The sequence below is a fragment of the Bufo bufo genome, chromosome 5 (genome assembly GCF_905171765.1).
Source record: "Bufo bufo chromosome 5, aBufBuf1.1, whole genome shotgun sequence".
NCBI lineage: Eukaryota > Metazoa > Chordata > Amphibia > Anura > Bufonidae > Bufo > Bufo bufo.
This window is the reverse complement of record NC_053393.1, coordinates 545,848,683-545,992,861: the sequence shown is the minus strand read 5'-3', so window position 1 is coordinate 545,992,861 and position 144,179 is coordinate 545,848,683. Positions and strand designations below refer to the sequence as shown.

The 144,179-nt window shown below is 45.1% G+C and overlaps 1 protein-coding gene across 1 annotated transcript; it reads right to left on the bottom strand.

Annotated features, from left to right (window-relative positions):
* Window positions 1-76,580: 76,580 nt before the first annotated feature.
* LOC121000742 (amiloride-sensitive amine oxidase [copper-containing]-like) lies at window positions 76,581-125,771 on the bottom strand. The gene is made up of 5 exons (XM_040431365.1): window positions 125,704-125,771; window positions 101,389-102,947; window positions 78,298-78,586; window positions 77,338-77,470; window positions 76,581-77,181 (listed from the first exon to the last, which is right to left on the bottom strand). The coding sequence occupies exons 2-5, from the start codon at window positions 102,926-102,928 to the stop codon at window positions 76,906-76,908; spliced, it is 2,238 nt and encodes a 745-aa protein (XP_040287299.1). The 5' UTR covers window positions 102,929-102,947; window positions 125,704-125,771; the 3' UTR covers window positions 76,581-76,905.
* Window positions 125,772-144,179: the final 18,408 nt, after the last annotated feature.

Sequence of the window (144,179 nt, the reverse complement as noted above, 5' to 3'; positions counted from 1 at the left end):
GGTATTAATGGCATCAGAGTTAACATGTGACAGCCAGAAATTCAAGGAAGGTTTATTCAACCCAAACTGACACTTTCCCTGCAGATTGTTCACACGTTACCAAAAATATTATCTGGCTGCTTTGCTCTAGCGTGACATTGTGCAAGAAATCGGGGCCATTGCCAATCACTATCAGTAATAACAGGGAGAATGGTGAAATCAACGTGAGCAAAGTGCAGAGATAAAACCTAGAACAGACAAACCATTCATCCCAGGGAGTACAGGAAGAATGCTCAGTCCTAAACTTAAAGGATCCACACCCCAAAAGAAGAAGATGAAGATGATAACACAGAAAAGATTCACATAAGACAATACTTTTGGACAGGTCCTCCTGAGACTTATTGATACGGATCCTTCTTATGCTTAGCTGCATTATAATAGCTGTATCTTCAAGAGAGATCAGTAACACATAAAGAAGTGCCCTGTGTCATTACCGACCTCCAAACATCACACAACACCCGGATGTACCCCAGCTTCTATTAGGTGGGACTTATGCTTCAGTGGCCCCTCTGAAGAAAGTCTGCGAAATGCCCAACCATTCCATTTTCAGCTGGATTTTCCTGTAAAAAGGCCCAAACTGGGTGGAGATTATGTATATATCAAAACCCCTGTGAGGTAGAAGCCAATTTTCCTCATTTTAGAGTAAAAAGAATCCTTCCGGACTCCAATCAGGCATCAGAAAAAGTCCCTGGAATAACGACCACTCTCTAGTAACTATAACCTGTAATATTATTAGGCTACTTTCACATCTGCATTTTTAATTCGGGTTTTGAGATCCGGCAGAGGATTTCAAAACCTGAATTAAAAGGATCCGTTCCATATAATACATCCTGATTGCTCCTTTTTGGCTGGATTCGGTTGTATTAAATCAAAACAGAACAAACCGGTTTCGGTATGAAAATCATTGCAGCGAAAAAAATAAATAAACAATTTTGTGTCCGGGCCCAAAACGCAGCTGAACTGAATTGATGTATCCTAATCGACAATGAATGGGGGAAAAACTGATCTATTTAATTCGGGTTTTGAGATCCTCTGCCGGATCTCAAGATCTGAATTTAAAACACAGATGTGAAAGTAGCCTTACCCTCCAGAAATACATCCAGGCCCCTCTTCTGTTTTAATGAGCTCACCATCACCACCTCCTCAGTCAAAGAGTCACCACCTCCTCAGGCAGAGAGCACCATAGTCTCACTGCTCTTACAGTCAAATGTCTATAGTTGCACTGCTCTTACAGTAAAGAGTCCATAGTCTCACTGCTCTTACAGTACAGAGTCCATAGTCTCACTGCTCTTACAGTAAAGAGTCCATAGTCTCACTGCTCTTACAGTAAAGAGTCCATAGTCTCACCGCTCTTACAGTAAAGAGTCCATAGTCTCACCGCTCTTACCGTAAAGAGTCCATAGTCTCACTGCTCTTACAGTAAAGAGTCCATAGTCTCACTGCTCTTACCGTAAAGAGTCCATAGTCTCACTGCTCTTACAGTAAAGCGTCCATAGTCTCACTGCTCTTACAGTAAAGAGTCCATAGTCTCACTGCTCTTACCGTAAAGAGTCCATAGTCTCACTGCTCTTATGGTATAGAGTCCATAGTCTCACTGCTCTTACAGTAAAGTGTCCATAGTCTCACTGCTCTTACAGTAAAGCATCCATAGTCTCACTGCTCTTACAGTAAAGCGTCCATAGTCTCACTGCTCTTACAGTAAAGAGTCCATAGTCTCACTGCTTTTACAGTAAAGTGTCCATAGTCTCACTGCTCTTACAGTAAAGTGTCCATAGTCTCACTGCTCTTACAGTAAAGCATCCATAGTCTCACTGCTCTTACAGTAAAGAGTCCATAGTCTCACTGCTCTTACAGTAAAGAGTCCATAGTCTCACTGCTCTTACAGTAAAGAGTCCATAGTCTCACTGCTCTTACAGTAAAGAGTCCATAGTCTCACTGCTCTTACAGTAAAGAGTCCATAGTCTCACTGCTCTTACAGTAAAGAGTCCATAGTCTCACTGCTCTTACAGTTAAGAGTCCATAGTCTCACTGCTCTTAAAGTAAACAGTCCATAGTCTCACTGCTCTTACAGTAAAGAGTCCATAGTGTCACTGCTCTTACAGTAAAGAGTCCATAGTCTCACTGCTCTTACAGTAAAGAGTCCATAGTCTCACTGCTCTTACAGTAAAGAGTCCATAGTCTCACTGCTCTTACAGTAAAGAGTCCATAGTCTCACTGCTCTTACAGTTAAGAGTCCATAGTCTCACTGCTCTTAAAGTGAAGAGTCCACAGTCTCACTGCTCTTACAGTAAAGAGTCCATAGTCTCACTGCTCTTACAGTAAAGTGTCCATAGTCTCACTGCTCTTAAAGTAAAGAGTCCATAGTCTCACTGCTCTTACAGTAAAGAGTCCATAGTCTCACTGCTCTTACAGTAAAGAGTCCATAGTCTCACTGCTCTTACAGTAAAGAGTCCATAGTCTCACTGCTCTTACAGTAAAGAGTCCATAGTCTCACTGCTCTTACAGTAAAGAGTCCATAGTCTCACTGCTCTTACAGTTAAGAGTCCATAGTCTCACTGCTCTTAAAGTAAAGAGTCCATAGTCTCACTGCTCTTACAGTAAAGAGTCCATAGTCTCACTGCTCTTACAGTAAAGAGTCCATAGTCTCACTGCTCTTAAAGTAAACAGTCCATAGTCTCACTGTTCTTACAGTAAAGAGTCCATAGTCTCACTGCTCTTACAGTAAAGAGTCCATAGTCTCACTGCTCTTACAGTAAAGAGTCCATAGTCTCACTGCTCTTACAGTTAAGAGTCCATAGTCTCACTGCTCTTAAAGTAAACAGTCCATAGTCTCACTGTTCTTACAGTAAAGAGTCCATAGTCTCACTGCTCTTACAGTAAAGAGTCCATAGTCTCACTGCTCTTACAGTAAAGAGTCCATAGTCTCACTGCTCTTACAGTAAAGAGTCCATAGTCTCACTGTTCTTACAGTAAAGAGTCCATAGTCTCACTGCTCTTACAGTATAGAGTCCATAGTCTCACCGCTCGTACAGTAAAGCGTCCATAGTCTCACTGCTCTAACAGTAAAGCCTCCATAGTCTCACTACTCTTACAGTAAAGCCTCCATAGTCTCACTGCTCTTACAGTAAAGCGTCCATAGTCTCACTGCTCTTACAGTAAACAGTCCATAGTCTCACTGCTCTTACAGTAAAGAGTTCCATAGTCTTACTGCTCTTACAGTTAAGAGTCCATAGTCTCACTGCTCTTACAGTAAAGAGTTCCATAGTCTCACTGCTTTTACAGTAAAGCGTCAATAGTCTCACTGCTCTTACAGTAAAGAGCTCCATAGTCTTACTGGTCCTACAGTAAAGCGTCCATAGTCTCACTGCTCTTAAAGTAAACAGTCCATAGTCTCACTGCTCTTACAGTAAAGCATCCATAGTCTCACTGCTCTTACAGTAAAGCGTCCATAGTCTCACCGCTCTTACAGTCAAACGCCCATAGTCGCACTGCTCTTACAGTAAAGTATCCATAGTCTCACTGCTATTACAGTAAAGAGTCCATAGTCTCACTGCTCTTACAGTAAAGAGTCCATAGTCTCACTGCTCTTACAGTAAAGAGTCCATAGTCTCACGGCTCTTACAGTAAGGCGTCCATAGTCTCACTGCTTTTAAAGTAAAAAGATCCATAGTTTCACTGCTCTTACAGTCAAATGCCCATAGTCTCACTGCTCTTACAGTAAAGAGTCCATAGTCTCACTGATCTTACAGTAAAGTGTCCATAGTCTCACTGCTTTTACAGTAAAGAGTCCATAGTCTCACTACTCTTACAGTAAAGAGTCCACAGTCTCACTGCTCTTACAGTAAAGCTCCACAGTCTCACTGCTCTTACAGTAAAGCGTCCATAGTCTCACTTCTCTTACAGTAAAGAGTCCATAGTCTCACTTCTCTTACAGTAAAGAGTCCATAGTCTCACTACTCTTACAGTAAAGAGTCCACAGTCTCACTGCTCTTACAGTAAAGCTCCACAGTCTCACTGCTCTTACAGTAAAGCTCCATAGTCTCACTGCTCTTACAGTAAAGAGTCCATAGTCTTACTGCTCTTATAGTAAAGCGTTCATAGTCTCACTGCTCTTACAGAAAACAGTCCATAGTTTTACTGCTCTAACAGTAAAGCGTCCATAGTCTCACTGCTCTTACAGAAAACAGTCCATAGTCTCACTGCTCTTACAGTAAAGAGTCCATAGTCTCACTGCTCTTACAGTAAAGAGTCCATCGTCTCACTGCTCTTACAGTAAAGAGTCCATCGTCTCACTGCTCTTACAGAAAACAGTCCATAGTCTTACTGCTCTAACAGTAAAGCGTCCATAGTTTCACTGCTCTTACAGTAAAGCATCCATAATCTCACTGCTCTTACAGTAAAGCATCCATAGTCTCACTACTCTTACAGTAAAGCCTCTATAGTCTCACTACTCTTACATTAAAGAGCCCATAGTCTCACTACTCTTACAGTAAAGCCTCCATAGTCTCACTGCTCTTACAGTAAAGAGTCCATAGTCTCACTGCTCTTACAGTAAAGAGTCCATAGTCTCACTACTCTTACAGTAAAGCCTCCATAGTCTCACTGCTCTTACAGTAAAGAGCCCATAGTCTCACTGCTCTTACAGTAAAGAGCCCATAGTCTCACTACTCTTACAGTAAAGCCTCCATAGTCTCACTACTCTTACAGTAAAGAGTGCATAGTCTCACTGCTCTTACAGTAGAGTCCATAGTCTCACTGCTCTTACAGTAAAGAGTCCATAGTCTCACTGCTCTTACAGTAAAGAGTCCATAGTCTCACTGCTCTTACAGTAAAGCTCCATAGTCTCACTGCTTTTAAGGTAAAGCGTCCATAGTCTCACTGCTCTTACAGTAAAGAGTCCATAGTTTTACTGCTCTTACAGTAAAGAGTCCATAGTCTCACTGCTCTTACAGTAAAGCTCCATAGTCTCACTGCTCTTACAGTAAAGAGTCCATAGTCTCACTGCTCTTACAGTAAAGAGCCCATAGTCTCACTGCTTTTAAGGTAAAGCGTCCATAGTCTCACTGCTCTTACAGTAAAGAGTCCATAGTCTCACTGCTCTTACAGTATAGAGTCCATAGTCTCACTGCTCTTACAGTAAAGCTCCATAGTCTCACTGCTTTTACAGTAAAGCGTCCATAGTCTCACTGCTCTTACAGTAAAGAGTCCATAGTCTCACTGCTCTTACAGTAAAGTGTCCATAGTCTCACTGCTCTTACAGTAAAGCGTCCATAGTCTCACTGTTCTTACAGTAGAGTCCATAGTCTCACTGCTCTTACAGTAAAGTGTCCATAGTCTCACTGCTCTTACAGTAAAGAGTCCATAGTCTCACTGCTCTTACAGAAAACAGTCCATAGTCTTACTGCTCTTACAGTAAAGAGTCCATAGTTTCACTGCTCTAACAGTAAAGCGTCCATAGTCTCACTGCTCTTACAGTAAAGCGTCCATAGTCTCACTGCTCTTACAGAAAAGAGTCCATAGTCTCACTGCTCTTACAGTAAAGAGTCCAGTCTCACTGCTCTTACAGTAAAGTGTCCATAGTCTCACTGCTCTTACAGTAAAGCGTCCATAGTCTCACTGCTCTTACAGTAAAGAGTCCATAGTCTCACTGCTCTTACAGTAAAGCGTCCATAGTCTCACTGCTCTTACAGTAAAGAGTCCATAGTCTCACAGCTCTTACAGTAAAGAGTCCAGTCTCACTGCTCTTACAGTAAAGAGTCCATAGTCTCACTGCTCTTACAGTAAAGAGTCCATAGTCTCACTGCTCTTACAGTAAAGAGCCCATAGTCTCACTGCTCTTACAGAAAACAGTCCATAGTCTCACTGCTCTTACAGTAAAGAGTCCATAGTCTCACTGCTCTTACAGTAAAGCATCCGTAGTCTCACTGCTTTTACAATAAACATTCCATAGTCTCACTGCTCTTACACTAAGGAATCCTCTTCTATGTTAGTGCAAAAGCCTTCCTTCCTCTAGACATAGTGGATGTCCACTCATCATGGTCACAGTCCTGGGTATAAATTCCAAAAAATACATCTGACTTCAGCATATCCCTCCATGGCTTCTCTTATTAAATTAATCCAAAAATGTACAAAAAGTGCAATGTTTTAAACTTTTAGCTATAACATAGCATTTTTCAAGCATGAAAAATGCTTGAAAAAGGCTATATTATGGCCAAAACATTACACTTTTTTTTACATTTTTTGGATCGATTTAATAAAAAAAGCCATTGAGGGATATGCTGACTTCAGATGTCTTTTTTGGAATTTTGCTGAGTACTGGATGTGGATCCATCAGTGAAATGGACTGCTGGGTATTTGTAAGGAACATTGGTGCTGCTTTTGAACAATTCTTAACAGTCCGGGGTATAAATAAATGATGGGAGTGATCTCTGTACTGACCTCTGATATATGTATAAATGGTTATTAGATCACCCCACAGTTTTTCAAAATAACCCTAATTTTGACAATCTTTCTGGGACCTGTAGTCCACCCATTTCAATTATTACTTTAATTGCCCTCCTCTGAACCCTCTCCAGCTCTGCTATGTCTGCCTTGTTCACAGGAGCCCAGAACTGTACACAGTCCTCCATGTGTGTTCTGACTAGTGATGTGTAAAGTGGTAGGACTATGTTCTCATCACCGCCATCTATGCTCCTTTTGATGCAACCCATTATCTTATTGGCCTTGGCAGCAGCTGCCTGATGCTGGTTTCTACAATCAAGTAAAATTCCTTTGCCATGTCAGTGTTACCTAGTGTTTTGCCATTTTTTATGTACCGGTGACATGTAGTATGTATGGGTGACAAGTAATGTACAGATGAGTTGTATTTTTCCTTCCCATGTGCATAACCTTACATTTATCAGTATTAAACCTCATTTGCCACTTCTCTGCCCAAGCCTCCAATCTATCCAGATCCAAAAAATTGATATTTTACTGTGCAAGCCTTCTACAAGATCATTAATAAATATATTGAAGAGAATAGGACCCAATACTGACCCCTGTGGTACCCCACTAGTGACAGTGACCCCTCCAATACTGACCTCTCTGGTACCCCACTAGTGACAGTGACCCCTCTAATACTGACCTCTGTGGTACCCCACTAGTGACAGTGACCCCTCCAATACTGACTCCTGTGGTACCCCACTAGTGACAGTGACCCAATCTGAGTGTGTACCATTAATAACCACCCTCTGTTTTCTATCACTCAGCCAGTTACTTACTCACATACAGACATTTTCCCCCAGTCCAAGAATTCTCATTTTATATACTAACCTTTCATGTGGTACAGTGTAAAATGCTTTGGAGAAGTCCATATATACGACATCCATTGACTCACCCGGGTCGAGTCTAGAACTTACCTCCTCATAGAAACAGATTAAATTAGTTTGACATGACCGATCCCTCATTATTTGCTTATTTTCATTGAGGTACTCCAAGATAGCATCTCTTAGAAAACCTTCAAACAGTTTACCCACAACATGTTAGACTTCCCAGCCTATAGTTTATGCGCTTTGTTTTTGACCCCTTTTTGAATATTGGCACCACATTTACTAAGCGCCAATACTGTGGAACACTCCCTGTCAGTATCGAGTCCTTAAATATCAGAAATAAGGGTCTGGCTATGACATTACTTAATTCTCTAAGGATACGGGGGTCTATGCCATCTGGTCCCGGTGATTTGTCTATTTTAATCTTTTTAAGACGCCGTCTTACTTCTTCCTGGGTCAGACAGGGCACTTTTAATGGGCAGTTTATTTTGACACTCTGCATTTCCCCTGACACTTCATTTTCCTCAGTGAATACAGTTGAGAAGAAAAAAAATACTTAATATATAGTAACATAGTTTATAAGGCTGAAAAAAGACATATGTCCATCTAGTTCAGCCTGTTATCCTAATTAGGGATGAGCGAACCCGAACTGTATAGTTCGGGTTCGTACCGAATTTTGGGGTGTCCGTGACACGGACCCGAACCCGAACATTTTCGTAAAAGTCCGTGTTCGGGTTCGGTGTTCGGCGCTTTCTTGGCGCTTTTTGAAAGGCTGCAAAGCAGCCAATCAACAAGCGTCATACTACTTGCCCCAAGAGGCCATCACAGCCTTGCCTACTATTGGCATGGCTGTGATTGGCCAGTGCAGCATGTGACCCAGCCTCTATATAAGCTTGGGTCACGTAGCGCTGCACGTCACTCTGCTGATTCAAGCATAGGGAGAGGTTGCAGCTGCGACGTTAGGGCGAGATTAGGCAGATTAACTCCTCCAAAAGACTTCATTCTGTGATCGATCTGCAGCTGTGGATCATTGAAGTGCTAATATTGACTTGCTCACTTTTTTGAGGCTGCCCAGAGCGTTTTTAGATCACTTTTTTTCTGGGGTGATCGGCGGCCATTTTGTGACTTGTGGTGCGCCAGCACAAGCTATCACCAAGTGTATTTAACCATCAATAGTGTGGTTATTTTGTGCTATATCCTACATCAGCTGCAGGCTGAGCCTGTGTCACCGAAGTGCATTTAACCATCAACAGTCTGGTTATTTTTTGGCCATATACTACATCAGCTGCAGGCTGAGCCTGTGTCACCCAAGTGCATTTAACCATCAACAGTCTGATTATTTTTTGGCCATATACTACATCTGGTGCAGGCTGAGCCTGTGTCACCCAAGTGCATTTAACCATCAACAGTGTGGTTATTTTTTGGCCATATATTACATCAGGGGCAAGTTGAGCCTGTCACCCAGCGCCTAAAAAATAGACCTGACATTTCTATTCAACCAAATCTGTACTGTTTTAGCTGGTCAAGTTATTTGTAGTGACCGTAAAAGCACACTTTTTTTTCTGGGTTGAAAAACCATTCCCAAATTTGCCATTCTCAAAATAACTAGTTTCTGGTATTTGAGGCCTACTTGAAATCTATCCCAAAAAGGATATCTTACATTGAAGGTGCTGATAGTGTCATTCAGAAAAACCTAAGACACACGCTAGCGTGCAGATAGAAGTCTGATTCTGTGATTAAACCTATACCTGTCACACAGCGCAAAAAAAAACAGGCCTCACATCTCTATTCAACCAAATCTGTACTGTTTTAGCTGGTCAAGTTATTTGTAGTGACCGTAAAAGCACTTTTTTTTTTCTGGATTGAAAAACTATTCCCAAATTTGCCATTCTCAAAATAACTAGTTTCTGGTATTTGAGGCCTACTTGAAATCTATCCCAAAAAGGATATCTTACATTGAAGGTGCTGATAGTGTCATTCAGAAAAACCTAAGACACACGCTAGCGTGCAGATAGAAGTCTGATTCTGTGATTAAACCTATACCTGTCACACAGCGCAAAAAAAAAACAGGCCTCACATTTCTATTCAACCAAATCTGTACTGTTTTAGCTGGTCAAGTTATTTGTAGTGACCGTAAAAGCACACTTTTTGTTCTGGGTTGAAAAACTATTCCCAAATTTGCCATTCTCAAAATTGTGGTGAACGGGAACAATGAGGAAAACATCTAATAAGGGACGCGGACGCGGACGTGGACATGGTCGTGGTGGTGTTAGTGGACCCTCTGGTGCTGGGAGAGGACGTGGCCGTTCTGCCACAGCCACACGTCCTAGTGTACCAACTACCTCAGGTCCCAGTAGCCGCCAGAATTTACAGGGATATTTGGTGGGGCCCAATGCCGTTCTAAGGATGGTAAGGCCTGAGCAGGTACAGGCATTAGTCAATTGGGTGGCCGACAGTGCATCCAGCACGTTCACATTATCTCCCACCCAGTCTTCTGTAGAAAGCGCACAGATGGCGCATGAAAACCAAGCCCATCAGTCTGTCACATCACCCCCATGCATATCAGGGAAACTGTCTGAGCCTCAAGTTATGCAGCAGTCTCTTATGCTGTTTGAAGACTCTGCTGCCAGGGTTTCCCAAGGGCATCCACCTAGCCCTTCACCAGGGGTGGAAGAGATAGAATGCACAACCACTTATGTTTCCTGATGATGAGGACATGGGAATACCACCTCAGCACGTCTCTGATGATGACGAAACACAGGTGCCAACTGCTGCGTCTTTCTGCAGTGTGCAGACTGAACAGGAGGTCAGGGGTCAAGACTGGGTGGAAGACGATGCAGGGGACGATGAGGTCCTAGACCCCACATGGAATAAAGGTCGTGCCACTGACTTTCAGAGTTCGGAGGAAGAGGCAGTGGTGAGACCGAGCCAACAGCGTAGCAAAAGAGGGAGCAGTGGGCAAAATCAGAACACCCGCCGCCAAAAGACTCCGCCTGCTACTGACCGCCGCCATCTGGGACCGAGCACCCCAAAGGCAGCTTCAAGGAGTTCCCTGGCATGGCACTTCTTCAAACAATGTGCTGACGACAAGACCCGAGTGGTTTGCACGCTGTGCCATCAGAGCCTGAAGCGAGGCATTAACGTTCTAAACCTTAGCACAACCTGCATGACCAGGCACCTGCATGCAAAGCATGAACTGCAGTGGAGTAAACACCTTAAAAACAAGGAAGTCACTCAGGCTCCCCCTGCTGCCTCTTCTGCTGCTGCCGTCTCGGCCTCTTCTGCTGCTGCCGCCGCCTCGGCCTCTTCTGCTGCTGCTGCCGCCGCCTCGGCCTCTTCCTCTGCCTCTGGAGAAACGTTGGCACCTGCCGCCCAGCAAACATGGGATGTACCACCAACACCACCACCTGCGTCACCAAGCATCTCAACCATGTCACACGGCAGCGTTCAGCTCTCCATCTCACAAACATTTGAGAGAAAGCGTAAATTCCCACCTAGCCACCCTCGATCCCTGGCCCTGAATGCCAGCATTTCTAAACTACTGGCCTATGAAATGCTGTCATTTAGGCTGGTGGACACACACAGCTTCAAACAGCTCATGTCACTTGCTGTCCCACAGTATGTTGTTCCCAGCCGCCACTACTTCTCCAAGAGAGTCGTGCCTTCCCTGCACAAACAAGTGTCCGATAATATCAAGTGTGCACTGCGCAACGCCATCTGTGGCAAGGTCCACCTAACCACAGATACGTGGACCAGTAAGCACAGCCAGGGACGCTATATCTCCCTAACTGCACACTGGGTAAATGTAGTGGCGGCTGGGCCCCAGGCGGAGAGCTGTTTGGCGCACGTCCTTCCGCCGCCAAGGATCGCAGGGCAACATTCTTTGCCTCCTGTCTCCTCCTCCTCCTACTCAGCTTCCTCCTCCTCTTCTTCCACCTGCTCATCCAGTCAGCCACACACCTTCACCACCAACTTCAGCACAGCACGGGGTAAACGTCAGCAGGCCATTCTGAAACTCATATGTTTGGGGGACAGGCCCCACACCGCACAGGAGTTGTGGCGGGGTATAGAACAACAGACCGACGAGTGGTTGCTGCCGGTGAGCCTCAAGCCCGGCCTGGTGGTGTGCGATAATGGGCGAAATCTCGTTGCAGCTCTGGGACTAGCCGTTTTGACGCACATCCCTTGCCTGGCGCATGTGCTGAATTTGGTGGTGCAGAAGTTCATTCGCAACTACCCCGACATGTCAGAGCTGCTGCATAAAGTGCGGGCCGTCTGTTCGCGCTTCCGGCGTTCACACCCTGCCGCTGCTCGCCTGTCTGCGCTACAGCGTAACTTCGGCCTTCCCGCTCACCGCCTCATATGATGGAAGAGGAGGTGGCCCAGGAGGAAGAGGAGGAAGAGGGGTCATTTTTAGCACTTTCAGGCCAGTCTCTTCGAAGTGACTCAGAGGGAGGTTTTTTGCAACACCAGAGGCCAGGTACAAATGTGGCCAGACAGGGCCCACTACTGGAGGACGAGGATGAGGAGGAGGTGGAGGAGGATGAGTATGAAGCATGTTCACAGCGGGGTGGCACCCAAAGCAGCTCGGGCCCATCACTGGTGCGTGGCTGGGGGGAAACACAGGACGATGACGATACGCCTCCCACAGAGGACAGCTTGTCCTTACCTCTGGGCAGCCTGGCACACATGAGCGACTACATGCTGCAGTGCCTGCGCAACGACAGCAGAGTTGCCCACATTTTAACGTGTGCGGACTACTGGGTTGCCACCCTGCTGGATCCCCGGTACAAAGACAATGTGCCCACCTTACTTCCTACACTGGAGCGTGATAGGAAGATGTGCGAGTACAAGCGCACGTTGGTAGACGCGCTACTGAGAGCATTCCCAAATGTCACAGGGGAACCAGTGGAAGCCCAAGGCGAAGGCAGAGGAGGAGCAAGAGGTCGCCAACGCAGCTGTGTCACGCCCAGCTCCTCTGAGGGCAGGGTTAGCATGGCAGAGATGTGGAAAAGTTTTGTCAACACGCCACAGCTAAGTGCACCACCACCTGATACGGAACGTGTTAGCAGGAGGCAATATTTCACTAACATGGTGGAACAGTACCTGTGCACACCCCTCCACGTACTGACTGATGGTTCAGCCCCATTCAACTTCTGGGTCTCCAAATTGTCCACGTGGCCAGAGCTAGCCTTTTATGCCTTGGAGGTGCTGGCCTGCCCGGCGGCCAGTGTTTTGTCTGAACGTGTATTCAGCACGGCAGGGGGCGTCATTACAGACAAACGCAGCCGCCTGTCTACAGCCAATGTGGACAAGCTGACGTTCATAAAAATGAACCAGGCATGGATCCCACAGGACCTGTCCATCCCTTGTGCAGATTAGATATTAACTACCTCCCCTTAACAATATATTATTCTACTCCAGGGCACTTCCTCATTCAATACTATTTTAAATTTCATTTTACCATTATATTGCGGGGCAACCCAAAGTTGAACCTCTCCTCTGTCTGGGTGCCGGGGCCTAAATGTGTGACAGTGGCCTTTTCCAGTGGTGGGTGACGTGAAGCCTGATTCTCTGCTATGACATGAAGACTTATTCTGTGCTGACATGAAGCCAGATTCTCTGTTACGCGACCTCTCTCCTCTGCCTGGGTGCCTGGGCCTAAATATGTGACAGTGGCCTGTTCCAGTGGTGGGTGACGTGATGCCTGATTCTCTGCTATGACATGAAGACAGATTCTGTGCTGACATAAGGCCAGATTCTCTGTTACAGGACCTCTCTCCTCTGTCTGGGTGCCGGGGCCTAAATGTGTGACAGTGGCCTGTTCCAGTGGTGGGTGACGTGAAGCCTGATTCTCTGCTATGAGATGAAGACAGATTCTGCGCTGACATAAGGCCAGATTCTCTGTTACGCGACCTCTCTCCTCTGCCTGGGTGCCTGGGCCTAAATATGTGACAGTGGCCTGTTCCAGTGGTGGGTAACGTGAAGCCTGATTCTCTGCTATGACATGAAGACAGATTCTGTGCTGACATAAGGCCAGATTCTCTGTTACAGGACCTCTCTCCTCTGTCTGGGTGCCGGGGCCTAAATGTGTGACAGTGGCCTGTTCCAGTGGTGGGTGACGTGAAGCCTGATACTCTGCTATGACATGAAGACAGATTCTGTGCTGACATAAGGCCAGATTCTCTGTTACGGGACCTCTCTCCTCTGTCTGGGTGCCGGGGCCTAAATGTGTGACAGTGGCCTGTTCCAGTGGTGGGTGACGTGAAGCCTGATTCTCTGCTATGACATTAGGATTGATTCTGCGCTGACATAAGGCCAGATTCTCTGTTACGGGACCTCTCTCCTCTGCCTGGGTGCCTGGGCCTAAATGTGTGACAGTGGCCTGTTCCAGTGGTGGGTGACGTGAAGCCTGATTCTCTGCTATGACATGAAGACAGATTCTGCGCTGACATAAGGCCAGATTCTCTGTTACGGGACCTCTCTCCTCTGCCTGGGTGCCTGGGCCTAAATGTGTGACAGTGGCCTGTTCCAGTGGTGGGTGACGTGAAGCCTGATTCTCTGCTATGACATGAAGACAGATTCTGTGCTGACATAAGGCCAGATTCTCTGTTACGGGACCTCTCTCCTCTGCCTGGGTGCCTGGGCCTAAATGTGTGACAGTGGCCTGTTCCAGTGGTGGGTGACGTGAAGCCTGATTCTCTGCTATGACATGAAGACAGATTCTGTGCTGACATAAGGCCAGATTCTCTGTTACGAGACCTCTCTCCTCTGTCTGGGTGCCGGGGCCTAAATGTGTGACAGTGGCCTGTTCCAGTGGTGGGTGACGTGAAGCCTGATTCTCTGCTATGACATTAGGATTGATTCTGCGCTGACATAAGGCCAGATTCTCTGTTACGGGACCTCTCTCCTCTGCCTGGGCCTAAATGTGTGACAGTGGCCTGTTCCAGTGGTGGGTGACGTGAAGCCTGATTCTCTGCTATGAGATGAAGACAGATTCTGTGCTGACATAAGGCCAGATTCTCTGTTACAGGACCTCTCTCCTCTGCCTGGGTGCCTGGGCCTAAATGTGTGACAGTGGCCTGTTCCAGTGGTGGGTGACGTGAAGCCTGATTCTCTGCTATGACATGAAGACAGATTCTGTGCTGACATAAGGCCAGATTCTCTGTTACGGGACCTCTCTCCTCTGCCTGGGTGCCTGGGCCTAAATGTGTGACAGTGGCCTGTTCCAGTGGTGGGTGACGTGAAGCCTGATTCTCTGCTATGACATGAAGACAGATTCTGTGCTGACATAAGGCCAGATTCTCTGTTACGGGACCTCTCTCCTCTGTCTGGGTGCCGGGGCCTAAATGTGTGACAGTGGCCTGTTCCAGTGGTGGGTGACGTGAAGCCTGATTCTCTGCTATGACATGAAGACTGATTCTGTTCTGACATGAAGCCAGATTCTCTGTTACGGGACCTCTCTCCTCTGCCTGAGTGCCTGGGCCTAAATGTGTGACAGTGGCCTGTTCCAGTGGTGGGTGACGTGAAGCCTGATTCTCTGCTATGACATGAAGACTGATTCTGCGCTGACATGAAGCCAGATTCTCTGCTATGGCATGAAGAGACTGATTCTCTGCTGACATGAAGCCAGATTCTTTGCTATGGCATGAAGAGACTGATTCTCTGCTGACGTGAAGCCAGATTCTCTGCTATGGGACCTCTGTCCAATTGATATTGGTTAATTTTTATTTTTTTAATTTTTATTTTAATTCATTTCCCTATCCACATTTGTTTGCAGGGGATTTACCTACATGTTGCTGCCTTTTGCAGCCCTCTAGCTCTTTCCTGGGCTGTTTTACAGCCTTTTTAGTGCCCAAAAGTTTGGGTCCCCATTGACTTCAATGGGGTTCGGGTTCGGGACAAAGTTCGGATCGGGTTCGGATCCCGAACCCGAACATTTCCGGGAAGTTCGGCCGAACTTCTCGAACCCGAAAATCCAGGTGTTCGCTCAACTCTAATCCTAATACCTTCTATTTTTCTTGTCACTTTCTACAACTTCTTCCTCATCACTCTTTAAAAGGGCAACACTTTCAGAGTTAACATTTTTACCATTTACAGTTGCAAGAAAAAGTATGTGAACCCTTTGGAATGATATGGATTTCTGCACAAATTGGTCATAAAATGTCATCTGATCTTCATCTAAGTCACAACAATAGACAATCACAGTCTGCTTAAACTAATAACACACAAAGAAATAAATGTTACCATGTTTTTATTGAACACACCATGTAAACATTCACAGTGCAGGTGGAAAAAGTATGTGAACCCCTAGACTAATGACATCTCCAAGAGCTAATTGGAGTGAGGTGTCAGCCAACTGAAGTCCAATCAATGAGATGAGATTGGAGGTGTTGGTTACAGTTGTCCTGCCCTATAAAAAACACACACCAGTTCTTTTCTACACCTACAGAGGCCGTACAGTGGCTTGATTTGACCGTTCTATAGCCCCTGTTGGGATCTCTAATTTATATTTTGATGGCGTTTGTACTTTTACACGTTGGCTATATGGTGGTGGAGTGAGGAGCGGGGTTTGATTGGGAGCGGGCTTGGCGATAGTGGAAGAGGTTGATGGGGATAATATTCTCTGTGAGCCAAATGGTGGGTTTAGGTAATGGCTATGGGTGGGGGGTGGGTATTAGGGAAGGGGAAGGGGTGGGGGGGTTAGCTGCTGTCGCTGGGCCTAGGGGACCTCTCTCCCCTCTCCTGCCGGTCTGTGGAAGGTTTCGTCCTGTGATAGCTTATAATGACGCGTAGGGTTCTGTGTTGGAATGTGCGAGGGTTGGGGGATAGAATTAAAAGGACAGTGGTGTTTGATGTTATGGCTCGGCACCTCCCGGCAATAGTGGCTTTATTGGAGACGCATGCTCCCCCAATTAAAGAGGCGATGGGCGAAATTGGAATACCACTCATGCCTCTCATCATATTCAAGGGGTGTGAGTGTGTATATCCATCATGGGGTTGATTTTCATCCGTTGGATGTTCGGGTGGATAGGGCGGGTCGATATGTTTTTGTCCACGGTCAGTGGAATGGACAGGAGACTATCTTAGCTTTTGTCTATGTCCCTCCCCCTTTTGCATCCACTATCCTATCTTTGTTGTCTACGTTTATTTGTAGTAAACCCCGGTGCCCGATGTTGCTGGTAGGTGATTTGAACTCAGTTTTGGATCCGGAACTGGATAGGATATCTCTCTCCTCTGAGCAGAGGCAGACACGGTCCCTGTTGGGCAGCATCACTCAGGAGCTTGCATGGGTTGATGTTTGGCGCTATTTGTATGGAAGAAAATGTGCGTATTCATGCTTTGGCCGGACGTACAGGTCAATGTCAAGAATCGACTTAGCCTTCGCAAATGGGGCTATGTCTGATCAAGTGGTGAAGATGAAATATGAATTGCACGGAATCTCTGACCATTCTCCGGTTCTGCTTCAGCTCAGGGGGGCAGGGTTAAATACGCGTCCCAATAGAGCTTTTAGACTAGGGCTGAAAAGATTATTCAAATAATTTGATTAAATCGAGTCAAAAAAATCAGTTTCCCTGCATCGAGTAATCGATTACATCACATGATCACGGAGCGGGAGTGAAATTAAGCGTCTCACTCACCGCTCCGTGTCAGCTGGAGTCCAGAGAGATGGCACCGCCCTGCATCCAGGACTTTGCGTACTGCGCAGTTGCGCACATACATCGTCAGCACGCTGGCTGACGATGTGTGTGTGACGTAAGGTCCTAGTGCATGCTGGGATGAAGACGGTCTCGGACTCCATGTGTCTGCGGCTGCGCCCTCCTCACTAGTGCCAGTGCCATTAGGTAATTTAAGTTAACAGCACCAGAGGCACGCCAGGGGGGAAAAGGGGGCACTCACTGTAAATTGATATTGAAAGGCAGATGGAGAGTGGTTAATGGAGGCACCACCTTGGCATGTATAAAGTTATTGGTTTAGAGAGGGGTTAATGAAGGCACCTCCAAGGTGCTTTCATTAACCCCTTCAAACCAATAACTTTATACATGCCCACTGCCAAGGTGCTTCCATTAACCCCTCCAAACCAATAACTTTATACAGCCAACTTGGCATATACAGTACAGACCAAAAGTTTGGACACACCTTCTCATTCAAAGAGTTTTCTTTATTTTCATGACTATGAAGGCATCAAAACTATGAATTAACACATGTGGAATTATATACATAACAAACAAGTGTGAAACAACTGAAAATATGTCATATTCTAGGTTCTTCAAAGTAGCCACCTTTTGCTTTGATTACTGCTTTGCACACTCTTGGCATTCTCTTGATGAGCTTCAAGAGGTAGTCCCCTGAAATGATCTTCCAACAGTCTTGAAGGAGTTCCCAGAGATGCTTAGCACTTGTTGGCCCTTTTGCCTTCACTCTGCGGTCCAGCTCACCCCAAACCATCTCGATTGGGTTCAGGTCCGGTGACTGTGGAGGCCAGGTCATCTGGCGCAGCACCCCATCACTCTCTTTCATGGTCAAATAGCCCTTACTTTCAAAGTTTTCCCAATTTTTCGGCTGACTGACTGACCTTAATTTATAAAAGTAATGATGGCCACTAGTTTTTCTTTATTTAGCTTCTTTTTTCTTGCCATAATACAAATTCTAACAGTCTATTCAGTAGGACTATCAGCTGTGTATCCACCTGACTTCTCCTCAACGCAACTGATGGTCCCAACCCCATTTATAAGGCAAGAAATCCCACTTATTAAACCTGACAGGGCACACCTGTGCAGTGAAAACCATTTCAGGGGACTACCTCTTGAAGCTCATCAAGAGAATGCCAAGAGTGTGCAAAGCAGTAATCAAAGCAAAAGGTGGCTACTTTGAAGAACCTAGAATATGACATATTTTCAGTTGTTTCACACTTGTTTGTTATGTATATAATTCCACATGTGTTAATTCATAGTTTTGATGCCTTCATAGTCATGAAAATAAAGAAAACTCTTTGAATGAGAAGGTGTGTCCAAACTTTTGGTCTGTACTGTATAAAGTTATTTGTTTTTTAGACTCTGGAGAGGGTTTAATGGAGGCACATTGGCGCTGGCAAATTGCAATGGCATCATGTATAAAGTTATTAGTTTGGATGGAGAGATCTGTGTGAAGTTGAAAGGTGATATTCTGATTGGGGGGGGGGGGGGGAGTTTGATCCGATGATGTTTCTGAAGTTTTACCCCCCGTAAGGTGTGACTGTGTCACTTAAGTTTTACTAATTGTTGCACAAAGCAAGAGGCAAGGCCTAAAGAAGTATTACTTTACTTTTAACTGCAAAATGGAGAAAGAGAGAGAAAATATAAGTGAGGCCGCCGAGGGGCGATCAGAAGGGACAGGACAGAGAAAACGGCACAGAGTGTCCAAAGTTTGGGATCATTTCAAGCTGAGAAAGAAAGAAAAGTCTGTACAGTGTGTCTATTGTAAAAGCGAACTAGCCTACCATAATAGCACGACATCAATGCTTCAACATCTGAACAGAAAACACCCAGTTTACGCATGTACTACTAGTTCACCGAGCGGACCGGACCCAAGGTAAGTAAAGCAAACATTTTATATAATCCACACATGCTTCGTATTGTAATAATAATAGTTTATTTAACATCTTTTTCAGTACATCACAATAGCGACGTATGGACAGCTGCATCACGTTCAACTGAAGCAGCTGAGCTTACAGACAGCATCCTGAACATGATGGTCACAGACATCCGCCCGCTATCTATGGTGGAGGATGAAGGTTTTCAGAGGAGGATTTCCACTTTCAATCCAAGATACACTCTTCCTTCCAGAACCTACTTCATGAAAATTATGGAGAAAAAGCATGAAGACATCAAAGGCAAGTTGAAGAACACTCTTAGGCCCCTTTCACACAGGCGAGTATTCCGCGCGGATGCGATGCGTGAGTTGAACGCATTGCACCCGCACTGAATACCGACCCATTCATTTCTATGGGGCTGTTCACATGAGCGGTGATTTTCACACATCACTTGTGCGTTGCGTGAAAATCGCAGCATGCTCTATATTCTGCGTTTTTCACGCAACGCAGGCCCCATAGAAGTGAATGGGGTTGCGTGAAAATCGCAAGCATCCGCAAGCAAGTGCGGATGCGGTGCGATTTTCACGCATGGTTGCTAGGAGACGATTGGGATGGGGACCCGATCATTATTATTTTCCCTTATAACATGGTTATAAGGGAAAATAATAGCATTCTGAATACAGAATGCTTAGTAGGTGATCAATTGAGGGTTGAAAAAAAATAAAAAAATTAACTCACCTTCTCCTCTTGTTCGCGTAGTTCCCGGTCTCTTCTTTACTTCTCAAAAGATGAACTATAGGCTAGGACCTGTGTTGACGTCAGATCACATGCTGATGTACCATGTGATTGGAGCATGTGATCTGACGTCACCAAACGTTCTTTAGCCCACAGCTCATCATTAAAGAAGTAAAGAAGAGACGGGAACTACGCGAACAAGAGGAGAAGGTGAGTTCATTTTTTTATATTTTTTTAACCCTCAATTGATCACCTACTAAGCATTCTGTATTCAGAATGCTATTATTTTCCCTTATAACCATGTTATAAGGGAAAATAATAGCTTCTACACAACACCTAACCCAAGCCCGAACTTCTGTGAAGAAGTTCGGGTTTGGGTACCAAACATGCGTGATTTTTCTCACGCGAGTGCAAAACGCATTACAATGTTTTGCACTCGGGCGGAAAAATCGTGGGTGTTCCCGCAACGCACCCGCACATTTCCTCGCAACGCCCGTGTGAAAGAGGCCTAAGTGTGTGGCTTGTGTAAGATGCCTTGCTGAGCATTTTAAGAAGAGTGAGTTGGCATGTACAAAACTAAAGGAGAAGCAACAGCAGATGGGCACGCCACAACATATGCTGGTGCATGATGTAAGTACACGCTGGAATAACACTTATTATCACATGATAGCAAGATTGCTGGAAGAAAGATGGCCGGTGACTGCTGCTCTCTCAGACCCAGAAGTGACTCCAAGAGGAAAACACCACTACCTTGATCTGAAGCCTGAACAGTGGAGCCTGATTGAGGAGCTTAGCCAGGCACTTGAGCCATTTGAAGGAGCTACGGTATTTCTGAGTGGGCAGAAGTCCACAGAAGTCCATACAGAGTTTAGCTTTTGAGACTGCACCATTAATGTCATACCAGGCTCATGCAGTACAACAGATCACAACAAGATGGCAAGAACTGTCTACGTTTCAACCTGACTCTTCAAACACTGCCCTAATTGCCGCTGCTCTGGATCCCCGATTTAAGAAACTTAAATTCTTGTCTGCAGATGAGTCATTCAAGGTCCAAAGCACAGTACAGACCATGGCAATTGTTGCCAAAAACGAAAGGACACAGTCTAGTGAACATGATGAAGCTTCTTCTAGAAGAGGACAAGAAGATAACCCTGCTGCAGCAAAGCACAAGGATCATGCAGCGATATCATTCCTCCAGAACATACTGGGATCATCAGAGTCCAGCTCCAGTGATGAAGAGGATGAAGAGCAGCAGTTAAGTCAATCTGTGCAGAAGGAGGTCTTGATGTACTTTGGAGAACATCCCGTGTCCAAGAAAGAGAATCCGTTGTCATGGTGGAAAACAAATGAAACACGCTATCCAGTACTAGCAAAGCTGGCAAAATATTCCAGCAACATCCACGCCATCAGAACGACAGCAGGAAACGTAGCATCAAAGCTCAGGGCCAGCCTCAGTTCTGAGCATGTGGATATGCTCACTTTTCTCCATAATAACCGCCAAATAATCCTTTAGGCCACGAATAAGCAACCTTCGGCACTCTACCTTCTGTGAAACTACCACTCCCTGCATGCAACAAACATGCTATGTTCTTCTAGTTCTAACGCCTATAGAAGTGATTGAAGGAAGCATTCTGGGAGTTGTAGTTCCCAGACAGCTGGAGTGCCGGAGGTTGCTGATCACCGCTTTAGTGTAAGCCAGGGCAAGCTACATGCACTTTACCATATGATATTGATATGTACCTCAGGAGGAGATAGCCTTTATCCAAACTGGTGTAAAGGTCAACTGGTTTAGCAACCAATCAAATTACACCTTTCATTATTCAGAGCTACTTTGGAAAATGAGGTGGAATCGGATTGGTTGCTATTGGTAAACTAAGCCAGTTTTCCTTTACACCACTTTTGATAAATCTATTCTCACCCACCAGTTCTTCTTTTTGCCTTCTAAAAATGCCAGAAAGCCTTAGAAGAAAATATGTGCAAGAAGACAGACTCAGAACTAAAGTTGCCGGAAAGTCGTTCAGAGTTGAAGAACAAAGGGTCAGGCAATGTTTGTCTTACTACTACTAAACACTATTCCGCTGTTGCAGTGGTGAATAAGGGGATATAGAAAGTAAATTCACAAAAACACTACTAACACCTTTCTATATAAAACATAACTTTTTATACGAGAAAAAACGTCATGATGTAGCCCAACGTATAGAGGCCCAAACCCTCCTAGAGAGCAACATACAATAAAGAGGATACATTAAACCAGGGTTCTTACTCACATTTCTGTAGATATCAATACTGAATTTCTCACCATTGCATAGAGGTAGATGTGATACAGTCGATCCTTGTAGGTTCCAAGAGCGGAGTACTATGGCATATTAACACCAGGGATTGTCTGTGCATAGGCTGATCACGTTTAGGAATGAACTATACGGCAATCCCCCTTTTTTGAAGTTGTGAAGCAATCCGGTCTTGGAAGGAACCTACAAGGATTGACTGTATCACGTCTACGTAATGGTGAGCAATTCAGTATTGATATCTACAGAAACGTGAGTAATCCAGAACCCTGGTTTACTTTATCCTCTTATATGTTGCTCTATAGGAGGGTTTGGTAACTTTGGTTTGGGTCTATATACTTGGGCTACAGATGAGTCTGTAGTTTTTCCTCTTTTAAATAATTGTATTTCAAGTGATGTTTTATATAGAAAGGTGCAGTGTTTTTGCGAACTTACTTGATTACTTTTTTTTTGTAATTTAGCATTTTTATTTGAAATCTGCTTTTACAAGTTAAAGTATTTTGATCATCTTATTAACAGCTTAGGCCAAGTTAACTTCACGTTGCAGTGTCAACACTGGGAGTCCGTCGACTCTGATCAGCTGGCGACTGGCTGGAGTCCGGCGAAAAAATGCTATGTGACTCTGACTCCCTTCACTACTCACTCTGTGCAGCATTTTTTGTCCTGATCCCCATTACAGTCAATGGGCATCTATCTAGCTTGACAGATGGAGCCGGTGTACTCCAGCAGTCTGATCCTCCACCGGAATAGACTGACGGAGTTCACAAATCACAACATAACCCGAGCCTGCTGGAGTATACCGTAATGGGTATAGCCGGATACAACCAGCTATATGCTCTGCTCTCATAATCTTATTGACTATAATGTGGTCCAAGGCCATCTGGCCATGTGCTGGCATTCATGCTGAATATCGTCCAAACTTAGCTTGAATGCTGTAACAAGGCCAGACCCTAGTTTACACCATTACAGTCAATCGCTGCAGCAGCCGGCAGTATCTAGTTATACCCGATATGGTACATTCTGGCTGTTCTTCTGACAGAACCAGAATGTATATTGCAGCTGTGAAAGAAACCTTATGTCATGTGTGTGCAATTATTTGCTATACCATACCACCACTGTAAGAAATAAAAATATTGTTTTTATAAAGAAAAACATAATTACGTACAGTACAGACCAAAAGTTTGGACACACCTTCTCATTCAAAGAGTTTTCTTTATTTTCATGACTATGAAGGCATCAAAACTATGAATTAACACATGTGGAATTATATACATAACAAACAAGTGTGAAACAACTGAAAATATGTCATATTCTAGGTTCTTCAAAGTAGCCACCTTTTGCTTTGATTACTGCTTTGCACACTCTTGGCATTCTCTTGAGGAGCTTCAAGAGGTAGTCCCCTGAAATGGTCTTCCAACAGTCTTGAAGGAGTTCCCAGAGATGCTTAGCACTTGTTGGCCCTTTTGCCTTCACTCTGCGGTCCAGCTCACCCCAAACCATCTCGATTGGGTTCAGGTCCGGTGACTGTGGAGGTCAGGTCATCTGGCGCAGCACCCCATCACTCTCCTTCATGGTCAAATAGCCCTTACTTTCAAAGTTTTCCCAATTTTTCGGCTGACTGACTGACCTTCATTTCTTAAAGTAATGATGGCCACTCGTTTTTCTTTACTTAGCTGCTTTTTTCTTGCCTTAATACAAATTCTAACAGTCTATTCAGTAGGACTATCAGCTGTGTATCCACCTGACTTCTCCTCAACGCAACTGATGGTCCCAACCCCATTTATAAGGCAAGAAATCCCACTTATTTAAGCTGACAGGGCACACCTGTGAAGTGAAAACCATTTCAGGGGACTACCTCTTGAAGCTCATCAAGAGAATGCCAAGAGTGTGCAAAGCAGTAATCAAAGCAAAAGGTGGCTACTTTGAAGAACCTAGAATATGACATATTTTCTGTTGTTTCACACTTGTTTGTTATGTATATAATTCCACATGTGTTAATTCATAGTTTTGATGCCTTCAGTGTGAATCTACAATTTTCATAGTCATGAAAATAAAGAAAACTCTTTGAATGAGAAGGTGTGTCCAAACTTTTTGTCTGTACTGTACGTTATTTTAAGAAGGTTTTTCTTATTAGATTACTCGATGAATCGGGAAATATAATCGATAGAATACTCGATTACTAAAATATTTGTTTACTGCAGCCCTACTTTAGACTGAACCCCTATTGGTTGGAGGTAATTGGTGAGCGGGATTTGATCGATGAGGAGATCCTTGAATTTTGGCATCGTAATGAGGGCTCAACCCATGTCCATTTTGTATGGGACGCTTTGAAGGCCTATATTAGGGGCCTCTATTGCAGTAAAATAAAAAGACAACGAGCGGAGTTCCATAAGCAGAAAAATGCAATGAGGGAGACAGTTAGGAGGTTGCAGGGTGCGTTGACTAAATACGGTACGGATTCACTTCGTATACAATTGAAAGAAGCTAACCTACAATACAGGTCTTTTATGGTAAACAAGGCCCAACACAAACTCTTTTTTCAAGGACAAAGACGTTTTAGGGAGGAGGGGAAAACAGGTAAATTGTTAGCCGCATTGGTCGCTAATCAAAGGGGTGGGACCAAAATTAGGTATATCAGAAATACTCGGGGCCAGATAGCGAAGGATCCGGATCTGATCAGACAGGAATTTGTCAACTATTACTCTACTATATACAGATCCGAAACGGTATGTAGTTCTTCTAAAATTGATGACTATTTGGATCAATTAGAAATGGAGTGCTTGATCACCCTTTACAACAGGCAGAATTGGAAGATGCTCTTCGGTCGGTTAAACATAACTCATCCCCCGGGGCGGATGGCTTGCCATTTGAACTTTATAGATATCACGCTAAAGTACTCCTCCCTATTTTGTTGCAGGTGTTAAGTGAATCTTACAGATATGGTTCTCTCCCTTCATCTTTTAGGGAGGCAATCATCATCTTAATTCTAAAAAAAGATAAGGACGGTAGTGAGGTTGGGTCTTATAGGCCCATATCACTCCTTAATACTGACTATAAGATCTTTGCAAAATCTTTAGCAAACCGTCTCAAATGTGTGATTGCAGCCCTGGTGCATCCTAATCAAACAGTATTTATACCTGGGAGACAGATTCAGGAGAATCTGTATGGGACGTATTTGAACCTGTCGGTAGGGGGGGGGGGGACCGGACCACTACATCCTGTCTTTGGACGCTGCCAAAGCGTTCGACAGGGTAGAGTGGTCCTTCTTGTGGCGGACTATGGCACATTTTCGATTGGGGTCTACCTTCATTGCAATGACTCAATTGTTATACACCCAACCAATCGCCCGAGTTAATATTGATGGGGTTAATTCCTCCATTATTGAGCTTCAACGTGGCACGAGACAGAGATGCCCCCTTTCTCCCTTATTATTTGCGCTATTTGTGGAGCCGCTGGCCTGTAGGATTCATTTGGATGGTCAGATTCTGGGGTTCGGGGTAGCGGGAGAGAGTGACAAAATCATGCTTTATGCCAACGATGTTATACTCTTTTTGGATCAGGGCTGGAATGCTGTCCCCTACGTTATGCAGGTGATAGAGGAGTTTAGTCAACTGTCCGGTTATTTAATCAACTGGGCTAAGTCCTCACTCCTCCCGCTAAATCGAAATGCCCCCGATGGAGGCTCCCGGGTTCGGATATTGTCTACGGATGATTCCCTGGACTATCTAGGGATAAAGATAGGTGTCCCCATAGGTAGATTTTATGAGTTAAATCTTTCCCCGGTAATAGATAAAGTAAAGGGGAAAATTAGAGCCTGGCAAAAATTGGTAATATTGCAAACTGATCGTCTGGCATTAGTAAAAATGATCATATTACCGCTGGTTCTGTATCCGATCTGTGCTTCCCCCATCTGGATAGAGGATGCTTTTTTTTATAGATTGGAAAGTTTTAATAAATGACCTAATTTGGGGGAGGAAGAGGGTCCGCATAAAGCAGAGGTATCTGTGGCTGGCTGAGTCAGATGGGGGACTATCACTCCCTTTCTTTCAAGGCTACTTTTTTTCTGCGCAGACACAAAGATGCTGTACTGCTGGCGAGAATGCACCAGGGCAGTACTTAACTAGGGTATCAGGCAGGTCATTCGATAATATTTTTATGCACTTAGAAACGGCACATTTTGGCACTTTGGACACTAGATGTTCAATCGCGAGAACACTACAGAGGGTCTGGGACACATTGAAAACGACTTTGCAGGTGACACATGTTTTTCATTTTACCCCGTTGTGGGAGAATCGGAATTTAGGGGAATTTTTGAAAATAACTGATTACACTTATTGGAGTTGTAGGGGTATCACTAGAGTGGCCCATCTGTTTGTTGCAGATCGTTTTAAAGTTTTAAACACTTTCTTAGATCGATTTATGTATGCACGTTTAAAACATGCCTATGACGTTACACTTAATAAAACATATATGATTGCTGAACAACATTCATTTTTTGATTATTGTTTTACTCCTGACCAGCTCGTCTGCCCCATTGGCTGATTTTAATTAGTGTTAGTATATAGCTTGGCCTGCTCCCCCTCACTCACTGAAGCCATCTGGCACCAGGAGAGAGATAGTATGTGGACTCTCATTGCAGTCTTTGGTGACCTTTTGGCGCCAGGGGTGGTGTGGAGTGGGCCCGGCGTGCATGCTGGTTACTGCTTTCCGTGGATATAATGGAGGCCATTTTGGCACCAAAAATGACAGAAATTCAGGCGGATCCAGCATGCAGGTGGAACCTGCACTTTCTGAATTATATGATAGCCGTCATGGCACATAACAGGTAAATCTAGTGTTAGGAACCCGTCTAACTAGAGATCGCCTTGACGTGCGGCAGACGGGCTCAAATAATTTTGTACAAAACTATTTGCCAAGCATCTCTAACTTATTAGTTCAGCATTTGCAATTATGATGCAATTTTGTACTTTATTTGGTTTGCAGTGAGCTGTTGCATTGCATGTTTTGTTCAACAGTCTTGTTTTTCTCATGCAGGGAAAAAGATTAAAATGGCACAGATTTACGCGAAAATACGAGTTTCACTGTCCACGGTGTTTCCTCTTAAAAGTATACTTAAATGGGAGCAGGAATTAAAAATTTCCCCCCTTCCCTGGCCACAGATTTTTAAAAATATAAAAAAGGTAGTATCGGCAGCCAACTATAGATTGATCCAGTTTAAGATTTTACATAGGTTATACTATACACCGCAAATGCAGGCTAAGTTTGCTAATAACCGAGGACGTGATTTTTTTCTGTCGAAAGTGCGGCAGACCCAATGTTGGATATATCCATCTTTTATGGGAATGCAGCGTGATAAAGGGCTTTTGGGAGCAGGTATTTATAGCATTGCAGGGGGATTTTCCCCAATCCTGTGTACCAGATATGATTTCTGTAATTTTGGGCTTTTATATACCTGACAGTCCTAACCCTTCCGTACATCAATTAGGTTGGCTGAAGGGCTGTTTGATAGCAAAGGTTCTGATAGTCAGACGGATCATGTCCCAAATAAAGCTTAATGAGGGTGAACTGACTAGCTCAGCTTGAAGGGTGGAGTATATGGACGGGTACGGGAAAGGGGGGGCGGTACGGGGTCCGGGCTATCAGCGACAGCAGCTAAGGGAAAGAGGGGGAATAGTGGGGCTTAAAGGTATTAGGCTTGAGTTTAGAGTGTTGGACTGAATGTTATTGTCTATGACAATGTTGAAATTATATCATTATTAGTGATGAGCGGCAGGGGTCATATTCGAATTTGCGATATTTCGCGAATATTTTGTAGAATATTCGTTGCAAATTCGAAAATTAGAAAATTCGCGATTTTTTTTTTACTCAAAAAATTGGAAAGGTAATGATTGTGTAATATGCGAATTTTTGGAATTCGAATTTTCGGATTCAAATTTTTTATTGTGAATTTTTCAATTTACAACTATTAGACAAAGAAGATTATATCACTATATTAGCTAAATTGCTCTATTCGATTTTTTTCTAATATTCTCTATATTGCTATAACTTCGTTTTTTCGAATATTCGTAATATTCTAAAACAAGAATATATAGCAATATAGCGAATATTCAAAAAAAACGAATATAGAGCAAAATTCGCAAACACTACTACTCCTAAAGTCAAGTATATTGCAGCCTTCTTATTGGCCCACAAGCTAGAAGCAGTGAGGGATCATGTGTACTGATAAAAAAAAAAAAAAAAAATCGGAAAAAATTAGAATATTCAAAATTTCGAATATATAACTATATTCAAAATTTTCGGAAATTTTCGAAGTACCTATATTCGCGAAAAAAATTCGAAATTCGAATATTCGTGATCAACACTAATCATTATCTCTGTCATATGTGTATAAGCTTTGTTTGTTTTTCTGTGTTTTTGGCTTATTTTAGTTTTTTCCGCTCTGTCTAATAGTTTTTTTGTAACTATTATTGATGAAAATAAAATATTTATAAAAAAAAAAATGTTACCATGTTTTTATTGAACACACCATGTAATCATTCACAGTGCAGGTGGAAAAAGTATGTGAACCCTTGGATTTAATAACTGGTTGAACCTCCTTTGGCAGCAATAACTTCACCCAAACGTTTCCTGTAGTTGCAGATCAGACGCGCACAACGGTCAGGAGTAATTCTTGACCATTCCTCTTTACAAAACTGTTTCAGTTCAGCAATATTCTTGGGATGTCTGGTGTGAATCGCTTTCTTGAGGTCATGCCACAGCATCTCAATCGGGTTGAGGTCAGGACTCTGACTGGGCCACTCCAGAAGGCATATTTTCTTCTGTTTAAGCCATTCTGTTGTTGATTTACTTCTATGCTTTGGGTCGTTGAGCTTCAGCTAGTGGACAGATGGCCTTAAGTTCTCCTGCAAAATGTCTTGATAAACTTGTGAATTCATTTTTCCTTCGATGATAGCAATCCGTCCAGACCCTGACGCAGCAGGTTGGTGTGCTGTGCCTCTTTTTGATGTTGGTGTGCTGTGCCTCTTTTTCTCCACACATAGTGTTGTGTGTTTCTTCCAAACACTCAACTTTGGTTTCGTCTGTCCACAGAATATTTGGCCAGTACTGCTGTGGAACATCCAGGTGCTCTTGTGCAAACTGTAAACGTGCAGCAATGTTTTTTTGGACAGCAGTGGCTTCCTCTGTGGTATCCTCCCATGAAATCCATTTTTGTTTAGTGTTTTACATATCGTAGATTCGCTAACAGGGATGTTAGCATATGCCAGAGACATTTGTAAGTCTTTAGCTGACACTCTAGGATTCTTCTTCACCTCATTGAGCAGTCTGCGCTGTGCTCTTGCAGTCATCTTTACAGGACGGCCACTCCTAGGGAGAGTAGCAGCAGTGCTGAACTTTCTCCATTTATAGACAATTGTCTTACCGTGGACTGATGAACAGCGAGGCTTTTGGAGATTCTTTTATAACCCTTTCCAGCTTTATGCAAGTCAACAATTCTTAATCGTAGGTCTTCTGAGAGCTCTTTTGTGCAAGGCATTATTCACATCAGGCAATGCTTCTTGTGAAAAGCAAACCCAGAACTGTTATGTGTTTTTTTTATAGGACAGGGCAGCTGTAACCAACACCTCCAATCTCATCTCATTGATCGGACTCCAGTTGGCTGACACCTCATTCCAATTAGTTCTTGGAGATATCATTATTCTAGGGGTTCACATACTTTTTCCACCTGCACTGTGAATATTTACATGGTGTGTTCAATAAATACATGGTAACATTTAATTCTGTGTGTTATTAGTTTAAGCAGACTGTGATTGTCTATTGTTGTGACTTAGATGAAGATCAGATCACATTTTATGACCAATTTGTGCAGAAATCCATATAATTCCAAAGGGTTCACATACTTTTTCTTGCAACTGTATATAATTGAACGTTTTAGGGTTAGTTTTACTCTCTTTAGCACTGAGCCTCTCTGTCTCCTGCTTGGCTGCCTTATCTGTGTTTTCATCTACTACATTATCTGTACTCAGAGAGTTATCACTGTGTTATCTGTGGTGTTACATAGGACTGCAGGTAACATCTACTACATTATGTGTGCTCACATTATCATTGTGTTATCTGTGGTGTTACATAGGACTGCAGGTGACATCTATTATATTACCTGTACTGCGAGAGTCATTACTGTGTTATCTGTGGTGTTACATAGGACTCCAGATGACATTTACTATATTATCTGTACTCAGAGAGTTATCACTGTGTTATCTGTGGTGTTACATAGGACTGCAGGTGACATCTACTACATTATCTGTACTCAGAGAGTTATCACTGTGTTATCTGTGGTGTTACATAGGATTGCAGGTGACATCTACTACATTATCTGTTCTCAGAGAGTTATCACTGTGTTATCTATGGTGTTACATAGGACTGCAGGTGACATCTACTACATTATCTGTACACAGAGAGTTATCACTCTGTTATCTGTGGTGTTACATAGGACTGCAGGTGACATCTACTACATTATCTGTACTCAGAGAGTTATCACTGTGTTATCTGTGGTGTTACATAGGACTGCAGGTGACATCTACTACATTATCTGCACTCAGAGAGTTATCACTGTGTTATCTGTGGTGTTACATAGGACTCCAGATGACATTTACTATATTATCTGTGCTCAGAGAGTTATCACTGTGTTATCTGTGGTGTTACATAGGACTGCAGGTAACATCTACTACATTATGTGTGCTCACATTATCATTGTGTTATCTGTGGTGTTACATAGGACTGCAGGTGACATCTATTATATTACCTGTACTGCGAGAGTCATTACTGTGTTATCTGTGGTGTTACATAGGACTCCAGATGACATTTACTATATTATCTGTACTCAGAGAGTTATCACTGTGTTATCTGTGGTGTTACATAGGACTGCAGGTGACATCTACTACATTATCTGTACTCAGAGAGTTATCACTGTGTTATCTGTGGTGTTACATAGGATTGCAGGTGACATCTACTACATTATCTGTTCTCAGAGAGTTATCACTGTGTTATCTATGGTGTTACATAGGACTGCAGGTGACATCTACTACATTATCTGTACACAGAGAGTTATCACTCTGTTATCTGTGGTGTTACATAGGACTGCAGGTGACATCTACTACATTATCTGTACTCAGAGAGTTATCACTGTGTTATCTGTGGTGTTACATAGGACTGCAGGTGACATCTACTACATTATCTGCACTCAGAGAGTTATCACTGTGTTATCTGTGGTGTTACATAGGACTCCAGATGACATTTACTATATTATCTGTGCTCAGAGAGTTATCACTGTGTTATCTGTGGTGTTACATAGGACTGCAGGTGACATCTACTACTGCTGTTATGAAACCACAATTCCCCAAATCCTCTTTTCACTTGTATGGCAGTTACAAGAACAGTGGTGTAAGTTGCAGTTTCCCAGCAGCTGGAGTGCTGAAGGTTGCTGATCCCCGCTCTGCAATATTGGGTTTATGGCAGAGCAAAATACAGTTCTGTGTGAGGAAATGTTCATGTGCAGCCTCCCACTACGTGTGTGTGGGCACTGCTTAAAAGCACTTTTTTTATATATATTATTACAAGCATTTGGTTGTTATGTGTAACTTCGCATTTGTGTGACTGCAAAATCCCTGTTACCAGGCCTATTAGGTGCAATTTATACATCCCACCACTATATGGGGATAAAGTGCAGGTCCTATATATATTCAGGTCAGGCCTAGTGAGAGAGATTAGTCAAGGCAGATCAGATTAACTAGGATGTAGTCAGCAGAGAGCAGATCTGAGGTAGTCAGATCAACCTAGTGGGAGGAAAGATAGAGCGAAGACTTCGCAACCCAGATTAGTGAGTGGAGCCAACTTCGCTAGAAGGTGTTTACTCAGATGTTTAGGCGCAGAAGAGCGTTTTCCTTCTGTGGCCGGACTATAGACTTGCATCCCTGACCAGTAGGAGAAGAGTTGGCCTCCCTGGAAAAGAAACAAGCATTCCTAGGAATTCATCGGTGATAAGAGCCATTATTTAGGGCCACAGACACCTTTGCATGGTGGAGGTTTATAGTTTCAGGCAGCCACACCAACCTTCTGAGGGACAGTTGAGTTTTCCTGTCTACACATACTTAGCTTGTAGGGGAAAGTCAAGGAATAGGATCCAAGGCATCTAAAGGAACCAGGTACACCTAACCCACTGCTCCAAAACCAACCAAGCACCTGACAAGCCCTAAACAGTAGATTTTCAGTATCGTCTCTGTACCATCTAAAGACTGCATAATTGTACCACAGCAACTGAAAATCCACTAAAGTAAAAGTTGTGAGTTGCATCTTACCACTGTCTACCTCATTATTCCTACCTATGGTTGTACCACCATTAACGGTACTGGCGTCACGACAAATTTAATCAAAGGACTCAGCCGCAACAAGCACCCTAAGCACCCTTAACATCAAGGGGACCTCAACCACCATCTTGGCTGATGCTTCCTACCACAGAGCGTGCCCCGGAGGATTTCGTGCTGTCCACCTCAACACTGTGCTGCCAGCCCAGGGAGGCTATCTGCTAACCGTGAGTAAACTGATGAACTGTGTGTTATACCATTTGACCCCTCATCGGTCTACCGTGAACCTCACGTGTACCCCCTGCGACTGGCTGGCTGCACATGTATGTTATCCTGCGGCTACGTGGCGATCTTGGGCTCGACAGCTTTCATGTGACCAAGGATCGCAGTGTTGCAGTGCAGCCATAGAAATGATTGGGGTTGCAGTACAACTTGCAGGTTGCCACCATCGTGTTCCCAGAATCGCAAAAAAAAACAACTTTGCACCTGTTGTGTGCTGGTGCGGGGCCACGGATGGTGACCGGCACTGGCAGAGCTCTGGTAAAGGAGGTCATGACCCTAGCCAGCGCTATGCTGTATATATAGCTGTGCCGAGTCGGTGGGAGGTTGTATGGTGAACTTTAGAAATCTTGACTAGCTGCAGGAGTGGTAGATGCGCAAGAGAAAAGGGTTGTGGGTAAATATTTGTGGGGGGAAGGGTATTCAAAATATTCTAAAATTTGCCACACCAGGAAAAAAAGGACTAAAATAAAAAATGTGATCCTCAACACGAAAGTGAGAACATAGGGGCACTCTGTACAGCAACGTTTGTGGGGGTACTTTATGGATGGCACTTTTATGGAGGAACTCTCTGGATGACACTATTTATAAGGGCATTCTCTGGATGACATTGTTTATAGGGGTACTCTCTGGACAACACTGCTTAAGGGGGCACTCTCTGGATTATATTGTTTATCAGGGCACTCTCTGGATAACACTTTTTATAGGGGCACTCTCTGTATGACATTGTTTACGGAGGTACTCTCTGGATAACACTGTTTATAGGGGCACTCTCTGGATGATACTGTTTATAAGGGCACTCTCTTGATGACACTGTTTATAGGGGCACACTATGGATGATACTGTTTATAGGGGCACTCTCTGGATGATACTGTTTATAAGGGTACTCTCTGTGTGGCATTGTTTATAGGGACACTTTTTGGGTGATACTGTTTATAGGGGCACACTCTGGATGATACTGTTTATAGGGGCACACTCTGGATAATACTGTTTATAGGGGCACTCTCTGTGTGGCATTATTTATAGGGACACTCTCTGGGTGATACTGTTTATAGGGGCACTCTCTAGATGACACTGTTTACAGGGGTATCCTCTGGATGACACTGTATATATGGGCACTCTCTGGATAACACTGTTTATAGAGGCACTCACTGGATACTGTTTATAGGGGCACTTTCTAGATGACACTGTTTATAGGGGTACTCTCTCGATGACATTCTTTATAGGGGCACTCTCTGGGTGACATTCTGTATAGGCACACTCCCTGGATAACACTGTTAATAGGGGCACTCTCTGAAAACTGTTTATAGGGGCACTCTCTGGATGACATTCTTTATAGGCGCACTCTCTGGATGACACGGTTTATAGAGGCATTCTCTGGATAACACTGTTTATAGGGGCACTCTCTACATGACACTGTTTACAGGGGTATCCTCTGGATAACACAGTTTATAGGGGCACTCTATGTATGACACGGCTTATAGGTTCAGTCTCTGGATGACACTGTTTATAGGGGCACTCTCTGGATACCACTATTTATAGGGGCACTTTCTGAATACTGTTTATAGGGTACTCTCTGGTTGGCACTGTTTATAGGGGTACTCTCTGGATGACATTCTTTATAGGGGCACTCTCTGGGTGACACTCTGTATAGGCGCACTCTCTGGGTGACACTGTTTATAGGGGTACTCTCTGGATGACATTCTTTATAGCGGCACTCTCTGGGTGACACTCTGTATAGGTGCACTCTCTGGATGACACGGTTTATAAGGGCAGTCTCTAGATGACACTGTTTATAGGGGCACTCTCTGGATAACACTGTTTATAGGGGCACTCTCTGGATAACACTGTTTATAGGGGCACTCTCTGGATAACACTGTTTATAGGGGCACTCTCTGGATAACACTGTTTATAGGGGCACTCTCTGGATACTGTTCATAGGGGCACATTCTGGATAACATTCTTTATAGGGGCATTCTATGGTCAACATTTATGGGGGTACTCTTTAAATTATGTTTTTTTTTCAGGGGTGCTCTCGTGCTGGTTATGGGGGAATTCTGGGTCTATGGTCAAATTTTGACAGAAGTCCCCATTAGTAAAAGTATTTCCATTACATGTTTTGCATGCTGCTTCTAAAGTCTCTGTGGAAATACCCCCCTTCTGACCAAACAGTTGACCATGGAAAGTTGCATCAGCAGGACCACCCATCTCCAGCTTAGGGCACTTTCACACTAGCGTTTTTCACTTCCGGCATAAAGTTCCCTCCTAGGGGCTCAATACCGGAAAATAACTGATCAGTTTTATCCCCATGCATTCTGAATGGAGAGTAATCCGTTTAGGATGCATCAGGATGTCTTCAGTTCAGTCATTTTGACTGATCAGGCGAAAGAGAAAACCGTAGCATGTTACGGTTTTATCTCCGGCGAAAAAAACGGAAGTCTTGCCTGAATGCCGGATCCGGCATTTTTTCCCATAGGAATGTATTAGTGCCGGATCCGGCATTTAAAATACCGGAATGCCGGATCCGTCATGCGCAGACCGAAAAAAAGGTGAAAAAAATAAATGCCGGTTCCGTTTTGCCGGATGACACCGGAAAGACGGATCCGGCATTTCAATGCATTTTTTCGACTGATCAGGATCCTTGACATACGTTTTGCCTGATCCGGCAGGCAGTTCCGGCGACGGAACTGCTTGCCGGATCTCTCTGCCGCAAGTGTGAAAGTACCCTTACTTTCAGGGAACATTCTAAATAAAAAGATCTTTTTAAACCAGAGAACCCCTTTGTAATCTTGTGATATTATAGTATGTTGCATTATGCTCTGTTATACCATAGTTTTATATGGTATATTACATCACATCATAAGACTATATAGTTATCTGTTCTAGGCTTGGCTACTATATTAAGATCATACCAACTTTCTAGTCAAAGTATCAATCCATTTCACTCCTGTAATCTAAAAGTCTGTGCTGCGCCCTAGTGGACATTGTCATGGATTGCAATAAATGTCTGAAGCACAGTCCTCAGGCTGGAGTTATATTATTCGGCAACAAACCTTCTTTAATTGCCTCCATCTACTCGATTCCCTGAGATCTCTTCTATCTACATCATTAACTGCTTCCTTAATGGCCAATTTTCCGTTTTTGCGCTTTTTGTGGGACAAGTTGTACTTTCTAATGGTACCATTTAATATTGTTTACCATGTAGTGTGAAACTAGAAAAACATTCCAAATGGGGAGGAATTGGAAAAAAATTATTCAGCCACATTTTTATGGGTTTTGTTTTTAAGGCGTTTCCTGTGTGATAAAACTGTATTATTCACTCTCCCGGTCAGTGTGATTCCAGAAATGCGACATTTATGTTGTTTTGTGGGTTTTGTGTTTATGAGGTTCCCTTCAGTCTCCGGGTCGGTACGATTACAGCGATACCACATTTATATAGTTTAATGGATTATTTTTTTTTTACAACTTTCCCTGTGAAATAAAACTGACCTGTTCCCTTCATTCTTTGGGTCAGTACAATTACAGTGATGCCGCAGTTAGACCCCATTCACACGAGCGAGTATTCCACGCGGGTGCAATGTGTGATGCGAACGCATTGCGCCCGTAAGGAATCCGGACCAATTAATTTCAATGAGGCTGTGTACATGTGCGTTGGTTTTGACGCATCACTTGTGCGTTGCGTGAAAAATCGCAGAATGTTCTATTTTCACGCAACGCTGGCCCCATAGAAGTGAATGGAGCTGCGTGAAAATTGTATTGTATCCGCGCATTTTTCACTGAACTCATTCGCAACGCATCCGGACCTAATCCGCACACGGCCTTATATAGATTTGTGTTTTTTTTTTTTTTTACAGCGTTCCCTAGGAGATAAAACTGACTGTTCTCTTCATTCTCTGGGTCAGTACGATTACAGTGATACCACATTTATATACTTTTATGGGTTTTATTTTTACATTATTCCCTATGAGATAAAACTGACCTGTTCTCCTTATTCTCCGGGTCAGTACGATTACAGAGATACCACATTTATATAGTTTTACGGTACTTTCACACTAGCGTTGCTATTCTTTTCCGGCATATTTTTGTGGGGTGGGGGGAGATGGAGCTATGATACTGGGACATGGGGGGAAGAGAGAGGCACTTGATATTGGCACATGGGGGGGGAGATGGCACTATGATACTGGCACATGGGGGGTGGGAAGGAGAGAGGCAGTTGATACTGGCACATTGGGGGGGGGGAGAGATGGCACTATGATACTGGGACATGTGGGGGGGGGGGAGAGAGGCACTTGATACTGGCACATGATGGGGGGGCATCTATGGGGACACTTACTGGCACATTATTGGGGGGCATTATGGGGGGCACTAGGCCGGCAGCCTATCAGAGGCCGGACACTGAGGGGCATCTACTGGGGCACTATATATGGGGCATTTTATACTGGTACATTATGGGGGGCACTAGCAGGAAGGGGGGAGAGGAGCACTATGGGGGAATTTACTGGGGGCACTATATAGGGGTATTTTATACTGGGACATTATGGGGGCACTATGGGGACATTAGCTCAACTGGGGGCATTACAAGGGGGTATTTTTGCACTGTCACATTATAAGGAGAATTATTACTACTGGGGGGGGGGGGGCATTATAGTGGGCTTTATTTCTCCCCCATGGTATGACCCCCTAGTAGCAGCACCATCCTCTCCCTGCTCTGCTATCCCTCTGCCCCTTCTCCAAATCCTTATTATGAAATCTTTTTCATTAGGATAAAGCACAACATCAGCTCCGCCGAGCCCCCGGCCAAAGTGTTGAAGTGGCGTCCGAGATCCCCAAGGGTCAAGTAACTGTAAGTTTTCATATAAAATATGTTTATGTTATACACATATAGCATCCACTGTGCCCCACAATATACAGTATACCGCTACACTGTGCCACACAATATACAGTATACCGCTACACTGTGCCACACAATATACAGTATACCGCTACACTGTGCCACACAATATACAGTATACCGCTACACTGTGCCACACAATGTACAGTATACCGCTACACTGTGCCACACAATGTACAGTATACTGCTACACTGTGCCAAAGGAGTGGGGTTTACACAGGAGGAGGGAGGTGCGAAGCGCGCTGGAGGGGCCCAGTCACTTCTAGTTACGCCCCTGGTTGCGCATCAAGAGGTATAATGGCAGACGGTTCTGTCACTGCAAGTCCAGGAGGGGGTTCCTTGCCAAACAAGAAAGGCTGAAATGTGTGGACAGTTTCTTAGACGTGGCCAACACCCTCTGCAAGCAACTGTACTTTCTCAAAAAGCATTGCACCACTTAATTTATCAGGTGCAACATTCACACAGCATGTGTTATTTCTCCCAAATGCATCCACTATGTACCTGGCTAGGGTGTGTGTGGGGTCAGGCCCCTGACTGCAGTGCTGCCCTGATTATGGGGGCCCCCTCCGCGACTTTAAGAATGTGAGTTCCTGGGGAAAGAGGATACAGGTTGTCCTGCCTCTGTCCCTAGAAATTGTCTTCTACAATAATATACATACCAACATTTGAGTTGGTAAAATCGGAGCATATAAGCTCCACTACCGAAACAACCCAGAACCACCCAGAAATACTCATCTATGGGCGCGGTTTGCATTAGCACTGCCCATTTTTTGGACAGGGACAGCATGAATTTGCCAGGACTGTCTCTGTAAATCAGGTACAGTCCTGGCAAATTAGTGGGCAGTTGGCAGCTATGCAATCCTAAACTGGGTAGTCAGTTGAATAGTCTGGAAACTGTTTGGACTCCATTTATTCTACTTATTCATCATCCAAGTTCAACTACCCTTTTTGCACTGCTTCGGACTACACCACGTCTGGGATCAAACGATATCCAGGTAGGAACACCGTGACACGTGTAAACAACATCTACAGAGACATTGTAGGCCACTCTACACCACTCTGGCAATCCTTCCCTGGGTACCAACATTACCATCTGCAAAGGGGACTCCATGTCCTCGTTGCTTAACTGCAACTGGCGTCACGACTACTTGCTCTTTGAGAGGGACACATTTCGTAGAAACCTCCTGTGAGGAATATTGATTGTCCTGTGAGGATTATAGATTATCATTTACTGGCAGCCCTGATTTTCATCTAATTCACCTTTTTGTCAGTCCACATGCAAATAGGCTCTCACTCCACTACCTCTGCCATCTGACAAGCAGATGGTTGAAATCCACAGGGGGTCCTAACTCAAAGGATGCCCTAGGTGGATAGACTCACACTTTTTCCAGCAGCTAGGAGCCAGGCCAAGGTAACAGGAAGGGGTCCCAAACCTTCCCCAGTTCAATCAGATTAGCAGACATATTGGGGCCGGCGAGTTATAAGGAATTATGAATCGTCCATCCATCCCAGGCATAATTCGGTTATATTTTTGCGATCCTGGGGCAAAGCCAAACATCCACGTAGTCCTGACTTGAGACTAGGATGCCCGGGAGGGGAGATATACTTATCTCCCCACAGAAACCAAATAACGGTACCATGCTTAGACTCTAGTTGTAGCCAGAACCCAGGCGGATCAATTGGGCCCGGAACTATCTCCTTGCGACATTCTGGTCTGGGGCTATGAGCCCTAAGGGGTTTTATGGGTCATTTGCTGCCAGCACCAGAGTAGGAGGGGTAGACCCTACCCATAGGTGGGGAGGGGCGCGGCCGGGGACAGGTCATAAGCCCATGCAAGCCAGCGGGAGGTGTTTTTCTCTGAAAGGGGGTCACATCGTGCAAATGTGTTTGGAGAGACCTGGAAACCGCTGACATCACCGCCCCCCCCCCCCAAGTGACTGAAGCTAAGGATTATTCCACCATCATAGAACTTTGCACTACCCGGTAACTGACTTTTGCTCTGCTTAACCCTGTTGTACCCATATAACGTGTATCTGTAACCTCAGACCACTGTATATTCTCTCCTAAGGGGCAAGGGGTACCCCAGATGCTGTCAACTGCCCGCTGCAAAGCAAGTGCCATCACGACAGGCCAGGGACTCTTTCACTTTAAGGGACCCCTGGTATGACCCCATCCTTTGCACAAGAGGCCTAAGGGTTAATAAATTCCTACCAGTTCTCAGCTTTAGTTCCTGAGAGCTTTTGACATCTGTTCACATGGTACGGTACTGTGTAGTTCTGGCAGGTTGGTGGGACCCAGGGTGGCTTTGTCTAACAGCCGTTGGACTTCTGGGTCCTGCCACCTGCTGGTACAGTGCTGCAGTGGCAGTGGTTGCCGCTTGGTACCATGCCATATTACAGTAGGTCCCACTCGAGAGGGCAGCCTTGACGTATACTGATGCCCCATGTAGAGTACGTATATCAGGGGGCGGTATACTATACTGAGAAGCGATGTTAATTGTGCTGAGAAGCCGTTATAGATCAATGCATGGTGCGTGGATGTGCGATACGTGTTTTTCTCTTTTTTTAAAATATATTTATCTAGTCTTTGTTGTTTTAATACTGAAAAACAAACAAAAACCTCTTTTCTTTGCATCGCCATATTCTGATACCCATAACGTTTTTATAGTTAGTCATGGAGTTTTTTTTTTGTATGTTTTTCATAGTATGTCAGTGGAGCGGATTGGCTTATTTTCTGCAGGGTGATCTGTAGTTTTTATTGATACCATTTTGGAGTGTGTTTGATATTTTGATCGCTATTTATTAAACTTTTTGAGAGGTGAGAAAATTCTGAATTGGCCATTTAGATTTTTTTTTTTAAATGGTACAGGTATTTTGGGATGGCAGGCTCTATGCTACCACCACTGTTGAAGCGCAGAGAAGCTGTCTGGGCCCCACGAGCATAGTGCCACCTCAGTCAGCTGCCCTAGTCACAATCAAAAATTGCACCTGAGGGGTTAATGGGTTTCGGTCACCACAATTATCCCTATTAAACAGGCTGACATAATACATGTGCAAATTTCAGCTGAATCTAACTGTGCTATTCTTTTTTTTTACGTATGCCCCCATTTTTGCGCAATTATACGTTTTATTATATGCAAATTAGCAGGCGGGGCATTGCTCCTGCTCCTAGAGGCTCTGTTCTTCTACCTCATTCCACGCCCTTCTACTGTTGATCAACAGGGCCCCGGCCAGCGTTAGTCTCCTCCTGTCGGCCCTATGTGTAGGGGAAATCTCGCGCCTGTGTAATACCCCAAAGTGGCATTACCACCTTTTTGTGGTTCCTACTATCTCTTTTGGGTGATCCTGTGTCATCATCTATATTTATTGCCATATCCTGCTGAATGTGTATGTAAATTCCCTTATAAACTATTGTTTAAGTGTAATGTGCCTGGTTCACCAGCAGATGGCGGCAATCTTGGCAGGGCTAGTTTCCCTGGAATGGAGCCTTCTATTCCACTCCAGCCCTCTCTAGAGGGAGGGGTTCAGTGTTAGTGAAGGTCAGTCTAACCTTCGCTTCTTTGGGGAGAGGTTGTGAATCAAGTGTGGAGCAACCCCTGCTTGGGGAAGGCTGTGTGTCGGCCAGCAGAGCACTGTCTGCTCGGCTGGGCCCAGAGGCCTAAGCTGAGTGCCTTTTAAGCCAGGAAGAAAGGTTCCCTGGATAAAGATAAGAGAAAGAGACAGATCAAGGTACAGACAGAGTCAGACTACAAGAAGTTAAGTTGCAGCATATAGCAGAAAAGGAAGAGTTCCTATTTAATCCAGCCAACATAGCAGAGCTGAGTGAGTAAAGATGTAGTAGAGATGAACGGGTTTGCCTGCCAGAAGTTAAGCCTAAATCTGCTGATAACCAAGATAAAGTTTGGAAGACTGTTCTCTGATGAAAGTTTATACCAAGTAAAGCGGTGTTCACTGTTAATAAAAGTCTGGACTCCATTTCTTCTACCAAATCCCCCAACTGTTAACCCTATTATCACTGCTTCGAATGACTACGCTTGGGGTTCTGGATATCCAGGTAGGAGCACCGTGACAAGTGCAAAAGACACACCTAAGGGACATTATAGGCAACCCTCATACCACTCTGGCATTCCTACACCTGGGTTCAACCACTACTTTTTACATAGGGGAACTTAGTGTCATGGCTGTGTCATGGTCTTGTGTGCTATGACATGTTAGCCATGCATGCAATGTGTTGTGATGCAGAATGTTTGTGCTTTCCTCCTTCTGGTTATTTCCCTGTCTGGTGCAGGAGGGGTTAACTTATTAGCTAGGTGTGTTCTAGGTGTGGCCTCATAGCTCTACTTAATCTTGTATTGTGAGCGGGAGGTCAGTAGTATTCCAGCTTTGGTGTGTGCTGGAGCTATGCTCCTGGATATTCTATGCTTCCAGTGTGAGGGCCACCTAGTTAGACATCGAGGTCCCCCGATGTCATCCTTATGTATTTTTTCCTTCTTTCCCTTGTATATGTTTGATGAGGGTTTATGTACAGGGTGTATTGTTATGTCTAGTGTTGTGTTCCATGTGTGGTCTGTTTGGTGTGTTGTCCAGCATGGTTGCTAGACATTTCCCCTGTCTGTGCCTTTGGTGAGAGGGCCCCTGGGTTCCCCGGGGGGGGAATCACAAGTCAGTGAGCAGCTCTGCCTGGGGCCACCATGCATTTGGTCCGCATTGGAGTCCAGGTAGTCTTGGTGCTGGTGTTCCACCCTGGTGCTGCAGCAGGTAAGTGCTTGTTGTTCCAGTGTGTTGTCGTATCACTGGCTTCTTACCTGCCGACCCTGTTGCTGCTCACTGTCTTCCCTTACCTTTGCTCCTTGGCCTGTGAGACTCCTGTTCGTCCGTGTTCTAGAGGAACAGGTCGTCTCTAGCTCCTTACCTTTATTCAGGGATCATCAGGGTGACTCAGGGTCCGAGGTTCCTATGTATGATCCTACCATCTGGGTCTGCTCATACGGTTAGGAGTCAGGGCCAGGATTAGAGCGACTTAGGAGGTGACCTGCTCCCTTTTCCTGGTGTCCAGGCCTAGTTGCTTCCCCGCTTACCAATGCTATACGGAGGGGAGTTTTCCCCACTTAGTTCCTCGTTGCTGAAATGCAACTGGCGTCACGACAAAAACTGTAAAAACTCTCATAACACCTGTAGAAGAGGCCCCTATTCGGCGCTGTGAGTGAAGGACTCTTGCCGGCTTCCTCACTGCGCCGAATATGTCACAGTGCTCCCGGAAGAGAAGACAGCCGGCTGTCACGGCGGGCGTGCACTCAGTATGACAGATAACGAACCAACCAGGCTCTGGGCGAGAGACAGGGAAGGGTCACCTCCTAGCTAATTCCTGACCTCTTTCTCTGCACTGCTCAGCCCATCTACAGATCTTGAAGGTAGATCTGAGATGTCCCCGTGCCTGGGCTGACAAAACCCTGAATTCCCTGAGATGGTGAAGTGGGAAATAGGAGCAGCCTGCTCGCACAGAACCTGGATGGGAAAGATGACACAAAACAACCAACTAGAAACAACACTTATCTTCCTGAGCTGGAGCAGACAGCCAACCTTCCTTCCTAGCTTCCAAGATCACAATAATGAATATAATCCGCTCAGGGCACTGGGCAGAGGAGCTATTTAAACTAATGACTCCACCCAGTGCACCTGATGAGGGGCGGATCCAGCACGACTCCAAAACAAACACTAAACTCTTGCTGCAATCCTGGCCGACCTCCGCACATCGTCAGAGTGGGGCATGACAGTACCCCCCCCCCCCCCCCCCCCCCCCCCTCTACGGGTGACCTCCGGACACCCTGGACCAACCTTATCCGGATGGGACCTATGAAAGGCCCTCACCAGACGGCTGGCGTTGACATCTGACGCCGGAACCCACATCCTCTCCTCAGGACCGTATCCCCTCCAGTGAACCAGGTACTGGAGGGAACCCCACAGAACTCTCGAGTCGAGAATCCTGGAGATCTCGAACTCCAAGTTTCCCTCGACCAGAACAGGAGGAGGAGGCAATGGCGATGGTACCACCGGTTTAACATATTTTTTTAGTAAAGACTTGTGGAAGACATCGTGGATCCTCCAAGTCTACGGCAGATCAAGTCGAAATGCCACAGGATTGATCACAGCAGAAATCTTATATGGACCAACAAATCTTGGACCCAGTTTCCAAGATGGCATTCTCAACTTGATATTCCTAGTGGACAACCACACCAAATCACCCACACACAGGTCCGGACCAGTCACACGTCTCCTGTCAGCCATTCGTTTATACCTCTCACCCATCCTCTCCAAATTCCCTTGAATCCCCCGCCAGATAGATTATAAGGCAGAAGAGAATCTCTCCTCCTCTGGCATCCCAGAGGAACCAGACCCAGAAAAGGTACCAAACTGAGGATGGAAACCGTATGCGCCAAAAAATGGCGACTTACCCGTGGACTCCTGCCTACGGTTATTCAATGCAAATTCTGCTAAGGGCAAGAACGAGGACCAGTCCTCCTGATTCTCAGCCACAAAGCACCTCAAGTAGGTCTCCAGGTTTTGATTGGTACGCTCCGTCTGACCATTCGACTGTGGATGAAAAGCCGACGAGAAAGAAAGTTGAATGCCAAGTCGAGAGCAGAACGCCCTCCAAAACCTGGAGACAAACTGCGTGCCCCTATCAGAGACAATATCCGAAGGAATACCGTGCAATTTAACAATATTATCCACAAAAATCTGCGCAAGAGTCTTAGCGTTAGGCAGACTTGTTAGTGGTATAAAGTGAGCCATTTTACTGAAACGATCGACTACCACCAAAATCACTGTTCTCCCGGAGGAACTCGGTAGGTCCGTAATAAAGTCCATGGACAAATGTGTCCAAGGACAAGATGGAATAGACAATGGAAGAAGTGAACCAGGCGGTCGAGTATGAGCAACCTTAGACCGAGCGCAGGTTTCACAAGCTGCCACGTAATTCTCAATACTCTTACGCAAACCTGGCCACCAGAACCTCCGCGACACCAGATCACAGGTGGACTTACCACCAGGATGTCCAGCGAGAACAGTATCGTGATGTTCCTTAAACACCTTGTATTGTAGGGAACAAACAACCTCCCTGGGGGACACGAACCAGGAGGCCCCTCCTGAGCTCCCAACACCTCCATCTCCAATTCAGGGTACAGAGCGGAGACCACCACTCCATCCGCCAAAATCGGCGCTGGATCTTCTGAATCACCTCCCCCAGGGAAGCTACGAGACAAGGCATCAGCCTTGACGTTCTTGACCCCTGGGCGAAAGGTAACCACAAAATTGAACCTGGTAAAAAAAAGTGACCATCTGGCCTGCCTAGGGTTCAGACGCTTGGCAGATTGCAGGTAAGCCAAATTCTTATGGTCAGTATACACCGTAACGGGGTGAGACGCCCCCTCCAACCAGTGGCACCATTCCTCAAAGGCCAACTTGATAGCCAACAACTCTATCTCCAACATCATAATTCCTCTCGGCAACCGAGAGCTTCTTGGAGAAGAAGGCACACGGGACCCACTTGCCAGGAGATGAACCCTGTGACAGCACCGCCCCAACCCCCACCTTTGATGCATCAACCTCCACTACGAATGGTTGAGACACATCCGGCTGCACCAGAATGGGAGCGGACGTAAAACGCTCCTTAACAGCCGAAAAGGCCTGCAACGCCTCATCCGACCAGACAGAGACATCGGCGCCCTTCTTGGTCATATCAGTAAGAGGTTTTACTAGGGTAGAATAATTCGAAATAAATTTCCTATAATAATTTGTAAACCCCAAGAACCGCATCAAAGCTTTCTGATTCTCTGGTCAGTCCCACTCCAGAACCGCCTGGACCTTTTCGGGGTCCATACGAAAACCGGAATCAGAAAGCATGTATCCCAAGAACGGAAGCTCTTGCACCGCAAACAAACATTTCTCCAATTTGACATACAACTTATTCTCCCGAAGGATCGTCAAAACCTGTCTCACATGATCCTGATGGGTCTTCAGATCAGGAGAATAAATTAAAATGTCATCCAGGTAAACTACTGCGAACCTCCCCACCAAGTGATGAAAAATGTCATTGACGAATCGCTGAAATACTGCTGGCGCATTCGTTAACCCAAAAGGCATTACCAGGTTCTCAAAATGACCCTCGGGCGTATTGAAGGCCGTTTTCCACTCATCCCCCTCCTTGATCCTGATCAGATTGTAGGCTCCTCTCAAATCCAACTTGGAGAACACCTTGGCTCCAAAAATCTGATCAAAAAGATCAGAGATCAAGGGCAGGGGATATGGATCCCGGACTGTAATACGGTTCAACTCCCGGAAATCCAAACACGGTCTCAGTGATCCATCTTTTTTCTTCACAAAGAACAAACCTACTGCCACTGGAGACTTAGATGGTCTAATATGACCCTTTGCCAAACTCTCGGCGACATACTTTCGCATGACCTCTCTTTCGGGTTGAGAGAGGTTGTAAAGCCGAGACTTTGGCAACTTGGCGCCAGGAATGAGATTAACTGGACAATCATAGTCCCGATGAGGGGGCAATTCCTGAGCCCCACACTCCGAAAAAACATCCGCAAAATCCGAGAGATACGGAGGTAAAGCCGTAATGGACACTTCAGAAATAGATGTGACAAGACAATTGTCCGACCAAAACTCACTCCAACCAATGATTTGTTTCGCTTGCCAGTCTATAATTGGGTTATGTCTAGACAACCATGGCAACCCCAAAACTATAGGAGCTGGAAAATCCTACATGACAAAACAATAAATAATTTCAGCATGTGAATCACCCACCCTTAAATGAATACCATGAACAATGTGAGTGAGACTCCTTTGAGAAAGAGGGGAAGAATCAATTGCAAAAACACGAATCTCGTTCTCTAACATGCAAATACTTAGTCCCAGGCCTTGAAGAAAAAGAAAGTCAATTAGGTTTACCCCAGCACCACAATCAAGGAATACATCAACAAACACATTTTTTGACTCTAGCGCCACCATAGCTGAAAGGAGAAAACGGGAACTGCAGGGAGCTTGCATACCTGTCTGCTCCACCACACCATTCATACAACCAAGTGTGAGGGAGTTTTTTTTTTCTTTTTTCCTTTTCTCTTCCACCTGTGATTTAACATGAGGACAAGAAAAAATAAAATGACCCCTCTTTCCACAAAAGTAACATAGTTTGTGCAATTTCCTAAAGTCTCTACTATCAGAATGGCAAGAAATCTGACCCAATTGCATGGGTTCCTCCGCTACTCCAGAGTTATAAGCAATATCACCCTGGGCAGAAGAAAAAACAAAACCACACGCAGGAGGGATCCCCTGCACGGAGGGACCCTTACCCCTCTCTCGGATACGTCTATCCAACCGTATAGCCAAAGACATTGCATTCTCTAAAGTATCCGGATACTCATGAAAAGCCAGGGCATCCTTCAACCTTTCAGATAACCCCTGACAAAACTGACTACGTAACGCGGGGTCGTTCCACCCCGACTCAGTAGCCCATCTCCTAAACTCTGTACAGTAACCCTCTGCAGTATGTTCACCCTGCAGTAAGTTACGCAATTTCGATTCTGCCATCGAGACCCGATCTGGGTCATCGTAAATCAATCCATGGGCTCTAAAAAATTCCTCCACCGACCGGAGGGACAGAGAACCGGGCGGCAGAGAAAAAGCCCAGGATTGAGCGTCCCCTTTAAGCAGAGACATGATGATACCAACCCTCTGATCCTCATCACCTGACGAAAATGGACGCAGTCGAAAGTACAATTTGCATGACTCTTTAAAGCGGAAAAAATCATCCGTACTCCCTGTAAATCTGTCGGGAAGAGCGACTTTAGGCTCCCCACCAATTTGACCTGTACCTGATGCCAGAAACCTCTGACACTGTGTGACCGTACCACGCAGATCCGCAACCTCTAGGGATAAATCCTGCATGCGGTCAACCAGTGCATCAATTGACGCCATCACAAAAGCGCTGAGTGATGGCAGTCACAGTATGGCAGATTATAATATCACGGCGGGCGTGCACTCAGTATGACAGATAACGAACTAACCAGGCTCTGGGCGAGAGACAGGGAAGGGTCACCTCCTAGCTAATCCCTGACCCCTTTCTCTGCACTGCTCAGCCCATCTACAGACCTTGAAGGTAGCTCTGAGATGTCCCCGTGCCTGGGCTGACAAAACCCTGAATTCCCTGAGATGGTGAAGTGGGAAATAGGAGCAGCCTGCTCGCACAGAACCTGGATGGGATAGATGACACAAAACAACCAACTAGAAACAACACTTATCTTCCTGAGCTGGAGCAGACAGCCAACCTTCCTTCCTAGCTTCCAAGATCACAATGATGAGTATAATCCGCTCAGGGCACTGGGCTGAGGAGCTATTTAAACTAATGACTCCACCCAGTGCACCTGATGAGGGGCGGATCCAGCACGACTCCAAAACAAACACTAAACTCGTGCTGCAATCCTGGCCGACCTCCGCACATCGTCAGAGTGGGGCATGACACCGGCATCGCAGAGAAAAAGGAGCAGAGAGCTGTGACGTCGCTGGATGCTCCTATGAGGTATTTTTTTAATTGGCCAGCGCTTTATTCCCACAGATATCACCAATGATTAAAGGGGGCATTAAATGAAACAGTGAAACAATATTTTATATAAAAAATCAGTACTAATAATTATTTGATTATCACCCTATATAATAATTCTTATATATCACCAACGAATCAAATTAATTTGGCCAACAGATAATATATACATATCTGGAGCCCCCCCTGCTCCTAGAGGCTAATTTGCATATAAGTTATAATTGCGCAGAAAGGGGGCATACGTAAAAATCAGAGTTACCGTAGATTCAGCTGACATTTGCACATGTATAAGCCTATTTTTAGGGATAATTGTGGTGATAGAATCCCTTTAAAGAGGTTATCCAGTACTAAAACAGTGGCCAGACCTGCCTGACCCAGGGTGGGGGTGAAGCTTACCTGATCCCCACTGCTGTATCTGGTCTATTGGGCTCCCAGGTCGGCAGTTCTGCTCCCGCCAACATCCATCAGTGGGGGCATGAGCCTGGGCGATCCAGGAGACAGAGGTAGGTACGAGCCTGGGCGATCCAGTGGGAAACAGGAAAAAACATAGCATATGAATAAATGAACATACACATACAGAACGGCCCTGCTACCACTACATATCAGTACAGATGGCGGCAGGCAAATGGTCAGCGGGCAGTGACTGTGCATAGTGTCTAGGCTGAAGCTGTGTATTTCCAACCCAGGTGAGTCGTATTCATGTAAAACACAGCCCAGCATGCGCGCCAACGTGAGGATTTTGCACTGCATGACCAGCTCCTAGCAACCACAACAAGGAATAGAGGAGCTGGTTTAGCTGCAAGCCACTATCAAGAGCGATGTCAGTGTGTGTGAACCTGATCTGCAAAATGCCGCTGTAGGAAGCATAGAGGAACCGGGAGGAGCGAGCACCGGTAAGTTTGGGCAGCAATGACACAGTACTAACCAGGACACCACCTGTAATCCAAAACACACAAGTCCGGCAGTGGTTCTCAACATGCGTTCCACGCTGGAACGCACGCCGACCCCGCGACCGGAAGCAGGGAAACACATGAGCGCTGATCCGAGGAGCCCTGTGGAGGGGATGGACTGAGGGAAGGAGCATAAACGTCCTGGAGACGCGTACAGGCGGTGTACAAGCGGCGGACGACTCGGAATGCAGTATTTATTTAATTTTTTTAAAGGAGACCTGTCTGAGTGAATATGAACCAGGATTAAAGAAGACCAAAAAATAATAAAATAAAAATTATCCCTGAGGTGAACAGAAAAGTAGGCCAATGGAATGTAACAGACCACCGAGGAAAGGAACGCAAGCCTGAAAAGAACGCAGTTATGTTTGTCGGGAGAGAGGTACCAGAGCGGTGGGTGCAGACTGCCCCGGTGAGATTATTGAGTAAAACCATGACGCAGCAATGAACAGGAGAATGCAGCTTTGAGTGGAAGCAGAGTACAACACATGATGTAACAACAAATGGGGCTTTGGATGCGAGTGGTACCTAAAAAACATGGTATGGGCGCAGCTCTGAGTATGGGAATGGAGTATAGGACAAGATGTAAAAGCAGACATGCGGACGCAGATTTGGATGTGAACGGAATATTAACTTGATGGGACAGCAGACATGGAAAGAACCTGTAGTAGCATAGGACGTGTGAACGCAGCTCTGGGTGCGAGTAGAGTAAACCTGATATATATCGATAGACGGATGAATTTAAAAAAAAATGATTTGACAGCGTAGTGTGAATGCACCTCTGGGTGTGGCCGAGAATGAAATTGGTAGAACAGAAGCTCTAAATGTGAGTGGAGCATAAACATGATGTAACAGTGAAAGTGAATGCAGCTCTGAAACAAGCAATGTATGAACATGTTGTGACAGCGGATGTGTAAACACAGCTCTTACAGTGAGCAGAGCAGACATGGTATATCAGTTGACGCATGAACGCAGCTCTGGTTGTGAGTGGAGCAAGGTGTGAACACCAGGGTGGTGCGTCCCGAGAATAAAAATGGAGTAACAGTAGCAGCTGTAAGCCGAGTACACAACATGTAATAACAGGCGTGTAATACGGATCCGGCTGTCGGCTGGGGACAGAATGAGATGTAACAGCCAACAGGTGACCGCAGCTTGAATGTGAGACCAATCTGAGTGAATACGAACCAAGAGTAGGAAAGTGCAGAACAGTAAAGACGTGCGGATGCAGCATAAAGACATGAAATAAAAGCCGAAAGTGTAAATGCCGCTCAGGATAACAGCAGAGCATGAAAGTGCGGCAGGGTTTTTAAGTACATGGAGCAGTGAAATACGTGAAGTCTAAGGATGGTGGTAGCGGGGGGAGGGGGAGACACGTGGCAAGGAACAGCTACAGCAAGAGGCCTAAACAATAAACGCTGCGTCCGATCTCCAAACGTGACGTCACGTGCAGCCCGGGTAACTCTTCCTTTACAGCAAACCGGCTGAAGTAACTTTTCATACGAGACAAACAAAGCGAAGTAAAACTTGTAAGATTTATAGGAACTAGCTCCTATTACCAACAAACAAAGTTGAAAAGAAATAGAAGTATTTAGCCCCAACGAGCAAACCTGAGGCAGCAGATTCTGAGGCAAAGCCTCCCGTTTGCTAGCAAAGTCGGTTCCTATCGGCCAGGAGACGGCCCCGGCCCAACCTACTTACGTAGTATGGCGCGTGCGTGCTACGGTAGCAGAGAGCAAAATAACAAGCTCTATTCTGGCTCCATGCTGCAAAGAAAGACTCCTACCACCAGAGAAGCTAGTTTGCTAATGACACCCAGCGGCAGCTGTGCACCTGAGAACCCGCGGCTGTGAGTGAGGCTGTGGCTCGTATATGAAGAGCATCCGCCCCTCCCACAAATGCAGGCTGACTAATCAGCCTTACCAACTTGTGAATTCGCGAATTCGCTATCTTTTTTTTTTTCATTACTAAAATCACAATGTAAAATTCACTTAATACGCATGCTCAAAAAAGGGCGTGGCCTAGCAACTGTTTTCGAACTACCCGAAGCCAAAGTAATTTGACATTACAGCAGTGTATTTGATTGCATTTCACATGCATGTCAGACCAATCGCTTTATATGCAGATAAGTTTGTGTCCTGTTGCTCAGGACTCAGGAGAAGCTTTCTTAGTCTGACCGCCAGTATTTGCTGGTTCATTTAGCGTTACCCAGGGTGCACCACGGGGAGGCGAACCAGCTGTACACCCCATACCGTACCGTCACTTCACTAGACAGGTACATCTCTGCTCAGCCGGCCAATATCCGATTGCTCAGACCCCACACACATACAATCACAATACAATCCCATCTTATAACAGTAACATTAAATCTAATATTTCCCCTTTGAAGACAAAATACTTTTTGATGTTTTGCTGAGGACATTATTTACAATACTTGTATTAAAAAAAATTGGGATTATATGCTTGCGTCTTTATCCTGCAGCGCATGTTGGTACAGTGTTCATTTTAGGACATGGTCAGATATCATAGTCAAGTATCAAAATAATGCCAGAGTCAGGCGTCAGGGTCAAGTGTCAGGGTCAAGGGTCAGGTGTCAGGGTCAGGTGTCAGAGTCAGGTGTCAGAGTCAGGTGTCAGGGTCAGGCATCAGGTGTCGGTGTCAGAGTCAGGTGTCATGGTCAGGTGTCAGAGTCAGGTGTCAGGGTCAGGTGTCACATTGGCATTTTTTTGTTACTTGACTATGATATCTGACTATGTCCTAAAATGAACACTGTAGCCCAGGTACAATGCTTACATTGCTTTTGTATCTCTCGCCAACACTCTGTAATGTATATATACAGTTATGAAAATAAGTATTTTATCCCTTTACAAAATATTACTTACTAACTGGTGTGACATGTAGCAAATCAGCCGGTTACATCATGCATCTCTACCTCGCCATGAGTATATATATACAGTACAGACCAAAAGTTTGGACACACCTTCTCATTCAAAGAGTTTTCTTTATTTTCATGACTATGAAGGCATCAAAACTATGAATTAACACATGTGGAATTATATACATAACAAACAAGTGTGAAACAACTGAAAATATGTCATATTCTAGGTTCTTCAAAGTAGCCACCTTTTGCTTTGATTACTGCTTTTGCACACTCTTGGCGTTCTCTTGATGAGCTTCAAGAGGTAGTCCCCTGAAATGGTCTTCCAACAGTCTTGAAGGAGTTCCCAGAGATGCTTAGCACTTGTTGGCCCTTTTGCCTTCACTCTGCGGTCCAGCTCACCCCAAACCATCTTGATTTGGGTTCAGGTCCGGTGACTGTGGAGGCCAGGTCATCTGGCGCAGCACCCCATCACTCTCCTTCATGGTCAAATAGCCCTTACTTTCAACGTTTTCCCAATTTTTCAGCTGACTGACTGACCTTCATTTCTTAAAGTAATGATGGCCACTCGTTTTTCTTTACTTAGCTGCTTTTTTCTTGCCATAATACAAATTCTAACAGTCTATTCAGTAGGACTATCAGCTGTGTATCCACCTGACTTCTCCTCAACGCCACTGATGGTCCCAACCCCATTTATAAGGCAAGAAATCCCACTTATTAAACCTGACAGGGCACACCTGTGAAGTGAAAACCATTTCAGGGGACTACCTCTTGGAGCTCATCAAGAGAATGCCAACAGTGTGCAAAGCAGTAATCAAAGCAAAAGGTGGCTACTTTGAAGAACCTAGAATATGACATATTTTCAGTTGTTTCACACTTGTTTGTTATGTATATAATTCCGCATGTGTTAATTCATAGTTTTGATGCCTTCAGTGTGAATCTACAATTTTCATAGTCCTGAAAATAAAGAAAACTCTTTGAATGAGAAGGTGTGTCCAAACTTTTGGTCTGTACTGTATATGAGAGTATATATATATGTATACATACAGCGAGGTACAAATGTATGATGTAACCGGCTGATTTTGTGCGTTTTACACACACAGAAATATATATATATGTGTGTGTATAAACAGTACATAAACTGCAATCATCATTCTGTATTCCAGTAAAAGGCCCCGTACATCATTACATTAGATACATTCCCCATTTAACTCCTTAACGCCCGATGACGTACATGTACGTCAGATTTGGACGTGACTTAAAGGGCTTCTGTCACCCCATTAAACCGTTTTTTTTCTTTTCTTTACTAATAATCCCTACACTGCGATCTCATCATACATAAGCTAATTAATGATTTTCGTTCAGTAGAATTTGTTAAAAATCGATTTTTATAATATGTAAATTACCTTGCTACCAGCAAGTACTTGCTGGTAGCAGCCGCATCCTCCGATGGTAATGACGCCCCCTCTGCTTGTTGATTGACAGGGCCAGCGGACGGGATCTTTCTGTGCTGGCCCTGCCTGTTTTGATTCAATATCTGGCGCCTGCGCCGCGGCCGTAGCTTTCTTCAATCTGCGCAGGCGCACTGAGAGGCGGCCACTCACTCGGCCGCTCACTCCTCAATGCGCCTGCGCCGGGTGTAGATGTGACGTCATCGGCGCAGGCGCATTGAGGATGGAGCGCCGAGTGAGTGGCCGCCTCTCAGTGCGCCTGCGCAGATTGAAGAGAGGTACGGCCGCGGCGCAGGCGCCAGATATTGAATCAAAACAGGCAGGGCCAGCACAGAACGATTCCGTTCCCTGGCCCTGTCAATCAACAAGCGGAGGGGGCGTCATTACCATCGGAGGATGCGGCTGCTACCAGCAAGTAGCCGCCCTACTTGCTGGTAGCAAGGTAATTTACATATTATAAAAATCGATTTTTAACAAATTCTACTGAACGAAAATCATTAATTAGCTTATGTATGATGAGATCGCAGTGTAGGGATTATTAGTAAAGAAAAAAAATAAAAAACGGTTTAATGGGGTGACAGAAGCCCTTTAAAGCCCAGTGATGTAAATGTACTGCATGGTGATCTGGCAGGTGCAGGAGCTCTCTCAGGATTTCTTAGCTATATCTAACAGCCCTCGAGGATGCCTGCCATACAACTCAAAAGGCGAGAACCCTGTTGATACTTGAGGCACCTCTCTGATTGAGAACAGTAGGTAAAGTAACAGGTAATCCCAATCCCGGCCATCCTTCCCAATCACATTTGTATAATCCCAATCCCGGCCATCCTTTTCAACTACTTTCTTCTACATGTCCTTCAAGGTTTTGTTAAAACATTCTACCAAGCCGGGTGGTAAACCGAGGTGATTAACTAGGTAACTTTCAGTACTTTACAGAGATCCTGCATTACCCTTGACATGAACGGGGTCCCCTGGTTGGTCAGGATCTCCTTGGGCAGCCCTGTTCTGGAAAAGATCTGAAACAGCTCTCTGGCGATAGCCTTGGAGGATGACTTTCTCAAGGGCACTGCCTCAGGGTACCAGGTGCCATAATCCATTACAACTAATATATATTGGTGCCCCCTAGCGAACCTCACCAAAGGCCCTACCAAATCCATCGCTGTTCTCTCAAATGGGACCTCGATAATAGGCAATGGTATTAGAGGGCTTTGAAAGCTTGCGACTGGGGAGGTTACTTGACACATAGAGCAGGACTGGCAATAATCCCTAATTTCTCTGTAACACCCTGGCCAATAAAACCTTTGTAAAACCCTTTCAAGGGTCTTATCGGCCCCGAAATGTCCCATTAAGACATGACTATGTGCCAGGTCCATTACCATGCTTCTATATGGCTTGGGGACCTTGTGCTGTTCCACTAATTCTTCACAGATTTTAGTCACCCTGTACAACAAGTTTCCATTCATGGAAAAGTGAGGGTACCTTTCGTCTGCCCCTGGCTCTTGAGGTGCCCAATTGACTACCCCCACATTATTTAAGGCCCCTTTTAAAGTCTCATCTCAGAATTGGGTGGTCCCAAAGTTTTCCCGGGATACTTCTAAGTCAGAGACCGTCTCCTCAAGGGCAGACTACTCCTCATTATCACCTACCATGGCCGAGAATGGAAATTCAGGGACCACCTCCGGGTCAATGAGGACAGGACTGTCTTTGCACGCAGGGCATTGTTGCGCTACCGCCCTGGCCCAAAGATCTCAGAAGAAAGGACAATCCTGGCCAATGAGCATCTCGTGCATCAGCCCCTGCACAACCCCTACCTGGTGGGACACCGTACCCACCTTTGTCTTTAAGGTGACATGGGCCACTGGGTAAACCTTGGTATCACCATGAATGCAAGTGACCCCCCAAGGTTTTCCCAGGGACCAACATATGAGGGATATGGGCCTTTAGGAGCTTCACCAGGCTCCCTGAGTCCAGAAGTCCAGTTGTGGGGGTGTCATTAATGCTGATTGAACAGAATGGAAGTCCCTCCCAGAGTATTGAACAGCACTACATGCAATCATGGAGCTCCGTCTCTCCACGGACCAGTCCATTTGGTCCGAGCTGAGGGGGCAATGGGCCACCATATGTCACGGGGCATGGCATCTCCAGCAGATGATCTCTCTTAGGGAAGGTCTTGGCATTGGCTCTGGTATGCTCTTGGCCTTAGAACGTCCTTCCCGAGGAGTTTTTAAACCCTTCCTCTGACTTTCAAAGTCACTCCACACATTCCAGTATGGGGAGGTCAAGGACCCCGAGTCAGCTATGGTGTTCTCTACTGCATAATATCTCACTACCAAGTCAACCGCAGTCTGCGGGTTTCCTTGTGCAACCCAGCACTGCACTGGCTTGGAGAGAGCGTGCATGAAGCGGTCCATTAGGACCCGATCCACCATTTTGACTGGAGAACAGACATCCAGCTGTAGCCATTTCTAGACTAGGTGCAGTAGGTCAAACATTTGGGACCTCGGGGGCTTGCCTCTCCTAAACCTCCATTGATGCACCCTCTGAGCCTGGACTGTGATGGTTAACTGCAGACGTGCCAAGATCTCTGCTTTTAGTTTGGGGTATTCCCGCGCATCCTGCAGTGACAAGTCATAATAAGCCTTCTGGGGTTCACCTGAGAGAAGTGGGGTGTAGACCTCGGCCCATTGCTTAGCTGGTAGTCTCTCACACTCAGCGACCAGCTCAAAGACTGTGAGGAAGGCTTCTACGTCGTCCTCTGTGGTAATTTTTTGCATGGCTTCTCCGTGCTCGCTGGCATTCCTCATTAATGTGGGAAGCTGGGGTCTCCTTGACCCGGATGGCTTCTGCCATTATGGCCATTTGCTTTATGAGGAGCTGGTTGGTCTCCCGTTGTGCTTGCTGCTGTTGGGTGCTAGCCTGCACGAGGTGCTTCACAAGATCCTCCATTTTATCCGCTGTTTTTTTTATTCTAATAGCAGCCTTAACCCAGGGCATCCAGTGACAAAAAATTTATTTCAAAAGGTCAGTTCAGTAACTTAGGCTACTGGCCCTTTAAATGTCCAACACAAACAATTCGACTTCCGGCCCTTTAACTTGCTGTTGCACCTCTCAACAATTGCTTTACCTGCATCCTCCACCAATTGTAGGGATCTGCCCCAATGATAGCCTTCAGATAAGAACACAGCAGCCTTTTAGAGGTGAAAGCAAAGCAATGGTTGTCTTTTTTTCTTGACAAAACAATAAGGCAGTAATCGGCAGTGACCGTCAGTAATCGGCAGTGACCGGCTTGCTCCATCCGGCGTTAAACAAACAATAAAGTCCCGAATCTATAGCACAACACAGGTATGGTTTTGCACAGCTCAGACTCTGATCCCACACAGAGCTCCACTGTCAGAGAGGTCATCACCACCACCTGACTCTGCTGGCTGTTTTTTGTAGGCCAGTCAAGACCCGGCCTGGAACGTGGGGAGTAGTCACCCACCCAGCACTATGACTACTCCCAGTAAGAGCCGCCCCGGATCAGCTATTCACAGCTATACTAAATAAAGGAAATGTCAACCACCTACTACTGCTGACACCTGAACTACTGGCTCCTACTTCACCGAGGCCAGGTACCTCGGTGACACGTATCTATCACGGAAACGGCTTGTGACTGACGAAGATAGGCACTGAGCAATAGGGCTTGTCATCAGTGAGCAGTTTATTGGAGGTCACACATGAAATTGCAGGTTCCCACACTGAAGCAAATTCAGGAGGAGAGAAAGCTTCAGCTTGTTCTCACATCTCCCAACATCTGACTACTACCCCCAGTCTCAGAGATATCCAGAAACACATCCGCCCCTCCCCTGTCTGTACTATCACTAGCAGGGGCCGGAGTTCATTACCCCTGCAGAGAGGAATGCTTTAAAGCACGGCCAGACCCATGTAGAAGTGAAGAGTTCCCAAACCTAACATTTCCTGAGGGTCACAGAGGTCATCAGCATACCTTATGGCCCCTTTCACATGGGCGAGAATTCCGTGCGGGTGAAATGCGTGAGGTGAACGCATTGCATCCGCACTGAATCCGGACCCATTCACTTCAATGGGGCTGTGCAGATGAGCAGTGATTTTCATGCATCACTTGTGCGTTGCGTGAAAATCGCAGCAGGTTCTATATTGTGCCGTTTTCACGCAATGCAGGCCCCATAGAAATGATTCTGAATGGGGATGCGTGAAAATCGCATAGCATCTGCAAGCAAGTGCGGATGCAATGCGATTTTCACGCATGGTTGCTAGGAGATGATGTAAGTAAATTGATAAAAGTCAATTTACTGTATTATTTTCCCTTATAACATGGTTACAAGGGAAGATAATAGCATTCTTAATACAGAATGCTTACTAAAATGTGACTTGAGGGGTTAAAAAATAAAAAAAATTAACTCACCTCAATCACTTGTTCGCGCAGCCGGCATCGTCTTCTTTCTTCTTCTTTCAGGACCTAGAAAAAGACCTTTGATGACGTAATCGCGCTCACCAGGCGGTGACGTCAGCGCAGGTCCTGCTGAATGAAGATAGAACACCTAACCCAAACCCGAACTTCAGTGAAGTTCGGGTCTGGGTACCACATTCAGTTTTTTCTCACGCGTGTGCAAAACGCATTGTACTCGCTTGGAAAAAACTGAGCATCGGAACGCAATCGCAGTCAAAACTGACTGCAATTGCATGCCTACTCACGCGGTTTTCCTACAATGCACAAGCGACGCATCCGGAGAAAATCCGGAACACCCGTGTGAAAGAGGCCTATCTCTGGTACCAGAAAGAGATGTGAAGTCCATCACTACAACCCCTGCTATGTAACACAACACACACTGACTAATAGAAAAAATTGACCAGAAATACACAAAATCATAGGAAAATGACAGTCCACTGTGACAGTATCTACCATCAACGATGGTCCCTTGTGCCTTCCTACAATATATATCAAAGAGGAAACACACACACACAAAAAATAAAAATAAAATGTTTACTCCATATTATGTTATGCCTGAGGCCTCCAACTCCAGTAAGTCTTGTCCGTTGAGGGCCCTTTAATCCATTTCCATCTCTCTTTAAACTTTGCCAATTATCTTGTAGCCAAAATTCCTAGAGCAGAGAGTTGTTCACTTAGTGACACTGCTTTTCTGTTACAGTTTTTCCAGTCTTTTGAGATCAGCAAGCGGGACGATGTTTTAAAATTCCTTCTACTACTTATCTCTCTTCCATAGAAAATTTTGAGATTCCCAAACCGATCACCCCCCACACATCTCCATAGACGTAACTATCTAAAAAAAAAAAATGGGGGTGCAGATTATGGCAATGCAAAGAAAAAAAATATTTTCCAAAGTTTTTGTTTTTTCCAGTATTGAAACACAAACATATAAATGTGGTATCGCTGTAATCGTACTGACCCAGAGAATAAGGAGAACAGGTCAGTTTTATCTCATAGGGAACACTGTAAAAAATAAAATCCATAAAACTATATAAATGTGGTATCACTGTAATCGTACTGACCCAGAGAATAAAGAGAACAGGTCAGTTTTATCTCATAGGGAACGTCGTAAAAACAAAACCCATAAAACTATATAAATGTGATATCACTGTAATCGTACTGACCCCGAGAATGAAGAGAACAGGTCAGTTTTATCTCATAGGGAACGTCGTAAAACCCATGAAACTATATAAATGTGGTATCGCTGTAATCGTACTGACCCAGAGAATAAAGAGAACAGGTCAGTTTTATCTCATAGGGAACAATGTAAAAATAAAACCCATGAAACTATATAAATGTGGTATCTCTGTAATTGTACTGACCCAGAGAATAAAGAGAACAGGTCAGTTTTATCTCATAGGGAACAATGTAAAAACAAAACCCATAAAACTATATAAATGTGATATCACTGTAATCGTACTGACCCAGAGAATGAGGAGAACAGATCAGTTTTATCTCATAGGGAACGTCGTAAAACCCATGAAACTATATAAATGTGGTATCGCTGTAATCGTACTGACCCTGAGAATGAAGGGAACAGGTCAGTTTTATCTCATAGGGAACGTCGTAAAACCCATGAAACTATATAAATGTGGTATCTCTGTAATCGTACTGACCCAGAGAATAAAGAGAACAGTCAGTTTTATCTCATAGGGAACGTCGTAAAAACAAAACCCATAAAACTATATAAATGTGATATCACTGTAATCGTACTGACCCCGAGAATGAAGAGAACAGGTCAGTTTTATCTCATAGGGAACGTCGTAAAACCCATGAAACTATATAAATGTGGTATCGCTGTAATCGTACTGACCCAGAGAATAAAGAGAACAGGTCAGTTTTATCTCATAGGGAACAATGTAAAAATAAAACCCATGAAACTATATAAATGTGGTATCTCTGTAATTGTACTGACCCAGAGAATAAAGAGAACAGGTCAGTTTTATCTCATAGGGAACAATGTAAAAACAAAACCCATAAAACTATATAAATGTGATATCACTGTAATCGTACTGACCCAGAGAATGAGGAGAACAGATCAGTTTTATCTCATAGGGAACGTCGTAAAACCCATGAAACTATATAAATGTGGTATCGCTGTAATCGTACTGACCCTGAGAATGAAGGGAACAGGTCAGTTTTATCTCATAAGGAACGCCGTAAAACCCATGAAACTATATAAATGTGGTATCACTGTAATCGTACTGACGCGGAGACTGAAGAGAACAGTCAGTTTTACCGCATAGGAAACACCATAAAAACAAAACCCATAGAACTATGACGCAATTGCATTGTTTTTCAAATTCCACCCCATTTGGAATTTCAGCTTTCTACTACATTGTATACAATCATAAATGGTGGCATTAGAAAGTGCAAGTTGTCCCACAAAAAAACAAGCCCCCATATGGGTATGTGAATGGAAAAATAAAAAAAGTTATGTCTCAAGGATGGCAGGGAGTAAAAAACAAAAACAGAAAATCGCAATGTCCTCAAGGTGTTAACTAAGAGGTATGGCAGTGGTACACTATATAGTAAGTGGCGGCAAGCACAGTTAATGAGGGGGGTTTGGTGGTGGTATACTACTACAGTACATAATAAGTGGCAGGGGGCCCGCAGGGGGCCCGCAGGGGTGCACCTAGCCTTTCTACTGCCTGAGGTGAAAACTGAAATGGTGACCCCTGGTGTCAAATCCTCAATCCAACCCCTACCGCCCAACACTACTGTTAGAGACATATCTCTTACATCCAGTGATATGATCTCTGATTATACTTATTCTCTGTCCTCATCTTCTCCATTCTGCCCAAACCACCCTGTCTCGTCTCTGCAGAGTTTACTACACAAACATTTCCGTTTCCATCATCCTCCCTCCCCTGGTGTCCCATACTGTGCCCTCCAATGCTCACAAACACTATACTGCAAAAATAATAGTGCCATAAAGTTAGTTCCATCCATCCGTCCTGCATAGTAATAGTGCTGCCCTTAGTAATAATAGCGCCTCCTACAACACCCCAATAACGATATACACCTATAGAGCCCAGAGTAGTAATAAGGCCTCCTATAGTGTCCACAGTAATTATAAAGTCCTCTATTATATAAAGGCCTCAAGTAATTGTAAAGTCCCCATGCAATGCCCCCTGTAGATATAATGACCCCCTGTAGTGCCAGAAAATATACTGTGTGTATTATATTACCCCCTGTAGTACCTCCTGTAATATAAATTTCCCCCTTAGTGCCCCCTGTATTATAATGCCACCCTTGTACTGCTCTGGCCTGTATTATAATCTCCCCTGTAATGCTCCACCTGTATTATAATGCCCCCTGTAGTGCCTACTATATTTTAATACCCCACTCTAGTGCTCTGGCCTGTATTATAATGCCCCCCCCCCCCCAGTGGTGCTCCAGCATTAAAATATCCCCCCTAGTGCTCCAGCCTGTATCCCCTCCGTAGGGCCCCCTGTATTATAATACACCCTGTTGTGCTCTGGTCTGTATTACAATGCCCCTCAATAGTGCCCTCTGTAGTGCTGTAATGACTCCCCAATAGTGGTCTCTATATCAAAACGCCCAGTGTAGTGCTGCAGTGCCCCCTGTAATGCCCTCTGTATTATATTGTCCATTTTATTATATTTCCCCCAGTATTTTATCCTGTAGTGGTGTAGTGCCCCTCCTGTGGTGCTGCCTGTATAATAATGCCCCCTGTACTGTCCCCTGTATTATATTGCTCCCTGTAGTGCCCCATGTAGGGGTGTAGTGCTTCCTCATATTGCCCCCTATATTATATTGTCCCTCATAGTGCCCCCATATTATAGTGCCCGCTATTGTGCTTCCTCTCACCACCATGTAATCTGCAGGCAGCATAGTTTTATTATAATGCCCCATGTAGTCGTGTAGTGGCCCCTTTATTATAATGCCCCATGTAGTCGTGTAGTGCCCCCTGTATTATAATGCCCCATGTAGTCGTGTAGTGCCCCCTGTATAATAATGCCTCATGTAGTGCTGTAGCGGCCCCTGTATTATAATGCCTCATGTAGTCCTGTAGTGGCCCCTGTATTATAATGCCCCATGTAGTCCTGGAGTGCCCCCTGTATTATAATGCCCCATGTAGTGTCCCCTGTATTATAATGCCCCATGTAGTCCTGTAGTGGCCCCTGTATTATAATGCCCCATGTAGTCCTGTAGTGGCCCTTGTATTATAATGCCCCATGTAGTCCTGTAGTGCCCCCTGTATTATAATGCCTCATGTAGTGCCCCCTGTATTATAATGCCCCATGTAGTCCTGTAGTGGCCCCTGTATTATAATGCCCCATGTAGTCCTGTAGTGGCCCTTGTATTATAATGCCCCATGTAGTCCTGTAGTGCCCCCTGTATTATAATGCCCCATGTAGTGCCCCCTGTATTATAATGCCCCATGTAGTCCTGTAGTGGCCCCTTTATTATAATGCCCCATGTAGTCGCGTAGTGCCCCCTTTATTATAATGCCCCATGTAGTCCTGTAGTGCCCCCTGTATTATAATGCTCCATGTAGTCCTGTAGTGTCCCCTGTATTATAATGTCCCATGTAGTCCTGTAGTGCCCCCTGTATTATAATGCCCCATGTAGTCCTGTAGTGGCCCCTGTATTATAATGCCCCATGTAGTCCTGTAGTGGCCCTTGTATTATAATGCCCCATGTTGTCCTGTAGTGCCCCCTGTATTATAATGCCTCATGTAGTGCCCCCTGTATTATAATGCCCCATGTAGTCCTGTAGTGGCCCCTGTATTATAATGCCCCATGTAGTCCTGTAGTGGCCCTTGTATTATAATGCCCCATGTAGTCCTGTAGTGCCCCCTGTATTATAATGCCCCATGTAGTGCCCTCTGTATTATAATGCCCCATGTAGTCCTGTAGTGGCCCCTTTATTATAATGCCCCATGTAGTCGCGTAGTGCCCCCTTTATTATAATGCCCCATGTAGTCCTGTAGTGCCCCCTGTATTATAATGCTCCATGTAGTCCTGTAGTGTCCCCTGTATTATAATGTCCCATGTAGTCCTGTAGTGCCCCCTGTATTATAATGCCCCATGTAGTCCTGCAGTGCCCCCTGTATTATAATGCCCCATGTAGTCCTGTAGTGGCCCCTGTATTATAATGCCTCATGTAGTCCTGTAGTGGCCCCTGTATTATAATGCTCCATGTAATCCTGTAGTGCCCCCTGTATTATAATGCTCCATGTAGTCCTGTAGTGGCCCCTTTATTATAATGCCTCATGTAGTCCTGTAGTGCCCCCTGTATTATAATGCCCCATGTAGTCCTGTAGTGGCCCCTGTATTATAATGCCTCATGTAATCCTGTAGTGCCCCCTGTATTATAATGCTCCATGTAGTCCTGTAGTGCCCCCTGTATTATAATGCCCCATGTAATCCTGTAGTGCCCCCTGTATTATAATGCTCCATGTAGTCCTGTAGTGGCCCCTGTATTATAATGCTCCATGTAGTCCTGTAGTGGCCCCTGTATTATAATGCCCCATGTAATCCTGTAGTGCCCCCTGTATTATAATGCCTCATGTAGTCCTGTAGTGGCCCCTGTATTATAATGCCCCATGTAGTCCTGTAGTGCCCCCTGTATTATAATGCCCCATGTAGTCCTGTAGTGCCCCCTGTATTATAATGCCCCATGTAGTCCTGTAGTGGCCCTTGTATTATAATGCCTCATGTAGTCCTGTAGTGGCCCCTGTATTATAGTGTCCCATGTAGTCCTGTAGTGGCCCCTGTATTATAATGTCCCATGTAGTCCTGTAGTGGCCCCTGTATTAAAATGCCCCATGTAGTACTGTAGTGGCCCCTGTATTATAATGCCTCATGTAGTCCTGTAGTGCCCCCTGTATTATAATGCCCCATGTAGTCCTGTAGTTCCCCCTGTATTATAATACCCCATGTAGTCCTGTAGTGCCCCCTGTATTATAATACCCCATGTAGTCCTGGAGTGCCCCCTGTATTATAATGCCCCATGTAGTCCTGTAGTGGCCCTTGTATTATAATGCCCCATGTAGTCCTGCAGTGCCCCCTGTATTATAATGCCCCATGTAGTCCTGTAGTGCCCCCTGTATTATAATGCCCCATGTAGTCCTGTAGTGGCCCCTGTATTATATTGCCCCATGTAGTCCTGCAGTGCCCCCTGTATTATAATGCCCCATGTAGTCCTGTAGTGCCCCCTGTATTATAATACCCCATGTAGTGCTGTAGTGCCCCCTGTATTATAATGCCCCATGTAGTCCTGTAGTGGCCCCTGTATTATAATGCCCCATGTAGTCCTGTAGTGGCCCCTGTATTATAATGCCCCATGTAGTCCTGCAGTGCCCCCTGTATTATAATGCCCCATGTAGTCCTGTAGTGCCCCCTGTATTATAATGCCCCATGTAGTCCTGTAGTGGCCCCTGTATTATAATGCCCCATGTAGTCCTGTAGTGGCCCCTGTATTATAATGCCCCATGTAGTCCTGTAGTGCCCCCTGTATTATAATGCCCCATGTAGTCCTGTAGTGGCCCCTGTATTATAATGCCCCATGTAGTCCTGTAGTGGCCCCCTGTATGATAATGCCCCATGTAGTCCTGTAGTGGCCCCCTGTATGATAATGCCCCATGTAGTCCTGTAGTGGCCCTTGTATTATAATGCCCCATGTAATCCTGTAGTGCCCTCTGTATTATAATGCCCCATGTAGTCCTGTAGTGCCCCCTGTATTATAATACCCCATGTAGTCCTGTAGTGGCCCCTGTATTATATTGCCCCATGTAGTGCTGTATTGCCCACATAGTGTTCCCTGTTTTATAGTGCTGCCTGTATTATAATGGGGATAGAAAATAACTATTAGGAGGAGGTCCTACTGCTGGAACCCCACTGATCACGAGAATGGGGGACACTATAACAAGACCTAATATTTAGATCTAATAGTTATTCCCTATCCTGTGGCTAGAGGATAACTTAATATAATTGGAATATCCCTTTAAAGCCAGCCTAAAGAATACCCCCAACATCCATCCCCCAAGGGCCTTACACCAACTGGACGGGTTCAGCCTGCTAATCTTGGCCGCTAGGAATTCCAGTCCTCCCCGGAATTAGCTTCCAAGTCAAGTAAACTGGTTATTCTTACTGTAACCTCATGACATTTCATCAGTTTCTTGTCCTGTCCCTCATCTAGGATAAGGTGAAGGGCTGATGTATAACGGCGGGGGCCTGAGGCTAGGCGGCGCCCTGTGCAAAAATTTTGTGCCCCCCACCCCTGCAAAAAAAAAAAAGAAGGAAATTCTTACAGCAAAGTCTCTCTTTTTTTAACCCCTTCCATGACGTGTCACTTTATGCTTTTACTTGTCCAAGTGATTCTGAGATTTAGTTTTTCATGTTTTGCATTTATTTACAGTATTTAAAAAAATCTCCAAATTACCAAATATTTTGAACAATTTTCTATTTTTTATTACTCCGCTTTAAGATTGTTACCACACAAAATAGTTTTTCGTTAACATTCACCATGTGTCTACTTTTTGTTGGCATCGTAAAAGTCATTTTATGTTTTTAGGATGTTAGAAGGCTAAGAATTTTTGGAACAATTTTTCAGAAGATGTCAATATCTTTATTGCATACGATGTAGTGGGAAGATGGTAAAAAAAATTCTGAATAGGGTGAAATTTAAAAAAAAACACAATTCTGCCATACTTTTATGGATTTGTTTCTTTTAGGGAGTTCCTTAAAGGGGTTGTATCAACTCAGCAAATTCCATTTATCATGAAGACAAAGTTAATACCAGGCACTTACTAATGCATTGTGATTATCCATATTGCCTTCTTTGCCCACCTGGATTCATTTTTCCATCACATTATGCACTGCTTGTTTCCATGATCAGCTTCCGGAATTTGGGAGGAAGACGAAGAAAACTAACTAAAACGAGGATGGAAACCAAGGAAAAAAGAGACATACCAATAGATGAGTTCACCTGGTTGTTAATGGCAAATTCAGCCAGGGGCAGATGCTTCACCCACAGCTGTTGGTTGTCAGAGACATAACACCACAAATACTGCTCTAGAGACTGGTTCAAACGTTCAGTTTGACCGTTGGTTTCCAGATGAAAGGCTGAAGAAAAAGACAAATATATGTTACATTTGCGACAAAAGGCCCTCCAAAACCTAGAAACAAATTGAACACCTCTATCTGAAACCACATTCTCTGGAATTCCATGTAACCGAATAACATGCTCAACAAACAGAGAAGCTAAAGTCTTGACAGAAGGATGAAGTGCACCATTTTACTAAATCTGTCCACAACTACCCATATCACCGACTTACCCTCCGACACCGGCAAGTCAGTGATAAAGTCCATGGAGATATGGGACCAAGGTCTACTAGGGATGGGCAGTGGTGGTAACTTCCCCACCGGACGAGACCTTGGACCTGGCACAAACCTCACATGAAGACATATATGAGTGGACATCTCTAGACAAAATTGGCCACCAATAAAACCTGGAGACGAGTTCCTTGGTGGCATTAATACCCGAATGTCCACTAAACACAGAGTTATGGCACTCACCCAACAGTCGGAGACGTAAATGACCCGGGACAAATAATTTATCAGTAGGAGATTGTACCGGAGCCAAGTGTTGCCCCGCAGTTATTTCGGTCGTCAGATCGGAGGAGATTGAAGCCACAAGCCACTGTTGGAACCCCCACTGATCACGAGAATGGGGGACACTACAACAAGACCTAATAGTAAGATCTAATAGTTATTCCCTATCCTGTGGCTAGAGGATAACTTAATATAATTGGAATATCCCTTTAAAGCCAGCCTAAAGAATACCCCCAACATCCATCCCCCAAGGGCCTTACACCAACTGGACGGGTTCAGCCTGCTAATTTTGGCCGCTAGGAATTCCAGTCCTCCCCGGAATTAGCTTCCAAGTCAAGTAAACTGGTTATTCTTACTGTAACCTCATGACATTTCATCAGTTTCTTGTCCTGTTCCTCCTCTAGGACAAGGTGAAGGGCTGATGTATAACTGCGGGGGCCTGAGGCTAGGCGGCGCCCTGTGCAAAAATTTATCTTGGTGCCCCCCCACCCCTACAAAAAAAAAAGAAGGAAATTCATACAGCAAAGTCTCTCTTTTTTTAACCCCTTCCATGACGTGTCACTTTATGCTTTTACTTATCCAAGTGATTCTGAGATTTTTCTCAGATCGGAGGAGATTGAAGCCACAATGACACCTGCCGGTAATACTGGTTCTGGTGGAGTATCGGGAGATTGAAAAGCACAAAAATTGCGGGATAAGGCGTCTGCTTTAATATTTTTACTTACTGGCCTGAAAGTAATACAAAAATTTAAACTTGTAAAGAACAATGCTACCTAGCCTGTCTGGGATTCAAACGTTTAGCAGATTCCAAAAACATTAAATTCTTATGATCCGTAATTACTGTAACCTGATGTTTAGCCCCTTCCAGAAAATGGTGCCATTCCTCAAAAGCTCATTTACTAGCAAGTAACTCTCGATTACCAATGCCATAATTTCTCTCGGTGGTAGAAGAGAATTTACGAGAAAAGAAAGCACAAGGTCTCAGGTTAGTGAGAGCTGATGACCCCTGGGAGAGTACTGCCCCAACTCCATCCTCGGAAGCATCAATCTCCACCACAAAAGGCTGCTCTTGGTCAGGTTGAACTAATCCTGGGGCATTAATGAAACACCTGGGGCATGCTTCAAAACTCTTTATGGCCTCTGGTAACCAATTCACTAGATCAGCTCCCTTCTTAGTTAGATCCGTGAGAGGCTTGGCAATAATAGAAAAGTTCTTAATAAATTTTCGATAATAATTTGCGAAACCCAAGAAGCGTTGTAACGCTTTAAGAGAGGAAGGTCTCATCCACTCCAAAATGGCCTGTACCTTCCATGGATCCATCTTGAAGGATTGGGGTGGGAGAATATATCCTAAAAACAAAGTTTCCTGTACTCCAAAAATACACTTCTTACCCTTCGCGAACAGTCGGTTCTCCCGAAGAACCTCCAGTACCTGTCTAGTGTGAATAACGTGAGGCGAATAAATCAGGATGTCATCTAAATAAACAATTACGAATTTTCCAATAAATTGTCTAAAGATGTCATTGACAAAATTTTGGAAAACCGCCAGAGCATTACTTAACCCAAACGGCATCACTAAATTTTCATAATGACCCTCTGGGGTATTAAAGGCTGTCTTCCACTCATCCCCCTCCTTAATTCGGATAAGATTATAGGCCCCCCTGAGATCAAGTTTAGTGAACCAGTGAGCTCCAAGAATTTGATTAAACAGGTCTGGAATCAACGGCAACGGGTACTGATTCTTAACAGTAATCTTATTCAACTCTCTATAATCAATACATGGTCTCAATCCACCCTCCTTCTTAGCAACAAAGAAAAACCCCACCCCCATAGGAGACACTGAGGGTCTAATATGTCCTTTTTGTAGACTCTCCTTCAAGTAGTCCCTCATAGACTTCCGTTCCAGATCTGACAAATTATAAATACGACCCCTAGGGTACTTAGATCCAGGAACAAGGTCTATGGCACAGTCATAAGGTCTATGAGGGTGAAGGAAATCAGCCTCTGACATAGAAAAAACATTAGCAAAGTCACTAATGTATGTGGGAAGAGAGTTTGACTCCGCAGAGACTCCAGCCTGAATAACAGGTAGACAACATGAATCACATTTCACCCCCATTTCTCTAATTCACCCGTGGACCAGTTGATGACTGGATTATGAACCTGGAGCCAAGGTATACCCAGAACTACCTCTACGGGTAAATTTTTTAGAATAAAAAAAGAAGTACACTTCATATGACAAACCCCAACAGTGAAGGTTACTTCCGGAGTATAATATTCTACTGTCCTGCCCACCAACAGCGTGGAATCAATAGCAATGATATGAATAGGGTTAGCAAGGGACAACATGGGCACACCAAGGGAAAGAACAAAGTTATGGTAAATAAAATTAGCGACGGACCCAGAATCAACAAATGCCCTCCCAGAGCCCTTACTGGAGCCAAAAGAAACAACTACCGGCAACAACACTTTCTCTTTAACCACCTTGGGAAGTACCTTATCCTTCTGGGCGTCAGGATGTGGAGATCTCCCGGAAGGAGGAACTTTAGGACATTGCCGTACCCAGTGATCCGATTCTCCACAGTAGAAGCAGAAACCCTTTTGATGTCTCAGATCCCTCCTGGTCATTCCGAGCTGCATGGGCTCTTCTGGAGGATTCTCCAATTGGACTTTTGAGGTTGAGGGATCGTATGCAAGCACCAGCAGTGGAGACGTCAGTTTTTCTCTTTGTCTTTCCTTAATTCGTCAGTCCAATCTGACAGCTAGAGTCATAGTCTGTTCTAAAGTGTCAGGGAGGGGGTAACTGACCAACATATCTTTCAAGTCTTTTAAGAGCCCCAACCGAAACTGACATCTAAGCGCTGGATCATTCCAACCAGAGGAAACGCACCATTTCCGGAATTTGGTGCAATATTCCTCCACGGGTCTGTCTCCCTGACTAAGAGACCTTAATTGACTCTCAGCAACGGCCGACTTATAAGGTTCATCGTACAATACACTTAAGGCCTGAAAAAACGATTCAATATTAGCTAGACAAGGGGAATCCTTGGGATTCTTGCGGGTCTCACTGCAACAAAGAGATAACAATGCCTACCCTTTGTTGTTCAGAGCCCGAAGAATGTGGACATAAACGAAAAGAAAGCTTGCAGCTTTCTTTAAATGTCAGGAAATTTTTCTTATCCCCTAAAAAACGGTCAGGCAGTTTTACATGAGGTTCAAGATTTTGAGCGGAAGAGGCCGCTACAGGAGGGGTTTGATGCAATTCTTGCTGCTGTAGCCTCTCTGCCAAATCCTTCACCATTTGAGCGAGACTATGTACCTGATCTGTAAGGACTCGCATAGGGTCCATGGTTTTAGGTAAGGCCTGTGATTCTGTTACATAGAGGTGGGAAGAGTGCAGCCGTGATCTCCACCCACACCTCTGTCCCTACCTACTTGCACGGCCCGTCCTAACTGACGGCGTACAACTTGGCGGCGGTCCCAAGCTCAGATACGTGCAGGGGCCTGAAGAGTGCTAGAGTAACACGTAACAGAGTCATCGAAGCAAAGGTCAAAGCCAGGAGGTCACGCAGGTACACAAGGGAAAACACAATAGCAAGGTCAGCACAAAGTCAGAAGCCGAGAGGTCATGTCAATTCCAAGTAGATAACAAGGTCGAGGTCAAAAACAAAGCCGAGGTCCGAACACAATAGCAAGGTAACAGTAGGAACGCTGGTGAAGGTAGAAAGACCAATCACAGGCAACCTGTGGCCAGCAGGCTGCCTGTTTAAATAGCCCAGACTGGTGAGTCACATGACGTGGCCAGCGTCACGTGACTCGCATAACACAGCCCAACATAGCCGAGCGCTGATCATCATTATCGACGCTCAGCTCTCCTGCTGCTTGTTGTCTAGGGTACGGAGGACGCCAGCCACACAGAGGAGGCATGCGCGGCCGGATCCTCCCCGCCCCCTGGTCCTCATGGAGACGAGGATGCCGACCGCGTCCTTGCTCCACTATGCACGCGGAATGCCGCCTGCTCCCCGTGACAGAAGGGCTCAGAAAGGAAGAAGCGCCATATGGCTTTTCGGGGAAGATTTTGCCAAAATGCTTTTTCTCTGCCATGTCACTTTTGAACAGACCCTGAGGTCCCGCATACAGTGGAAAATGTGTATATGTTATTAGAGAAAAATGCAGTTTTCTCCTTTTAGCAGATCACTACTCCTCACCCCTACCCTCTCCATTCAGGTAACATGTCTGTGTGTGAACCTTCAGTGAACTGACAGCTATATTGTCTCTCAAGATGGATTCAGCAGAGACTGCTAGTTTAGATAAATGAATTTTTCATTGATAAGATATATTACAAAGTTTCTTATATTCACTTGCACTGCTGATCTATGCAACATTTGTTGTACATAATGTGATAATTTAATGTATTAATTTTGCTTTCTCTGGTGGTCTAGAGCATTTAAGGGATTCACCTGCATTCCCTGGTGGTCTAAAGAGAGGTGAAGGGATAATACACTGCTCAAAAAAATAAAGGGAACACAAAAATAACACATCCTAGATCTGAATTAATTAAATATTTTTCTGAAATACTTTGTTCTTTACATAGTTGAATGTGCTGACAACAAAATCACACAAAAATTAAAAAATGTAAATCAAAATTTTCAACCCATGGAGGTCTGGATTTGGAGTCCCACTCAAAATTAAAGTGGAAAAACACACTACAGGCTGATCCAACTTTGATGTAATGTCCTTAAAACAAGTCAAAATGAGGCTCAGTAGTGTGTGTGGCCTCCACGTGCCTGTAGGACCTCCCTACAACGCCTGTGCATGCTCCTGATGAGGTGGCGGACGGTCTCCTGAGGGATCTCCTCCCAGACCTGGACTAAAGCATCTGCCAACTCCTGGACAGTCTGTGGTGCAGACTGGTGGATAGAGCGAGACATGATGTCCCAGATGTGCTCAATTGGATTCAGGTCTGGGGAACGGGCGGGCCAGTCCATAGCATCAATGCCTACGTCTTGCAGGAACTGCTGACACACTCCAGCCACATGAGGTCTATCATTGTCTTGCATTAGGAGGAACCCAGGGCCAACCGCACCAGCATATGGTCTCACAAGGGGTCTGAGGATCTCATCTCGGTACCTAATGGCAGTCAGGCTACCTCTGGCGAGCACATGGAGGGCTGTGCGGCCCTCCAAAGAAATGCCACCCCACACCATTACTGACCCAATGCCAAACTGGTCATGCTGGAGGATGTTGCAGGCAGCAGAACGTTCTCCACGGCGTCTCCAAACTCTGTCACATCTGTCACATGTGCTCAGTGTGAACCTGCTTTCATCTGTGAAAAGCACAGGGCGCCAGTGGCGAATTTGCCAATCTTGGTATTCTCTGGCAAATGCCAAACGTCCTGCACGGTGTTGGGCTGTAAGCACAACCCCCACCTGTGGACGTCGGACCCTCATATCACCCTCATGGAGTCTGTTTCTGACTGTTTGAGCAGACACATGCACATTTGTGGCCTGCTGGAGGTCATTTTGCAGGGCTCTGGCAGTGCTCCTCCTGTTCCTCCTTGCACAAAGGCGGAGGTAGCGGTCCTGCTGCTGGGTTGTTGCCCTCCTACGGCCTCTTCCACTTCTCCTGATGTACTGGCCTGTCTCCTGGTAGCGCCTCGATGCTCTGGACACTACGCTGACAGACACAGCAAACCTTCTTGCCACAGCTCGCATTGATGTGCCATCCTGGATAAGCTGCACTACCTGAGCCACTTGTGTGGGTTGTAGACTCAGTCTCATGCTACCACTAGAGTGAAAGCACCGCCAGCATTCAAAAGTGACCAAAACATCAGCCAGGAAGCATAGGAACTGAGAAGTGGTCTGTGGTTACCACCTGCAGAACCACTCCTTTATTGGGGGTGTCTTGCTAATTGCCTATAATTTCCACCTGTTGTCTATCCCATTTGCACAACAGCATGTGAAATTGATTGTCACTCAGTGTTGCTTCCTAAGTGGACAGTTTGATTTCACAGAAGTGTGATTGACTTGGAGTTACATTGTGTTGTTTAAGTGTTCCCTTTATTTTTTTGAGCAGTGTAGTTTTACTCAGATGGTCCATGACAGAGGTTTAAATGTTAAATTCAGCTAGCTCCTAGCCACACACTTTAGAATTAGTGCCCAGGGCAACTGTTAAGTTTGCCACTCTCTTAAAGCATCCCTAGAGGTCAGTCCCTAAAAGCCAGTCCTACTTACATTTCTTACAGTTGAGCCCACTAAATCCTATTGGACACTTGGAAAAAAAGGATCACAATAAAAAAATGGATCAAAAAAAAGAAAAGAGGAGTTAATCTGTTGATGACAGTGTTTATAGGAGCATTCTTTGTATGGCACGGTTTATAGGGGCACTCTTTGGATGACACTGTTTATAGGAGCACTCTCTAGATGACACTTTATAGGGGAACTCTCTGGATTACACTGTTTATAGGGGCACTCTCTGTATGACATTATTTATACTGGCACTTTCTGGATGGCACTGTTTATAGGGGCACAATCTTGATGACATTGTTTATAGGGGAACTCTCTGGAATGACACTGCTTATGGGGGACTCTCAGGATGACACTGTCTGTGGGGACACTCTCTGGATGACACGGTTTATAGAAGCATTCTCTGGATGACACTGTTTATAGGAGCACTCTCTGTATGGCACTGTTTATAGGAGCACTCTCTGTATGGCACTGTTTATAGGAGCACTCTCTGGATGGCACTGTTTATAGGAGCACTCTCTGGATGGCACTGTTTATAGGAGCACTTTCTGGATGGCACTGTTTATTGGAGCACTCTCTGGATGACACTATTTTAAGGGGCACTCTCTGGATGACACTGTCTATGGGGACACTCTCTGGATGACATTGTTTATAGAAGAACTCTCTGGATGACACTGTTGATAGGGACACACTCTGGATAAGACTGTTTATAGGGGCACCTTATGTATGACACGGTGTATAGGGCACTCTCTCGATGACACTGTTAATAGGGGCACTCTCTGGATGACCTTATTAATAGGGGCACTCTCTGGATGACCTTATTTATAGGGTCACTTTCTGGATGACACTGTTTATAGGAGCACTCTCTGGATGCCACTGTTTATAGGAGCACTCTCTGGATGGCACTGTTTATAGGAGCACTCTCTGGATGGCACTGTTTATAGGAGCACTCTCTGGATGGCACTGTTTATAGGAGCACTCTCTGGATGGCACTGTTTATAGGGGCACTCTCTGGATGACACTGTTTATTGGGGCACTCTCTGGATGACACTGTTTATTGGGGCACTCTCTGGATGACACTGTTTATAGAAGAACTCTCTGGATGACACTGTTTATAGGGACACTCTTTGGATGACACTGTTTATAGAAGAACTCTCTGGATAATACTGTTTATAGGGACACTCTCTGGAGGATACTGTTTATAGAAGAACTCTCTGGATGACTCTTTATATGGACACTCTCTGGATGACACTGTTTATAGGGGCTCTTAAAAAATAATAATAATAATAATAATACAGAATAAAAATAAAATATAAAAGTTCACCACTGTGTTTTCTTCTTTTATGGGCAGTGTTATAACCACAGATTTTATCCTGTTTTATGTCTACTGATTTTATACCTTTGTGAATATAATAAAATCAATTATCATCGGAAACATTGGTGGACCTTCACTATGTGCCTTAACCTTTATATCTACAGAAGGGTGGTTTTGTAACAAAGATTATCCTCCTGTGGAACTTCGATGTTTGGCATCACCGAAAAGCTGTTGTATCCTATCCTGATCAGGACTCGTGAAATATAGCCAAAGTGAGGCAGCGCGACTCCCTTTTTTAAATTGACTGTTTATAGGGGCACCTTATGTATGACACGGTGTATAGGGGCCCCCTCTGGATGAGCATCCCTAGAGGTTAGTCCCTAGAGGTCAGTCCCTAAAAGCCAGTCCTACTTACATTCCTTACAGTTGAGCCCACCAAATCCTATTGGACACTTGGAAAAAAAGGATCACAATAAAAAAAATGGGTTAAAATGAAAGAGGAGTTAATCTGTTGATGACAGTGTTTATAGGAGCATTCTTTGGATGACACTGTATATAGAAGCACTCTCTAGATGACACTTTATAGGGGATCTCTCTGGATTACACTGTTTATAGGGGCACTCTCTGTATGACATTATTTATACTGGTAATCTCTGGATGGCACTGTTTATACGGGCACAATCTGGATGACATTGTTTATAGGGGAACTCTCTGGAATGACACTGTTTATGGGGGCACTCTCTGGATAACACTGTCTGTGGGGACACGCTCTATAAAATAAATACCGGATCAGTTATTCCGGATCACCGCATCTGGACACGAAAACAAATGCTATCCGTTTGCATATGGATTTCCGGATCCAGCAGGCAGTTCCGGCAATGGAACTGCCTGCCGGAATCCAACAACGCAAGTGTGAAAGTACCCTAAGACTATGGGTACTAGGCAACATTTATCGCGGGACTTCTTGTCACTGAAAAGTCACATGACATTTTTTGTGATGATGGTCAGTGGTGTCACAATGCAACATACTGAAACTGTGACACAACAGATGCAAAAAATGCAACTTGTATGGATTTTTTGCAGCATGCTGCATTGCCACACCTTTAACTATCGTTACAAAAAAAGTTTCCACGACAAGAAGTCACGGAAGTCTCTGTGTAGCCCTCGTCTTAATCACTGATTTACTGCACATGGCAGTTTAATGCTTGCAACTTTTTATTTGTTACATGACATATAGGGATTTTAAATATGTTTTTAGCATTTTTTTTATTCACATATATTTGGGGAGAACTGCAAAAAATTTTGAAAGTCTTTTTTTTCAAACTATAGCTTCTTATTCTTTAATTATGAAAATAGGTTCCCTATATTGTGTCGGTCGTTCTGATATATTATGGTGTGGGTGTTTTTATTATATTTTTTCTATTTTTTACATTTAGTTTTGGCACATACAGTAATATGTCCCACAATATGTCCTTAAAAGATGTCAAGAGGACAATGACAGTTTTTAGTTTTGTATTTTACATTACATTTTACATTACATTTTACATACTCCAGAGCTGCACTCACTATTCTGCTGGTGCAGTCACTGTGTACATACATTGCTTATCCTGTACTAATCCTGAGTTACATCCTGTATTATACTCCAGAGCTGCACTCACTATTCTGCTGGTGCAGTCACTGTGTACATACATTACTTATCCTGTACTGATCCTGAGTTACATCCTGTATTATACTCCAGAGCTGCACTCACTATTCTGCTGGTGCAGTCACTGTGTGCATACATTACATTACTTATCCTGTACTGATCCTGGGTTACATCCTGTATTATACTCCAGAGCTGCACTCACTATTCTGCTAATGCAGTCACTTAAATATTACTTTATTATAAATATATTCCCAAATACCTTACATTAGTTATAATGGCTTGTTTTTGTCTGGGGAGCAATCATTAGGAGAAACAAAATGGCCGCTGTCCTATTAGTGCACACAAAACCTGTCCTAATCACATAGGAGGACAAGTTACTTCACAACACAGAGCAGAGAGGAGGATGAGGCAGCGCCTTAGCTCAGCTTGTCAGAGATTATTATCCTGAATACAGATAAGATCTTCAGCTGAATCTCTGTGGGAATGGAGATGATGAGCAGATGTGGCTGATGAGCAGCAGCTCTTGTATGCAGTCTCCATTACCACAGCCCCACATTACCACAGTCTGTCCTGTCCGTCCTTTCTGTACTTCATGTCTCCTCATTAACTCCATTCCCCAAAAGATTGGAGGATGGAGGAGGAGGATGAGGCAGCTCTTTAACTCAGTGTTGTGAAGTGACTTGTTCTGCTGTGTAATTAGGACAGGTTTTGTGTGGACTAATAGGATGGCGGCTATTTTGTTTCTCCTAATCATTGCTCTATAGACAAAACGAGCCATTATAATTAATGAAAGGTATTTGGGAATATATTTATAATAAAGTAATATTTAAGTATTTTCATTTTCTTAATTCTCGAAGAACCCCTTTAAGAAAGCACAGCCCAAGAGGTAAGGACCCAAAGTTTATTATGGACACGCCACATCATGGTTGGAAGTTTTCATGCCAGTCTTTAATATTGGTCATAATATACATAGAATAACAAAAAGAATTTAAAGGTGAGACATGTCAAAGGGGAAAATATTTTGCATGTTGCTACATAGTATTCCCCAATAACCATGATCTGATCAACTGTTACATATGTTGCTATCTGTTGCTATATTGCAACTCCTTATGATCTTGCACAGCGATTGATGACAATGCCCCTCGGTAATGTCTTGATGACTCTGAATTCCTAGGAATCACTGAAACTTCCTTTGTCTTGAGTTGTCTAGTTGAGCTTCTAGATACAAGATCTTCAATGTGACGATTTTAGATAAATCCTCAGGATTCAGTCCGAGACGTAAGTCCCGTTGTAGTGGAAGGGTTTGCCTGACACACATTGACTGATCACTTCAGGAGTCCAACGTTGGATGTTCACTTTGGTGAAGCCTTTGTCCGTGGGTCTCACGATGACTATGTCCCTGGAGGCCACGGAGGGGTCCTCATCAAAAAAGTTGAAAGGTCGAAGGAAGAAACCTACAGAATTTCCCGGGGTGGATGTATTTGGGATGTCCTCAGCATGGGGGATGTGGAGGAACCCGACTGTCACCCAGGCAACAAGATCCTAAGTAACAAAACATAAGGAACATCAGTGACCCCAATGTTATAATAATATGGAGACGTAACGAGAAGACCCAAGACAAGACCAGATGACCAAAAAGAAGATGGAGACAATCACAAGAGTCATGAAGAAAACTGATGGCACTATCACTGTACTTACCTTGTTCACAATGTCCTCATTGTCACTGATGAAGTTCTCAAAATAGACGGCGGGGTCCCAGGGGTCACCTTGGATGTAGATGCTACTGCTGCTCTGCTCTGTATCCTTCTGTCGGGTCACTGCCAGGCTGTATCTGTAGGTCAGATGGACATATAGAGGCTTATACAGTGATGACTCTGAAGTCTAGAGCAGTGGTCTCCAACCTGCAACTCTCCATCTGTTTTGAGGCTACAACTCCCAGCTTATCCTGGAACAGCTGTCTGGACAAGCTGGGTGTTATAGTTCTGGAACAGATACAGAGCCAAAGGTTGGAGACCACTGCTGTATACAATCCTCTGTGAACAAAACACATCAGCAGCACAAATCTCTCTCCTGCGCAAATAGCTTGTTACAATGTATCAGTGTAGGAATAGTGTAAAATGTATCTGTCTGGAGTCACCTCACGGAAGATTATCTAGACTGGATACAACTGTAACAAACTCTCAGCTGAGAAAAGTCCTAGGTCCCTGCAGGTTTTCAGCCCCCCGCATGAATGTAAAGTAAAATGATCTCATTCACTGTCACCAAGCAGAGATATTGAAAAGGGAAAGAAATGGAAACAAAGTCTATAAGAACATTTTAAAATGATTAACATAAGACTAGACTGGCCCTTTAAGTGATTGTCTAGTCATATAATGGAGAATTGGCCTAAAATCACATGAATATTTCAGGTTTCGGGTTTTATGCCACAACTTTCTATTTATAAAGATTTTTGGGCAATTCAGTATTTTACAGACATTTAACTTTGGGAATGGTGGGGATTGGAGCTCATGTTTTATCATAGAGGATTACTTTAGGTGTAATTCCCTTTAAACCACCTAAAGTAGCTCAGAAATCAGCACATATACTGAGCTTCCAGGAATGATAGATCATCAGCAATGGCCGCTCTTCCATCAGCAGATGTCCCCTCATCCCACTAACCTGGACCACGAGACTCCTTTCTCCTCAGCCCACATCTCAGGCAGCACACTTTGGGCATGGGAGTTATACTGGATCCGGTAGCTCTTCTGATGTCCCCACTTGTTCTTCTTGTTGGGGTTTTGGAACGCTAGATACCTCGGGACATGAGATCCAAACCTGAAAGCAGCCTGACGTTCACTGATTCTTGGGACGCGATCTAAACGGGACTGGACAATAAAGTGATCCGGACTCCAAGGATTTGAAATGTTCTCGTATTTCAGATCAATGGTTTCAAAGCTGTTTTCTGTACCTATAGATGTACAAAAAATATTACAGTATATTATAATACAGCTCTCATGTTCAAACAAAGGTAACTAATAAAATAGTTTCCCAATATACAAGAATATTAATATTATAATACTGCCTCTTTGTACAAGTAAAACAGTAACTACTATAATACTGCTCTCTATGTACAAAAGTATTTCTACTATAATACTGCTCCCTGGGTACAAAAGTATTTCTACTATAATACTGCTTCTGTGTAAAAGAATACCACAAAAATAATACTGTCCCCATGTACAAGAATATAACTACTATAATACTGCTCCTATGTACAAGAATATAACTACTATAATACTGCTCCTATGTACAAGAATATAACTACTATAATACTGCTCCTATGTACAAGAATATAACTACTATAATACTGCTCCTATGTACAAGAATATAACTACTATAATACTGCCTCCTATCTACAAGAATATAACTACTATAATACTGCCTCCTATGTACAAGAATATAACTACTATAATACTTCTTCCTATGTACAAGAATATAACTACTATAATACTGCTTCCTATGTACAAGAATAGAACTACTATAATACTGCTTCCTATGTACAAGAATATAACTACTATAATACTGCCTCCTATGTACAAGAATATAACTACTATAATACTGCCTCCTATGTACAAGAATATAACTACTATAATACTGCCTCCTATGTACAAGAATATAACTACTATAATGCTGCTCCTATGTACAGGAATATAACTACTATAATACTACCTCCTATGTACAAGAATATAACTACTATAATACTGCTCCTATGTACAAGAATATAACTACTATAATGATCTTTTTATTTTAAAACAGGCAACAAAATATTACAATACACTTACAATAAAATCATAGAAAAGAATAAATATAAAGTGACATCACAACACATTATACAATTGCTGACACATGGATGTTCCTCCAGTAGACGTTATTGCGGTTATTTTTCATGTCTTTCTTATATATCGTCTTCAGACTTTCCAGGATATTATATAAGATTTTATCACAGGTCAGGAGCTCTCTGTTGATGACCAGGCAGCACCGCGCACACCACAGATGGTACATGGTCACCACATTCACTACATACAGGGAACTTCTGCTGTATTGTCTGAGATCTGGGGGGAAGTCTCCATACAAGAGCTGTTTATACGGCTGTCCCACTAGATGTGGTAACTGAAGGGACAGTGACACGGCCTCCCATACCTGGACACTGAACGGACAGTCCAGCAGAAGATGCTCCATGGTCTCCAGTACCTGATGGCATTGCTCTCTAGGGCAGGATCTGTCTGGCACATTTCTACACTTTAGATTTTCCCTGACATACATTTTTCCATGAAATGCCAGCCATGACACATCCTTCATGTGAGCGGGGACTCTGGGGTCCTCCAGGACTTTCACAGCCTGTTTTACATCCAGGTTCGGGGCGTTCCTCAGCTGGATATGGGCACTAAACTGAGATATCAGCAGGTTCTTATACATCTCTTTCCTACTGAACTGCTTTACCTCACCATATAAGATTTTCCATTTAATGATCTTGCTAATTGCTTGTACCGCATACCAAGAAACGTTATTCTTAATGCGCCCCGAGATCCTCTTAATGGGGTCACCTACCGACCACACAGACACAAACTGCTGGATCTGGTTCTTAAACAGACGACTCCACGGCTTCACCTCTAAACTCTTACAAAATGAGAAATTCTTCATCAGAAACATTAGGTTAAAGAACAGCTCTGGGCAGGGCATGGACAGGCCGCCCTCCTTCTGGGGGAGATAGACAATGTTCCTCCTGACTATATTCACCCTATTACCCCACAAGAAGTGGAAGAAGATATTGGTCAGTCTGGTAAGTAACTTATCGGGCACTGGGAACACCACACTGACATAGAGGAATAGCGGGAGAAGGAAGCTTTTCAGCAGGCGGATCTTCTCCTGATAAGTCAGCTTCCAGTGCCTCCAGCACTGCACCTTCTGCTCACACACCGCCAGCTTCTCCTCCCAGTTCACCTTCCCATCATCTACAGTTCCAAAATGAACCCCCAAAATCTTTATCTTGCCCTGCACTGTTCTAAAGGGCACTGAGAAGACCCCACGGTCACCCCCCAGCCACAACGCCTCGCTCTTATCCATATTCACAGCAGAATTCGACACTAGAGAGAAAGCTGCTATCTCCTGTTGTAGGGCCACACAGTCCTCACTAGACGAGACCAGAACCGTCACATCGTCCGCATAAGCACAGAACTTTATGTTCACTCTTTTACTCTGTAGGTGACATTCCAACCCCAAAAGATTTCTATTATCCTGCAACTTTCTTAAAAAAGGATCCAGACTGAAGACGTACAATAATGGGCTTAGAGGGCAGCCCTGCCTTACACCAGACATGATCCTAAAGGGCTCTGCCAAGTGACCATTAATCAGAGGCTGGCTTACCGCCTCCTTATAGAGAACCTGCAGCCATTGTACAAAGCGTGCAGGAAGGCCGTACTCCAACAACACCTGGTACAGGTAGTCATGATGGACTCTGTCAAAGGCCTTGCTCTGGTCTAACCCCACCACATATGCTCCTCCACTGTGCTGCCTGATGTAGGTCACCGCTTCCCTCACCAGCAGCAATGAGTCCTCTATAGTCCGGCCTTTCACACCACACGTCTGGTTGGAGATGATCAGGTCATCTGCCACCGTACTCAGCCTGTGATACAAGATCTTGGCCAAGACTTTATAATCAGTGTTTAATAAAGACAATGGACGCCAGTTTTTTAAGTCTTTTAGATTTCCTTTCTTTGCCAGGAGAACCAGAACAGATTTATACTGTGACTGTAGAAGTTCCCTGGCAGAGAGACAATCATTATAGACCTGCGCCAGGTCTGGGGCTAATATATCTCTGAACTCCTTATAGAATTCACTGGTCAGACCATCCAGGCCCGGGCTCTTCTTGGTTTTTAAGGAGTCAATGCTCCTCTTCACCTCCTCCTCAGTTATGGGCTCGGCCAAGCCATCTGCTTGTGCATGATCTAGTTTAGGGAGTTTGACACCTTTCAGGTAAGTTCTGATACTGTCACCACTTATCTGACGGCCATTAAACAGATTTTTGTAATAATCTCCAATAATCTTGTGGAGTTTACTTTGATCTGACTGCTCTGTCCTTCCTCATCTAACAGGCTGGTCATAAGCTTCTTATTAACCCTGTTCTTACAGGCAATATAGGGGTCTGGGTTGTGAACCCCCCAATTATCGAACTGCCCCTCTGCTTTGAGAGACTTGAGGCGGTCATACTGCAGCTCTCGCATCTCCTGCTTTATCTGGCTGACGTACTTACCATCTATCTTCTCACCATTATTGATCTTACCATATAACCTGCTTAACTTCAGCCTCAGTGCAGAATACCTCATATACTCCACATTACTATGCCTCCTCGCAGCACGTATCAGAAACTGCTTGATATCACCCTTCATACACTCCCACCACTCCGCTGCGTCATCACACATACACTGGGTGGTCCTCCGGTCATTATAGAAGGTGGTAAAGGCCTCTCTGAACCCTGGATCTTGCAGCACCGAGCTGTTCACCTTCCAGTAGCCCCTACCACAGACCACGGCCCCGGCCAGATCCAACGTGACACTCACCATACAATGGTCAGAGAACTCTATGGGACTCGTCCTGTAGTCAGAGCTCCTCACTTCTCGTTTTATATACACCCGGTCTATTCTACTGGCGTTACCGGCCTTATGGTAAGTGTAGGCTCTATTGGAGCCACGCAAACCATAAGGATCCACTAAATGAGCCTGCTGGACAATATTGTTAAGGAAGTTCTCATCATATCTCAGTTGCTTATGACTACTGGAACGGTCCACATTACAGGAGACACTATTAAAATCCCCACACATTATAAACACCCTGGATGTAAAACAATATGGCTTCATCTGCTGGAATAATTCCCTCCTCTCCTTTCTAGTCTGAGGAGCATAGACATTAATGACTCTATAGTACACAGTGTCCAGTATAAAATCCAGCATCAAGCAGCGGCCCGAACAGATCTCCAGGACTCTCTCCACCTCAACTTCTATCTTATTGAAGAGAATCGCCACACCGTCATTTCTCTCCAGCCCGAAGGACCAGAAAGATGCTCCATGTCTCCAGTCTCTCTTGGCTGCAAACACCTGAGCATTGCTCTTCAAATAAGTCTCCTGTAAGAAGAAGATATCAGATCTCTCCTGAGACAGACGCTGGTAGATCGCCTGCCGCCTGTTTTTAGTCTTCACACTATTCACATTTATAGAGCTGATTCTCAGCCTCATCCAGGACACTTAGGTTTTCTTATTCTTTTTCCTCTTCCCAATACTGTGACCTTTAGAACCCCATCTTTTGGTGGACACTGAAGGGTCAGGTTCATCTTCCAGAGGGTCATCATCAGGGTTATGTGAAGAAACATAGTCCATTTCAATCTTTTCTTCTGACTCTTCTTCCCCTAGCGCACCATACTGCCCGGAGGTTATGGCCAGCACTGGCGGATCCGGGGTTTTCTTTGCTGTAGTGCTGTTCTTTCTTTTTACAGTCTGAAACCCGTCTTCATCCACAGAGGACCTCCTGAGCTTCCTGAGCCCTGCAGCTGGACCATCAGGCTTTGTAGACGTAGAGGGCAGTTCTTTAGGTGGTTTGGCAACTGGTTTACTGGTCACTTTACTCTGCAGATGAGAATTCTCTTCAGTGGCTGGTACTTGTAGTGCTACAGATGGTACTTTAGCTTCCACAGCAGGATTTCTGGATTTCAAAGTCTTTTCAATAGCTGGTACTTGTGGTTCAGCAGATGTTGGTACTTGTAATGGAGTAGTTTGGCTATCAGTCTCCAACTCTGCCGGTACTTGTAGTGCATCAGCAGGGTCAACACTCTCTACAGCAGGGTCAGTAGTACTTTGCATTACTTCAGCAGGACGATTACCAGTTTCTGGGGCTGTATCTGCTCTTGCAGTGACATCCTCCTGACCTTCCTCCATGGCCTCTGAGAAGATCTCAACACTGCCTTTATTATGATCTGCATGCGGACATTCCCGGAACGTATGACCAGATCCTAAACACAGGTTACAGATGACCGGACCTGTACAGTCGTCCTTTGAATGACCAAACTGTCCACAAAATGAGCACTTTATACGGGAGCAGTTGATGGCGAGATGCCTGCCCCCACATCTGTGACACAGTCGCGGCTGACCGGGGTAGTAGCATATCCCTCTCTCTGAGCCCAGGTAGAAGGAGTGCGGCAGATGTCTGGTCACACCATTGTTCTGCGCTAGTTGTACCATCACGGTGTATCCGCCATTCCAGATGTCTTCCTCATCATAGATTTTTTCCGGATGACTCTTCACCAGACACTGTCTGCTCAGCCAATGCTCCAGATCTGCCAGCACCACCACCTCAGACTGGAACAAGATGGTGGCCTTCACTACCTGAGGCTTGGACAGCTGGATCACCTGTAGATGCTCCCAGATTGACTGCTCCTTCGTGTCATTGTATATGTTCCAGAATAAGTCCAGATCATACTGAAGCTTAAAGCTGATGTCATAGATCCTGCTGGAGGGGATATGGATCAGGGCGTACACCTCAGAGGCCTTAAATTTCATAAAGTCCTTCAGAAGAACTTTCCCTATGTACAGTCTGGAGGGGAGGCTATCTTCTGGACCCGTATACTTAATCCGTACAGCGTTCCTTCTCTGAGGTGGAGGGTTAGCCGGACTTGTAACATTGGAGAACAGTCTCCTGAATTGTGGACGGTCAGCAGGAGGATCAGTGCTGGGCCTCTCCTCTACAGGCTTACTGACTCCAGATTGTCCTGCAGATCCACCTGTGTCTGCTCCAGACTGCTGTGTACCTGTCACTGTGGACGGCTGGGGGTCCTGTATACTGACCTCCATGTCTGCTCCAGTCTGTGTAGTCGTCTCCTCTGAAAGCTGATCGAGCGGGGTCTCATCCACAGCACTGAGCAGGGTCTCAATCACAGCACTGAGCGGGGTCTCAATCACAGCACTGAGTGGGGTCTCAATCACAGCACTGAGCGGGGTCTCCTCCACAGCACCTAGCGGGGTCTCCTCCACAGCACTGAGCAGGGTCTCCTCCACAGCACTGAGCAGGGTCTCCCCCACAGCACTGAGCAGGGTCTCCCCCACAGCACTGAGCAGGGTCTCCCCCACAGCACTGAGCAGGGTCTCCTCCACAGCACTGAGCGGGGTCTCCTCCACAGCACTTAGCGGGGTCCCATCCACAATGTCCATACATGAAGCAGTCTCCTGCTCACACACAGGATTGCTGCTCTCATTCACTTCAGCAGAGCTACAAGCTGAGTCCACTGCAATTAACTCCTTGTTGGATGGCTCACTTTGCTCTATAGTATTCCCAGCATTTTCAGAGACTGACTGCTCAGACCCCATACATAGTGACCCTGAAAGCAGTGACCCTCCAGGCGCTGCACCCACACATCTCTGAGGGTGTCCTTGCTTCACCATATTATGCACATTGCTATAATCTTTCTTTTTTATTTCTATGATTTCTTTCATCTTCACATTCTGGGCTCTGGCCCCCCTCTTTTTCTCCATTGCCCAGCTTTCCACTTTAGGTATTGTGTTTTTACCTTTATCTAGTTTATCTTTTAATATATCCAGTTCACGTGTGCAGTCATCCAGGCATTCATACTTCATCAGCTTTTTCTTGGGATCAGCCTCTGTCTTTATCTCATCTCTTAACTTAGAAATGCGCCTTTCCAGTTTAAATAAACTTGTCTTTGTCACAGTTGTACTAAATCCAGAAGCACTACAAGATTCAGTTGACTCACCAGCCACCACTTCCAGATCATCACTTCCAAGATCTCCATGCTGCAGGCCACACTCCAAGCTCTGGGCTTTCCCAGGATCATCAGCCCAGCTCCCCTCCCCTCCACCTGGGTCAGAAGCCATGCCCCCTCCCTGCAGGGAGCTCAACAGCACACGTCTATCCTCTCCTATGGACAAGAATATAACTACTATAATACTGCTCCTATGTACAAGAATATAACTACTATAATACTGCCTCCTATGTACAAGAATATAACTACTATAATACTACCTCCTATGTACAAGAATATAACTACTATAATACCGCTCCTATGTACAAGAATATAACTACTATAACACTGCTCCTAGGTACAAGACTATAACTACTATAATACTGCTCCTATGTACAGGAATATAACTACTATAATACTTCATCCTATGTACAAGAATATAACTACTATAATACTGCTCCTATGTACAAGAATATAACTACTATAATACGGCTCCTAGGTACAAGAATATAACTACTATAATACTGCTCCTATGTACAGGAATATAACTACTATAATACTTCATCCTATGTACAAGAATATAACTACTATAATACTGCTCCTATGTACAAGAATATAACTACTATAATACGGCTCCTAGGTACAAGAATATAACTACTATAATACTGCTCCTATGTACAGGAATATAACTACTATAATACTGCTCCTATGTACAGGAATATAACTACTATAATACTGCTCCTATGTACAAGAATATAACTACTATAATACTGCCTCCTATGTACAAGAATATAACTACTATAATACTGCTCCTATGTACAAGAATATAACTGCTATAATACTGCCTCCTATGTACAAGAATATAACTACTATAATACTGCTCCTATGTACAGGAATATAACTACTATAATACTGCTCCTATGTACAAGAATATAACTACTATAATACTGCCTCCTATGTACAAGAATATAACTACTATAATACTGCTCCTATGTACAAGAATATAACTACTATAGGGGGGCGGAGCTTGACCAGCTTCCTGACCGGCTGCATGTGAGGAGAGCTCTCCTCTTCTTTGCCTCACAAAGTGGTTTATTTCGCTTCTTAACTGCACAAATATGGGGAAAATCGGCAAATACCTGCCCAAAGAAAGACCTGAACCCCTCAAGCAAGATCGGGGTCCCTCTGAGATGGAGAAATACTTTAACAAGCGGCCTGCAGCTCCAGTAACAGAGAGACCTAAGATGGCGCCGCCTGACCCTGATGACAGCATGGAGGAGGCTGAGAGAGCAGACAGCCCGGCTACTGAGAGCTCCCAGGGATCGCAGGCTGAAGCTGCTGAACCTATCTCAAAGAGGTTCCTACAACAGGCCCTCCTGTCAGTGATACAGCCGGTGATGCAGGAGCTCACTGAGATAAAGGGGGACATTAAGCACATCGGCCATAGAGTGGAGAGGCTTGAAGATACACAGGGGGCCATCCTGAATTACACCCGTGCGATTGGAGATAACAGCTCTGCTTACCTGTCTTCCCTGGATCATGCATATGCCCTGATTGAAGATCAGGAAAATAGAAGCAGGCGCAAAAACGTGCGCTTCAGAGGCTTGCCAGAAGCAGTGTCACATGAGGAGCTTCCTGCAGCAGCGGCAGCCATTTTCACATCCCTGCTGGGCCCTGAAGGTGCATCTGCAGTCACAATCGAGCGCATCCATCGCTCTCTGCGGCCTAAACCCAGGGAGGGAGAACCCCCTCGTGATGTGGTCTGCGGACTCTTGCGGTACGTAGATACCGCTGCGATTTTTAAAGCGGCCAGGGAGAAGGGAGATCTAAAGCATGATGGAGCCAAGATTCTGCTATTCCAGGATCTCGCACCTTCAACCCTGAATAAAAGAAGAATCCTGCGGCCTGTCACCGAGATTCTGCGCCAGAGAAAGATCCCCTTTAAGTGGCTTTTTCCATTTGGCCTCACATTTTCCAGGGAAGGAAAGAGGTGCACGATCCGGACCCCCAGTGATCTGCCGGCGGCGTGGGAGCTGCTCAACACCACGCCACAAGATATCCCATCATGGCTGCCCTCAGCGGACACTGGCGTCCCGCTCCCAGAACTCCCTGATAGTTCCAGATGGTCGAAGGTGCCATCAAGAAAAGGAGCAAAGCAAAGAATCACCTGAACATTCTCCACAGGTCGTATGTGGGCTGTTAGATTGCAAGCTCCTCAGTTAATGTTCAATATGTTATAGGAGCGCATTTAAGATGGAGGACGTCATTGCTCCCTATGTGGAGGGTGGAAGCTGCATTCACTTCATGTTGTTATGGGCGACTACCATAGAGGTTATATAAGTAATGCATTCTCTCAGGTTGTCAGTTAGTAGGTGCACACAGTATACTGTGATTCCCTGATATGTATAGCCAGATTCTGTCAGGCAGTTATAGGAGTGGCTATGTTCACACACGCATACTATGTTCAGCACACTTTGTGGGGGTGGGACCCCTGATTTGTGGCCAGGAGCAGTACTGTCTGACACTATGTCGGCCTGCTCCCACCTTGTCACCGGTGGTTCCTGTGCTCCCGCACGGAGTTCTCTTATTTCCTTTGACCCCCTTTTGCTTGCAGGATTACATATTTTGCTTTTATTAACAAAATTCTGGCTAAAGGGATCAAAGGACCTTGTCCAGGACAAGGCGTTCCCCTGTTTGTTCCCCCTGTTTCCCTGTCCATGCTCACGTATGTTATTATATGCACGCACATGTGTATATCATTACACTGATGGCTGCAGTTAACTGCACTACATTCAATGTACGGGGTTTTAATACCCCCCAAAAGCGCTCACAGGTGATCAGACTTCTAAAGAAGAGACGCACGGATGTCTGTTTTTTCCAAGAGCTGCACCTTAAGCTCGGCCATGTTCCTAAACTCTCCCAGTCCTACTTTAATCAGTGGTTCATCAGCTCTCATGCCAAGGCTTCCAGGGGCGCGGGGATTGCCATATCCAGGAGGGTTCCCTTCTCCCTTGTCTCATCCTTGACCGACCCAGAGGGACGTTTTATGTTCGTAAAAGGTAAAATTGGGACCGTGCTGGTAACACTGGCTAGTCTATACAGTCCTAACCGGGGTCAGGGCCTATGGTTGAAGACTACATTGACTAAATTTACTTCCTTTGCAGAGGGCATTTGTTTAATAGGGGGGATCTTAATGTGGCCCTAAACCCACTAGTAGACGCTTCAGATCATTCCTCACAGTTGACCCAAGCGGCTATTGGCAGGATTAATAAGCATCTAGCAAGGGCCCATTTACTGGACACTTGGCGCCTGACTCATCCCACTGACTTAGATTACACGTTCTTCTCAGCCGCGCACAAGGTCTATTCCAGGCTAGACTATATTTTCATCTCTGACGCTCACGCTGAACTGGTGAGTAACTCCACCATTGATCCTATGACAGTATCAGATCACGCTCCTGTCACGACATCCGTGGTGTTCTCTGAATTACCTCAGCAATCTCGACAATGGAGGTTAAATGAGACTCTGCTGGATGATGTGGAGGGAATGAGAGACATAGAAGCTAAGTTACAGCACTTCTTTAGGGAGAACACCACGGATGACGTCTCTGTCACGACTGTCTGGGAGACGCATAAAGCGGTCATCAGAGGGGAGCTGATTGCCCTGGGTAGTCGGAAAAAGAAGGAAAGACAAAAAACATTTCATACATTACTAGAGAAGATCTCAGCTCTAGAATCTCTGCACAAAAAATCCAGAACTATAGAGGCCCAACAAGAACTAACACTAACTAGGAAAAAATTAAAAGATCACCTTAACTATCACCAGGCCAAATCCTACCAATATGCCCAGTTCCGTTTTTATGCTCATGGAGACAAAGGGACGAGGCTTATGGCTTCGCTCCTTAAGCAGAAAAAAGATGCTTCCTATATAGCTGGAATTAAAGATAAAGATGGCAGGCTATTACATAAAACTTCAGATATTGCGAAAGAATTCCATAAGTTCTATAGTCAGCTTTATGGGCTCAAATGCCCAGATGACGACACAGAAGCTAATATAGAAGAGGCTGCTGACAAGTTCTTGGGGAACCTCAATCTGCCCAAACTGGAGACCAAAGATAGGGAAAAACTCCTTGCCCCAGTCACAATAGAGGAAATATCAAATATTCTGAGCTCCATGCCAATGGGGAAATGCCCTGGACCTGATGGGTTTTCTGTGGGGTATTATAAAAAATTATCATCTGTCCTAACCCCTCGTATGGCCACTTGGTGTAATTCCCTATTAAATGGTTCTGTTCTCTATAGGCAATCCCTGGAAGCGACGGTCACAATTCTCCCAAAAGCAGGTAAAGATCCTAACCAATGCGGCAGTTATAGGCCGATATCGCTTCTCAACGTAGACGTTAAAGTATGGGCAAAGTTGCTGGCTTCCCGCCTTGCTCCCCTTCTGCCGAAACTAATTCACCCGGACCAAGCCGGGTTTGTGCCTGGACGAGAGGGAAATCAAAACTCCTGTAGGGTTCTCTCAGCAATGCAATTAGCTAAGAAAGAGAAGGCCTCACTGGTCCTTTTGGGTGTGGATGCGGAAAAGGCCTTTGACAGAGTGAGCTGGAGCTACATGAGGAAAACCCTACATAAACTTGGCATTCCAGAGCAATTCCAAACTGCCATCATGTCCCTCTACCATGAACCTAGTGCACGTATAAGGGTAAATGGTACATTATCCCAATCGTTCCCGATTACAAATGGGACTCGTCAAGGCTGTCCTCTGTCACCTACACTGTACGTCATGGTAATGGAGACATTATTGCAAGCTATAAGAGAACACCCCGGTATAAAGGGTCTCAAAATTAGGGATAGTTCTGTAGAATTTATAAATGCCGCTTATGCGGATGACCTACTGGTTATGCTCACAAACCCTGTCGAGGCCTTTCCGCATCTTCTATCCCTTTTCGAATTATATGGGAGGATCTCTAACTTTAAAGTTAATTATACAAAGTCAGAGGCGATGAACGTCTCAGCGCCAAGCAAAATTATTTCCTCTTTAAAAGGCACAACCCCGTTTATCTGGCAGGGTTCTCATCTTTCCTACTTAGGAATTAAATTACCAGCAGATTTGGACCAAACTTTCAGTTTGAACTTTAAACCCCTCTTAAATGATATACAGAAGCAGCTTCACTCGCTTAAAATCCCATATGTCTCTTGGATGGGTAGAAAGAACCTTCTGAAGGCCTTCATCATGCCCAGGCTCCTGTATGTGATGCAAATGTTGCCCGTTTTTATCCCTATGTCCTTCTTTTGTCAGGTCAGGAGGTTATTTAGAACGTTCCTTTGGGGTGGGAAATCCGCTAGACTGGCCCATAGCAGGCTGATACAGGGGAGGAGCACGGGGGGGTTTGGGTTACCAGACGCACATCTATACTATCAGGCGATTCATTTAAAAAGATGGATTCAGCTACATGCCACTAAATACCAGACTTGGGGATGCGACTTAGAACTTGCCCAACTTTCATCTGTCCAGAGGGCGGGCCTCTGGGGTCTTACTACTTCTAATCTTAGGTCGCAAGTTCTGCTTAGGGGAACCGCCTCAGTAATTCAACAGTTAAATGGCAAACTTAACCTCCTAAATAACCCCTCTCCATCTATGCCAGCGGATCTTCTTCCTTTCACTATACGACCGAATACCAAACAAATAGCTACGACCTGGCATAAACTACGCAAGTTTACAACAGAGGAATTCCTGGGGGCGACCTCGGGGGACTTATCTGATCAACACCCACTACACAACCTTATAAAAAAGTGTAATTTTCTAGAACTGATTGAACTTAACTCAGTCTCCAGACCACTAATAGAGAGTAATAGACATAAACCTACACAGTCTTGGTTTGAGAAACTTTTAACATTTGAGTCCATCCCACGTAAACTGATCTCTCTGTGTTACTTGGCTTTGGTTACTCCCCGCTCCCCTGGAACACCGCAATACCTGAGGCATTGGGCTGCTGAACTTGAGGTGGAACTGAATGAGACTGACATTATGAGGATACATGCGCACTCCCACGGTTTCTCAAGGTGTACCAGGATACAGGAACACACATACAAAGTCCTCACCCAGTGGTATATGACTCCAAAGCAGATGTTTATCAGGGGTATGAGACAGGACGATAAATGCTGGAGGTGTCTGGAGGATACAGGTACTCTGTCTCACATCTTCTGGTCTTGTCCTAGGATCCGTCCATTCTGGGAAGGTGTCTTATCCACCATTCAGAAAATAACACATGTAGTTGTGGAGGTGCCCCCTACTCTTGTGCTCCTGTGGCTCCCGACTCCCTCTTTCTCTCCCTCAAAAAGATGCTTAACCACCCAATTACTCCAGGCGGCAAGGCTGCTCATCCCGCAGCACTGGTTGAGTACAGAACCCCCCACTGTGGAGGCATGGCTGAACAAGGTGGACCATATCTGTCGTATGGAGGAACTGGCGAGTTGGGAGGACAGGAATCACAATAAATATGTGAAGCTTTGGACACCCTGGCTCATGTTTAGGGATGACCCTCCGAATAGTCAGACAGCACACGGGTCTGCTAGTAGAGGTACATTATGAGCTCACGGGTAGAGGGTATATATGCGCATTAATGGTACGCGTTCTAGACCATGTCTGAGTCACTGACAAAATAATACCTGTGAATATGAATACATTCAATATGCACTTTAGATATCTAATATGCTGCATACGAACGAGTGTCATGGATGGATTGTTGTTTTTGGTTATTCCTCTTTATCCTTCCCTCCCTCCTATTCCTTGTCCCTATCCCCATATCCTTCCCCTCCCCTTTTTCCTCTATTTCTGCGTCTTTATGTTCACCAGTCATACTACAAGACCTTTATATACTGGTAAGATGCATCTGTAACCTTTGCATAATACTTGTATAATGGGATATGATTATTCTGTCTATATGTGAAAAATGGGAAATTAGTATTGTCCCGTTATTTATATACGGAATTCTGTTTAGGTCCATATCTACAGTCCTTCAAGCTGTTATGTATACTCAAAGCAATGTACGATATCAACCACTTTGTATATGTCACTGCATAATGTTGTAGTATGTATTTTCAATATACTTTTCAATAAAAAGAGAATTTTCAAAGAATATAACTACTATAATACTGCTCCTATGTACAAGAATATAACTACTATAATACTGCTCCTATGTACAAGACTATAACTACTATAATACTGCTCCTATGTACAAGAATATAACTATTATAATACTGCTCCTATGTACAAGAATATAACTACTATAATACTGCTCCTATGTACAAGAATATAACTACTATAATACTGCTCCTATGTACAAGAATATAACTACTATAATACTGCTCCTATGTACAAGAATATAACTACTATAATACTGCTCCTATGTACAAGAATATAACTACTATAATACAGCTCCTATGTACAAGAATATAACTACTATAATACTGCCTCATGTAGAAGAATATAACTACTATAATACTGCCTCCTATGTACAAGAATATAACTACTATAATACTGCCTCCTATGTACAAGAATATAACTACTATAATACTGCTCCTATGTACAAGAATATAACTACTATAATACTGCCTCCTATGTACAAGAATATAACTATTATAATACTGCTCCTATGTACAAGAATATAACTACTATAATACTGCTCCTATGTACAAGAATATAACTACTATAATACTGCTCCTATGTACAAGAATATAACTACTATAATACTGCTCCTATGTACAAGAATATAACTACTATAATACTGCCTCCTATGTACAAGAATATAACTACTATAATACTGCTCCTATGTACAAGAATATAACTACTATAATACTGCCTCCTATGTACAAGAATATAACTATTATAATACTGCTCCTATGTACAAGAATATAACTACTATAATACTGCTCCTATGTACAAGAATATAACTACTATAATACTGCTCCTATGTACAAGAATATAACTACTATAATACTGCTCCTATGTACAAGAATATAACTACTATAATACTGCTCCTATGTACAAGAATATAACTACTATAATACAGCTCCTATGTACAAGAATATAACTACTATAATACTGCCTCATGTAGAAGAATATAACTACTATAATACTGCCTCCTATGTACAAGAATATAACTACTATAATACTGCTCCTATATACAGGAATATAACTACTATAATACTGCCTCCTATGTACAAGAATATAACTACTATAATACTGCTCCTATGTACAAGAATATAACTACTATAATACTGTTCCTATGTACAAGAATATAACTACTATAATACTGCCTCCTATGTACAAGAATATAACTATTATAATACTGCTCCTATGTACAAGAATATAACTACTATAATACTGCTCCTATGTACAAGAATATAACGACTATAATACTGCTCCTATGTACAGGAATATAACTACTATAATACTGCCTCCTATGTACAAGAATATAACTACTATAATACTGCCTCCTAGCTGTGAGGACGTGTGTTGGTGGTTCTGCTCATGTCTGGAGGAAGCCCAGGGAGGGGAAACCCTGGGTAGGGATGTTCCTCAACCATGGCTCAGGCTCCAAGGCCTATTCTGGGAAACAATTCCCAGTCCTCTCAATCTGTGGATGAAAATCCCAAAGTCCTTCTGAAGAAGATGAATGAGCAGAATGTCAGCCGTCATGTTGTCAGCAGTCCCAGTCATGTTTTCAGCAGTCCCAGTGCAGTAAGAAGCCAGGATGGGAAGAAAGTAATAGCAGAAAAGAAAGAAGCAGTAAGAGTGTGATGAATCCACCTACCAGTGTGAATGTGCAGCGTCCTGAAGGAAATAGTGACAGCAAAACCACAGTGCAGGAATATTCTGAAGCAAGAGGCCAGCAGAGTTTGCAGGAGGTGAAGCAGACTCCATTGCAGCCCATCCCTACTCCATGCAGACAGAAGAACTTCTCTAGAGAAACACACTATACAGCAACACCTGAAACTAAAATGTCCTGATACAGAGTGACCATACAAGATCTGGGAGCAGCTGCAAGAAAGTTGCAAGAAATGTTGTGGAGACCAAAGATGGAAAAGCAGGAAGGTTTCAAGGTGCAGCCACTGGAAAAAACTTGGGAGCCGGTCCCCAATCTGGAGATTGTGCACCCACCGCAGTGACTGCAGCCGCAGCAAGTCCAAAGCCACAAGTTTCATTACCAACAGTGCAGAGGCTTGGTCTGGACACAAGCAGAACAACAACTACAACACCTGTGAGAGGCCATCCTGTGAGTCCACAGCCTGCAATACCCAGCAATGGACAGTCTGCTAGAGGGGGAGAGCGCCCACCTGAGCTCTGCCTGGCTGATGAGATCCCAGCAATGGACAGTCTGCTAGAGGGGGAGAGCGCCCACCTGAGCTCTGCCTGGCTGATGAGATCCCAGCACTGGACAGTCTGCTAGAGGGGGAGAGCGCCCACCTGAGCTCTGCCTGGCCGATGAGATCCCAGCAATGGACAGTCTGCTAGAGGGGGAGAGCGCCCACCTGAGCTCTGCCTGGCCGATGAGATCCCAGCAATGGACAGTCTGCTAGAGGGGGAGAGCGCCCACCTGAGCTCTGCCTGGCCGATGAGATCCCAGCAATGGACAGTCTGCTAGAGGGGGAGAGCGCCCACCTGAGCTCTGCCTGGCTGATGAGATCCCAGCACTGGACAGTCTGCTAGAGGGGGAGAGCGCCCACCTGAGCTCTGCCTGGCTGATGAGATCCCAGCAATGGACAGTCTGCTAGAGGGGGAGAGCGCCCACCTGAGCTCTGCCTGGCTGATGAGATCCCAGCACTGGACAGTCTGCTAGAGGGGGAGAGCGCCCACCTGAGCTCTGCCTGGCCGATGAGATCCCAGCAATGGACAGTCTGCTAGAGGGGGAGAGCGCCCACCTGAGCTCTGCCTGGCCGATGAGATCCCAGCAATGGACAGTCTGCTAGAGGGGGAGAGCGCCCACCTGAGCTCTGCCTGGCTGATGAGATCCCAGCAATGGACAGTCTGCTAGAGGGGGAGAGCGCCCACCTGAGCTCTGCCTGGCCGATGAGATCCCAGCAATGGACAGTCTGCTAGAGGGGGAGAGCGCCCACCTGAGCTCAGCCTGGCTGATGAGATCCCAGCACTGGACAGTCTGCTAGAGGGGGAGAGCGCCCACCTGAGCTCAGCCTGGCTGATGAGATCCCAGCACTGGACAGTCTGCTAGAGGGGGAGAGCGCCCACCTGAGCTCAGCCTGGCTGATGAGATCCCAGCACTGGTGCAGAGAATGGAGACTCTGAAGAAAGAGAAACTGCAGCTTCACAAACAGATTGTCTGCATGTACAAGCTGAAGGCAGCAAACCCTGACCGCCAGGAGCTGCATGACCGCAAGCTAAGCTCCCTGGCCATACAGCTCGCTGACACTGTAAAGGAGATGGACTCGGTCTTAGAACATCTGGGACCAGTGTTGAGCGAACTTGTTTTTTTAAGTTCTGAGTCCAAAGTTCGGGTTATTGAAGAATCCTGATATGGATTCCGCTACCACGGACCATAGTGGAATTTGGAATCCATAACAGGATTCTTCGATAACCCGAGCCCGAACTTTGGACGCAGAACTTAAAAAACAAAGTTCGCTCAACACTATCTGGGACCAGTTGGAGAAACTTACAGGAACCAGCAGCGCTTTGATTCAGAATTTTTTCAAGATGGTGCCCCCGCAGTCCCATGTAAAAGCTTTACTGCACCCAGCAAGTTTCTCCTTTAAAGAAGGAAGCTTGTATAGAGGGGCAGCAAGCATCCAGCACCAGCAAACACCTGCAGTAGTTCCTTGCACGGCACTACAAGTCCCAGCATCCAGCACTCTGCAGGAGGACAGTGGACATCTACCAGAAGGTAACCCTGTAGTAGCAGTGCAGTCACCACAAGCGTCAGGGGGCAGCACTGTGCAGATGGACTGTGGACTCCTACCAGAATGTTGCGGTGCAGCAGCCGGGCCCTCAGGACTCTGCTGTGCAGGACTGTACTGCTGGGGACCGTGAGGACTGTAACAGCGGCTGCTGTGCGCTGCTGTTCACCTGCTTACCACCACGGTCCCGGGCGCCGTGCTCAGCGGTGATCTGTGGCCAGAGCTTCCCATTGACCGCTGCAGCTCTGGGCTCTGTTTGTGTAGGTGCTGTGGTTTTGAAGATCCGCTCCACGGTTTCATCTCAGCCCTGGCCACAGCATGTTTGCGGCTTGTTTTTGCAGCACTTCCTTAAGGGTCGGCGCGTGTCACTTCCTGGGTTTTATGGGTTAGGTCATGTGACCTCGCTGACCAACCCTAGCCCTCATGCGCATATATAAGTGGCTCAGCCCCCTTCCCAGATGCCTCAGTGTCAAGGTCTTTGTGTTTTGCTAAAGATCCTGATACTCAAGTGTGTTCCTGACTTGTACTTTGTTCCTGGATTCTGCAAACCGTCTGATCCCTGCCTGCTTGCCTTGACTCTCCTGTTGCCGACCCGGATTGCCTGACCTATACCTGTGCCGCCTGCCCTGACCTTTTGCCTGTCTGACTACGCCTCTGCCTCATCCTTCCGTCCTGCACTGTTGCTCCTGGTAACGACTTTGCCTGCCTCACTACGCTTGTACTTCTGGTACCTTTCCCAGATACCTCCTGGTCCGCCTGGACCAGCTGCCTTGTGTGCCTACCCTCCTCAAGAGGTAGCGACCTGGTGTTCCCCTCGGGAAAGTCTATCCCCACCATCAAGGGTACTGTGAAGAATCAAGGGGTTCACTTAGACAACACCCTTATGGGAGGTATCTTCCCACCAGCCCAGGAAGAGATTAGCATATGTGTGGGCACAAGGGCTCCCCATCGCAGTCCCCCTGAGCTGGTGGTAGAGACGGGAGTTGAGCAAGAAGTTATGAGTAAGAATAAATTTCAATAGTGACAGGATGAAGTGGTTGTGGGCTCCAAATTGTGTCCCCCTCATACTTAGATAATACGCCACAACTGCAAGGCCCTTCTCATGTGGAATTGAGCTATACAGCGATTCAACGTCTATACTGGCGAGAAGGCATGACGGATCAATAGTGAGGGTTTCAATTTTTCAAAAAAAAATCCATTGTGTCACGAGTGTATGCCAGCAGGGCCAAAACAAACTGTCTGAGAACTTTATCCAAATGCAGACCACAATTTTGTGTCACTGGATTCAGGCCTGAAACAATGGGGCATCCCTTTAAGGGGTTCAGTCCCTTATGGACTTTAGGCAGTCCATAAAAGGTTGCCAATTGGGGTGTCTTGGGAAGTATGAAGTTGTATTCTGCCTCATTTATAACTCTGAGTAATCCCCTTTTTTAGGATGGTTTCTAATTCAGTCAAGAACGAGATAGTGGGATCTGTTGATAATGTGCAGTATCTTGCCCGATCTCTCAGAATATCCAGGCACATTTTCTGATACTTCTCGTGGTCGAGGATTACTAGATTTTCACATTTATCAGATGGCTTTATGATAATTGACTTGTCTCTCTCAAGTTATTTTAAAGCCTCCCTCTTGTCTCTCGTCAGATTATAGTTAGAGGGATATTTTATATTAGGATTTTCAAGCTCGGAGGTGACTAGCTGGAGAAATAGGTCAATATACTCAAAGTTAAGTGGTGGAGGCATTTTGGTACTGCCCAGGCAAAGGTTAGTAAATGGACCCTCCCCTGTATTACGGGAACCCTCTTCCCATAGGTCCATGAAGACCTGTAGATTGGCGAAATCGCTCTAACCGATCCCCAGGTCATCACATGTTTGTCTGTTTGAATGTTTGAAAAATTTGTGCTACTTAAGGCCTCTTTTTAATAGAGTGATCTCTGTACTGGTCAAGATGCATGATAAAAGATTTATGACTTGTAGGTCATCTGTATCTGGTTTTCGCCACCCCTGTTCCTGTACCTCTGATGGTAAGGAATGTGGTTCTGCCCTAAAAAAGATGAATTGGTACTGGCTGAGGAGGCCAAGGTGGAGGACGAAGAGGAAGATATACGTAGCGCTCTGAGAATTTCCTCCCTGTGGATTGCCTAGGTTCCTGCCCACTGGTAGCCCAGACCCTCGCTATTGTGAAGGATGGGTGTGTGCATGTACGATGCCTCAATATCGAAGACTGTGAGTTGACTGTTCCTCCTGCTCCTCAGAGTATAGAGGGAATGGTGGGTTGTCCCTGCCCCAATACCCACAGAGGCTCCGTCGCTGCAAGTTTGCCTCCCCGGGAAAGTGTTGAGCGGCAAGCAGCTTTTTCCAGTTTAGGGATGTGCCTGACGCCCCCAGTGCTCCTGAACTTATAACTCTGCATAGGACAACCAGGCCCAATGCTGGTGTGTCCCCACAGCAGTAGTATAGTGGTGTGTGTGGGGGGGGGGGGGGGGCATAGCCCTGGGTGCCAAATTGCAGGGGGCGCCAGGCAGCAGGCAGTAAAATTAGGGTGATGGAAGCCTATGGCTCCCGTACCCTCTGTTGTGCCTTACAGGCTTCAGGCCAATTGGCAGTGCAGGAGATGATGATTACCTCACCGTGACCTCCTGCGTCAGGTCTTGCGAGATGACGTGATGACGCGGCGCAGAAGTGGTGATAGAGTGAGGAAGAGAGGCGAGTATATATATATATATTTTTTATTCAAGTACCCTAGGGAGGGCCGCACTGGGGGCACTATGGAGGGGGGGGGGGGGTGGGTTTTAACAGAAGATAAAGGAGGCAATTATTACAATAATTATACAGAGGGTGCATAATAATACTACAGAGGGCGCCATTATAATAATACAGAATGCCCCCTCTGTATTATTAGAATGGCCCCTACTGTAGTATTATTATGGCCCCCTCTGTATTATTATAATGGCCCCTCTGTATTATTATTATTATTATTATTGCCCCTCTGTATTATTATAATGGCCTCTCTGTATTTTATATAATGACCCCTCTGTATTATAATGGCCCCCACTAAAGTATTATTATTATTATGGACCCTCTGTATAATTATTAAATATAATGGTCCCCATATTTAATAATTATACATTAATGCCGGATCTGGCACTAATACACTTCAATGTAAATTAATGCCAGATCTGGCATTCCGGCAAGTGATCAGGGTGACTCTAGGGTAATAACACATAAGTGGTGGCTGGTCTATTTGTGCCTGCCAGTAGGTAAATTCACAGTTTTAACCTCCAGCATCCAACGGAGAGCGCCGCGCTGTACAGCACAAGGGTCTCAGCCCCCTGGCTGGTTGTATGTAAATTTATTTGTGGGTAACCAGCATCTGTGGTTGTGGTTTTTTTGCCACGTTTAAGTAAAATACAGTTTCGGCAAAACTGGTGTCGGAGTTGCTTTCCTCGTTCGTGACTTTGCTGTATCCTGGGGAGCCCACCCCGGTACACGGGGAGTTGATGTTTTGCAACAGCTGGAGGGCCGCAGGTTGAGCATGCCTGCAATAGGGCATAAATGCAATACTACACACAACCTCTGGACAGGGGTGGTGCCATTTTTGGAAGAAGGCAGCCATGTTTTTTAATCATGGACAACCCCTTTAATCTTGTCCATTTTGTGGACAAAAATAACCATTTCTACAGGGGGTGCAGAGAAAATTACGGGATGAACACGGACGCTATCTGTATTTTGTAGATCGGTGGCTTGCGGACCACAAAATGGATACGGTCGCATGCAGGAGGCCTTAAATAGATGAGAAATAGCAGCACGAGGAGTAGGATGGAATAAACCCGCATGAACAGAATGCAACCCCAATACAATTATAGAACAATGTGGCGCAATTTATATAAAAAATTATCCCAAAATCACATAGAAAAATCACCAGATTATGCCGGCTATGACTAGAGATGAGCGGGTTCTTCAAAATTCGATTTGGTTGCTTTGCCGAATTAAAAAAAGAAATACATGATTGCGGCATCCGATAGTTAAAATGCAGTGTAAAATTTACAGAAATAAAAATTTCATCATATTTACCTCCTCCATTTGCTCGCGGCATTATTTTAATTTTAGGAGTTTGTCCTGTGGCCATTCTGCAAAGTTTATACTGGGCAAAAGATCTCTGGATTTGGTGAAAATATTCCTTTGTTTCATAAACTTCTGGCATATTGAGCGTCAATATTATTACAGGATTATAGACGACCAGATATGTTGGAACTGTTATAATCCGGTAATTTTTCGATGTGATTTTGGGATTATTCTAGATACATTTTGCACCACATTGCGCTGTAGTTGTTTAGGGGTTGCTTTCTGATTATGCGGGTTGTTCCCATCTTACCCCTTGTACTCTCTATTTTATTCTGATTTTGAATGTAATTCATGACTATTTAATCAATTTTGAGGTATTTGTATGATTTTGTGGATTTTTCTGCCTTATTGTTTCTTTATGTTATTATCGTCTTTAGAAATGCCCCTTTGCACGGTAATGTCCACAACAAATATACAATACAGTGTATCTATAGAGTGACACGCATTTAGTAGCAGGATAGGTTTGGGGCACGGGTGGTCGATCTTGATAATCTTGTGTAAGGCAAGGGTTTACTGTATGTAAGTTAGAGGTCACCAAAGTGTGGACTAACCTAGGAGGTCACATGACTTTTTATGGAGACTCATTTCAGGTAGTGTAGCTCTGTATCTGATACAACATAACTAGATCTGTATATTGTATTATGATTACTTTTTTTTACTTAATTTGTATGCTGGAAAAACAATATTGTAATATGGAAACCATCAGTATGCTGGTCAGCTGCTTCTTTTGGCTCTTGGATGATACAGAAGTGGACTGCAGAGAGAATTTAGCTGTTACAAACTTATGTACTAAAATAACTCGAGACACAGTATGAACAGATCTGTCAACAGCAGCTAGCTCACTGTTTCCAAGTTGGAGAAGAGATTTTTTTGCATTACACAATTTTAAATCCAAGCATTTATCCTAATTTGTAGTTCCCATCTGCTGGAATCTCTTACCTGCAATGTCCAGGTCCACCTTATAGTTGACCAAGTGTGTATGGAGGTTCCCCAGAACATGGCTTTGGACCCTGTTTCCAAACTGGAGGCCATCAGGGGTGAAAAAAGTGGCATGGATGTACCCTGTGGCGCTCATTTTAACCTCTATCACTCCATTTTGGTAGAACAGAAAGTCCCAGATATAGTCATAGTTATAGACGGTGGACGTTGTCCTCACCACCAGGACTTGGTTTTCCATCCCAGCATAAAAATTGTAACCCCCGTTGTCGTTGATGTCGAAATGTCTCCGTAAGGGTATCGCTGTGGGCTGCTCAAAGATGCACAATGCATTCTTATATTGCAACGGTTTGTCCGTGTCATAGTAACTGTAGAGATCCTGGTAGGTGGCTCCCTCAGGGCAGTCGATTCCTTTTGCCAGCTCATAATGTTCTGTGCCCAACCCCCAACTAGAGTCAATGTACTTTGTTTGCATACCAGCGGGCGTGGCCCCACTATAGAAGGCTATGGCCTCCTGTATGCTCACCTCATAGGCTATCCTCTCATTATTATACTGGATATCAAATATCTGGAGGCCAGCCGATGGACAGATCCGGTAAGCAAAGCTCCAGCCAGTGTACTCAACATAGTTGCCCAGAACTTGGTAACGTTTCCCTTGGGGTTCACATATACTTGGACCAGATCTATCTGTTTTTGTCTTAAATTTCCCACGGGGCATGAAGGTGGAATAAGTATCTTGACTGTCATCTGATAGTGGTAGCTTAGGTAGTTCATTCTTCTCATACTTACGGACTAGCTCCTTGACACTATCAAAGTATTGGCCGTTATACCAGATCTTCTCAATGGTCCACTCTTTAGGGTTGAGAGAGCGATGATTGAGGAGGATCTCAATTCCAATTGGGTGTAGGAAGAACCCTTCTACGTCCTTCTGGACTATCATCCATGAGCGACGTTCTCCAGATTTTAAGCCCCAAGGGTCAATGTCTGTGAAGCGAAGACAACGTGATGAGCAGTTGTTGAAGGAGAAACCGGAGGACTCCACTAAGATGTGGTCTAACTCATTGATGAGCTCCAGCAGACGTTTTTGAAATTTATTATATTCCATATAGGTCATAGGCCGCGACTCAAATCTTATGTGCTTGTTCCCTTTAGTGGTTAGTGGTCGGTAATAATATGGGTGGGTGAGGGGGCCGACAATATATTCTGTGATGTTGGGTTTGACCTGGTCCCCGAAGATGATGACCACTTTGGCCTCTCTTTTAGGTTTAGGGCCGTTGTAATCTAAAAAGTTCAGGACATCCTGCTTCTTTGGCAAGTTGAGCTCCATCATGAAGATTGAGTTTTTGCCAAAGTGACTTCTGATCGGGACTAGGTTCAGCTGCTTCTGGTCCACGAGGAAAGTCTGAACTGAGGTCATCTCCTTCGAAGTCAGGTCTGAGAAGACAGATGCCATATATCGACCCTTGTAAGATGATTTAGAGAAGTGGGCGACTCTTACAACAGACATTAAGATCAGCAACTGTAGGAGAGCTTTCAGGTCCATTGTGGTGTCTGCGGAAAGTCTGCAAAATGGAAGAGGCAGAAATTTAATGAAAAATTTCTTAAAATCCCCAAAAAGTTTAATGACTTTAGGATCCACAAACAATTCTAAAACTATCTTCCAAGCAGCATATTGGTCTTGTAAGACTTTGGAACTATAGTTAAATGCAAATGTTATTGCAGTGTCCCACTCCGTATCAGTAGTGGGGCCCTGTATACGTATGGGTATTTGCAATATGTCATGCTATGATATGTATGTATATTACTGTAATTCCTGTTTACATCCATCCCTAAGTGGTGCTGGCAGTATAAATATATTTCTATATGTAATACCCCAGTGCTACGGTCTCTAACATAAATGTCATCTTTGTATTTATTTATTTATTATTCTTTTAGATTTTCAATTGTATTTTATAGCAGACAAAAATATCATGTACAGGGCGCAGCCCAACAACAATATTAGGTATATTGCATGCAATGAACTACTGGACTCAATAGATAAAGAAAAAGCCACAGACAATCAGATAATGCCCAGTGCTCGAAATGTAAAATTATGTTCTTAACCCTTAAGGACCTGCCATTTTTCACCTTAAGGACCAGGTCATTTTTTAGCAAATCTGACATGTGTCACTTTATGTGGTAATAACTTTAAAACGCTTAAAATTTATCCAGGCCATTCTGAGACTGTTTTCTCGTCACATATTGTACTTCATGACAGTGGTAAAATTAAGTCAAAAAAATGTCATTTTTATTTATAAAAAAATACCAAATTTACCAAAAATTTTTAAACATTTGCAAATTTCCGAATTTCAATTTCTCTACTTTTATAATAGATAGTAATACCTCCAAAAAAAGTTATTACTTTACAATCCCCATATGTCTACTTCATGTTTGGATCATTTTGAAAATGACATTTTATTTTTTGGGACCTTAGAAGGCTTAGAAGTTTAGAAGAAAATCTTAAAATTTTTAGAACATTTGCAAACCCCAATTTTTACAGTACCAGTTCAGTTATGAAGTCACTTTCTGGGGCTTACATATTAGAAACCACCCATAAATTACCCCATTTTAAAAACTACACCCCTCAAGGTATTAAAAACAGATTTTACAAACTTTGCTAACCCTTTAGGTGCCCCGCGAGAATTAAATGAAAATGGGAATGAAATTTCAAAATTTCACTTTTTTTAGCAGATTTAAAATTTTAATTGATTTTTTCTGCAACACATCAAGGGTTAACAGCCAAACAAAACTCTAAATATTTTATCCGGAATCAGGAGTTTACAGAAACACCCCATATGTGGTCGTAAACTGATGTATGGGCTCACAGCAGGCTTCAGAGTGGAACGAGCACCATATGGCTTTTGGAGAGCGGATTTAGCTGGAATGGTAATTGAGAGCTATGTCGCATGTGAAGACACCATGAGGTGGCCCTACAGTGGAAACCTCCAAAAAGTGACCCCATTCCGGAAACTACACCCCTTAAGGAATATTTCAAGGTGTGTAGTGAGCACTTTGACCCATCAGGCATTTCACAGAATTAGGAAATGCTTGGCTGTGAAAATGAAAAATTAAAAAAATTTCCAGAAAAAGTTGTTTTACACCCACATTTTTCACTATCACAAGGGGTAACAAAATGCACCCCACATTTTGTTCCCCAGTTCCCCCCGAATACGCCAACACCCTATATGAGCTCAAAAAATGATGTATGGATGTATGGCAGGGTTCAAAAGGGAAGTAGCGCCATTTGCTTTTGGAGGACAGGTTTTGCAGGATTGGATTTTGGGAGCTATGTCGCATATGAAGACACCCTGAGGTACCCCTAGAGTGGAAACCCCCAAAAAGTGACACCATTCTGGAAACTACACCCCTCAAGGAATATTTCAAGATGTGTAGTGAGAACTTTGTCCTCAAAGGTGATTCATGGAATTGGCTGTGAAAATAAAAAATTACAGTCTTTAGGCCCAATTTTTTCACTCTTACAAGGGGGGACATGATAAAATGTACCCCCTAATTTGTTGCCCATTTTCTTCTGATTACAGCAATTCCCATAGGTGCTTGTACACTGCTATATGGGCGTACCACAGGGGTCAGAAGGAAAGGAGCACCAAATGGCTTCTGGAAGGCAGATTTCTCCGGAATAATAGACAGGCGCCATCTTGCAATTGAACACACTCTGAGGTACCCCTAGAGTGGAAACCCCCAGAAAAAGTTGTTTTATACCAACATTTTTTATTTTCACAAGGGGTAACAGGACAAAATGCATCCCATATTTTGTTCCCCATTTCCCCCCGCATACACCAACACCCCATATGTGCTCAAAAACTGATGAATGGGCGCACACAGCATGCTTAAGCATGGAAGGAGCACCATATGGCGTTAGGAGAGCGCATTTAGCTGGAATGGTAATTGGGAGCTATGTTGCTTATGAAGACACCCTGAGGTGGCCCTACAGTGGAAACCCCCAAAGAGTGACCCCATTCCGGAAACTATACCCCTCAAGGAATATTTCAAGGTGTGTAGTGAGCACTTTGACCCATCAGGCGTTTCACAGAATTAGGAAACGCTTGGCTGTGAAAATGAAAAATTTACATTTTTTCCAGAAAAAGTTGCTTTACACCCACATTTTTCACTTTCACAAAGGGTAACAGGACAAAATGCACCCCAAGTTTTGTTCCCCATTTCCACCCGAATACGGCAACACCCCATATGTGCTCAAAAAATTATGTATGGGCGCATGGTAGGGCTCTAGAGTCAAACAGCTAAATATGGATTTTGCTGACCTGAATTGGCAGACATGGATTTTAGGTGCCATGTCGCATTAAATGAATTCCTGAGGTCCGCAGAAATGTAAAACCCCAACAAGTGACCCCATTTTGGAAAGAGTACCCCCGTACGAACAACATTTTAAGTGGTAGAAAGGGCACTTTTCAGCTAACAGGTGTCTCACAGAAGACAGAAATACTTGGAAAGCATTTCAAAGCACATATTTGTAGGGGGGGGGGGGAAACTAGCAGACCCCCAAAAAATTTTCACAAGGGGTTAAAGGAGAAAATGCACCCCAGTATATGTTCCCCATTTTCTCCCCTTTTTGCAAACACCCCATATGTGCTTGTAGCCTGCCGTATTGGCGCATAGCAGGGCTCTAGAGGCAAAGTGCAAAAAACAGTTTTTTGCAGGCCTGAATAAACAGATATGTATTTTAGGTTCCATGTCGCATTAAATACATTTCCTGAGGTCCCCAGAAATAAAAAACCTCAAGAAGTGACCGCATTTTGGAAAGAGCACCCCTGTACAAACATTTTAAGTGGTGGAAAGGGTACTTTTGACCTAACAGATGTTTCACAGAAATGAATATGTAGTGGTTGGTGAAAAGTGGATATGTAAGCCATGTGAAATAAATCTGAGATATAAAGTGGTAAAACTAAAGAGTACATCATGGATGAAATTAAATGAATACTCCATGGATGAGTGGCAGATTCTGAAGCACTCCTGCATGCACAGGCCGGGTTTTTCAGGGCAGGTTTCGCAGTGGTAAATTGTGTCTTTCCTTATCCCCTTTTGGAACACACCCTGCATCTCTTTTGGGTCCTTCCCTTCCTTGCTGTCTGGGGAACTTGACCTGGAAAATGTTGCCCTGGTACAACACGGGCACCATGACTTCCAGAAGTACTGGGACCCTCCCCGGCCTGGCTTTGAAAAATTAGGGCCTTGATAACCACCTCTTGGAACTGAAGGAAAGTTCCTGTGTGGCCTGAAGATTGAAATATCACGTACGCATTGCACATTGCCACCTGTACAATGTGTACGGCCAGCTTTTTGTACCACACTGTCACGAGGGTGTCAAGAACCACGCCTGACTCCGTTATACCCGGGGTCAGGAAGTCGCAGCGGTTGGCTGCACGCTCTATGTAAGATAGGGCTGTTTCCTTATGGTAGCTTTCTGGGTTTGCTTTGCAAACCCTTTTGGCTCACTCAGGGATCCGTAGCTCCTTCTCCTCAGCTGTTTCTTGTCCAGCACTCCCAACCTCCTTATATTCCCCTCTCACACTTCTCTGGTTGCCAGATATAGAGCTTCCTGCCTGGACATCTATTCTGACCCTCTGGAGCTGTGTTGCTGCGTTCTCTGGTAGTTGGTCCAGAACGCTACCCTCCGGATCCCTGTTGGACCTTTGTGGTCTATTGTGGTCACCCACCTGGGTGTATGTGTTTGTCTGTTTTGTCTGTCCTCTCCCTGGTGTTTCCCTCTTAGTGACAGTGGTGCGGACTAGCGATCCCACCGGCCCGTTCACTATATAGGGCTCATTTTAGGGAAAGCCAGGGTTTAGGCACGTGATCGCCGCACGGGTGAGGAACCCGTCTAGGGACGTCAGGGCAGTCAGGTGCCAGCCGCAAGGTGAGTTAGGGGTCACCACCTTTCCCTCTCCATTGGACAGGGCTTTCCCTTTTTCCTCCCTGTGCGTGACGCCGGTCATTACATTATATCTGGCCCTTATTTTGTGTAGGTAAAAATAAAATTTAAAAAAAAACATTTTTTTTTACCTACTTAGAATCCAGTATGGATCAAATTGCTGCTCTGTCCAAACAATTTCATGGCCTGTCTTTGGAGGTGGCAGGTTTGAAGGCGTCGGTCCTCCAGCAACAGCAGCGATTGCAACTGACTGCAAGCCCAGCGGTTGCTACTGGTAACCAGGTTGTTGCGGAACCCAAGGTCCCTCTCCCTGACAGATTTTCTGGGGAAAGGAACAAGTTTTTGACATTCCGTGAGGCCTGTAAATTATATTTTAAACTGCGCCCTTACTCCTCTGGTAATGAAGAACAGCGGGTGGGGGTTGTTATTTCCCCGCTGCAGGGGGACCCGCAGTCCTGGGCGTTCTCTTTACCTACTGATTCCCAGGCTCTTCGGTCAGTGGATGAGTTTTTCGGGGCCTTGGGTCTCATATATGACGACCCTGACCGAGTCGCACTGGCTGAATCAAGCTTACGGAGACTCTTACAAGGAGAGCGGCCGGTAGAGGAGTATTGCTCTGAATTCCGTAGGTGGGCTACGGATACCCAATGGAACGACCCGGCTCTCAGGAGTCAGTTCTGCTCTGGGTTATCCGAAAGGGTTAAGGATGCGCTTGCATTATATGAGACCCCCTTTTCCCTTGATGCGGTTATGTCCCTTTCTATCCGAATAGATAGACGCCTTAGGGACAGGTTGAAAAAACCGGAGCAATTGGTAACCCCTCCCAAGCAGCAGTTAGTCTGTACGGACTTAGACGAGCCTATGCAGCTAGGAGGAACTACTCGTCAGGTCCGTCCTCCTGAGGCTCGCCGTAGGCGTTGGGTTTGTTTTTTTTGTGGGGAGAGGGGTCATTTCATTAATGTCTGTCCTTCTTTCCTCAGAAACAAAAGACCGTCGGAAAACTACTAACCCCAGGCTGTGTGGAGGATGTCAGCCGGGGGGTATACGTTTCCTCCATACGTACATCGCAATTTGTGTTGCCAGCGGTTATTGTTTTTGGTGATAAGACGGAGACTATTTCTTTCTTTCTAGACAGTGGAGCAGGGGTAAATTTGATAGATGCCCATTTTGCCCGCACTTTGGGTTTGTCTCTCTGTACTTTACAGAGACCCATTCCCATATTCGCTATTGATTCTGCTCCCCTGTCTCAGAGAAACCTCACCCACATTGTTCATAATTTACACCTTCGGGTAGGGGACCACCATAACGAGATGCTTTCAGGTTATGTTCTGGAGGGGCTTCCCACTCCAGTAGTGCTGGGCCTTCCCTGGTTGGTAGCGCACAATCCAGTGGTGGATTGGCAGGCCAGGGAGATATTGGAGTGGAGTGAGCTGTGCAGAGAAAATTGCTTAAATAGCAATTGCTTAGTCGCCTCCATAACTACCCTACCTACATTTATTTCGGATTTTGAGGATGTTTTTTCTGAAAAGGGTTGTCAGAAGTTACCACCTCATCGTCCTTATGATTGCCCGGTTAACCTTATTCCCGGCGCAAAATTACCCAAGACCAGGTTATATAATCTTTCGGGTCCAGAGAGACAAGCCATGAAAGATTATATCTCCGAGACCTTGGCTAAGGGACACATCAGACCCTCTTCTTCACCCGTGGCTGCAGGGTTTTTCTTCGTTAAAAAGAAAGATGGGGGCCTGCGTCCTTGCCTAGATTTTCGCGAATTAAATCGGATAACCATCCGAGACCCATACCCTCTTCCTCTCATTCCTGACCTGTTTAACCAGATTGCGGGTGCTAGGTGGTTCTCCAAACTTGATCTTAGGGGGGCCTACAATCTGATTCGTATTAAGGAGGGGGATGAGTGGAAGACAGCTTTTAACACCCCTGGGGGGCATTATGAAAATCTAGTTATGCCTTTCAGTCTGACCAATGCTCCTGCCGTCTTTCAACATTTCGTTAATGACATTTTTAGTCATCTAATCGGCAGGTTTGTGGTAATATACCTAGATGATATTTTAATTTATTAGTCTGATCTGAAAACACATGAGGTGCATGTCAGACAGGTACTGCAGGTCCTACGGACGAATAAATTATATGCTAAAATTGAAAAATGTGTCTTCGCCGTTCAGGAGATACAATTCCTAGGTTATTTTTTATCTGCTTCAGGTTTCCGTATGGATCCTAGGAAGGTCCAGGCAATTTTAGATTGGGATCTTCCTGAGAACCTCAAAGCACTACAACGGTTCTTGGGCTTCGCGAATTTCTATAGGAAATTCATTAAAAATTATTCACTTATTGTAAAACCCCTTACTGACATGACTAGGAAGGGGACTGATTTTTCTAAATGGTCTGACGCCGCTGAAGTTGCTTTTTCCTCTCTAAAAGAGAGGTTTACCTCAGCACCTGGCAAATGGCGTCCTTGTGCTTTCTTTTCTAAAAAACTATCTGCAGCAGAAAAGAACTACAATTTTGTCAATAGGGAACTATTAGCTATTAAACTTGCGTTTGAGGAGTGGCGTCACTTTTTAGAGGGGGCAGTCCACCCCGTCACTGTGATTACGGACCACAAAAACCTTCTGTACCTCGAATCAGCTAAGCGTCTCACCCCTAGACAGGCTAGGTGGTCGCTATTTTTTACCAGGTTTAACTTTGTGATTACCTATCGTCCTGGGGCAAAGAATACCAAGGCTGAAGCATCTCGTTGTTTCCCTGGAGGGGGTAATGTGAGTGATCCTGTGCACATTCTTCAAAGAGGAGTGGTTGTTTCTGCGGTACACTCTGTTCTGGAGGGGAAGGTGTTAGAGGCCCAAGGGGACGCCCCGGTCTCTTGCCCCTCAGAGAAATTGTTTGTACCGTTGAACCTACGTTTCGCATTATTAAAGGAACATCATAATTCGGCACTTGCTGGGCACCCGGGTAGTAAAGCAACCTTGGAGCTATTGTCTCGTCGTTTTTGGTGGCCAAGGTTGCGTCAGGATGTATTGGATTTTGTGTCTTCTTGTTCTACATGTGCGCGCGCAAAAGTTTCACATACACGTCCTGCAGGGTCTCTATTACCACTCGTCATTCCCAATAGACCATGGACACGTCTGTCAATGGATTTTATCACTGACTTACCTTTGTCTGCGGGTAAAACAGTTATTTTGGTAGTAGTGGACAGGTTTAGCAAAATGGTACACTTCATTGCGTTACCCGCACTACCTAATGCTAAGACTCTTGCTCAGGTATTCGTCAGCTTCACGGGGTCCCCTCCGATGTTGTTTCGGATTGGGGTACCCAGTTTATTTCTAAATTTTGGAAAGCTTTTTGTTCCCGTTTGGGGTTACACTTGTCCTTTTCCTCAGCTTTCCATCCTCAGTCGAATGGACAGACTGAGCGTACCAACCAAAACCTGGAGACATATCTAAGATGTTTTGTGTCTGAAAACCAAGAGTTGTGGTCATCATACTTACCGTTAGCTGAGTTTGCCATAAATAATCATTATCAGGAGTCCACTGGCAAGTCACCATTTCTTGGTGCATATGGTTTTCATCCCCAATTCTGTACTTTCAAAGAGGGGGGGGGGTCTTCTGGGGTTCCCGAAGAGGAACGGTTTTCGTCATCTCTTTCATCGGTATGGCAGAAGGTGCAAGCTAACTTGAAAAATATGGGAGGTAAATACAAATGAATGGCTGATAAGAGACGGTCGCCAGGTCCGGACCTAGGAGTGAATGACTATGTGTGGTTGTCTACTAGGAATATTAAATTGTAAACTGGGTCCTAGGTTTATTGGCCCTTACAAAATTGTAGCCATCATCAACCCCGTGGCTTTTCGCCTGGAGTTACCTCAGACTTTTAAAATCCATCATGTTTTTCATAAGTCGTTACTCAAAAAATATGTTCCACCTCTAGAACGTCACCGCTGCCACCCCCTCCTGTTGTCGTGGATGGTAATCTAGAATTTCAGATATCCAAAATTGTTAATTCTCGTCGGGTCCGCCGCTCTCTTCAATATCTGGTGCATTGGAGAGGTTACGGTCCCGAGGAAAGAATGTGGGTTCCTGTGTCTGAGGTAAACGCCGACAGGCTAGTTCGGGTTTTTCATGCCTCTTATCCTGAGAGACCTGGTCCTGAGTGTCCGGAGGCCCCTCGTAGAGGGGGGGGGGGGGGGGTACTGTCACGAGGGTGTCAAGAACCACGCCTGACTCCGTTATACCTGGGGTTAGGAAGTCGCAGCGGTTGGCTGCACACTCTATGTAAGATAGGGCTGTTTCCTTATGGTAGCTTTCTGGGTTTGCTTTGCAAACCCTTTTGGCTCACTCAGGGATCCGTAGCTCCTTCTCCTCAGCTGTTTCTTGTCCAGCACTCCCAACCTCCTTATAGTCCCCTCTCACACTTATCTGGTTGCCAGATATAGAGCTTCCTGCCTGGACATCTATTCTGACCTGGAGCTGTGTTGCTGCGTTTTCTGGTAGTTGGTCCAGAACGCTACCCTCCGGATCCCTGTTGGACCTTTGTGGTCTATTGTGGTCGCCCACCTGGGTGTATGTGTTTGTCTGTTTTGTCTGTCCTCTCCCTGGTGTTTCCCTCTTAGTGACAGTGGTGCGGACTAGCGATCCCACCGGCCCGTTCACCATCTAGGGCTCATTTTAGGGAAAGCCAGGGTTTAGGCACGTGATCGCCGCACGGGTGAGGAACTCGTCTAGGGACGTCAGGGCAGTCAGGTGCCAGCCGCAAGGTGAGTTAGGGGTCACCACCTTTCCCTCTCCCTTGGGCAGGGCTTTCCCTTTTTCCTCCCTGTGCGTGACGCCGGTCATTACACACACTTTCATTTTTTGTGTGGCACTGTAGGGCTTCAGAAGTTGATCTACAAGATCCACCCCTCCCATGTGCCTGTTGTAGTCCATGATACAAACTGGATTGGGGACAGTGGTAGTGGTGCCTCGTACAGGAGCAGGGGCGCTGGCGTTAGTGTGAATGGTGGTCAGTACAAGGACGTCCCTCTTGTCCTTGTCCTTAACCACCAGCATGTTCTCCTGGAGGAGAACCCTACTTTCACCCATTCTCAGTGGTTGCACTACCAGGGAACTAGGGAGGCCTCTCTGATTTTTGCGCGCTGTGCGGCAAGCCACAGTACTTCTGGCAGCTAGGGACCTGATTAGGGGTATGCTGGTATAATAGTTATCCACATACAGGTGGTGACCCTTATCCAGCAGTGGGTGCAGTAAGTCCCACACAATCTTCCCACTAACTCCCAGGACGGGGGGGGGGGGGGGGGGGGGGGGGGGGGGGATGGGCATTCTGGGGGTTCTATCCGGGAATATTTCCCTTCATAAACGTGGAAATTGTGGGTGTACCCGGAGATACTGTCACAAAGTTTGTATATTTTTATGCCATACCTTGCCCGTTTGCTAGGCAGGTACTGGCAGAATTTAACCCTCCCTTTGAACAGTAATAGGGACTCATCTACACTGACATTTTTCTCTGGGTTGTACACCTCAGCAAACTTGACAGGCCTAAGGCCTCCTGCACACAAACTTTTTTTTTCCCCGTTTACATTCCGTTTTTTGCATTCCATATACGGAACCATTCATTTCAATGGATCCGCAAAAAAAACTAAGGTATTCCGTATGACTTCCGTTTCCGTATTTCCGTTTAGAGATAGAACATGTTCTATTATTGTCCGCATAACGGACAAGAATAGTACTGTTCTATTAGGGGCCAGATGTTTCTTTCCGCAAAAAACTAAATGCACATGGATGTCATCAGTATCTTTTGCGGATCAGTTTTTTGCGGACCACAAAATACTGAAAAAGCCATACAGTCGTGTGAATGAGGCCTAACTTTGAACAGACGGTCAATTGTTGGGTCGTTTTGGGGTGGGCACTGTGCCTCGTCATCGTAGTGTAGGAATTTCCTAATGGACTCAAGTCGCTTCCGGGTCATGGTCTGACTGTCTGGTAGAAAATGTCCGAACTCCAATATTGCCTAACGTTTGTTTTTTTTACTACGCCCATATGCAGCACGAGTCCCCACAACTTCATAATTTCTGCTGCATCTACTGGGGTCCAACCTAGGGCCGATGTAGGGTTCTGATCTATGAATTGTTGGGCGTATAAAAATTCACTACAGTGCTCTGCAAAATGCACGCATGCAGATGGTGCGCTCGTGCAAAAACCTAAACTCACACTAACTGAAATTTATACACCGTATATATCTAACTTACTACCACTAACTGCAGCTCTTTTTTCACAGCAAAAGAAATGTACAAAAAATCTAAAATGTGCAGATGCTACTGAGCACACTACTGATCGGTGCTCTGCAGCACACACGCACACAAGATCGTGCGTGCAAAATCTGTAGTATAAAAATTCACTACAGTGAACACTGGCTAAAAATTTTACTTATATCTATATATAGAACTCTATACATATTTATATAAAGCCCTAACTACTTTTCTCTTCTTTTTTAACCAAAAAAAATGAAAAAAATTGCCAAAGAAAATCAGCACAAATAATCCGCAGGTATGCACTGAACAGCACTTGACGGTCACAGCTTGCATGCAGAAAAAGTGCTGCAGAGCTGGAAAATGATTAAAAAAAATACCCAAAAAAGTGCACAGACCAAATGTCGTCCATAAAAAAAATGGATGTGGGGGACGACGGGGGGTTGGGTGGGAAAGGACAGGGACGGAGGGTCGTTTAGGGATCTGAAACAGCTGCAAAATGAAAAAAAAAAAAATCTGTGCAGCTATTCCAGATGTTCTTCTTTTCAGCAGGAAAGGAGTTAAAACGCTGTGGTGGTGCACCACAATTCCCAGCAAGCCACAAGCAGCACAGAACCTCTCTGCATGCAGTCACCAGCTAGAATGGCTGCAAGCAGGGAAGTTCTGCCTCTTCCTGTGCAGCTATAGCGCTGCCATTGGCTGGAGCGTTGTTCCAGCCAATAGCAGCGCCGGCAGGGGACCCAAAACACTGGTGTCCCCTGCCTGACCTAGGAGGAGACAGGTGCTGACTTGTTCAGCACCGATCACCTCCAGATGACACCCCACGACCCCCCCCTGCAGCTCGATGCGCATGCCCGAAGAATACAGCCAACAGCAGCGATCGGGGCTGCAGAGTGGCGGTTCAGCACCATGCCGCCCTTACCTGGCATGGTGCCATGATTCCCCCCCCGATCCTTCCCCAAAGCGCCGCAGACCTTGCGCTGTACATGTACGGCGCTGGTCCTTAATGAGTTAAACGAAAACATGGAGTGTTGGTAGGGAAATATGGAATCTAAGGAGAGAGAAGGGAAAGGGGGAAGGGAAAAAAAACATATGCTGTCAATATCAGTTTATATTCCTGGAAGCTTTAAAACATGATCCAATGTCGCCATGTTTTATAGAATTTGGCATCTATACCTCTCAAAGATGCTGTCAGATACTCCATTCTCATGACCTCCTGAATTTTGTTAATCCACATTGCTATTGTGGGAGCAGATGTTTGTTTCCACATGCAAGGGATGCGTGCTTTAGTGGCATTGACCATATTTCGTACCACCGACCTCCTGTATGTAGACATAGGAATCTCGCTATGATGGAGCAGGAAGAATGCAGGTGTCTTAGGAAGAGCATAGGGAGTAAATTTAGACGTGATGCGCCACACCTCCCTCCAAAAGTCGGCTAGCACGGGACACTCCCAAAAGACATGTAAAATTGTCCCTCTAGTTCCCCCGCAACGCCAACATAGCGGGGAGACTGTAGAGAAAAGAAAATGCAGCTTGGAAGGTACCCTGTACCATCTGGAGAGGACCTTAAAACCGGTTTCCTGGATGTTGTTGGCAATGGAGGTCTTATGTGTTAATGTGTATAGACGTTCTTTCTAAGTCCCAGGTCCCTTTCCCAATTGAGTTTATAGGTAGGAGAAGGTTGGTTAGACGGCGAGATGAGTAGGCCATATAGTCGAGACAGCGCATGTCTGATTACCCCCCTCGTATCACAGATTTGCTTAAAATCGGTTCTGCCTCTTGTGTACGTGGAGGCTGAAGGTAGCGATGTGAAAAAATTTTGCAGTTGTGATTGCCAACTCGACAGACCCATAGGGTCTGAGAGGTCATTGAGTGATTGAGAAGAGGGCCAAGAGTTGGACGTAATAAAGTGATGTGCTCTTAACCTATTGGCCCTTACCAACCTCCGGAACGGACCTTGATCCAATCCCGGAGGTTACCCAGAATCGGTGAAGGAGACAGAGAAATGTCCAGCAGCTCAAAGACAGACGATACTGAACGAAGTGTCGTTCCTATGGTGGGGTGAGTGCGTGCCACCAATGGTATATGGGATCCCAACCAAGGTGTTGTGGCTAGCAGAGTGGGCACGAAGGATTGCTCCACCGCTATCCATTGCTTATTCGGCTGGTGGCGACACCAATCTACCAACCTCAGCAGGTGTGTGGCACGTTGGTAGGAAATGAAATCCGGTAAACCCAGACCTCCGCGATGTTTGGGTCAGAATAGGACTGAACGGGCTATTCATGTTTTTTTTTCCTGCCCATATAAAATGTGTAAGGATGGATAATAAAGTATGAAAAAATTATCTGGGGATATGCTTGGGCATGGCTTAAGACATAATATTCTGGGGAGGATAATTATTTAGAAAATTGTGCTGTGTGATCAAACTGCACATTTCAGAGTGGCCTTTTATTGTGGGCAGTCTAAGGCACACCTGTACAATATTCGTGCTGTCTAATCAGCACCTTGATATGCCACACCTGTGAGGTGGGATGGATTATCTTGGCAAAGGAGAAGCGCTCACTAACAGATTTAGACAGATTTGTGAACAATATTTGAGAGTAATGGGTCTTTTGTGTATGTAGAAAATGTTTCAGATCTTTGAGTTCAGCTCATGCAAAATGGGAGCAAAACCGAAAGTGTTGCGTTTATATTTTTGTTCAGTGTATATTTATAACTCTTGTTTTCCCTTTATGGCGGTTTGGGTTTTGGGTTCCCATCAGTGCACCCATCAATTCCCTTTGTGTGTAGTGTGAGCCACACCATTTGTTTACAATTGTGAATAGTGTTTGAGTTCTTTCAAAAAGTTTGGTAGTGATATGCAGGGGCTAGTGAGAAAGAAAATAAGGTCATCCGTGTATGCGGCTACTTTATGCGGGGTTCCCTGAACCTGGATCACAGTTATGTCGTGATTGGCTCTTATGTGGCCTAGTAGTGGTTCTAGACAAAGAATGAAAATCAAGGGGGAGAGGGGGCACCCTTGTCTCGTACAGTTTTGTATTGAAAATGTCGCTGAAAATTGACCGTTCAACTTGATTGATACTGAACATACCCTGAATAGTGCAAAGATCTCTTGGCCAACTCCTGACCCAACGCCGTTTCGCCAGTAGATCTGGCTGCTTCCCCGAAAGAAGCCAGATCTACTGGCGAAACGGCGTTGGGTCAGGAGTTGGCCGAGAGATCTTTGCACCATTCAGGGTATGTTCAATTGTGTTCCTTCCATCTTAAACCTCAGTCTCCACAATCGCCTCTGTTGCATTGTGTTTGGGGCGTTGCTGCTATGAGACTCTGAGGTATGCTCTTTCAGCTAGTATTCTTTTTCCCTGTATTTTTTTGCACTGATCTCCCGGCCTCTCCTTGGGTCCTGCTCCTCATCTGTGTGTCCCGCCTTGTGCTGCCTGTTTTATAATACATGTATGTACTGTTTATATATGTTTACATTAAAGCTTTTTGGATTTTCATACATACGAAAGTTAGTTTCATTTTTTTGGTGATTATTATGACTCCTTGGGGGTCCGATGTTTTGATATCATTCTGTCCGGGTTAATATTGGTTGACCAACTTTATTGGTATATAAAACAAATACACATGGAAAAAGTATTCGAGTAATAACTCAATATAATTATTTTTTTTTTCCCCCAACCCCTCCCACCCCAGCCCTGTGATGCGTCCGCCCTAGATTCCCCTCCCCCTCAGAGAAAGCTCCCTAAAAGTGCACTGTTATGCCATTCATAGCACATTCATAACTGAGCAGCAATAAAGTAACCTTTGAAGTAGGGCAGATTTAGACCCCCATACTCTAGTGCAGGGGTGGCCAACCTTACAGACACAAGGAGCCGGGGAAAAAAAAAACGTATGACTACCAGGAGCCACAAGCTATACATTTACATGAGTCACCGTATTTTTCGCCCTACAAGATGCACCTAGGTTTTAACAAAGAAAAAGAAGAGAAACAAACAAATGTTTCATCTGATCTGAAGTCTGATAAAAATATTTTTTTCTTATTTATCATTAGCAGGGAAAAAATATATATATTTTTCGTCAGACTTCAGATCAGACTCCTAAATCAAATCCCCAATCCTCATCTGACCTCCAAATCAGACCCCCAAAATTAGACCCCCAATGCTCAGATCAGACAGCACAAATCAGACTCCCAGTGTCAGTGCTCAGATCTCCCCCCCCCATACTCAGATATCCCCCCTTCTCAGATCTGACCCTCATGCTCAAAAAAGACCCCCCATGCTCAGATCTGCCCCCCCCCCGAGACCCCCATTGCTCAGATCAGGACCCCCCATGCTCAGATCAGACCCTTATTGCCCAGATCTGACCCCCCCCCCCATGCTCAAATAAGACACCCCATGCCCAGATCAGGACCCCCCATGCTCAGATCAGAACCTCCCATGCTCAGATCAGAACCCCATACACAGTTCTATAATTGAAAAAAATCTCTTCCCCCTCCTGATCAGGCACTGGGCTCCTGCTCAGGCACCTGCTACTCTGCAAGTCTGACACGCTCTGCACTGTGACCTGATGAGCACAACGTCAGGTCATAGTGCGTGTCTCCACGTACTACATTCTCACACTGTGTGCATCAGGACGTAGTGGAGAGTGCGCTGGAGCTGCAAAGTAGCAACAGTACCCAATCAGGAAAAGAAATCTGAGCCTGGGGTAAAGAGTGAGCCGGCCTGACTGCTTCCCAGCTCCACAGCTCCAATTGCGGTAGAATCACCATCTTAACCAATGAGACTCGGTCAGCTCTAGATAGGGGGAGTTTCAACCAAATCCCTTTTTTTGCCCTAATTTTCGTTATCAATGGGATCAGATTGAGTTGCACAAAATTTTCAACCTTGGGCGATATTATCATACCCAAGTATTGAAAGGTGTCAGCAACATCCAGCTGGGTTATCAAAGCCTCCTTTTGGGATACCGGGTCTATTGGCATCAAACTGGTCTTCGACCAGTTTATATGTAGACCGGATACCTCACCAAACAATTTAACCAATCGGATAATTCTTGGGAGAGCCATTTCCATATGATCTATAAAAAAGAGGACATCGTCCGCATATAGGGAAATGCGATCTTCCACTCCTAGTGTTCCAAATCCTTTAATTTGATCGTCCTGCCTAATGGCCAAAGCTAAGGGCTCAATGTAAATGTCAAATAACAATGGGGATAGTGGACAGCCCTGGCGAGTTCCTCTATTTAGATCAAAGCTAGTAGTCAAGCTCCCATTGAGACTCAACTTTGCCGTAGGGGATCTATACAGTAATTTAAGGATATTTATAAATTTCCCCCCAAAGCCCATCCTGGCCAGAACCCTCCACAGGAATCGCCACTCCACCCTGTCAAAGGCCTTAGAGGCATACAGTGACAGGATGGAGCGAGCGGTCCCCCCAGGGGCCTGTATATTGGCAAAAAGCCGATGAAGATTGTGATGAGTGCCCTTATTTTGGATGAAGCCATTCTGGTCCGGATGGATAGTGGAGGGAATGACCCTGGAGAGCCTTGTGGCCAAGATTCTTGCCAGGAGCTTTACGTCTGCATTTAGCAGTGACATCAGTCTATAAGATTCCAAGTCTGTGGGGTCCTTGCCTTTTTTTGGAATTAATGTTATTACGGCTTCCATCATTGAATCCGTCAGATTCCCATCCTCCACCGATTCAGCAAAGACCCCCAACAATCTAGGGAGAATAATCTCCTTATATTTACTATACAATTCATATGGGAGTCCGTCTGAACCGGGGGTGGGAGTTGCCCGAGCATGATTTAATTGCCCCTTCAAGTTCCTGATTGGAGAAGTCCACCTCAAGTGCTTTCTTTTGAGCCAAGGTAATAGTTGGAAAAGCAATACCATCGAGGTACAGATGTGTCATCGCTACCGCTCCCTTATTTCGCAATTCGTTACTAACTAAATGCGATTTTATCTCCCACAGTCTATAAATACACACCAATGCCAGTAGATGGCAGTGTTGCGTTAAAGTTAATATCGCTATCCGGCTCCTGATACAGCCCGTAGTCATCCCGACACTATACAGGAGCCGGGCGATGGCACCTCAACTGTATATGGTGTTAAGTCAATGGGGACGGATCCGTTTACATTGACACAATATTGGTGCAATTGTAAACGGATCCGTCCCCCATTGACTTTCAATGTAAAGTCAGGAGTCCCTATTAATATACCATCGGATCGGAGTTTTCTCCAATCCGATGGTATATTTTAAGTTGAAGCGTCCCCATCACCATGGGAACGCCTCTATGTTAGAATATACCATCAAATTGGAGTTAGATCGTGAAAACTCAGATCAGACAGTATATTCTAACACAGAGGCGTTCCCATGGTGATGGGGATGCTTCAAGTTAGAATATACTAAGAACTGTGTACATAACTTCCCCCTGCTGCCTGGCAGCACCCGATCTCTTACAAGGGGCTGTGATCCGCACAATTAACCCCTCAGGTGCACGGTTAATTGTGCGGATCTCAGCCCCCTGAATGGGAGCTGCCAGGCAGCAGGGGCTAGAACCCCCTCTCTCCCCAGTATTAAAAGCATTGGTGGCACATGGTCCGTCACATGATCTTTTACCATGGTGATGGATCATGTGATGACCGGAGTGACGTCACCACAGGTCCTTTTCCTGCACACAGCAAAGAAGAAGACAGAAGAGAAGCCGGGCTGCGCAATCAAGTGGATTAAGGTAAATTAAATTATTTTTTATTAATTTTTAACCCCTCCAGCCCTATTTTTAACCCCGCTAGCTGTTCACCAGAGTGCTTTTAATACTGGGGAGGGAGGGAGGGGGGGGCCGCACTGGCCACCAATGCTTTTAATACTGGGGAGGGAGGGAGGGAGGGGGGGCCGCACTGCCACCGATGCTTTTAATACTGGGGAGGGAGGGAGGGGGGGGCCGCACTGGCCACCAATGCTTTTAATACTGGGGAGGGAGGGAGGGGGGGCCGCACTGCCACCGATGCTTTTAATACTGGGGAGGGAGGGAGGGGGGGGCCGCACTGGCCACCAATGCTTTTAATACTGGGGAGGGAGGGGGGGGGGAACTCGTATTCATAGTTTTTTGGAATATTTATAGCAAGTATGGGGAGAGTTCTTTCTGAAACGTTTTATAATATGTATTCGAGAATCCATGTGGGCCGGGAGCTTTGTTATGGGGTAATTTTTTGATAACTCCTAAAATTTCCTCCTCCGAGACGGAGGAGTTTAGATCTGCCAGCTGGGCGCTGGTTAGGCAAGGAAGATTTAGGGAAAGAAGGAATTTGTCCATAGCCTCTGTTATCTGAGGGGAGGGATCTGTTGATGGAGAGATGTTCTATAGAGATTCATGAAACCTTTTAAAGGAATTTGCTAATCCATAAGGTTCTGCGATTTTCCATCCTGATTGTGGTGATGCAAGGAACGGAATTTTAGCTTTAAAAGCCCTTTCTTTTAATCTGTGAGCTAAGAGTTTCCATGCCTTTGCCATCTTGGGATAGTAGAATGTGTTTAGGGTTTTTAAACGTTTTTCATGTCTGTATAGCAGGCAGTCTTTTAGTTGAAGTCTCAAATCTTGCAATTGGCTTGCAGTATGGACTGAGGGGTTAGCCTTATTTTGTGACTCTAAGGACTGGAGCTGACTCAATAAGTTGGAAGTACGTTCCTCTCTTTCTTTTTTGGCGGTGGAGCAAATTTTAATAAATATTCCTCGCATGAATGCTTTGTGGGCTTTCCATAAGGAAAAGGGATTCGATACAGAGCCCTCATTTATTTGAAGGAATTCCGTTAATATTTAGGCTGTTTCATTAGGTGAGTGTTGTTGCGCCTTGGAGAGTAAGGGGGTCTGATGTTATTTTCGCTAATAGAGTGATTGGCGCATGATCGGACCATGTTATCAGTTTAACTGAGGAGTGAGTTGCATTTCGTAAGAGGGATCTGTCAGCTAAAAAGAAATCTATTCTGGAATATAAATTATGAGCATTTGAGAAAAACAAATAATCTCTTTCTCTGTCATGGTGGATCCTCCAGACATCGAATAGATCTTCTCTCAATAAAAGGGAAGCCATAGCAGGGGAATGATCTCTGTGTTGAGTTGTAGAGTCTAAGAGAGGATCCAGCACGACATTGAAATCTCCCCCCACAGAACCAGGCCTGGTTTTATCGAGTTCACATTATTCACTATTCTCCTAAAAAAGGAAATCTGATGTTTATTTGGAGCATATAGAAATACTAGGGTGTATGTCACATTATTTATGGAGGCCACAAGGATAATATATCGGCCATTCTGATCTACAATGGATTTATTCAGCAGAAAAGCTACCGAATCTTTTATTGCTACCATTACACCCCTCTGTTTCTTGGGGTAATGGGAGTGGAAAATATGGGGAAAATGGATATTCTTCAACCTATGAGCATCTTCTTCTTTTTTTAAGTGAGTTTCGGTGGCACATAATATATCGCACTTTAGGGCTCTCGCCTCCTTCCACAGCATGGATCTTTTAAATGGGCTGTTCAGGCCCTTAGTGTTAAGGGCAACTACTTTAAGAACCATTTATGAACTGGTTCACGCTGTGAAAGCATAAACTATTGTTAGATGGGTAATACAGTACGGAGTTTTAATACTTTTAATACTGGGGAGGGAGGGGGGGGGCGCCACACTGGCCACCAATGCTTTTAATACTGGGGAGAGAGGGAGGGAGGGGGGGGGCCACACTGGCCACCAATGCTTTTAATACTGGGGAGGGAGGGGTGGTCTGCTGCCTGGCAGCACCCGATCAGGGGGCTGAGATCCGCACAATTAACCCCTCAGGTGCGGCACTTGAGGGGTTAACTGTGCGGATCACAGCCCCCTGTAAGAGATCGGGTGCTGCCATTTAGGCAAAAGGGGGCATAGATAGAAATATCACTACTTGGGATGATGAAATTAGATATCAGGTATATAGCTATATACTGTATATCTAGTGTTCCATATAGGGTCAGTAGTGTATGGTATTTATTTATAGGGCGTCTCAGCCTACCCTGTTATTAACAAATCACTGTTAGGGGAATAAAAAACGTGCACAAGGACAAACCATAAATTAAAAAGAAGACATGAATGACAAAAGGCTGTGCGTATGTACAGTATGTCTTCAGATCTGTGACTGTACAAGTGGATTGGATTTTGATAACACCAGGTGTTATCTTGGGATCGCAGACTCACTGAAAGTAAAGTGTCCATCTTTTATTGTAATGTTGGCACTAACTCTATGGACAAAACAGATTGAATAAGATAGCTATTGTCCTGATTTTAGTTAATAAACACGTACTCCACCAGAAGCGCAGTGAAAGGCACCAGCAGTGAAAGGGTCTCCAGCAGGAAAATAACCTGCACTTTACCTGCACTACTGACTGTAGTTCCATGCGCCATCTGGTGTTCACAAACCAACATTGCACCCCCTAATTTTCTCAATGGCTATTTACGCGATTCGGGTTTGCTAATTGAATTGGAAGTCGCTTTGCGCTGCCGCGATTCTGAAGGGAGCGCTAGCGATGCTATATCTGTATAGCACTATATTCTAAATATTCGCGAATTCTCAAAGTGGCGATATTTGCGCAAAAAATTCGCTATTCGATTATTCGTGCTCAACACTAGTCTCCATGTCTTCCAAGTCATGGAAGGCAAAGATAGCAATGGTGGAGCCCAGGTCAGGTTTTCAGCACAGTTCATCCTGACGGCATCTCCCTGCCGCTCTCCATTCGTAGATATTTCACATCTACTATTTTTGTAAACTCTAACACAGAATTCCTTTTTTTTTTTTACAAAATTCACAGTCACAAAATGTAAATGATTCTACCCCAAAAAGTCATATTTTAGCACGTGTTCATACAGCAAATAATGGGTATTTAATAGGACTAATCTGTGTGGTTAGCTGCTGCAATTTCAGCATGGTAATGCCAATCTTCACGCTGCCAATATAAAGTCCACATATGGGACATTCTGCGCCATTCTTTGTATCCTACTGCCCACTGAATACAATATGAAGAGGAATGCCGGTGTAACGTTACATTACCCTACTTCGTGAGATTTCCCTACCTCCTAACTTCCGGTCGCACCGGAAATGACGTGAGGAGGCGTGCCGGAGTTGAGCCGATCTGCGCATGCGCAAAACGACGGTTTAGGGAAATCTCAAAGCGGAGTCCAGCTACACACCGGGACACTGTGCATGCGCCGGAGAGCCTCAGTAGGGAAATATGACGGCCCAGTGCGCAAGCGCGGCTAACTCCAGAACATCCATCCGATCTCCCTACCCCCACACTGCGCAGGCAGACAATATATATTATAATATATATATATATATATATATATATTAAGAAAAATGGCGGCACTGGCTCTAAGGGAGAAGGTGCGGGTGCACGTCCCAAGGGGAATAGACTTATAACCCCAATAAATGGATCCAGAAAAAAGAGCGGCACTCCGGTAGGTAAAAGCAAGTGAACCCTTTATTCACCCAGGTGGTGCAACATTTCGGCTCCAAGCATGAGCCTTCTTCAAGCCAGCTTGAAGAAGGCTCATGCTTGGAGCCGAAACGTTGCACCACCTGGGTTAATAAAGGGTTCACTTGCTTTTACCTACCGGAGTGCCGCTCTTTTTTCTGGATCGATCGATCTATATATATATACACAGAAAAATGGCCATCAGATGTCCCTACCCCCATACTGTGCAGGCGCAGAGACCGCATGGATGTTGTGGAGCTAGCCACGCTTGCGCACTGCGCCGTAATATTTTCCTACTGAGGCTCTCTGGCGCATGCGCAGTGTCCCGGTGTGCAGCTGAACGCCGCTGAGATTTTCCCTAAACTGTCGTTTTGCGCATGCGCAGATCGGCACAACTCTGGCACGCCTCGCCACGTCATTTGCGGTAGGGTAATGTAACGTTACAGCGGCAGGTTTGACCGCTATATATGCAGCGACATCAGCCCTTACTTTAGAACATCAGGCCGTATATAATATAGTCAATTATTCTATTCTGTGTCAGAAAATGAAAATAAAAACAGTTTACAGATCTCGTTCCAGACTAAAATTCTGCTTCCCTAAAGGCAGAACATTCTTATCCCTAGGACTAAACTGTAGCAACAGTCACAAAATTAAAAAGCAATGTCTGCAGACAGAAAAGTAACATTGTCACCCAAAATGCGACTTTTGAACACAGAATGTAACTACATGGTTTCCAAAGCCCAACATCTTTATCTTCCATCTGAGATCTCAGGACAGAAGGTACAGGTGAAACTCGAAAAATTAGAATATCGTACAAAGTCCATTTATTTCAGTAATGCAAAACTAATATGAGACTCATTACATGGAAAGTGAGATATTTCAAGCCTTTATTTATTATAATTATAATGATCACGGCTTACAGCTTAGGCTAGGTCTACACGACGACAATAAGTCACGCGACAGATCAACCACAACTACACTGCAACATTTGTCGCGCGCCATTTTTTATAATGGCAGTCTATGGTGTCGCACTGCAACAGGCGACATGCTGCGCCGCGACAGTTGCAGAGAAATCATCTCGAATGTCGCCTGTTGCAGCGCGACACCATAGACTGCCATTATCAAAATTATCGCGCGACATTGGTGCAACAAAATGTTGCGCGACAAAGTCGTCTTGTAGACCTAGCCTTATGAAACCCCGATGTCTCAATTTTGAGGTCCCCTTTTCTCAGGGGATACGGATTAATTAGCTGACACTATGAGCCGAGAACATTGAACCTTTTCACAAAATTCTAATTTTAAGCTGCATTAATGCAATTCCTTTCAAGTTTCATTACGGAAATAAATGGACTTTTGCACGATATTCTAATTTTTCGAGTTTCACCTATAGAGATAAATACGATGTCAGAAGGCAGGGTCATAGGGAAGACCCCAGCCCGAGCTCTAGCCCCTCTTCTCATGGGGTCGGTAGCAGCAGCACGGACTGCCTCTATGGTACATAGGATTAAAATCAGCCTGAGTCTGTGCGGTGACTACAACCATCATCATCCCGTGCCCCTGGGGTAGCGCTGATTGTCACCTCATGTCCCGGGAGGATGCTGCTTTATGTGGACTCACCTGCTGAGCTGGATGCAGCGCGCAGTCACCTGCCTCCTCCCTGGAGTCTGCGATCAGCACTGCAGCCCAGGCTTATTATACAGGGAGGGGGGGGAGATGAGTGACAGGAGGGAGGGGCCGGTGTCAATCATTCCAGGGGCCCATCCTACAGCTGCCAAAAAGAAATATTACTTGTTCCTTTTTCGGGCTCATGCACATGAATATTTGCAGTTGAGCACAGAATACAGCGTGCAGCACAGAACGGTATTGTTCTCTATATCAGATTGTTTCTCATTAAGCAGCTCATTGTGGTTGATAACCTGATCTGTTAAGGTCCCTACACGACGACATTTGTCGCGCGACAGATAGGGCGCAACATTTGTCGCGCAACATTTTGTCGCACCAATGTCGCGCGGCAATTTTTATAATGGCAGTCTATGGTGTCGCGCTGCGACATGCAACCTGCTGCGACTGCGACGCAATCTCGAATGGATTTTCTGCGACTGTTGCGTCGCAGTCGCAGCAGGTCGCATGTTGCAGCGCGACACCATAGGCTGCCATTATAAAAATTGCCGCGCGACATTAGTGCAACAAAATGTCGTCGTGTAGACGTAGCCTTACACAGGGGGCGACAGAGCAGGAGATTGTTGGGAAGGAAGCGTTCCCTCCCGACACTTGCCTGCTCTTTAACGCTGTACTTCCATGCAGTGATCTCCGTTGTATGGGGAGCAGCGATCACTACTGTCATTGTTCTTCCCCATACTGACTAGTTGTTTGCCGGCAGCAGATCGTGATCACACAGAACAATCTACTTCCAGCAAATGATCATTTTTATGTGCGCACAAACGATCGAATTACGGTACACGATGAACGAGCGTTTCATTCGTTCATCAGCCCACACGGCATCCACCGCAGCCAGTACGCCCAAGCGAGCAGCACGGTAACCTACGACAATATGTCTATCTTTATTTAGTTTTTTATCATGTTTCCATTTCTGAAAGCCATATATATATATATATTTTTTTTTACCGATGATCTTGTGTAGGGGCTCCTTTGTTGACATATTTATTGTTGCATTTTTTGGGTGCATATAACTTTTTTGATCATTCAATATTACACTTTTTGGGGGCAAGGGGACAAAAAAATGGCAGTTTTTTTTCATGGCATTCACCTGAGGGGATAGGTCATGTCATTTTTATAGAGCAGGTCGTTACAGACACAGCGATGCCTGATATGTCTATTTTAAAAAAATGTATGTTTCTATTAAAGGGTTTGTCTCATCTCAGACAATGGGGGCATATTGCTAGGCCCAAGTATTTATAATGACCCTCTGTACTTCCAGAAAATATAATGTCCCATTTTAGTGCCTGTATGATATTGCCCCCTGTACTGCCCTGGCTCGTATTATAATGCCCTCTGTAGTGCTCCGTCTATATTATAATGCCCCCTGCAGTGCCTATTGTATTATAATACCCCACTCTAGTGCTCTGGCCTGTATTATAATGTTCCCCAGTGGTGCTCCTGTATTATAATGCCCCCCCCCCCCCATAGTGCTCCAGACTGTATCCGCTCTGTATGGCCCCCTGTATTATAATATACTCCTGTAGTGCTCTGGCCTGTATTACAATGCCCCGCGTAGTGCCCTCTGTATTATATTGTCCCCTTCATTATATTTCCCCCCAGTATTTCATCCTGTAGTGGTGTAGGGCCCCCTCAGTAGTGCTGCCTGTATTATATTGCTCCCTGTAGTGACTATTTTAGTGCTGTACTGCTCCCTCAGTGCCCCCTATACATTATTGCCCTTCATAGTGCCCCTGTATTATAATGCCCCCTATTGTGCTGCCTCTCATCACCACCATCTGCAGGCAGCATAGTTTTATTATAATGCCCCATGTAGTCCTGTAGTGCCCCCTGTATGATAATGCCCCATGTAGTCCTGTAGTACCCCCCTGTATGATAATGCCCCATGTAGTCCTGTAGTGCCCTCCTGTATGATAATGCCCCATGTAGTCCTGTAGTGGCCCCTGTATTATAATGCCCCATGTAGTCCTGTAGTACCCCCCTGTATGATAATGCCCCATGTAGTCCTGTAGTACCCCCTGTATGATAATGCCCCATGTAGTCCTGCAGTGCCCCCTGTATTATAATGTCCCATGTAGTCCTGTAGTGCCCCCTGTATGATAATGCCCCATGTAGTCCTGTAGTGCCCCATGTATTATAATGCCCCATGTAGTCCTGTAGTGCCCCCTGTATGATAATGCCCCATGTAGTCCTGTAGTGCCCTCCTGTATGATAATGCCCCATGTAGTCCTGTAGTGCCCCCTGTATGATAATGCCCCATGTAGTCCTGTAGTACCCCCCTGTATGATAATGCCCCATGTAGTCCTGTAGTGCCCTCCTGTATGATAATGCCCCATGTAGTCCTGTAGTACCCCCCTGTATGATAATGCTCCATGTAGTCCTGTAGTGCCCCCCTGTATGATAATGCCCCATGTAGTCCTGTAGTACCCTCCTGTATGATAATGCCCCATGTAGTCCTGTAGTACCCCCCTGTATGATAATGCCCCATGTAGTCCTGTAGTACCCCCCTGTATGATAATGCCCCATGTAGTCCTGTAGTGCCCCCTGTATGATAATGCCCCATGTAGTCCTGTAGTACCCCCCTGTATGATAATGCCCCATGTAGTCCTGTAGTACCCCCCTGTATGATAATGCCCCATGTAGTCCTGTAGTACCCCCCTGTATGATAATGCCCCATGTAGTCCTGTAGTACCCCCTGTATGATAATGCCCCATGTAGTCCTGTAGTACCCCCCTGTATGATAATGCCCCATGTAGTCCTGTAGTGGCCCCTGTATGATAATGCCCCATGTAGTCCTGTAGTACCCCCCTGCATGATAATGCCCCATGTAGTCCTGTAGTACCCCCCTGTATGATAATGCCCCATGTAGTCCTGTAGTGGCCCCTGTACTATAATGCCCCATGTAGTCCTGTAGTACCCCCCTGTATGATAATGCCCCATGTAGTCCTGTAGTACCCCCTGTATGATAATGCCCCATGTAGTCCTGTAGTGCCCCATGTATTATAATGCCCCATGTAGTCCTGTAGTGCCCCCTGTATGATAATGCCCCATGTAGTCCTGTAGTGCCCTCCTGTATGATAATGCCCCATGTAGTCCTGTAGTGCCCCCTGTATGATAATGCCCCATGTAGTCCTGTAGTACCCCCCTGTATGATAATGCCCCATGTAGTGCCCCCTGTATTATAATGCCTCATGTAGTGCCCCCTGTATGATAATGCCCCATGTAGTCCTGTAGTGGCCCCTGTATGATAATGCCCCATGTAGTCCTGTAGTGCCCCCTGTATGATAATGCCCCATGTAGTCCTGTAGTGCCCTCCTGTATGATAATGCCCCATGTAGTCCTGTAGTACCCCCCTGTATGATAATGCTCCATGTAGTCCTGTAGTGCCCCCCTGTATGATAATGCCCCATGTAGTCCTGTAGTACCCTCCTGTATGATAATGCCCCATGTAGTCCTGTAGTACCCCCCTGTATGATAATGCCCCATGTAGTCCTGTAGTACCCCCCTGTATGATAATGCCCCATGTAGTCCTGTAGTGCCCCCTGTATGATAATGCCCCATGTAGTCCTGTAGTACCCCCCTGTATGATAATGCCCCATGTAGTCCTGTAGTACCCCCCTGTATGATAATGCCCCATGTAGTCCTGTAGTACCCCCCTGTATGATAATGCCCCATGTAGTCCTGTAGTACCCCCTGTATGATAATGCCCCATGTAGTCCTGTAGTACCCCCCTGTATGATAATGCCCCATGTAGTCCTGTAGTGGCCCCTGTATGATAATGCCCCATGTAGTCCTGTAGTACCCCCCTGCATGATAATGCCCCATGTAGTCCTGTAGTACCCCCCTGTATGATAATGCCCCATGTAGTCCTGTAGTACTCCCTGTATGATAATGCCCCATGTAGTCCTGTAGTACCCCCCTGTATGATAATACCCCATGTAGTCCTGTAGTACCCCCTGTATGATAATGCCCCATGTAGTCCTGTAGTGGCCCCTGTATGATAATGCCCCATGTAGTCCTGTAGTACCCCCCTGCATGATAATGCCCCATGTAGTCCTGTAGTACCCCCTGTATGATAATGCCCCATGTAGTCCTGTAGTACTCCCTGTATGATAATGCCCCATGTAGTCCTGTAGTACCCCCCTGTATGATAATACCCCATGTAGTCCTGTAGTACCCCCTGTATGATAATGCCCCATGTAGTCCTGTAGTACCCCCCTGTATGATAATGCCCCATGTAGTCCTGTAGTACCCCCCTGTATGATAATGCCCCATGTAGTCCTGTAGTACCCCCCTGTATGATAATGCCCCATGTAGTCCTGTAGTACCCCCTGTATGATAATGCCCCATGTAGTCCTGTAGTACCCCCCTGTATGATAATGCCCCATGTAGTCCTGTAGTACCCCCTGTATGATAATGCCCCATGTAGTACTGTAGTACCCACCTGTATGATAATGCCCCATGTAGTCCTGTAGTGGCCCCTGTATGATAATGCCCCATGTAGTCCTGTAGTGCCCCCCTGTATGATAATGCCCCATGTAGTCCTGTAGTACCCCCCTGTATGATAATGCCCCATGTAGTCCTGTAGTACCCCCCTGTATGATAATGCCCCATGTAGTCCTGTAGTACCCCCCTGTATGATAATGCCCCATGTAGTCCTGTAGTACCCCCCTGTATGATAATGCCCCATTTAGTCCTGTAGTGGCCCCTGTATGATAATGCCCCATGTAGTCCTGTAGTGGCCCCTGTATGATAATGCCCCATGTAGTCCTGTAGTGGCCCCTGTATTATAATGCCCCATTTAGTCCTGTAGTGGCCCCTGTATGATAATGCCCCATGTAGTCCTGTAGTGCCCCCTGTATTATAATGCCCCATGTAGTCCTGTAGTAGCCCCTGTATGATAATGCTCCATGTAGTCCTGTAGTGGCCCCTCTATGATAATGCCCCATGTAGTCCTGTAGTGGCCCCTGTATGATAATGCCCCATGTAGTCCTGTAGTACCCCCCTGTATGATAATGCCCCATGTAGTGCCCCCTATAGTGCTGCCTGTATTATATTGGGGATAGGGAATAACTATTAGATTGGAGAGGGCCCTACTGCTGGAACCCCCACTGATCACAAGAACAGGGGACCCTACAGCAGGACCCCAACTAATCTTAATAGTTATTCCCTATCCTGTGGCTAGAGGATAACTTAATATAATTGGAATACCCCTTTAAAGCCAGCCTAAAGAATAACAATGCATACAACTTGTAATACTAGATGTAATACCCCCAACATCTATCCCCCAAGGGCCTTACACCAGTTGGACGGGTTCAGCCAGCTAATCTTGGCCACAGGGGTGCACCTAGCCTTTCTACTGCCTGAGGTGAAAACTGAAATGGTGCCCCCTGGTGTCAAATCCTCAATCCAACCCCTACCGCCCAACACTACTGTTAGAGACATATCTCTTACATCCAGTGATATGATCTCTGATTATACTTATTCTCTGTCCTCATTTTCTCCATTCTGCCCAAACCACCATGTCTCGTCTCTGCAGAGTTTACTACACAAACATTTCCGTTTCCATCATCCCCCCTCCCCCTGGTGTCCCATACTGTGCCCTCCAATGCTCACAAACACTATACTGCAAAAATAATAGTGCCATAAAGATAGTTCCATCCATCCGTCCTGCATAGTAATAGTGCTGCCCTTAGTAATAATAGCGCCTCCTACAACACCCCAATAACGATATACACCTATAGAGCCCAGAGTAGTAATAAGGCCCCCTACAGTGTCCACAGTAATTATAAAGTCCTCTATTGAGGCCTCAAGTATTTGTAAAGACTAGTGTTGAGCGCGAATATTAATCGCGAATATCGCAACTTCGATAATTCGCGAATATTGCGAATATAGTGCTATATATTCCTTATATCGAATATTCGTAATTTTCTCCATCTGAACACATGATTCCTTCCTGCTTAAAATGCTTGTGGGCCAATGACTCATTGGACCACAAGCAAGAAGCAGGGAGGAATCAGGAGTTTAGATGGTAAAAAATGACGAATATTCTAAAAAACTAATATATAGCACTATATCACATATATTCGTTTTATAGAATATTCTTTTTTTCCCCCCAATTAGTACAGTTATTGCCCTTCGGCATACTCCTCCCCGACAAGCGTCCCTGTCACCATGGGAACGCCTGGTGGTTAGAATATACCATCGGATCTGAGTTTTCACGATCTAACTCAGATCCGATGGTATATTCTAACCACCAGGCGTTCCCATGGTGATGGGGACGCTTGAAGATAGAATATACCGCCAGGGCGCTGTCATCCGCGCAATTAACCCCTCAGGTGCGGGTTAATTGCGCGGATCACAGCGCCCTGAGCGCCCTCCCCCCCACCTCCCAAATATTAAAATAATTGGTGGCCAGTGCGCCCCCCCTCCCCGGTATTAAAATAATTGGTGGCCAGTGCGCCCTAACCCCCCCTCCCCAGTATTAAAATCATTGGTGGCAGTGGCCACAGGGTCCCCCTCCCCCACCCCCCCGTCATTGGTGGCAGCAGGCAGTTTCACTCAGCAGCATTTACTTACCTGCGGGGCTCTCCTCCTTCTGAGAACTCACAGGTCTATGCGCCGCATATGCCTTCAGCAATGCGCCGCATAGACTTGTGAGTTCTCAGAAGGAGGAGAGCCCCGCAGGTAAGTAAATGCTTCTGAGTGATTAACTAACCATGGCAGCCAGGACTTCAGTAGCGTCCTGGCTGCCATGGTAACCGATCGAAGCCCGACCATTATGCTGGGACTCGATCGGAACTGCCTGCTGCCACCAATGACGCGGGGGAAAGGGGACCCTGTGGTCACTGCCAGGGGGGGAGGGGGACCCTGTAGCCACTGCCAGGGGGGGAGGGGGACCCTGTGGCCACTGCCACCAATGATTTTAATACTGGGGGAGGGGGGGTTAGGGCGCACTGGCCACCAATTATTTTAATACTGGGGAGGGGGGGTTAGGGCGCACTGGCCACCAATTATTTTAATACTGGGGGGGAGGGCGCACAGGGCGCTGTGATCCGCGCAATTAACCCGCACCTGATTCTGATTCAGAAAGAGACAAAAAAAATTAGACAAAAAAAAAAAAGATTATGCAACTACATTAGTGAAATTGCAGTCTATATGTGTATTTTACGAATATTCGCTATATTGCTAAAACTTCGTTTTTTAGAATATTCGTCAAAACAAGAATATATGGCGAATATTCGTAAAATACACAAAATCGCAATACGCGATTAATTAAATCACATATTATTCGCGATAAATAACATAATGCCGAATATTAGATTTTGACGAATATAAGACGAATATTCAATCGAATCTTCGCGAAATATTGCGAAATCGAATATGGCACCTCCCGCTCATCACTAGTAAAGACCCCATGCAATGCCCCCTGTTGATATAATGACCCCCTGTAGTGCCAGAATATATACTGCGTGTATTGTATTGCCCCCTGTAGTACCTCCTGTAATAGATATGCCCCCGTAGTGCCCCCTGTATTATAATGCCACCCTTGTACTGCTGCGGCCTGTATTATTATCTCCCCTGTAGTGCTTGTGAGGGTTGAGACTCCATGTTGTGCCTTGTACAGCCATTTTATGTTATAAGCCTTAGAATGTAGAATCTGAGAATTTCTCTGCGTGAGACTACCGTGACTTCAAGGTCGCTCCTAGCTAGTGGCCCATCCAGTTTTGTACCTGAAAGGAATTTGTACAATTATTAAAAGGACAAGTCTGTGACGAACACCCACATTTAAGATTAAGGGGACGCTTCAGGGGTATAGCCAAGAAATGCTTATTTCAGATTGTCAGTTATGATGTAAATGCTTAATTATGTCTCCCACTTTGGAAATAATCCAGAAATGTGCCATATAATCTCTGCTCTCTGTCAATAAAGTTTAGAGAAACTAGGTAGATGGCATTGAGCGTGCGTATCGGTTATTCTCTCTGAGCACTCATATAATTAACTAATTAGGAGTCCACCGCTCATCCGGCATTGGGGTCTTTGCCCCAACAGAAACTTGGCGCCCGACACGTGGGGCACGACTAAGTCCTTCCGGCTGAGACCACCTGTAGTGCCTCCTGTAATAGAAATGCCCCCGTAGTGCCCCCTATATTATAATGCCACCCCTGTACTGTTCTGGCCTGTATTATAATCTCCCCTGTAGTGCCTACTGTAGTATAATATTCCACTCTAGTGCTCTGGCCTGTATTATAATGCCCCCCAGTGGTGCTACAGCATTATAATGCCCCCCCCCCCCCCCCCATAGTGCTCCAGCCTGTATCCCCTCCGTAGGGCCCCCTGTATTATAATACACCCTGTTGTGCTCTGGCCTGTATTACAATGCCCCTCAATAGTGCCCTCTGTAGTGCTGTAATAACTCCCCAATAATAGTCCTTGTATCAAAACATGTAGTGTAGTGTCCCCTGTATTATATTGCTCCCTGTAGTGCCCCATGTAGTGGTGTAGTGCTTCCTCATATTGCCCCCTTATATTGTATTGTCCCTCATTAGGCCCCCATATTATAGTGCCCGCTATTGTGCTGCCTCTCACCACCATGTAATCTGCAGGCAGCCAAGTTATATTATAATGCCCCATGTAATCCTGTAGTGCCCCCTGTATTATAATGCCCCATGTAGTCCTGTAGTGCCCCCTGTATTATAATGCCCCATGTAGTGCTGTAGTTGCCCCTGTATTATAATGCCTCATGTAGTCCTGTAGTGGCCCCTGTATTATAATGCTCCATGTAGTCCTGTAGTGCCCCCTGTATTATAATGCCCCATGTAGTCCTGTAGTGCCCCCTGTATTATAATGCCTCATGTAGTCCTGTAGTGGCCCCTGCATTATAATGCCTCATGTAGTCCTGTAGTGGTCCCTGTATTATAATGCCCCATGTAGTCCTGTAGTGGCCCCTGTATTATAATGCCTCATGTAGTCCCTGTAGTGGCCCCTGTATTAAAATGCCCCATGTAGTCCTGTAGTGGCCCCTGTATTATAATGCCTCATGTAGTCCTGTAGTGGCCCCTGTATAATAATACCTCATGTAGTGCTGTAGTGGCCCCTGCATTATAATGCCCCATGTAGTCCCTGTAGTGGCCCCTGTATTAAAATGCCCCATGTAGTCCTGTAGTGGCCCCTGTATTATAATGCCCCATGTAGTCCTGTAGTGGACCCTGTATTATAATGCCTCATGTAGTCCTGTAGTGGCCCCTGTATTAAAATGCCCCATGTAGTCCTGTAGTGGCCCCTGTATTATAATGCCCCATGTAGTCCTGTAGTGCCCCCTGTATTATAATGCCCCATGTAGTCCTGTAGTGGCCCCTGTATTATAATGCCCCATGTAGTCCTGTAGTGGGCCATGTATTCTAATGCCTCATGTAATCCTGTAGTGGCCCCTGTATTATAATGCCCCATGTAGTCCTATAGTGGCCCCTGTATTATAATGCCTCATGTAGTCCTGTAGTGGCCCCTGCATTATAATGCCCCATGTAGTCCTGTAGTGGCCCCTGTATTATAATGCCCCATGTAGTCCTGTAGTGGCCCCTGTATTATAATGCCCCATGTAGTCCTGTAGTGGGCCATGTATTCTAATGCCTCATGTAATCCTGTAGTGGCCCCTGTATTATAATGCCCCATGTAGTCCTATAGTGGCCCCTGTATTATAATGCCTCATGTAGTCCTGTAGTGCCCCCTGTATTATAATACCCCATGTAGTCCTGTAGTGGCCCCTGTATTATAATGCCCCATGTAGTCCTGTAGTGGTCCCTGTATTATAATGCCCCATGTAGTCCTGTAGTGGCCCCTGTATTATAATGCTCCATGAAGTCCTGTAGCGGCCCCTGTATTATAATGCCTCATGTAGTCCTGTAGTGGCCCCTGTATAATAATACCTCATGTAGTGCTGTAGTGGCCCCTGCATTATAATGCCCCATGTAGTCCCTGTAGTTGCCCCTGTATTAAAATGCCCCATGTAGTCCTGTAGTGGCCCCTGTATTATAATGCCCCATGTAGTCCTGTAGTGGACCCTGTATTATAATGCCTCATGTAGTCCTGTAGTGGCCCCTGTATTAAAATGCCCCATGTAGTCCTGTAGTGGCCCCTGTATTATAATGCCCCATGTAGTCCTGTAGTGCCCCCTGTATTATAATGCCCCATATAGTCCTGTAGTGGCCCCTGTATTATAATGCCCCATGTAGTCCTGTAGTGGCCCCTGTATTATAATGCCTCATGTAATCCTGTAGTGGTCCCTGTATTATAATGCCCCATGTAATCCTGTAGTGGCCCCTGTATTATAATGCCTCATGTAGTCCTGTAGTGGCCCCTGTATTATAATGCCCCATGTAGTCCTGTAGTAGCCCCTGCATTATAATGCCTCATGAAGTCCTGTAGTGGCCCCTGCATTATAATGCCTCATGTAGTCCTGTAGTGGTCCCTGTATTATAATGCCTCATGTAGTCCTGTAGTGGCCCCTGCATTATAATGCCCCATGTAGTCCTGTAGTGGCCTCTGTATTATAATGCCTCATGTAGTCCTGTAGTGGCCCCTGCATTATAATGCCCCATGTAGTCCTGTAGTGGCCTCTGTATTATAATGCCTCATGTAGTCCTGTAGTGGCCCCTGCATTATAATGCCTCATGTTGTCCTGTAGTGGTCCCTGTATTATAATGCCCCATGTAGTCCTGTAGTGGCCACTGTATTATAATGGTCCATGAAGTCCTGTAACGGCCCCTGTATTATAATGCCTCATGTAGTCCTGTAGTGGCCCCTGTATAATAATACCTCATGTAGTGCTGTAGTGGCCCCTGCATTATAATGCCCCATGTAGTCCCTGTAGTGGCCCCTGTATTAAAATGCCCCATGTAGTCCTGAAGTGGCCCCTGTATTATAATGCCCCATGTAGTCCTGTAGTGGACCCTGTATTATAATGCCTCATGTAGTCCTGTAGTGGCCCCTGTATTAAAATGCCCCATGTAGTCCTGTAGTGGCCCCTGTATTATAATGCCCCATGTAGTCCTGTAGTGCCCCCTGTATTATAATGCCCCATATAGTCCTCTAGTGGCCCCTGTATTATAATGCCCCATGTAGTCCTGTAGTGGCCTCTGTATTATAATGCCTCATGTAATCCTGTAGTGGCCCCTGTATTATAATGCCCCATGTAGTCCTATAGTGGCCCCTGTATTATAATGCCTCATGTAGTCCTGTAGTGGCCCCTGTATTATAATGCCCCTTGTAGTCCTGTAGTGGCCCCTGTATTATAATCCCCCATGTAGTCCTGTAGTGGCCCCTGTATTATAATGCCTCATGTAGTCCTGTAGTGCCCCCTGTATTATAATGCCCCATGTAGTCCTGTAGTGGCCCCTGTATTATAATGCCCCATGTAGTCCTGTAGTGGCCCCTGTATTATAATGCCTCATGTAGTCCTGTAGTGGCCCCTGTATTATAATGCCCCATGTAATCCTGTAGTGGCCCCTGTATTATAATGCCCCTTGTAGTCCTGTAGTGGCCCCTGTATTATAATGCCCCATGTAGTCCTGTAGTGGCCCCTGTATTATAATGCCCCATGTAGTCCTGTAGTGGTTCCTGTATCATAATGCCTCATGTAGTCCTGTAGTGGCCCCTGTATTATAATGCCTCATGTAGTCCTGTAGTGGCCCCTGTATTATAATGCCTCATGTAGTCCTGTAGTGGCCCCTGTATAATAATACCTCATGTAGTGCTGTAGTGACCCCTGTATTATAATGCCCCATGTAGTCCCTGTAGTGGCCCATTGTATTATAATGCCCCATGTAGTCCTGTAGTGGCCCCTGTATTATAATGCCCCATGTAGTCCTGTAGTGGCCCCTGTATTATAATGCCTCATGTAGTCCTGTAGTGGCCCCTGTATAATAATACCTCATGTAGAGCTGTAGTGGCCCCTGCATTATAATGCCCCATGTAGTCCCTGTAGTGGCCCCTGTATTAAAATGCCCCATGTAGTCCTGTAGTGGCCCCTGTATTATAATGCCTCATGTAGTCCTGTAGTGGCCCCTGCATTATAATGCCCCATGTAGTCCTGTAGTGGCCCCTGTATTATAATGCCCCATGTAGTCCTGTAGTGGCCCCTGCATTATAATGCCCCATGTAGTCCTGTAGTGGCCTCTGTATTATAATGCCTCATGTAGTCCTGTAGTGGCCCCTGCATTATAATGCCTCATGTAGTCCTGTAGTGGTCCCTGTATTATAATGCCCCATGTAGTCCTGTAGTGGCCCCTGTATTATAATGCTCCATGAAGTCCTGTAGCGGCCCCTGTATTATAATGCCCCATGTAGTCCTGTAGTGGCCCCTCTATAATAATACCTCATGTAGTGCTGTAGTGGCCCCTGCATTATAATGCCCCATGTAGTCCCTGTAGTTGCCCCTGTATTAAAATGCCCCATGTAGTCCTGTAGTGGCCCCTGTATTATAATGCCCCATGTAGTCCTGTAGTGGACCCTGTATTATAATGCCTCATGTAGTCCTGTAGTGGCCCCTGTATTAAAATGCCCCATGTAGTCCTGTAGTGGCCCCTGTATTATAATGCCCCATGTAGTTCTGTAGTGCCCCCTGTATTATAATGCCCCATATAGTCCTGTAGTGGCCCCTGTATTATAATGCCCCATGTAGTCCTGTAGTGGCCCCTGTATTATAATGCCTCATGTAATCCTGTAGTGGTCCCTGTATTATAATGCCCCATGTAATCCTGTAGTGGCCCCTGTATTATAATGCCTCATGTAGTCCTGTAGTGGCCCCTGTATTATAATGCCTCATGTAGTCCTGTAGTGGCCCCTGTATTATAATGCCCCATATAGTCCTGTAGTGGCCCCTGTATTATAATGCCCCATGTAATCCTGTAGTGCCCCCTGTATCATAATGCCTCATGTAGTCCTGGAGTGGCCCCTGTATTATAATGCCCCATGTAGTCCTGTTGTGGCCCCTGTATTATAATGCCTCATGTAGTCCTGTAGTGGCCCCTGTATTATAATGCCCCATTTAGTCCTGTAGTGGCCCCTGTATTATAATGCCCCATGTAGTCCTGTAGTGGCCCCTGTATTATAATGCCCCATGTAGTCCTGTAGTGGCCCCTGTATTATAATGCCCCATGTAATCCTGTAGTGCCCCCTGTATTATAATGCCCCATGTAGTCCTGTAGTGGCCCCTGTATTTTAATGCCCCATGTAGTCCTGTAGTGGCCCCTGTATTATAATGCCTCATGTAGTCCTGTAGTGGCCCCTGTATTATAATGCCCCATGTAATCCTGTAGTGCCCCCTGTATTATAATGCTCCATGTAGTCCTGTAGTGCCCCCTGTATTATAATGCCCCATGTAGTCCTGTAGTGCCCCTGTATTATAATGCCCCATGTAGTCCTGTAGTGGCCCCTGTATTATAATGCCTCATGTAGTCCTGTAGTGGCCCCTGTATTATAATGCCCCATGTAATCCTGTAGTGCCCCCTGTATTATAATGCCCCATGTAATCCTGTAGTGCCCCCTGTATTATAATGCCCCATGTAGTCCTGTAGTGGCCCCTGTATTATAATGCCCCATGTAATCCTGTAGTGCCCCCTGTATTATAATGCCCCATGTAATCCTGTAGTGCCCCCTGTATTATAATGCCTCATGTAGTCCTGTAGTGGCCTCTGTATTATAATGCCTCATGTAGTCCTGTAGTGGCCCCTGTATTATAATGCCTCATGTAGTCCTGTAGTGGCCTCTGTATTATAATGCCTCATGTAGTCCTGTAGTGGCCCCTGTATTATAATGCCCCATGTAATCCTGTAGTGCCCCCTGTATTATAATGCTCCATGTAGTCCTGTAGTGCCCCCTGTATTATAATGCCCCATGTAGTCCTGTAGTGCCCCTGTATTATAATGCCCCATGTAGTCCTGTATTAGCCTACCTGCAGAAGTGGTAGCTGCAAATACAGTGAAGGAGTTTAAGCATGCATGGGATAGGCATAAGGCCATCCTTCATATAAGATAGGGCCATAGTATTCAGTAAATTGGGCAGACTAGATGGGCCAAATGGTTCTTATCTGCCAACATATTCTACACTGCTCAAAAAAATAAAGGGAACACTTAAACAACACAATGTAACTCCAAGTCAATCACACTTCTGTGAAATCAAACTGTCCACTTAGGAAGCAACACTGAGTGACAATCCATTTCACATGCTGCTGTGCAAATGGGATAGACAACAGGTGGAAATTATAGGCAATTAGCAAGACACCCCCAATAAAGGAGTGGTTCTGCAGATGGTGACCACAGACCACTTCTCAGTTCCTATACTTCCTGGCTGATGTTTTGGTCACATTTGAATGCTGGCAGTGCTTTCACTCTAGTGGTAGCATGAGACGGAGTCTACAACCCACACAAGTGTCTCAGGTAGTGCAGCTTATCCAGGATGGCACATCAATGCGAGCTGTGGCAAGAAGGTTTGCTGTGTCTGTCAGCGTAGTGTCCAGAGCATGGAGGCGCTACCAGGAGACAGGCCAGTACATCAGGAGACGTGGAGGAGGCCGTAGGAGGGCAACAACCCAGCAGCAGGACCGATACCTCCGCCTTTGTGCAAGGGGGAACAGGAGGAGCACTGCCAGAGCCCTGCAAAATGACCTCCAGCAGGCCACAAATGTGCATGTGTTTGCTCAAACGGTCAGAAACAGACTCCATGAGGGTGATATGAGGGCCCGACGTCCACAGGTGGGGGTTGTGCTTACAGCCCAACACCGTGCAGGACGTTTGGCATTTGCCAGAGAACACCAAGATTGGCAAATTCGCCACTGGCGCCCTGTGCTCTTCACAGATGAAAGCAGGTTCACACTGAGCACATGTGACAGACGTGACAGAGTCTGGAGACGCCGTGGAGAACGTTCTGCTGCCTGCAACATCCTTTAGCATGACCGGTTTGACATTGGGTCAGTAATGGTGTGGGGTGGCATTTCTTTGGAGGGCCGCACAGCCCTCCATGTGCTCGCCAGAGGTAGCCTGACTGCCATTAGGTACCGAGATGAGATCCTCAGACCCCTTGTGAGACCATATGCTGGTGCGGTTGGCCCTGGGTTCCTCCTAATGCAAGACAATGCTAGACCTCATGTGGCTGGAGTGTGTCAGCAGTTCCTGCAAGACGAAGGCATTGATGCTATGGACTGGCCCGCCCATTCCCCAGACCTGAATCCAATTGAGCACATCTGGGACATCATGTCTCGCTCTGTCCACCAACGTCACGTTGCACCACAGACTGTCCAGGAGTTGGCAGATGCTTTAGTCCAGGTCTGGGAGGAGATCCCTCAGGAGACCGTCCGCCACCTCATCAGGAGCATGCACAGGCGTTGTAGGGACGTCATACAGGCACGTGGAGGCCACACACTACTGAGCCTCATTTTGACTTGTTTTAAGGACATTACATCAAAGTTGGATCAGCCTGTAGTGTGTTTTTCCACTTTAATTTTGAGTGTGACTCCGAATCCAGACCTCCATGGGTTGAAAAATTTGATTTCCATTTTTTTATTTTTGTGTGATTTTGTTGTCAGCACATTCAACTATGTAAAGAACAAAGTATTTCAGAAGAATATTTAATTAATTCAGATCTAGGATGTGTTATTTTTGTGTTCCCTTTATTTTTTTGAGCAGTGTATGTTTCTATGTTTCTAGTCCTGTAGTGGCCCCTGTATTATAATGCCTCATGTAGTCCTGTAGTGGCCCCTGTATTATAATGCCTCATGTAGTCCTGTAGTGGCCCCTGTATTATAATGCCCCATGTAGTGCTGTAATGGCCCCTGTATTATAATGCCCCATGTAGTTTCTTGTCCCGTTCCTCCTCTAGGATAAGGTGAAGGGCCGACGTATAACGGAGGGGGCCTGAGGCTAGGTGGCACCCTGTGCGAAAAATAAAAAATCATGTAACAAAGTCTCTCTTTTTTTAACCCCTCCGATGACATGTGTCGCTTTATGCTTTTACTTATCCAAGTGATTCTGTTATTGTTTTTTTCATATCCTTTATTTATTAAAAAAATACAAAATCTACCAAAAATTTGGAAAAATTTGCTATTTATTAAATTAGAATTTCTCAGCTTTCAAGATTTAAGATTGTGTGACCTCACAAAATAGCTTTTCGTTCAGATTCACCATGTGTCTTTTTGTTGGCATCGTTCTGTAAATGTCACTTTATTTTTTTAGGATGTTTGAAGGCCAAGAACTAGAGATGAAAAATTCTATTTAGCTGCTTTGCCGAATCTTACAAAAAAATGGTGCGATTGTGCCGTCCCCTGTCATTGTGCCCATCAGATGCCAGCAATATTACAGTGTAAAGTTAAAATTAATAAAATCATACTTACCTCATACATTTGATCGCGAAGAGTCGGCCGCCGCCATCTTGATTGAAGATCTTGTGCGGCCCCTGGTGACATCATATGTCACCATGCACGGGTTTTCGTGTGAGATCTTCAATCAAGATGGCGGCGGCTGGCTCTTCGTATCAAAATGGATGAGGTAAGTATGATTTTAACTTTTTTTTTTTTAGCGCCATTCAGGGAAAATCGATTTGCTACCATGAAGCACGAGGAAATTCAGCTCTGCGGCGAATCGAATTCCACTTTAATTCAGCATCGGTGCTCGTACTTTCACACTATAGGAAAAAGTGCCAGCCTATGTGCACTCCTATGGTCCCGGGCACCAGAGAGGCCGGCACTTTTACTTGTAGTGTGCAAGCACGGCCTCCGCTGATGGATCGCAGGGTGGTCGTAACCATGGAAGCGTGCAGTGTATAATGTGATGGAAAAATGAATCCAGCCAGCAAAGGAAGCAATATGGACAATCACAATACATTAGTAAGAGCCTTGTATTACCTTTCCCTACATGATAAATGCCATTTGCTGAAGTGACACGACCCCTTTAACTCCTTAACCTCTTCCGGACACATGACGTACCGGTACGGCATGTTGTCCTGGTACTTAAGGACACAGGGCATACCTGTACGCCCTGTGTATTTCCCATCACCGCCGCGCGGCGGGCGGTAATCGGAACAAGGTGCCTGCTCAAATCATTGAGCAGGCACCTTGGCTAAATGTGCGAGGGACCTTGGGGCTGTAGGGGGGACCTGATGGCATGGAAGGCAGCGTGATGCCTTCCGGTGACGAGCCTGTGAGATCCAGCCCCCTGGATCTCACAGGCCGGAAGCTGTATGAGTAATACACACAGTATTACTCATACAGCCAATGCATTCCAATACAGAAGTATTGGAATGCATTGTAAAGGATTAGACCACCAAAACTTTAAGTCCCAAAGTGGGACAAAAAGTAAAGTGAAAAAAAAGTTGAAAAAATAAAGTTTCCCCCCCAAAAAGTGTAAAGTTTCAAGTAAAAATAAACAAAAACATCATTTTAAAAAATCAAGTTAAAAAAAATTGGTAAAAAATAGGGGGGGGGGGGAGTAGACATATTAGGTATCGCCGCGTCCATATCGACCGGCTCTATAAAAATATCACATGACCTAACCCAAAATAGTACCAATCTAACCGTCACCTCGTCCCGCAAAAAATTAGACCCTACCTGAGACAATCGCCCAAAAAATAAAAAAAACTATGGCTCAGAATATGGAGACACTAAAACATAATTTTTTTTTGTTTTAAAAAAGCTGTTATTGTGTAAAACTTACATAAATAAAAACAAGTGTACATTTTAGGTATCGCCGCATCCGTATCGACCGGCTCTATAAAATATCACATGACCTAACCCCTCAGATGAACACCGTAAAAAATAAAAAATAAAAACAGTGCAAAATAAACCATTTTTGTCACCTTACATCACAAAAAGTGTAAAAGCAAGCGATCAAAAAGTCATATGCACCCCAAAATAGTGCCAATCAAACCGTCATCTCATCCCGCAAAAATCATACCCTACCCAAGATAATCGCCCAAAAACTAAAAAAAACTATGGCTCTCAGACTATGGAAACACTAAAACATGATTTTTTTTGTTTCAAAAATGAAATCATTGTGTAAAACATAAATAAAAAGATTGTATACATATTAGGTATCGCCGCGTCTATAAAAATACCACATGATCTAACCTGTCAGATGAATGTTGTAAATAACTTCACAAAAAGTGTAATATAGAGCAACCAAAAATCATATGTACCCTAAACTAGTACCAACAAAACTTCCACCCTATCCCGTAGTTTATAAAATGGGGTCACTTTTTTGGAGTTTCTCCTCTAGGGGTGCATCAGGGGGGCTTCAAATGGGACATGGTGTCAAAAAAACCAGTCCAGCAAAATCTGCTTTCCAAAAACCGTATGGCGCTCCTTTCCTTCTACGCCCCGCTGTGTGCCCGTACAGCTGTTTACGACCATATATGGGGTGTTTCTGTAA

Bases quoted from the DNA above. Each gene is read 5' to 3' on its own strand.
- LOC121000742 (XM_040431365.1), bottom strand. From the start codon at position 102,928: ATGGACCTGAAAGCTCTCCTACAGTTGCTGATCTTAATGTCTGTTGTA. The intron at 78,587-101,388 runs GTAAGAGATTCC...GTACATCTATAG, and splicing joins GGTGGACCTGGACATTGCAG to GTACAGAAAACAGCTTTGAA. The intron at 77,471-78,297 runs GTTAGTGGGATG...TCTGACCTACAG, and splicing joins AAAGGAGTCTCGTGGTCCAG to ATACAGCCTGGCAGTGACCC.